The sequence below is a fragment of the Bactrocera dorsalis genome, chromosome 1 (genome assembly GCF_023373825.1).
Source record: "Bactrocera dorsalis isolate Fly_Bdor chromosome 1, ASM2337382v1, whole genome shotgun sequence".
Taxonomy (NCBI): Eukaryota; Metazoa; Arthropoda; class Insecta; order Diptera; family Tephritidae; genus Bactrocera; species Bactrocera dorsalis.
This window is the reverse complement of record NC_064303.1, coordinates 31,715,478-31,859,656: the sequence shown is the minus strand read 5'-3', so window position 1 is coordinate 31,859,656 and position 144,179 is coordinate 31,715,478. Positions and strand designations below refer to the sequence as shown.

General features: G+C 34.6%; 12 protein-coding genes across 16 annotated transcripts in view; 7 read left to right on the top strand and 5 right to left on the bottom strand.

The window, feature by feature from the left end:
* The first annotated feature begins 2,200 nt into the window (after positions 1-2,200).
* LOC125777429 (uncharacterized) lies at positions 2,201-3,537 on the top strand. Its single transcript, XM_049452292.1, has 4 exons — positions 2,201-2,720; positions 2,784-2,986; positions 3,088-3,241; positions 3,305-3,537. Exons 1-4 carry the CDS (start codon positions 2,612-2,614, stop codon positions 3,421-3,423), a joined length of 585 nt encoding a protein of 194 aa, XP_049308249.1. The 5' UTR covers positions 2,201-2,611; the 3' UTR covers positions 3,424-3,537.
* Positions 3,538-37,159: 33,622 nt separating this feature from the next.
* LOC125779947 (pickpocket protein 11-like) lies at positions 37,160-41,633 on the top strand. Its single transcript, XM_049461185.1, has 2 exons — positions 37,160-37,755; positions 40,856-41,633. Exons 1-2 carry the CDS (start codon positions 37,160-37,162, stop codon positions 41,631-41,633), a joined length of 1,374 nt encoding a protein of 457 aa, XP_049317142.1.
* A 3,953-nt stretch (positions 41,634-45,586) lies between these two features.
* On the top strand, positions 45,587-55,290 carry LOC105223399 (pickpocket protein 11). Its single transcript, XM_011201123.3, has 6 exons — positions 45,587-46,211; positions 51,410-51,715; positions 51,784-52,247; positions 52,308-52,476; positions 54,135-54,241; positions 54,430-55,290. Exons 1-6 carry the CDS (start codon positions 45,709-45,711, stop codon positions 54,540-54,542), a joined length of 1,662 nt encoding a protein of 553 aa, XP_011199425.2. The 5' UTR covers positions 45,587-45,708; the 3' UTR covers positions 54,543-55,290.
* A 1,293-nt stretch (positions 55,291-56,583) lies between these two features.
* LOC105223398 (sodium channel protein Nach) lies at positions 56,584-71,637 on the top strand. The gene is made up of 8 exons (XM_049452215.1): positions 56,584-57,301; positions 57,441-57,647; positions 68,459-68,809; positions 68,867-69,014; positions 69,070-69,263; positions 70,703-71,020; positions 71,077-71,186; positions 71,261-71,637. Exons 1-8 carry the CDS (start codon positions 57,180-57,182, stop codon positions 71,536-71,538), a joined length of 1,728 nt encoding a protein of 575 aa, XP_049308172.1. The 5' UTR covers positions 56,584-57,179; the 3' UTR covers positions 71,539-71,637.
* LOC105223386 (zinc carboxypeptidase A 1) lies at positions 60,111-61,508 on the bottom strand. The gene has a single exon (XM_011201104.3). The coding sequence runs from the start codon at positions 61,466-61,468 to the stop codon at positions 60,161-60,163; it is 1,308 nt and encodes a 435-aa protein (XP_011199406.2). The 5' UTR covers positions 61,469-61,508; the 3' UTR covers positions 60,111-60,160.
* Positions 65,076-66,500, bottom strand: LOC105223387 (zinc carboxypeptidase A 1). Its single transcript, XM_011201105.3, has one exon. It carries the CDS (start codon positions 66,461-66,463, stop codon positions 65,165-65,167), a length of 1,299 nt encoding a protein of 432 aa, XP_011199407.2. The 5' UTR covers positions 66,464-66,500; the 3' UTR covers positions 65,076-65,164.
* A 2,386-nt stretch (positions 71,638-74,023) lies between the features above and the next one.
* Positions 74,024-80,725, top strand: LOC105223385 (uncharacterized). Its single transcript, XM_011201103.4, has 6 exons — positions 74,024-74,440; positions 74,555-74,845; positions 75,639-75,826; positions 76,501-76,596; positions 76,654-77,463; positions 80,204-80,725. The coding sequence occupies exons 1-6, from the start codon at positions 74,314-74,316 to the stop codon at positions 80,723-80,725; spliced, it is 2,034 nt and encodes a 677-aa protein (XP_011199405.4). The 5' UTR covers positions 74,024-74,313.
* Positions 80,726-81,023: 298 nt separating this feature from the next.
* On the bottom strand, positions 81,024-83,169 carry LOC105223383 (methionine aminopeptidase 2). The gene is made up of 3 exons (XM_011201101.4): positions 82,874-83,169; positions 81,930-82,784; positions 81,024-81,859 (listed from the first exon to the last, which is right to left on the bottom strand). Exons 1-3 carry the CDS (start codon positions 83,022-83,024, stop codon positions 81,432-81,434), a joined length of 1,434 nt encoding a protein of 477 aa, XP_011199403.3. The 5' UTR covers positions 83,025-83,169; the 3' UTR covers positions 81,024-81,431.
* Positions 83,170-83,469: 300 nt separating this feature from the next.
* On the top strand, positions 83,470-84,540 carry LOC105223384 (transcription initiation factor TFIID subunit 11). Its single transcript, XM_011201102.4, has 3 exons — positions 83,470-83,905; positions 83,972-84,156; positions 84,223-84,540. Exons 1-3 carry the CDS (start codon positions 83,565-83,567, stop codon positions 84,357-84,359), a joined length of 663 nt encoding a protein of 220 aa, XP_011199404.2. The 5' UTR covers positions 83,470-83,564; the 3' UTR covers positions 84,360-84,540.
* Positions 84,541-84,698: 158 nt separating this feature from the next.
* Positions 84,699-89,757, bottom strand: LOC105223382 (zinc finger protein 62). Of its 4 annotated transcripts, none has more exons than XM_029549139.2 (7): positions 89,064-89,757; positions 88,268-88,932; positions 87,999-88,206; positions 87,148-87,935; positions 86,397-87,084; positions 85,504-85,985; positions 84,699-85,434 (listed from the first exon to the last, which is right to left on the bottom strand). In XM_029549139.2, exons 1-7 carry the CDS (start codon positions 89,077-89,079, stop codon positions 84,970-84,972), a joined length of 3,312 nt encoding a protein of 1,103 aa, XP_029404999.2. In that variant the 5' UTR covers positions 89,080-89,757; the 3' UTR covers positions 84,699-84,969. The 4 variants fall into 4 exon arrangements, with proteins under 4 accessions (XP_029404999.2, XP_011199402.2, XP_011199401.2 ...); XM_011201100.4 differs by having other exon boundaries at positions 88,268-88,953; positions 89,113-89,756; XM_011201099.4 differs by having other exon boundaries at positions 89,124-89,755.
* A 239-nt stretch (positions 89,758-89,996) lies between these two features.
* LOC105223381 (lipase 3) lies at positions 89,997-103,871 on the bottom strand. Its single transcript, XM_011201097.4, has 3 exons — positions 101,889-103,871; positions 92,059-92,802; positions 89,997-90,907 (listed from the first exon to the last, which is right to left on the bottom strand). The coding sequence occupies exons 1-3, from the start codon at positions 102,030-102,032 to the stop codon at positions 90,518-90,520; spliced, it is 1,278 nt and encodes a 425-aa protein (XP_011199399.2). The 5' UTR covers positions 102,033-103,871; the 3' UTR covers positions 89,997-90,517.
* Positions 103,872-141,368: 37,497 nt separating this feature from the next.
* The window catches only part of LOC105223379 (lipase 3), a 9,321-nt gene continuing 6,510 nt past the window's right edge, over positions 141,369-144,179 (top strand). Inside the window, exon 1 of one of the 2 annotated variants that reach the window (XM_049452279.1) lies at positions 141,369-141,395. In XM_049452279.1, the coding sequence (XP_049308236.1) occupies positions 141,384-141,395 (12 nt within the window). In that variant the 5' untranslated portion in view covers positions 141,369-141,383. Of the gene's footprint in view, positions 141,396-143,777; positions 144,060-144,179 lie in introns of those variants that run through there. The other variant, XM_049452270.1, reaches the window with a different exon arrangement.

Genomic DNA, 144,179 nt, shown 5'->3' with positions numbered 1-144,179 from the left:
GTCAATAATATCCATTCCGCTCGAATTAATTTCTCCAGAAGTACAATATATTAAAGAAGTCGCACGGTAGAGAGTCACTATGAGACAGAGAGGAAACTTTTTATTGCTCAAAGTAAGCAGCCGTATTAGTTTTGCAGGGATACCAAATTCAGATATCGCGGAATAAATGAAGCTCCTTTTCGTGCTTTCAAATTCGGATGGTTAATAATGTTGGCTAATACACAGATGTCAGTGCAGTCTACCAAATGATATGACTAATAGGGTGAAATATTGTATCTATACCAAGGTTTTTTCTGAATCAGTGATTTAATTATATGATTATATGTGATCAAGTTAGGAAAGATAAAACATTTCATGATAAAAAAATATTGTTTTAATTACATTTGTAGAAAATTTCCGAAACTTGGTGTGGAAAAGTGTACTATTTCGTAGCCTTCAAATACGGTGATTCATACAGGATTTTTGAAGGTAATACTTTTAAATATTGCGGAAATAAAAACTTGGTAGGGTTATTGCTAATAGTCGAAAATTTCCTTAGAACAATTTCCTTTCCACTAATTGCCAAATTATAAAGAAATTGCAAAGAATATTCTGACAAACTGTCAGATTCTAGGAGCAAACTAAGGTATCAAGTTAACACTCTATCCGTAATAATATGGATAAAGTTTAAGATAATTTTCAGTAATGATAGTGAGGAACAGTGAGAGCGATTTAACTGATGAAAGAAAGTTATCAATGTGATGCGATCGCCACATGATGGTAGATTACTGCTAGTTTTTAAACAGAAGATTGTCGACTGGAAAATTATTAAAGAGAAGCACAGAAAAGGGGTTTAGTTGAAATATAACACAAAGTCTGTTTTCGACATTTGTCTCTCTCTTTACCTCGATGTCCCCTTATTTTTCAAAGTCAAACTGACATTTCAAAGGCTTCAGTTATTCTGTTTCATGTTTTCTGATTTTTAGAAAGTAAAATAAAAATAGAGATATAAAAGTAAACGAGATCAAATCTTAGAATTTTTTTTATTATATTATTGATAGTTTAATGAACTGTAGGCACAAATATTTTCAGAACCGATCTTATATATAGGGCAACAAAACCACTGTAGACCAGTGTAATACGAGTATAATAGAAGAACAAGTAAACGACAAAAAGAATTGTAAAGGTGATGAAGTAATCCCTGGAAATAATATTATGAATAAGCAAAGATGTTGTTTGAGAAGTATCGTCCACAGAACAGGTTCTGTTGTCTTCTTTTATACCTTTCTTCTTTTCTAAGTTTTGTTGCCATTTTATTTTTTGACATATTTCTTGAACTTGTATGAAGTTGACTTGGCAAATGGGTAAATTTGGAGCAGAGCTAGAAAATAACGTTAGTTGGAAAAAAAATAATATTGATATAACTGAATCTGAAATTAAGTTACAGAAATTAATTTTTTCAGACGATCAAATTTCGCAGCGGTATCTGTGGTGTAACATTTTTTGTGAAGTGGGCGTGTTTGCGCAACTCCACAGCTTTGAAGCTAGTTCAGCTAAATCGTTTGAAATGATTTCTTTCTAGAATCTCAGTCATACAAAAGTTATCCTGAAAACTACCAAAAGTGCGTAATTGTCTAAAGAAACTCGCCCGAGGTACTAAATTTTACATACATATAATCTGAATTAGTTTAAGATATAGACAATCATAGTAGCGTAGCCCACCTTTTTTAACAAATAATTGGATTAAAGCCATGCCAACAGCCAAGCTTTTTATTTGATTTGTGTCATCAAACATTGCAAAGAAGAATCTTTAATCTTACCGCTGGTGGGGGAAAAATAAAGACTTTAGCTTCATTCTAATTATTTATCTGATATTATCGTTACTTATGTACTATTTTAGAAAACTATCTTAAATATCTAAATATATGTAAATGTATGTATGTTTGTATGTATTGCAGCATATTGTTTATGCTGCTTGATAAGGGCCCTGTAGTTCGGCTGGTGTCAAGCGATTACCAGAGCGCGAATTCTACTAGCGATTTCATGCATTACCACTAGTTAGTCTTTTCGCTAATGATTTGTAATGCAACGAGGCATCGAATCTGAAAAAATCCACCCCTAAAAAACGAAACTCAATGCGTATATGAAATTGCAATAACAACATTAATGCGATTGAACGAAAAGTGTGTGATTTTTTTTGCGAGCACATCAAAATTCAACAGAAATTTAGAGTCCCGTACTATTCCTGCAGAAATTCGCAGGAATTGTAGTTCGATCGATCGCTCAGTCTGCCGTTGTCATTTTTACACTAAATTGTTTAGATTTTGAGTGTCAATTGTAGTTGAAGAGCAGTCGAAAAAGGTTTATAAAGAACAGACATTCCTTAAATAAAAATAATTTATTTTAGTGTTGTTAGTAAAAAAATTAAAGTCGAATAAAAAAATAAAAAAGTGAAGTGTAAAGTAATTTATAAGGTATTAATGTATCAATTGTAATCAATCAATATAATATTAACGTTAAAAAATTTTGCAAGTGAAATAAAACAAATAATAATAATAAAGAAGTTATAATAATAAAAAAATAATAAATATAAAAATTGCGAAATAAAAAGTAATAAATTACAGAAGGCAATATGGATGGTCCGAACCCAAAACGAATTAAAAAGACTTGCTACAATCAAGTATATACAGAAAAGGCATGTAAATGCGAAGATAAGGAAGCTTTAAAGGCTTTCTTCGAAGGTAAAGTAAAAGCTGCCAACAAGTATATTCCTCTTTTCACTCATATATATTTTTTATTTCTAGAACTGATGGAAAGAAAAATGAGCCAAATTTCTGCACAGTACCAAGTGCTCCTAGAAGAAGTAGCGCAGCAGAAAGTCCTCATTCAGCAGCTTCTGAAAGAACGCACCGATGACTCATCGATAATGAGAGAATTTCCAATTAAAAACAAAACAGATTTGGGCCGAATTAATGAAAATATAGAAGTTCGCGGAAAGAAGAACTACGTAAGTAATATTTTTTCTTTCGATTTCCTTATTTAAAATACGTTTCAGTAAATTTCGATTTTTTTTTATTTTTACCGTTTCAACCCTTTACTTTCTTGCAGATCAAATGTATGACTCAAATTCTCCAGGGTTCTGGAGTGGTGAAAAACCTGAAGAATATTATAACAGACGAATTGGCCATGCAGTACAATATTGATGGAGTGTTGGGCAAAGATTCGCTCAAAAGCTTTACAAATTTTTTCGACGCCCTTATTGGTAAGAACAGGACAAGCTTTTTAATTAAAACAGTTAATAACAAATATATTTTAATTATTTTAGAGTCCATTCCTACCGGGATAGAGGCTGGATCGCCAGAGAATCAACTGCGCCAAGCCCTTCAGCGTAAAAAAAAACGCGTAATAAAAAAAAATCATTTAGTAAATAAAGAAAATAAATGATTAATAAATAACAATATAATGTAAGATAGAACATATTTTAAAACTACTAAGTAAGAAAATTAATTAAAAAATACATATGTATATATATTTGAATTTAATAAATCTATTGCTTTGAATTTCATAAAAATTTCTTTTATTTTCGTAAAATTGAACCAGTAAAATCGCTAGCGAGTTAGAATAAATGAAATCGCTAACGATTTTGAATTAGTCAAACCACCTGTAATTTCGAATTAACGAAATCACTAACGATTTGGAGTCAGTCAAATCACTAGCCATTTTGAATTAATGAAAACGCTAGCGATTCTGTATTAGCTATTCACTAACGATTTTGGAACTAGTCATTTCACCAATGACTGGTAATGCAGCGTCGCATCGCTCGATTACTCTCGTAGGACATTGCAATGTAAAAATCGTTAGTCAAATAACATTGCGAGTAATCGGGCTGGAACTGGTTCTAATGATTAGGAATTAGTCATATCGTTAGCTCTTCCCCGATGGTACCGAACTACAGGGGGGTTGTTTTCAAGGGAACAATTTAATACATGTGTGTGTGTATGTTTAATGTTATCTCATCTGTAAATTTATGACTTGTGTCCCCATGCATTTTTAATATAATTGGATGTGCATTGCATATATGTAAATGCATGTGGCTGTTTATGTACATATGTATGTTTGAAAATAGATATTTATTTTTAATAGTGTTTCGTCTTTGCTGATAAGTAAGCATGTTCAATGATATTTGAACACTTTTCAGGCACCAATAATGTTTTCTGAATGAAACTTCGCACAAATAGTGCCCTCAAGGAACATTATTTCGACTCGAAAATTTTCGAAATCGGACTGAATATGAGGATCCCTGTGCGTATGTCTGTTTATTTATTTTTTTTAAATATCCTTTAATTTATGAGATACTACTATGGGCAAAAAACAGTTTCTTTGTGCATAATTTTAAATTTCTTAATTTATTCTTCAAAATCCATGCCGTCCCACTCAAAGTAATCTCTCTAAGCCTCAACACACTTGTACGAACGTTTTTTCAATTTTCGAAACAGTTGTTAAAGTCAATTTTGGAAATAGACTTCAATCGCTGCGTTTAATGTCTTCAATTCAATCTCAGAACAGTCGTTTGAGTTTGCTGAATATCTAGAAGTCACACAGAGTAGTATCGCCAGAGTCGAAGGAGTTCGGAGTGCACCGCACCTCGATAATCGAAGAAAACTGTCAATAACCTTGATTTGACGTGGTTTTTTCGGCTTCGGCCACGTTGTAAGCGTAGATCCAAGACTTATCCTCAGTAATAATACGTATCATGACATGCTGGTAGTCCGAAAGCATTGATCTTTCAAAATGGTATTCACTGGTCTTCCGATATTCCAACGGTGCTTATAAGATCTCTGATTTTTAATTGCCGATTCACCAATTTCTTTATTTTATTACTGGTAATTTAATGTGATATTTGGTACAGATATCACTGACAGTCACACCAATCAAAAAAAAAAATATTTCGACGAATGGGTATCCGATCGAAATTTAAATTAAAAAGTCTTACAATATTTTGCCTATAGTTGTTATTATTAAAATTCAGAGAAAATCTTTTATCAGAATTCCAAAAATTGATAAAATCGAGTCAGCACTTTTGAACTCCCCATATATGTATGATCCTATCGCAGATACGATGTAAATAAAATAATGAAACTTAGTTTGTGGTCAAGAATATAAATTAAGATAATATCAAATATGATTGCCATCCGTTCAAAGCATGAATGAAAATTTGTCAGCAGCTAAAACGGCTTTGATCGATGCCAACTATGAGTTTATAAAATGCTTTGTAACACCCGAAGTTAGCCCTTCCGTACTTGTTACAATTCTAATTCTTTCTGCATAATTGTTGTCAGTCCCAATTATGTTCGCTTTACAGAACAATTTCTATTACAAAGGTAAAGGGTGATTTTTTAAGAGCTTGATAACTTTTTTTTAAAAAAAAACGCATAAAATTTGCAAAATCTCATCGGTTCTTTATTTGAAACGTTAGATTGGTTCATGACATTTACTTTTTGAAGATAATTTCATTTAAATGTTGACCGCGGCTGCGTCTTAGGTGGTCCATTCGGAAAGTCCAATTTTGGGCAACTTTTTCGAGCATTTCGGCCGGAATAGCCCGAATTTCTTCGGAAATGTTGTCTTCCAAAGCTGGAATAGTTGCTGGCTTATTTCTGTAGACTTTAGACTTGACGTAGCCCCACAAAAAATAGTCTAAAGGCGTTAAATCGCATGATCTTGGTGGCCAACTTACGGTACTTGAGATGAATTGTTGTCCGAAGTTTTCCCTCAAAATGGCCATAGAATCGCGAGCTGTGTGGCATGTAGCGCCATCTTGTTGAAACCACATGTCAACCAAGTTCAGTTCTTCCATTTTTGGCAACAAAAAGTTTGTTAGCATCGAACGATAGCGATCGCCATTCACCGTAACGTTGCGTCCAACAGCATCTTTGAAAAAATACGGTCCAATGATTCCACCAGCGTACAAACCACACCAAACAGTGCATTTTTCGGGATGCATGGGCAGTTCTTGAACGGCTTCTGGTTGCTCTTCACCCCAAATGCGGCAATTTTGCTTATTTACGTAGCCATTCAACCAGAAATGAGCCTCATCGCTGAACAAAATTTGTCGATAAACACATTTCGAACCGAACACTGATTTTGGTAATAAAATTCAATGATTTGCAAGCGTTGCTCGTTAGTAAGTCTATTCATGATGAAATGTCAAAGCATACTGAGCATCTTTCTCTTTGACACCATGTCTGAAATCCCACGTGATCTGTCAAATACTAATGCATGAAAATCCTAACCTCAAAAAAATCACCCGTTATTACAAAGGATCATCTCTTTGATTTTAAAAACTCCTCTGCTCTCATATCTTATTTGGTAAGTTGCTGACTAACAAGTCATCATTTTAGACGGATTAAAGTCTCTCAAATTATTCCTCTGCACTGTATAGAAGGACGGGGATGATGAGTGAGTTGTTGAATTTGGTCTTTGTTCGTGAAGAGAGAACTTTACTTCTTAATTACTTACGCAGTCCGAAGTAGCACCTGTTGAAAAAATCGGTTTGAAGACGAGCTAAAATTATCTAATTAATTATCTAAATTATCAATCTTCTAACTAAATGCTCTTGCATTTCAGTTGAAAGAAATGTCCGCTGATCAAAATGGCCTATTTAGTTATATGATTACTCTTACGAATTTCACAATATTGAAGTCGTTTGCGAAATTTTTTATTGTAATTCATGTTTACATGCAAGCTACTGAAATGCCAGAATTTCGGGGAAAAACTTGTATTTTTTTCATTATTACATATCACGCTGTAAATAACATTATTACAAAGCAAGATATTTACCCAAATTGGGCTTCTGGGACTTTTTCAGCTTCCCGAGAAGTGGAAATATTTGTACTGTCGATTAGTAATCGAAATAAACATTCGTTAACAGGCTTGAAACGAAATGAAATCTTGGAGAGCTACGGGTAAGTAGTTTTTGATTAAAACTGTTGTTGGCACTTGAAAATTTGAAATTCTAGTACAATTTTTATACCATTTTATTATTTTATAAATTCGGGGCAGCCTAAAAAATAGCCCACTTTTCTTGTCTTGTTGTGGTACTATGACATACATGTATGAAGTCATTGCGGCCTTCGGCGTAATGATGCAGTTCTATTTCGATACTGTCTATGTAAGTTGTTTACTATAATCTTTTGAAACAATCTGTGCTAGTTTCAGCAGAAATTCTATTTCGGCTAATTGCAACCCAAAAATAAGAATTTGCACACATTTTATTTACGCCAAGTAGCAATAAATACGCGAACACTTACGGAAATATATATAATACACAGTGATTTTGTCTTTGCAGCAGTGATGGAACATCTGAATTTCGAAAACAACACAATTTTGATTATTTTGATATTGACAACAGCCAAGTGTTAGTTGATTGGTGCCAATTTTGGAGGCAGATCGATTACGCATACACACATACTCACAGCTGTAGATAAATGATTATTTGCTGCGTTTTAGCCAATTTGCGTAGGCAAAATGTTATTGGTGTGTTTTCGAATTTTGACGCATTTTCTGTGACGTTTATAAAACAAAATCACATTTGGTTACTTCCCTGCAAAGAAAATATTTTGTTTGAATTGCTAGTTTGCAAATAGCGGTGTTAAGTAAAGTCTGTGGATGATGCGATGTCTTATTTCGGTAGCTTGGTTGATTTGGTTGTCAACATTTGCGAAAGCATTTAGTTGGAAAAGATACACTATTTTTATTTGCTAGCTGGTGGAAGTGCAAATAAATAATAGTTTTTAAATAAATATATAGCATAAATCATGACTCATTTAGGTAATATCTTTGAAAGTACCACATGTTATCATGTTGCCTCCATTCAATAAGTAGCCAAGCGATGGCTTCTTTTTTTGAAAAATGCTGATCGTAAATAGGTTTTAATATTTATACTCTTGCAAGATGTTGCTACAGAGTATGATAGTTTTGTTCACCTAACGATTATACCTATAATTTATATATATAGAAATGTTCAGGATAACGAGACGAGTTGAAATACTGTCTTGATGAAACCAAGCATATTGAGTTCGTAGATGAGCGTAATCGAACCACTGCCACGCCTTATAAAGTGTTGTTACTAAGCACTAACTTAAGATCCTAGACAACTAAAATTACAACAACCAAATTTACACAGCTCAGTTATTATAAGAACTCCTATCGACAGTGTGGATGAAATCGGAAGGTAACTCATACACTTCATACACTGATACTGTTCAAAACTACTTAAGAGGTTAGGGATAGTCAGAGGCACGAAAAAATTAGTATTTTTTTGCTATTAATATGCTAGTAATATGGCATTATTATAGAATGTGTTGACTTGAAGTTACGAAAATTTCAAAAAAAAGTTAATTTCCAAAGTTGTTTGTGTTGACCCATTTCCAAAAAAAAAGGTATTTGCGGTGACAACCATAAGTCCTTGGTGATTCATCTAAAACCAATCGGACAAAAAAAATAGTTTTACAAATAGATACTGCTGCGCCTGATCGAAGGATTTTTTTTTTCAAAAATTCGGCTTCAGGAAAATTTTATCTCAAATTTTTGGGAAAAATAAAAAATCGAAATTTTTGAAAAACGAAAAATCCTTCGATCAGGCCCGAGTTTATTATGTATTCTAAAAGCTGTATAAATTTCATTAATATCTACTAAGCGATTTTCGAGTTACAGTTGTCACCAGTTCAAAAAACATAGTTTTGAGAAAAACACGTTTAAGGTTTCACACTAGCGCTTTCAAGTACTCGAGCTCTCTTTGTTATTTGTTGAATAACTCAAAAACTAATTATCGGATCAACGTAAAATTTTTGAGAGAATATTTTTAAGATATTACACTTAACGAAAATGCAAAAAAAAATTATTTTTTGAAAATTCACCCGTATACCCTTAAAGTGCAATAAATCAATAACTAAACACGCCAGAGACGTTAAAACATCCAAGATAGCATTGTACTTGTATGAACAAAATATAGTAAAACTTTGTTCATAATTTTAAAATTCTTAATTTATTCTTCCTCTCCATCAAAGTAATTCCTCTTGGTCCTCAAAGTCAATGCTCTTGCGCCAACGTTTTTTCCAATCCTCTGAACAGTTGTTAAAATCAATTTCGGGAATAGCCGTCAATGCGCGTAGTGATTTACGTTAATTGTCTTCAATTGGTTTCCTCGCAGCTTTAAAAGTAAACCGGGCTATTTTGCACATTTTGGCAAACTTAATACTTTCTGAATTTGGCAAGCCTAATGTTGCAATCTGCCAACTCACAACTTTGTCGTCAAGTTTGACATTTTTGATTAACCCTTTGCGATCGTATTAATTTTATATATGGGTGTCATGCTGGTCGGATTTAATTTTCGTTGAAAAAAACAGTAATAACAGTATGCAAGATTGTGAAGAAAAAATAAAATTTATTAATTATTGTTACAACTTAAGATTCATGTCATTATATAACCATTTTATTTATAGTTCTTCATCGTGTGGTATCTTTCGAAGCAGTCTCCAATATGAAGCCCTGGCTTTCGAGAACATGTGTCTCAAAAATTTAGTTGGCGTCTTCTGCCTGAAATTTTTTTGTTTGAACATAAGGAACAATTTTTACCAATTACATCTTCACAATGCCGCAATATATTGAGTTTGCCATTTAGCCTTTCCTCTGAACCTGACGAGACGATGGTCTTCTTGGTTTTGAAAATATTTCATCGCGGAAATCACTTACAAGTTGTTCCACCAATTTTCAGACAAACATAAAATATGATATAGGCGTCTTACTTTTTCTTGTTGCTGACTCCTTATATAAAATATAAGCATTGGTTGCGCTTATCTCTATTCCCCAGAAAAACATTTTTCTCCACCATTAACATGATTTTCTCATAAAACAATATGAACTTGCATATTGATCAGCCTTATCGACACCTCCCATATTCAAATTATAGTTTATGATAGTTTTTGGTTTGCTATTGTTGACGGTGCTATCTCCTTTTAATGTTTTTTGAATAGTTTTCATACCTGAGGTATCGAAACTGCTTAAAATGGTAACTATTCTCTTGACCTTCCACGCTAATAATAAAATATCACCTGAGCTTTGGCGGCTGAGATCAGATATACGGTCGCAAAGGGTTCATATACTCAGACCTTTTTGATATATGAGCGATATTTGCGTTGTCGACAGTAACTTAAAATATTCGTCTTCGCCAAAAGTGGAATTATATTATGAAAATAGAGTATAAAATCGAGGAAATTTCGCGTATTATTTTCCATAAATAACACACTTAACTATTTTTAGGTTTAAACATTTTTGATTATAAATTTTGATTTTTGTTCCTGCCTAATTTTAAATTATAATTACAGCATTATATTCAATAATTTATATTTGCCCTCATCTATACGTATGTACCGCATTCAGCACAACAGCTGTGCTATTTAATGAATGATTCACCCACTCGCTTCACGAGCAACGAGCGATATTTCACGCGATTGAATAAACGTGATTTATGCTTTGTTTGGCGCGTGTGGGGGTGTGAAGCTCGAGGCTGATAGAGAATTTACATACATACATATAATAAATTAATTGGCGTATAAAAATAAAATTTTTATATGTGAATATATATAGACATTATTGTATTAGGCGCTCGAAATAAGCGTGTATGGGCATATTAAAATGACATAAATATTAATTAATTTTATTACTTCTAAAATAGAAATATGTATTTACTAAACACATTAGTATATTATTTAATGGAAATACATATTAATGTCGTATTAATTATTGTGAGTTTTATTGTTATGTTGTTATGATGAAAATTTCCATCGGCCTCACTTACAAATATTTTTGTTCATACGCATACCTACATCTACGTCTTATTCGCTGTCAATTTGGAACATTTGTTGATAGGTCAATTGAAAAGTTACCGGCCTGATACATAGATGGCGCTACTAGAATCAAACCTACATAATTTTTAGTTAGCCCTAACATTAAAAATGCGCGTGTATAAATCGGATCATTATTATTGTTAAAAATGGATTAAAAATAATTTCGCATTTTGATAAAATACTGCTTTTGAAGGGGAAAAATACTTGGCTTGAGTTTCCAGAAACTGCTTGATGAAAATCAACCATTAAGGATTGGTATTCTAAGTTTAGTCGTGGTGAAATGCGCACCAAAGACGGTGAACAGCGACTATGGTAAGCCGGGGACTTTTCAATTGGCATATTATTTCTGTCAGTAAAAATATAAATATGCCTAGTACACCAACTATTTCGCATCTAATTAAATTTTCTATAATTAAAAAAATGCTAAGATTATCAGCTCAGACTATTTAAAAATGGTTGTATCGCGCTATTAAAATGAAGCCATCATTCATTCACAAGTTACGAGTGGCGATAATTTATTCACTTTGCATTTAAATTTATGTAGGTACATATATATATATACATATGTATATAATTTTAGTTTAATACTCTAAATTGACGTGAGGCCGCTTGGGGTTATCAAAAATAGGTTTACTCCCTGGAGAACGCTATAGCTTAAGCGTGACCACAAACAAGTGGTCTGTTTCCACTTTGAAAGACAAATAATTTTTGAGATGGCAATACCTTTAAAACACTTACATAATTCAGAATTTTTTCCGTTTATGTTGAAAAACAGTTTTTATACTTGAACAGGTAATATGTAGTACATAAGTTTGCCGTGAAGTTTATAGCATCCAGAAGGAAACGTCGGAGAACGCATAAAATATATAGGTATGTATGTTATGTATGATCAGCGTGACGAGTTGAGTCTGCGAACTTTAGTGTTTGAGATATCGATCTGAACTCTTCCTCTTTTCCCAAAGAAGCTGCTCATTTTTCGGAACCGCTGATATCGAACGATTCTATAATATAGATGCTACAAACAGACCGATTCAAATCAAGTCCTTGTATTGAAAACCTAATATCTTCACAAAATTTAGCATAAATTCTCCAAGGCAAAATTACAATCTTTGAACAAATTGTTCATTTCGAAACAATAACATACATACATAGCTGCCTTTCATATTGACCGATCGAAAGAAATGCTTATCTACCTTTGCGAGTTCTAGAGCTTCGGTGTAGCCGAAAATAACATTTTTTTTTTGTTTTGTATTAATTTCATTTCAAAATTTAGAGGTCGCGGATATGGAGTAATCTACGATTTAGGAAGACGAACGGATTAAAGGTTGCGGATGGTGAAAGGCTTTTAGATATAGAGGTTAGCTGCAAAAAACCAATAAGCAGTATGGGAGAGAATTCACTGGAGAGGCAGAGTCTTAGAGAAATTTTGGGTTGTAGTGAATAAATTTTGAGAGCCAATGATTCCTCTATCGTAATGCCTGATATTTTGGCGCCATTCAGTAGGCATTTATGCTAGCAATCTATGCTTTAATTATTAAAATAAAGTTCAATGTACGTATATAACCAATCGCCATATGAGCCGGTAGTTCAGGAGCTCCCAGTAGGTCAACGGCATCGTCCCCAGATCAAAACGTCAAGATTGGAAAGTTTCCGTAGGGTAACCGAGTATCGAGAAATCCTACTACTCCGACAATGTGTACAACGGAATTCTTAATTTCCAAGTTCCATCTATAAAATATATATAAAACATTTATATCTAATATATAGAGGCCCATTTTATTACGAAAAAGTACCCCACATTGTTTTTATAAATGAACGCGTGTATTTATATGAAATTTCTAAAAAATTACAAAGAATAATCGTTTGTTATCAGCGGATGTAACAATATTTTCAGTTTAATTATATTGTTTTGACAATTTTACGCATCGTTAAGTTTACATTTATTTTTAGAATTTTCTTAAATGTATATAAAAATATTGTAAGAATATATTATTGTTTATAAATATGTATTTGTTGTCGTAAAAATATAAGTAATAAAAGTTAAATTAACGAGCGAGAAGAAAAATGTGGAACGGATAAGCAACAAAATGAAATATTACTTTAATAACAACAGATGACGTAGTTGATATAAAGTAGGTCTTAAGATTATTGGGTAGGTTCTTAAATATATGTATAGAAAGCTTAATGAGAGTATCTGCAGCAGCTCGGATTGACGTATGGATCGACTTGGCGCATTTTACGTCAATTGGTATGTAAACAAGCAAAATTGCCGCATTTTGGACGAAGACCAAGCTGAAGATATTCAAGAGCTGCTATTTCATCCAGAAAAAACCAACATTTTAAAGAGATGATTTAAAAAAAGATATGACAAACAATGTTCTTTCAAATGATAAAAAAAACATTTCCCATTAAATTTGTAGTTTTTGTTGTTTTTCTTTAAAAAAGTGGGGATCCTTGAAATGCATCACCCTTTATATAGATTGGGAATTTATTGGAATGTGCATATGATGAATATAATCATTTAACAATGGATCAGGACAATCAATATATAAAGAAGCATATAATTTAGGAACCACCCTAAACTACATATAATACATCAATTTATATGTATGATAATTCAGATGATGTTATTTATGGGTGAAAGGGAAAAGGTTCTATTTCACACACAAATAGAGGAATTTATTTTCAAATTTTCCGAGAAAAAATATGATTCACATGATTTACTAGTAGCACGGTAAGGATTTAGTATTTGCTGTTTTGACAGATTTATGATTCATTACAAATAGTTAGGCGACTCATTACTTGTCACAACGCGTCGTAAAATCATAAAATCGTAATTCTTTATACTTGTTTAAAAATTGTTGTTGGATTACGTTAAAAAATGAGTTTACATAATTAAAATTCACAACCCTACGTTTTCGGTTCGTTATAACTGATAAATTTTTAAGACCCCTAAGTAATGTCTTTGCAAACCCCTAATAAGTCGTTAAAAGTTTCTAACAAACTTGTTCGATTCTCCAAATTTCGAAGTGGGAAAGTTGCTTAAAAACGTATAACAAGGAAGTTACAATTCCTAATTTCAAGAAATAAGGATAACCCTTACGTATGTACGAGTAAATGAACCCAGCATATCTTTGCTTTCAGAATTGCAACAATCGTATTATTGCTCTCTGCAGCAAGTAAATCACGAATGCTGATAAACGCACGCGACCGCTGGCTAATGACGCCAGCTGACTGGCCGCATAAAAATTCGAAAAATATCAAATGTGCATATGTATTTAGCTATAAAGGTATGTATTTTCTATGTATGTATATTACGCTTGTATTATCAATGCGTATAGAAAAGTAAACTCTTGATGATTTTGATAAAAAATATAGTGTTAAATGTCAAAAGGCATTAACACCGTTCTGTCTAATGACATTGCGTAAGTGAATTATAATCTACTAATCAAATTATTTTAATCGAATTAATATTAATTAATTAATATATATTAGCATTAGCAATTAAGTGCAAAAAAATTTATTACTATTTAAGCCTATTAAACAGGGGATGTCACACCATAAACTTTGAAATAAAATATTTACACCTAAAATTTTTGTGATTAGACGACAATAGATGCAGCAGACTTTCATTAATCAACCAGCTGAATTCAAATTTTCATAGTGAATTTTGGAAATAATCTTGTATTTCTTAGCTTCCCAATGATCATCTGCTGAGCTGAGCCATTAGTCATCAGTGAGTACACTAATCAACTAATAAAATTAACATCTATGTGATATTTTCATGAAATACTCACTAAATAAATCCGACAGAAGCATTAAATGTCTCAGATAGGCCTTTAGAAGAAATCCTATAACTCAGCAATCGATTAAGAAATTTCAACCACATTTGGTAACTTAACATTTCTCTTGACACTTAGATTTTACATTCTGAAAATGGGGGAACTTCACCTATTTCCTAAATATCACAAATATAAATTTAATTTGATACAAAACAAAAAAACAAGCACCCGTAATGCTATTGGAAAAAAACTTCGCATAAATACTATATTCAAGGTGTGCCACATTACAGGTATATATCATTATTATCGAAATCGGAAGGATCCTTATCAACTACAAGATATAGCCCTTAGTGCCTATAGGTGAACTTTCACCGAATAACGATCAATCTGTGGAATATATATTTCCTGGATAAGAATGTGTCTAGCGGAATTTGATTCATTCTCTACAGATTTTTTTTTACCCCAAATATACCCGATATAGTGATTACCGACTTTCTTCAGACTTGAAAGAAATTTGATGTACTTGTTTTCCTAAAACTAATATATAAAAAACATATTCTATAGTATAACAGTTCCTTCTTATTATCATAGTTGACTTCTTCCTCATATACCCAAAATATTATATTTAGATTAGTTAGATTATATCACATACTATATTTCATTTGAGGTATTTAGGTTGATTTAAAATATAGATATCTCCGACATGAAACTAAAATGTTTGTAATTACGCTAAGAGGAGTATACTAGCTACTTAATATGATATATGTACTTAAGCGAAATCAATTTAAAAGTCCCCGGCCTACCATAGTAAAAAGCACATTTTTCTTAGTCAACATAGATCCTTTCAAGCAGCGTGATACAGTTATTATAGCGACGCTTCTTCTTTCAAATGATACCATTTTGTAGTACAATTTTGTATTTGCTTCCAAATAGGCCTTCGTTTCGCGGATCACCTTTTCATTCGACAAAAATTTCATCGCAGCAAACATTCTTTTGAGATCTGAGGACAGTGGATAATGTGATCAAATGCGGAATCAATTCGAAAACCCAATTCATTGATTTTTACCGACTTGTGACACGGTTCATTGTTTTCTTTCTTTTTCTTCAAATACGCGTGTTTTTCGGCGACTTCGTGCTTGAAATAGTCCAATAACGCTATTTAATAGTCCGCTGTTGTTGGTTCTTCCTTAATTGTTATTATTATTTAATTCATAAATTGTTCGAATTGACTTTAATTTTAAATTATAGAATTAAAGAAGAACTGAACTGAACAGAATTCTGAAATGAATTTCTACAGTAAAATCTTTAACTTTGTAAGACACGCTATTTGTTATCTTACAAAAGTTCATGAACTAAACTGACACATGCTTATTTATTTATACAATATATTATTTGAAATAGCAAATACTTTTGTTTGTTTGCTGAACTCATATTTGCAAAATAAAAAATTCAAAACTTAGAAACAGCGAAATTCCTTTACGAAGGTGAAATGTCTTTGACCTAATTGCGAGCGTGTGCTTTCACTTTCAATTCACATTTTTAAAATGCTTGTACCACAAGTGTAATGTATTAAGTATGCTTTGTACATACATATGTGCAAAATCGTGCTATGCTGACGCGCTACATAGACGGAAGCGACGCCAAGCATCCACAATTAGTTTGGCTATTCAGCACAGCCGCTTGCCGCTTACTGCTTACGTAAATGCATAAAACGCACCCACAGCCAATAAATCTTAAAAGCCAAGCTCATATACGTTTGAATGTAAGTATGTATGAAAATAATGGCCTAAAACAGAATGCCCAACAGCGACACTGTTATGTTGACTTAGCAAAATGTGACGACGCGGCTGCAAAGATAAATGAGCTTCTGCTTCAATTGTGTGTGTGCATTTTTTTTATAATTTCAATATTAATTGTTTTACTTTATTCATGCATTTGTTGCTGCTGTTGTTGTGTTGATTTGTATCGCAATTTTAAGTTTTTGCAAGTTTTCATTTGTCTAACTTCTCTTTCCGCTTTCAACGTGTGATGACGTCAAGAGTGGCATACAAGCAGTCAATTTGACTGCTGTTAACAAATTACGTACAACAACAAACATAACAGCACTTTATAATATATAAGTATCATCGTTTAAACAACTATTGGAGTAACATATGTGGTTAATAAATTTTGCATAAAAACTGGCGTAAGCAAGGCAAGTGGTATGTGCATTAGGGTAATATTTCATTATTTTTTTTAATTCTAACCTTCTTACATATATTTGCAGTTATTGTAAAAAAAAAGTATCACTCATCATGATCCTTATTATTCCACACTAAGTGGGCGTTTTTTTAATTTTGGTATCTAATTAAATTAACTTAGGAAATACTCTTTTACTCCTAATATACCCTAAGCTACCATAAAATTAAAGGATGTATTTATATATAAATGATCAGCGTGACGAGCAAGGTGGATTTATCCTTGTTCATCGGTCTGTATATACTGGAACCTGTTGAGATATCGAATTTTTCACAGGTCTTTTTCTTTTCAAAAAGCCACCCTTTCAAACTGATTCATCAAAATCGAGATAAAGATTTACGCCTTGATATTTTAACATATGAGCAATGCATCTTTGAAAAATGAGAAAAATTATTTTTATACATTTTTAGCGATTTATTTCGCAAATTTTTTCTCCACATTTGGTATTTTCTAAAAAAAAAAAAAGATTTTTCATATTAAATTAAAAACACGGAAAAATGGTAACTTCGGTTGCATCGAAGCTATAATACTCATACCCTTCACAAATACAAAAGATTCCTTACAAGAACTTTGATCGGTCATTTTTTATGGCAGCTATATGCTAAAGTGACTCGATAACGCTCGTCACCCTAATCATTAATATTGGGTAGTCGAAAAAGTCTTTGCGTATTTCGTAAACATTTTATAGGGTCTCTCCCGTTTCTTATTGGCCGTGACAATCTTAATATACTCTCTGCGGGGTATTAAAAATGAAAACACAATGTTTTTAAGCACGCTGTTTTACATGCTTATATCGGGTGGGCCATATAAAATTTTTAATTTCGAAGATAGGGCGTAAAAGATTGAGTGTAGCGTTTGCTGTATGGCACGTAGCGCCGTCCTGCTGGAACCGAATGTTGTCCAAGTCTTCCTCTTCAACTTGCTTGAAGAAAAATTCGGTTCGGTTCGCGATATCGCTCACCATTGATGGTTACGGCGGTTCCTTCTTCATTTTCGAAGAAAAATGGGCCGATGATTCCACCAGACCAAAATCCGCACCATACAGTGATTCATGCTGGGTGCATTGGCTTCTCGACGATTACGTGCGGGTTTTCTGTACCCCAAATGCAACAATTCTGCTTGTTAACGTAACCATCGAAGTGGAAATCGAGATTCTTACGTAATTTAAGCTTAAATGACTGGACTACGACCCATTTCGTAAATTCTAGACTTTATACTGAATATCTGTCACTTTCCGAATGGTATTTGACGTTTCCAATGTCGAAATATAGATAATTCAAATTTAAAACGTTAGATGGCCCACCCGTTATATGTATATTCGGATGTTGTATAATATTTGAACGTACGTTCGTATATTAGGGTGTTTCATTTAAACTTCTTTTTTTGTTTTTTGTGGACATATTTTGTTTTTTTTTATGTCGAAAAAATATTTCTGAAAATTTGAGACTTTTACGTATTTTTGAAAAAATTTAGTCAAGTACTGGTCTTACGAAATACTTTCTAAAGAAAAGTTACAGGAAATTAAATTTCGGACAAAAAAGGCATATGCACTTGTATGTCATAAAAGTGCTTTGTTTCAGATATTTAACGAATTGATAGAAAAGTAAAACATTCAGGATTTAATGAGATTTTTTTGATCTAAATCTTGATTCAATGACCTTATAACAATTTCATATTTACTACTTTAGAATAGTAATAGTGCATATAAGAGGTAAAATTTTCCATACATAATATATCATTCGGTAAGAAGATCTGTGAAGCAATATATTGAGAGTAGAATTATAGAGGGAGAACTAAGTATTATATATAATTTTGTACTTGATTTGAGAAATATGCAACTGTAGACTATAATTTTATTTTTGATATATATTTCATCATTTATTTAACAACATAAAATCAATAAGGTGTTTGCTCATTTTACTTAATCCTTCTAGTATTTCTTCTTCTGGTTCTACAGCAATGTCGTAGCTTATGTTGAGAAGTACTAAGCCGTTAAATTTTTTCTGCAGCATCGTTGTTCTGAGTTAAGTCTTGAATCGACGCAAAGAAAGAAATCTTTCAGCGCTATCATTTGTGGCTGCCAAATTCGGATATATATCCTTATCGCAAGTGCTGAAGGTTTTTAAGGCAGAAAGCACTTGCGTTCTCGTAGTCATTTGCATTTTCCATTGTTGTTGCCAAAGCGCTATTTCTGCTTTGAGCTTCGATTTTTGCAATTCCTTGTTTCCTGGGAACATTTTCCCAAAACGTCTAACTACGCATTCAATGAGTTCAGTTACATACATCTTTTTTTTTAAGTTCAGGTTAATTTTTTTATGTATTTTTAAATAGTTAATTAATTTCTTAAATTATAATTTAAAAAATTAAATATATAAATAATTTATACTTGATGGGTATTGTATTAACAACTTTTTTGATATTCTCGTAATTATCGAATCTTTTTAATTGGTCAAAAAGAAATCAAGATATGCTGATCTCTAAACATATCTAGAAAAAACATTCATTGCGCATAGTTAGATATGAAAATGCTGACGGCAAAACGATGGAATTGCTTGTTTCATTTCCTCATGGTGCCATTGCATGAATTATGTAAGGAAATACATACATATATCAATTGAAAAATTATCACAATTTTTTTTAATTCATAATGGTGATGAATTAAAAAAAATACAAAAACAAAACTTAAAAAAATTTATAAGAAATTTAGAACTCGCATAGCATAAATATATTCATTTGTCAGTTGACCAACAATATTCCCTGGCTGATCATGTTAACAAAGCTGCAATTCAACAGATTCATTTCTGTTAAAATCAAAGCAATGTTAATATTTCGCGGGGTGAATTTTAGCGTTATGAGGTGAAATTCCCGGTAGAAATTTTACAAATGTTCGCTGTCGAATCTGCACCTTCTCATTGTTTTATGTTCTCTGGCTCAGCGCTGTAGCTTCAACGCGGTGAGAGAAAAAGAGATATACCACTATCTCTTTTCTTGAGAACACGCACCCGCGGAAATATGCTAATTGAATCCTCATAGGGTAAATGAAATATATTAGCAATTAAAAGTCCTTTTCTGCGCGGAGTGTCACTTATGATGGAAAAGCGCTAACTATTATAATATTCTATTTTCAGTAATCTTATTATCGAATGTTTAATTGTCGATTTTTTATGATTTTTGTGTCTCACTGGAAAAATTTATAACCTTTATTTTTTTTTATAATTTCAAATTTTACACACGTCCTTTTCTCCCCAAGAAACTACTCATTTGTCGGAATCACCGATATCGGACCGCTATAGAATATATGTAGCTGCCACACAAATTCAAATCAAGGAAATTTTTTATTTGGCAAGATATCTTCACGATAGTACACCAAAAAGAAGATAACGTTCTTTTTATTTCTTTTACGTTTAGGTTAAATTTGTTTCTTGTTAATTTGTAAATTAAATATTAGACAATTGCACATTATAGTTACGTTGCGTATACGTCATGGTGTACATATTGTTTGTTAAAATTATGTACGAGATTTGAATAAAATAGAGAAATATTAAATGCACTAAATACAATAAAATCTCCTCATATTCTAAATTTATTTTAAGTTTAACTCAACTTTTCAATTTTCTTATCCAATCTAAAATCCAATCAAAATTCTAGATTTACTTAGAGTACTAGAAATCATTTCAATGATTAAATTAAATCTCATTTTAATGTCATTCTGTCGATGCTGTGAATATATGAATGAATATGTGAATATAGAAATGACAAAATATATATTTTTAATTGTTAGTTAATGGTAGTTTTATTTTTAATGCAGTCCATCTCAGTACAAAATCAACTCAATTAGGACGAATGTTTAATTTGGAGGCGGTTACAAGTAAATTAAAAAAAAAAATATTTATCGGTCACTGTCATATTGAACTACTTTTGTTGGTTTCCAATTAACCACACTCTCGCTTCAAATGTATTTATATATATTACCCACAATGCCTATACGGAGCATAGCGTCTCAAATGACTCGCATTAAATAAAATAAACATTAATGTATGTGTATCCAAAATTACGAACACTGTCAAGAAAATTTCATTAAGTAGCGAATGGTGGACGTGACAACGCAAACGTGCTCAGAGGCAGTGTCAAATGTTCTAGAAACATGTGTACGAACAAAAAATGTGATGCTGTGATCTTAAAAAAAACACAGTAATGAGCGAGTAAATCGAAAATTAAATTGTATGCGCAGAATTAAGCGCATTAGCGCTGGAGATATCAAAAAAGTTGAGCTAATTAAGAAGGAGGTAAATTTTGGGGTTTACAATGAATAGGTTAGGCAATAAAATTACTTTTAACGCTTGTATACAACATAATTTTAATTAACAAAAACAAAACTTAAATAATTGGCAACTCTGTCAAAAATATTTATATATATGCGAACATATTTTTAACTAAAAATTATTATAATTTGAAACCCATTTGCAATTTTTTACACACTTCATTGAATTAAATTAGTTTAAAAAAAGGTGGCAACACTCCTTCAAAAATAATTTTAATTTTTACTCTTCTAAGACGTGATAGAAATTTTATTTTGTTCACTAATTTTGTAATTAGTTAACGGGTGGCAACCTTTCTAAAAAACATAATCAAGTATATTGCGATAAGTATGGCTCCACTCTTGTGGTAACCATCAAAGAGGCCTACACTAAGTCTTCCTGCGCAAGAAGCAAAATATTTACTACAGGTCCAAAAGATTAAGATCGGCTGGACAATGTGCAGAATAAAGGAGAAGACTCAATTAAAGAAGTGTTTTAGGTGCCTGGAAAATCGCCACATGAAGTGCACGCCTTTGGAGGACAGGAGCAAGTGGCGTATTAAATGTGGAGAGCAGGGCCAAAACAAACACCGCACATCAGATAGGAAGCCGAATATGCCCCATTTACATAGCAGCTCGCAGAGAAATACAACGCAAACCATTTGTGGAGCTATTTACACGATGTATACGGGATTACAGAAGGCAAAATAACCAGCAGGGGATTTCGGCTTACTGGTCCCTCATACTGAGTGCATTAGAGGCGAAAAAATACCAAACTACTTTCTGAACATTATACTGAGCTATTTTCCCGAAAGACTGCTGCTGTATGACACTGAGAAAGGCCCAAAGAGTATACAGTAACTGGTGGTGTGCCACAAGGTTCCCTATTAGGTGTGCTCTTATGAAATGTCCTGTATGACGGAATACTACGCTGCCTACAGAAGTACAAATTATCGGAGATGCCCATGATATAGCGGTACCCATTGTAGCCAAAGAACTCCATTAAAATCATAGCATATATAGCAAGACTGTTCCGAAAATAAAACATTGACGGAAGCAGTACTTATAACAAGCAGAAAAAAGCTCGAGAATATGTCTCTAAATATTGGCGGACACAACATTACAACATAATCACCGCTAAAGTACCTCGATGCAATAATAGACGCGAGACTCAGTTATCAAGTCCACATTGAGAAAGTGTGCCGCGCCTATATGAGGGCCAGCATTAATGCAAAAAGCATATGCGAGAATGGCAAAATCAGTGTTCCTGCTAAGTGTAATTATAACCTTTAGCGCGTTCCGCACGGTGTCTCATGAAGCCGCTAGCATTAAATCTGGGATAATGCCGCCAGACATAAATGCCCGAGAACTAAGCGGATCTTTGACATCTGCATAGGTATGGCATCACAATGTTGTTACCTGCTCTTTCTGTGGGAGTAGTAGCGAAAATGCAGAGCATATATTTTTCTACTGCTCGAGATTTACAACAGAGCGACAGGATCTGGTGATGAAAGTGGCAGGCTCAATAGCACCTGATAATGTAGTACCTTATATGCTGCAAACTAGACAAGTATGGTATATCATGGAGAGGACGACAGCTCTGATACTACAAGAGTTGAGAAGAGTAGAAGAACAAAGAAGTAGCGAAGTCCAATATAGTAAGATAATACTGATTAGGCGTGGTCCCGAATGAGGTGTACCTTTAGCGAGCAGTACGAATCGTGCCTACTGCATACCACTAAGTATCAGTATCTATGGGAGAATTACCCTTCGGAATAAAAAAGTGTGGCTAAATACATAAAATTCTTATATAATCTGTTTCACTCAAGACGGCAACTTCATAATACGCCATAATTTTCATGATTTGATCGGTATTCGTCGACACAGGTCTTCCGCCGGCTAGCTTATCCATGATGTCGTTCGTCGAAACCATTCTTCTGCAGCTCGAAGTGACAGAGTACCATAACACAAAACACCACTAATCTCACGGAACGTTTCTCTAGCGGATTTGCCTTTAACGAAGGAAAACTCTAAAATAGCGCGTTAGTTAACTCCATGTTTACACGGCTATGACTGTCGTTTTGTAGGTTATGTCAAGACCTTTCCAAGATTTATAGTATTGCCAGATACGAGCTCTGTAGCGCTCGCAGGGTGATATTTGACTGGAAGGGAGATATCTGACAACCTAATATTTTTATATACTCCGTCAACGATTTCTAGAATCTCTTTTTTTGCTACAAATTTTGCAGTATCGAATTTATTTCATTAACTTGTTTGAAGTAAACTTGTTAATCAAACTGCTATCTATACAAAAATGTCTCAAAGTAAGCGTTTTTATGTCTTTGCTGTGTTTCATTCTTGCCGTCAATGTAAATAGGTAAAAATTGGCAACTCCTAAGAAAGATATTTTTAATTAAAAATCTTTTTTTTTTTGAAATACGTTTAGAATTTTTCACACATTTTTTTAAATTAATTTAATTAGGTGGCAACATTTCTAAAAAATAATTTTGCATTGCAATTGTTTTAAAACTTAATACATAGCAGCTTAATTTCGACAAAAGTCAAGATTGAATTTTTAATTATATATTTAACAGCTGGCAACCATCCCATAAAATTTTAATACGCAAAAATGGGCGTGCTTAGTATTTGACAACACATTAAAAGATGCCGCGAAATCTGTTTTTCCATATATAAACAGCTAATTTCATTATATGAGAAATATTAAATGATTTTAATTAATTTATATCATCGATTTAATTAAATAAAAACTTTAAAATTAGCGGCATCTAATGTCAAAAGTATTTTTAATTAAAGAAATGTTAGCTTTAATCATATATGGAGTTTTTCTGCACATATTTTATTAAATTAATTTAATTTAATAAAAGGTGGCAACACTTATTTAAAAAATATTTGAAACTGTAAAGACTTCCCTAGTTTTTTAATATTGTAATTAATTTTTTTTCCATAAAAATATCGAATTGATTCAGTTTCAAAAAGGTGGCAACATTTCACCAAAATTTTTTAAAATATACATTTCGTAAGATATTTATAGTCTGATGGTAACTTACCATAGATTCATATTTTTTGCTATTATATTATATTGAATTAATTTAGTTTTAAAAAGGTGGCAATACTATTTAAAAAATACTTTTTATGTGCATTTTCTAGCATATCTATAATTTGATGGTAAAAAAATTACCTTGACTAAATTTTTAGTTATTTTTTTTTGTATCAGATGGCAACCCTCTTAAAATTTTGTAAGAAGCTAAAAGGCTCTTTAAAAATTATAATTTTTTTAATTTATTATTCCATTTTTTTTTTTAAATATATGGAAAACCCTTACTCATTCACGGTAGAAACTTATAACTGCTTATCTCGGGTTTGAAAAGTTCTGAAAATGAGATTTAAAATAAACGACTTTAGCATTAATATATTTTCACAATTTGTAACTCTTTCAAAATACCAGTGATTGCGAAATTCGGCCGATTTAATTGCATACTCTGAATAAATTCGTTGCCAACAACTCAATTGAGCCTTAACTCCACTTAAGCGGCTATGCCTTATGGATACATGTAAGTAAATGCATTTGTACTCCATTGTTTATACATAAACACAGACATATTTATTATTTACCGCTGCTTATCTTTTGCCCGATATTTGCAAAGCAGAGATGCTCTCCGGCGACCGTCATGCGAATTTTCATGCATCGCAGTAAACAAAGTAGTAAGTTGAAATAATAACTTTATCAACCTGTTTGTTTATGGCAATTTATCAGCTACCTGTTTACGCTGTTTCTTCCATTTGAACTCTTTAATTTATTGAAGTGAAGCAATATTTGTTGCGGGATTTAATTAAATTCGGTAGAATTCACTAAAATTCATGAGACGCATGAGTAAAAATCGGGGTTTTAAGGTTAAAAATGTGGAATTTTTTGTTTAGCAAATGTAAACATTTATTTTCATGGGAAACAGCTTTCGACAAGACTTTAATTTTTTCTGCGTTTTTTTGCGAAATGTTTGTAGATATGTAAGAATGTTTATGTCGGCTTGATTGCTAGGTTTAAAAATTTATAGCCAACTATTATTCACAGCTATTTTCAACAGGTAGAACTTGTGAAAAGATACTACCAAGATTTATGATTGTAATTTCTCAAATTAAAAACACTTCACTTGATAAATTCTCAATTTCCATTGAAATTGAATTGATTCAGAATTGATGAAGAAAAGAAAGCAGGAATCGCTGCTAGCGAATATGCTGCTGTGGTTTTTGGATTTTTAAAAGTTTTTGAAGGTTGAGATCGATTCCGATCGATAAATTAAGTCTTATGCTGTACAGCGCTAAAATATGCATCAGACAACGACATTTTGAACAATTGTGGAACTTAAGAAATCTAAACAACTCTTTGTCTGAACAATATGCTCTGGAGATTCCTGTTGGTCATATCTTCATTGGCATCCACGCAAAAAATACCATTTAATTTTTTTTTTCGAAAAATTCTACAATTGTTCAAAATGTCGTTTTGGTCACAAAAATGAATGTAGATGCTCAACAGTCGCTGAGCTCACAAAAAACCCGGCCGTCGAGCAGTAGATCTCAAGAGGGCCTCAGAAATCACAACCGTGCTTAGTTGGACAATCAAAATTTGTAAGTTTTTAAGCCTAACCAAGTGGATATGAATCCGACAATGGCAAGTTTTTATCACTATGACTAGAACTAAACAAATCGAGTTAAAGACATCTAAGCCTTTGGGTTTCATTCTAGATCAGAAAAATTTCATCAGTTATTAAGCTATAGCCAAGTACAACCGTCAGCAAATCAAAAGAGGACAACAGAGAGTTCCACCACCGCCTGATTCTTCAATTCGCATCAGCAATATTTTTAGCTACAAACTCTGTTGTGGAATAGAAGTTCATTATATTTCTTGAGTTGACTGAGCTCACATCAGGGCCAGTCGTCTAAACTATAAAGAGAAAGCAGAACTTCCACGGTCTTCTTATCTGTTTGTAACGGATCAAGACTGAGCAGCTGGGTGGGTAGTGCCATTTGTTTTCTATTTTCTAAGAAAACTTACCATATTAATGTACAACGTGGCGACGAATAACTTACACATGTTGTGTTAAATATACAAAACACCGTTATAGACTCTAAAAAAAGAAATATATATATTTTTTAATTTTCTTTTTTAGGTTCTAATCATTAATTTTGAATCTTTCATCCTTGTTTTTTTTCGCGAGCTGATAGAAGCCCGCTTGACTTTGTCGGGTATTTCGTGTCATATCTTCTCTAACCGTCGCTTAAAGTAGTCTTACTTCAAGTGCTTATGGCTGTCCTGTAACAAAAATATCATCGGAAAATGTTTGTTTGTTTCTTCGTTAGGCCATGAGTTTGCTTTTTTTTTTAAATCACACGTCTTAAAATTTTTAGTAAGATACTTTCTACTCTTTTGTGTCACACACCCATGTCTATTAAGATTTTTCTTACGGAAATAGCGCGTTTTTTGACGTATTATTCGGAAAAAGTTTTAAGGTGTGTTTTGGACAAAAAAGTTAGCTTAATTGCTCCAAATTTTGTTAAAGAATTTTTTTTTTCTAAAAGATAAAAATAAAAACCAAAAACTTCATTATTTGTTTTTTTTTTTTAATATGCGTTTTGAAATATGTGAAAAAAGTAGTAATACAAAATTTATGTATCTTTTTATTGCTATAATTTTTATGCTAATTGTTTTCAATAGGAACCGAAGTTTTCCTGGAACTCAATATAGACACTTCCATTTTTCTTCTCATATCGCTCGTAAATAATTTTTCCTTTAAATTTTCTTATACTCTTTTCCTTTTCCGATGGATTTCATCCTATTATACAATTTTCTTTACACCATTTTCAAAGTTTTCAGCTCTGGTCTATGCTATAATGAAAATCCTCTTATTGAAATGCCGCCATCGTCCATATTTATGCAGCATATTATTGATTTGTATAGAGATTTTTGATGAAATTTTCACTCGTAGCAAGCAACTGAATCCAAATTAGCAGGTCTTCTACGCTCAACGTTAGTTGTGCTGGTTTGCGGAGATGGTGTTTCTTCGAAGTTATGGCTGTCTGATTTTCCGTACCTTGGTGTAATAGACGACCGGACTTCAATCTTGCATCGTCAATCTATGCCTACTGAGTTTCACCTCGATATATCTTCAAAACTACTACGCAACTCCTTTTCTAAACTATATAACTAGTACATCGCTTGTCGCCCCTTATACTCATTTAATATACCCTACGACAAATATTGAAAACCACAAAAAAATTTCAAAATACCACTTCTCTTCTAAAATGATCATGGTCCCCTAGCTAAAAAGATTCTTAATAAGGTATAAAAAATATACAATTTTTTTGTCTCATGACATAAGGTATGCTAAGAATGGCTAAAATCCATAAGAAGTACTCAATATTTGATAAAGCGGCTTGGTATAAAAAGTGGTTTCAAATCTTAGAACTTTGTTAAGTGTTCTTCAAACACCAGTTTTTAAAAGCCTACTTAACAACACTATACCTTCAAGAATAACCACCTTTCTTCACATCAACACTTCTTTTGACAAAATCCCCAATAATATGTAAACTGTTAAGTGCAGAATACACATATGAATCATGATGATCACGTGATTTTCAAAGAACATTAGAAAGAAATCTATACACACACACACACAATGTTTACAAATGTCATTGGTGTATGTATAATACTTGAGTTCGCTTCTACGACTTAAACGTGAATAATATTCTGTGTGCCATGGTCTCGTCCAAAAAAATGGAAACCAAAAGAGTATTTCAATATTCAGTTTAAAAAATATATACTATATACATGTATGTATAATACAAAAAATATAAAATAAAAAAAACTACTCTAAGATGACAAATGGATAAGCCACGTTTCGCTAAGCAATTAAAAAATAGAAAAATAATAAAAATACAAAAAACAGCTCAGCGACACTCATCAACACAGTCAGCATTGACGTCAATTTACTTTCAATAAAAAAAAATTATAATAACAAATTACAAATTAAAAAAAATTTCTTGGTGATTCGTTTGCATAATTATCATATACATTCATACATATATAAACCACAAATACATCAACAAATGTACATAAACAACTCTATACATACATATATTAATTTAATCGAGTGTGACGTATTCGCTTGGATTTTGGTGGGTGTGTCCACATGAAGGTAATGGAAAAAGCGGGCTCGCCACATACATACATAGCTCTAATTAAGATTTCTGAAAAGTCATTATTATATGACAGAATAAGTTTAAAACTTTTGAGAACTAGTATAATCATAATACCCGTATATTGACTCAGACAGCTATAAATGTTATAGAACATCTATGTACATATATAATAATTGACTCGTAAGACATTTTAGCTTATAATAATTTAATTTCATGGTACTTCGTTTCAAAAGTCTCCACAAAATTTTTGAGGACTTAAACACTTTCTAGAGGCGCATATTGTATTAATCATCTTTTGATTGATTAGTCAGGCTTCAGATGTTTATTTTATGTTTTACGTATGCCTTCTAGATCTTACGAAGTCTTGATAAGTACATATTAATAGTGAGATATCTTAAAGAAACTTGGTATGCGCGTTCCTTGGAAAAAAAAAGGCGAGTTCGTTGATAAGGTAATCAGACCACTGCCACCCCCACAAAACTCATTTACCAAAAATGTGTAAAGTAACACAACTAAGCACTAAGTTAATACCATGTTCAGACCGACACTTAATCACACGATTTCGGCTGTTGAATGGATTTTCCCACTAATCTTAAAAATTTATCAAGATTTCGCAATACAAAAATGACAGATCCAAATCACTTCATTGAAATGATTTGAAACTGATCCATGCAAAATCTCTCTGTGCGACTCTGATTTTGCGCCATCTACTTGTCAGCATTGGAAATCTGTAAACAAACAAATTTTTTTTAAAGCAATGAATCTAATTTCACATGAAAATCGACTTAACAAATGAAAAAATGCATCCACTATTTCTATTATATGGAAAATATTTCAAAATACTATATGACAATCTTTTCTTTTGATAAATATTAAGCGATGTGACTTCATGAATGACAATAACAGCTGTTTTTCGATCTTTCTAATGGCAGTGAGAACACTGTTGGGTTATGAAATGCTTAAATGTAATCTAATCTTTTAAATTTTCGGTCTGAACATGGTATAAGATTTTAATTTGGCACACACGATCGTTGTAGGAAAAGGTATCTGTGCAAAAAACTTTTAAAAATTAAAGCTATAAAAATCAATTTTGCCTAGCGCAAATATTATAAGAACTACATACATAGTGAAAATTAGTGAAATCGGATGATATCCCTAATCACTCCCCATATAACCGTACTTTTAAAATCTCGTATCTCGAAACCCGCCCAATAGATTCCAACCAAATTTAGTACGCGATATTCCAATAACTTTGTTATTTTACAGTGTGAAAAGGGCACTGTAACATGTTTCGGTCTATATAACATGTACGTATTTCCATTCGAATTTTTCATTTTTCAGAATCAATTAACATACATAGCCGGATAAAACTCTGCGAACCCAACCTCTAACAACCCCTAGGTACTAATAAGTGACCCAGTGCTTTTAGTTGATCTTTTACCGAAAATATCGGTCAATGCGTGAGATAAGTAATTGAAATTCAGACAGAAAAAATTCCTGTTAGTACTATGTCTACGTCTTACAAATGGAATGAATCGGGTCAATACTTCCCTTAGACCGCATATACCTAATATAAAGATTTCCGAACTTTCCGGTGAATTTAAACCGCATATATCGGCCAATATGTGAGTTATCTTAATAAAATTGAGAGAGTGTGAGAACGTCATAAGTTGTCAGAGTATGGAATGTTCGTTTACATCCGAACTTAGCTCTTCCTTACTTGCTTTCATTTTATTTGCTTAGTTATGTATTTATTCATATTTATTTAGTAATCAACAGGTTTGTTTTTATGCTGCTACAATAGGTTTCTGTCTATCTCACAAATGGTCCAAAAGGAACTAGTCCCATTGCGATGTGATAAACCTAGCTAAAAGTAAATAATTCAAAAAAACAATTAGGTTCATTTTTAGGCCTGTAAAATCTCACCAGTTAGATAATATTGAGTTAAGGGTGCTCAGTTCATCATATCTGCAGTTTTCAATGATTCAATGCGCGTAGCGATTGAAGTTTAATATCCTCAATTGACTCAAAACGGCTTCCTCGGAACGGTGGTTTAAGTTTTCTGATTGAAAATTTGGCGAAAATCTCACGAAGAATCAATGCAGTATGCGACGGTGCATTATCGTGGAGCTGGAGCTATCGACCTACAATGCCGGCCTCTTTTTAGGAATTCGGAGTGCACTACATCTCGAAACTGTCCAGATAACCTTGATTTTTGACCTCCTTTGTCGCAATTGTTTCCGGATCGTAAGCGTAAATCCAAGACTCGTCGCCAGTAATAATATGTTTCATGACATCCTGGTAGTCGGAAAGCATTATTTCACAGACGTCAACGCAAAGATTCTTTTCGAAAACATTTTGTGCTTTTGGAACCAATCATGCACACCTTTGCCATGATATTTGGCCAATTGATCTGTGTTCCCGGGTCGTAAGCATAGTTGCAAGACTCAACACCAGTAATATTACGTTAACGCGACGTTGTTTGCCGAAGAAATTGAGGGATTTTAGAATAAATCGTACACTCACTTTTCTTAGGCCCAAATAATCTTTCAACATGGTTTTCACGGCTACTTCCGATATTTCAACGATACCAGTGAGATCTCTGACTATTAGTCGTCGACTCTCAAGCAACAATTAGTTTATTTTATTGATGTGTTGATCATCAGTTGACATTGATGGCGACAAGCAATTATCGCGTTTGATTCGGTACACAAAATTTAATAGAACTTCTGTGTTGTATAATTTCTCTCTTCGTAAAAATCACCGAATGCACTTTGGTAAAGATTTTAAAATACAAAACCATTTGTTTTTATTTTTAATTTCTGCACTAGAACAACGCTTTGTTGTAATATTTCAAGTTTAAAACGGGTTTAACTCAACTTATAATATAAGTAAGGATTTGCCACTACATATGTTTAAAAAAGGTGTTTGCTCGAATAAAACCCTCTTCCAAGGCTTAAATTGTTCCGAGCATATCTGCACAGAAAAGCAACGACGCAAAACCCCATAAAAACTTAAATTGCATTATCTTAGTGGCCACGTCACAAGTCTACGACGCGAGATTATGGGCTCACCAAAAATTTCCTCGAATAACATAAATTGATTGTTTCGTTACATAGAACTTAAGGTATGTAGCGCAATCTTGTTAGAACTAAGGGTCGTCCCCATCAACATCATCCGATTCAGGCATGATAAAGTCATTAATCATGGCTCTACTTGTATAACGTTAACCATTGACAATTATGGCCGGCTCCATTTTTCAAGAAATATGGATGAAGGAATCCCTCTGACAATGGAGCACACTATACATCATCTCAGAACATTACGGCGTCTTAACAATGGCTTGTGGATTATCATCACTTGAAATGCGCCAAATTTGTTTATTAACGTACCTATTCAACCAACAATGAGCTTCATCGCTGAAAATTTAGATTCTTGTGAGAATCGGTGTAGGTGGGTGAATATGGTAATAAATTTACACGCTTTGCGTTCCGTTGTTTATTATAATAGTAGAAACACTCAAAAACGCTTCCTTCCTTCCTTCCTTTTCCTTCCTTATCGGCAAAATGAGTGCACAGTCAAAAACGTGGTAAAAACGCAGAAATCAGCCATCTTTGCTTTGTTTTCATTTGAACAATGTTGCCATTGCCCAATACGCATATATAGTTTTGAGCACATCTTTGTTTTCAATTACAATTTTTTACAATATAAAATATCAAAACTAAAAGCAAACTATTAAAAATAGTTTATATATTTATAAATAATAGCATTCGACTCTGATTTTGAGTTATTTTAAGAAAATTTCAAACATATTGAACAGATTGAATTATAAAAGTTGATAATTACTGCAGTATATCGATATTGCAAAGTTTTTTTGTGAGAGAGCAATCAGCTGAGACGTTTGCGACGGCAAAAAATCCAAATTGTCATCACAGATTCTCACGTCATACGTCACGTCAGAGGGAAGGGAGTAGCGTTTTTTCACTGTATATTCGGTTAGTATTGCCGCGCATAAGATAGGTCGTCCCAGCTGACACGACCCACGATTCTGCGTTGTTCACTAACCAGCTTCTAAATTGGTCAACCAAGATGAGTATAAATTAGGTATTAGCTGTCAAATACAGCAACTACGAAAAAAGTATTGCCGCCTTGAAAACCACGCATCTAAAAATACATATTATTTTATTGATAAATCTAGATCAAAATGTGTCTTCATTTTTTTTTTAACTTTGTAGTTGAGCTTTGTTTATAACTAAATATTCCTGTACATATATATCACATGTATTTACGTATGTTTATACTATGTATGTATATGTATGCATACCTCTCCCTATGTGGTCATAATGACTTTACTTACCACATGGCTGGCAACGCCCATTTTTTGACAACCTCGTTTATCAGCTCCCGCCAATACACTTGCAATTCAATTTATTAACATAAAGTAAATAAACTGTAATTTTTCACACGCAGACACCTTGAGCAATTGTGTATTTTTGTTATTATTGCAAACTACATCCACTTTTGTTTATCAAATAATAGAAATAATCTCGCTTATCTTGCCTAATATCTACGCATTTATATACCCTTGTAAATTGGGTCCTCTGTGCATTTGTTATGTTTTTTGTCACCTATATAGTTACATTTGTACATTTGTGTGTTTGTTTTTGCTATTTATTTACCTTGATTTGTTTATTTAGTTAATTTGAAGGCTTTGCAAGTATCTGCAAACTGGTAAAGAAAACAACAATTCCCAGTTATCTAATATTTATTTACGTAATCTAAGACTTCTTCTTTCCTTATATGAAATATGCATATGTAGTTATATACTTGTACTATATATTTTTCCAAGTCGGCGCCTTGTGTATGTATATAGCTCACTGGTGATAAATAAATGCGCTAGGGGGCTCGATCTTATAAATTATGGTTGCCATTGTCCGTTATCGGCCAGAGATGCAGAATATTATTGTCGCTACTTTTTGAAGCCTTATACTTAACCCCTTTGAAGTACTAAGATTCTTTGTTTCGCAATTTTTGAGCTCGTTGCTATGTATCTAACTAAATATGACCCGGACCGAACCGAATCGATAAACATATTTGTTTTCTGGATTGGTACAACTTTTTATATTCGCTTGAAGTTTGATTACCATATGTCAATTACGACGCGAAAAATTTATCTGACGATTTTTACAATGACGACTACGGAATCGTTGAAAATTTTGCAGTAATACTTTGTGGACTCGACTTTATCACGAAGTGATGGTCGCGAACTTATCGAAACTCTCCTTCTGTTAGTCATCCATCGACCTCTGTTAATAACGATAATATGGAAAGAATTAATAAAACAGTGCTTGAAGACCATCGTTTTGGTATCAGAGAGATATCAGAGTTTCTGAATATATTATAAATATATTTTCTCTTATCAGTCCATATTAAATAATTAAGATACTCATTTTAACCAGAATTTACCAGATAACAGCCATCGAAAAGTTGGAAATAATCTTTTAATTAAAGTGATACATAATTTAAGGCAAGCAATGTTTCGGTTTCGATATCTATGTACATAAGAGATCGAATCGTTTTACCTGACCAGTTGATCATCCCTATTCAAATTATCTTTCAAGTTTTAACCTTCTAACTCAGCTCAGTGGGTCTGAGTTTATTTGATACCCAATTTGATATAAAAATAACTTCGCAATGTGATCTAAACTAGCACTTTGATTAAAAATTTTATAGGTTATATTTTCAAATATGGATTTGTTTTATTTTTTTGTTGTGAGCAAAATAAATCTCTAAAGATTTTTTTCATTCGTGCTAAAAAGTTAAAATGAGAAGTTCCAACTTCGTTTAGCACCGCTTCAAAAATTTAACACCAAAATAATAGTTCTAATTAAGTTCGTAAATAATTAAACAGACTATTTACTAATTGGTAAAAAGGATCTTAGTTACATTAAAAATTGCTAAGCACTATGGTAAACCAAAAATTAATTTTCTATCACGTTAAATTTTTCTAATAATTAAAATTGTAAATGATAACAAGTAAGGAAGGGCTAAGTTCGGATGTCACCCAACATTTTATACTCTCACATGGTAAAGTGACAATCGAGATTTCATTATCCGTCGTTTACATATTTTTTTATTTTGCTGTAAAATTAATTAGATTAGTAGTTCCTGAGGACCAAAAACCAGTCCATAAGTGGGCGACGCCACGCCCATTTTCATTTTTTAAAAAAAGCCTGGGTGCAGCTTCCTTCTGCCATTTCTTCCGTAAAATTTAGAGTTTCTGACGTTTTTTGTTAGTCGGTTAACGCACTTTTAGTGATTTTCAACATAACCTTTGTATGGGAGGTGGGCGTGGTTATTATCCGATTTCTTCCACTTTTGAACTGTATATGGAAATGCCGGAAGGAAACTTCTCTGTAGAGTTTGGTTGACATAGCTATTGTAGTTTCCGAGATATGTACAAAAAACTTAGTAGGGGGCGGGGCCCTAATGCGATCCTTTGTGCCAAATTTCACTTTAATATCTTTATTTATGGCTTGCCCATCTTCGAACTTAACCTTCTTATGGAGCCAAGAAATACGTATATCAAGTTTCATCATGATATCTCAATTTTTACTCAAGTTACAGCTTGCACGGACGGACAGACAGACATCCGGATTTCAACTCTACTCGTTACCCTGATCACTTTGGTATATACATATAACCCTATATCTGACTCTTTTAGTGTTAGGACTTACAAACAACCGTTATGTGAACAAAACTATAATACTCTCCTTAGCAACTTTGTTGCGAGAGTATAAAAATTCTTAGTATCTTATTGAAAGTCGCAGAGCAACTTTTTCTGGAAGTAATATATCATGATGCTAAAAAGGTATAATATCGTTTTAATACTACTAATAGGTAATCCAAGAAGAGAAACTTTTTCACTTGTGAGCGCTTGACACGACACATGTCATGTTATTTATGTTCAGTATTATTTGGTATTTCATCATTGAAATACGTAAGCCTGAACAACGTTTATAAATTATTCAACTTTAACACGAAAATACATGTTCTCTAAAGAATGTGTTTCGTGCTTTGCTCAACTTATGATCAACATAATCGGCCTACTCAGCTTACTATTCACAACACATAACCCATCTTCAGACCCAGCATTCATTATTGGATATTATTCGACCGAATAGACCACATCCAACGCACAATGAAAAAAATATAACAGCCTTAGCTAAGAGTGTACACGATGACCGTGGAGAGTCGTTTCGGCCGCATTTGGAACGAAGAACAACTTGAAGAGTTTAAAAAGTTGCCATTTCGTCCAGAAAAAACAACGTTTTGGTGTGGTTTGTAGGCCGGCGGAATCATCGGTATATATTTCTTCAAAAATAATTTCGGTAATCGTTATCGCACCATGATAACCGGCTATTTGATTTCTGAAGTTGAAGGTCGTGATCTCGGCGACATTTGGTTTCAACAAGACGACGCCACTTCCCACACATCAGTCAATGGATTTATTGAGAGAGCACATCGGTGAGCAGATAATTTCACGTTTTAGGTCGGCCCACTGGCCACCACACACACTGTGATTGAAAGGTGAATTTCATATTTCTACTTTGCGTGTTTTTCGAATCGGTAAATTTTTTTTTGTAAATTGGCAGTACCGTTAAAGACATCTTTCCTAAATTTCACGTCAAAATATTCATTAGTAGAGGCTCTAAAAGTGAATTCTTCGATTTTTACTATGTCTCGAACTACTATGTATTGAACAGAAAAGTGAAGCGATAATGCACCATCTCATACTGAATGCTTATTCGTAATCATTTCGCCACATTTTCAACTAATATCGTGCCGCAACCACCGCATTCGCCTGATTTACCTTCGTGTAACTTCTGGCAATTCAACAAATTCACATGACCACTCCGAGAACGCCGTTTTGACTTAATTGAGGATATGAGAATTGAATCGAAGAAGGAAGGATTGTGCTTAGGATAGAGGATTGTGTTAAGTAAGTGCTATGATGACTAGAAAATTCTTTTACATAAATGTATTGCAGTGGGAGAGTATTACTTTGAAAGAGATGGAATGGACAAAATTCACCTTTCAATTTGATCACAGTAGTATATCGATAAATATGTGAGATAACTTAAAGAGCATCTCACTCTAATAGCTAAAACAGTATACCACTTATAATATATCTTATTGGTTTCGATTTCTGGGAATAATAAATGTTGATTTCTTTGGTAACATTTTTGATAAAAATTTTTCCTTGTCAAATGTTCGGTGTCACCCGAGTTTAGACGTTACTTACTTGCGTTCATTTGAAACATGTTTATTGAAAATTTGCGCAACTATATCCCGTAAAAGGACTTATCCCTTAAACTATTCAAGATCAAACCATAACTTAGAGTATAAATAATAATATTTCCAAAAGCCTCATTTTATTCTAATTTTTCAAAATAATCATATCTACCTTATTTCTTATTTATTACAAATAATTTTCACTGTGTATAGGCAAACCCATTCAATACGAATAGTGCACATTTAGCATACTTTTAGGCACCATTTGTTGCGCCTTAATTATTGGAAGTGTGTTGGTATCAACCCAAGAAACAGCGAAAAGGCGGCGCGTACTACAAACTTCAATGCTTGTCTGCACTTTTCCTTAATATTTTAGCTCCCCGTTAAGTATTTAAGCACTGAAGAACATGCGTCGACTTCATTCCCGAAAATACTAAGCAGACAATATGCCAGTTCAAAAGTTTAAAACAAAGCCAATAAAAAATGCAGCTAAAATTGAGCCGAGCAATTATTTCGTAATTTTCGATGATTATTTGCAACCTAAAAGCCAACTAATTTTTTCTGAAAAAACAAGAGATCTGTTGGAATTCAGTGGTGCGCATTGGAAACCACCAACTCTGAACGAAAGCATACGTGAAAAGTGGCGTCTGTTGGCTAAGAAATTTACCCAGCAGCGTGTGGTGAAAGTGAAACCCTTGAATAATTTAGTTATCGACACTAAAAAATTAAATATTCAACAAAAAGCGCTTAAACCGAAGAGCGGCTTCCAAATCTATTGCGAATTGGCGAGTGTGCACGGTTTACACTATTTAACGGGTGCTTCAAAGTGGCAACGCATATTTTGGTGTTTTATTCTGTGCTCTATGTTGACTTTATCCATTTATACATTATGGAACTCATTAAGTTTGAATGCCGATAATCCTACGATTTTATATACGGATACAAAAACAGGCATATTTTGGGGTAAAACATTTCCAGCGATTACGCTCTGCAATTTTAATCACATTTCGAAAAAGAAACTCAATGACTTGCTAATGAAGAAGTGAGTATTTATAAAAACTAGCTTTATTGCATACAAAATTAATATCGGTAATAAAAAAAAAAGTTTTTAGTGTAGTAAGTAATATTTGATTTTATATACACTAAATACATATATTGTATTTCAAACGCGCTTTGATTTTATACCCTGAACTTGGTGCATTAAGTTTGCCATAAAGTTTGTAACACTCGAAAGGAAACATCCAATACTCTATAAAGTATATATGTATAATATGTATATACAAAATATTAATGAACAGATCTGAAGACAAACTTTGCGACAGACGTGCTCGAGGTCTGCGGGGTATTTGAGGTCTCCTGATTTACGTAATTGAGTTCAAAAATTTTCCATCACCTACAGCTTTTTTTCATTTTATTAAATGGTGGTGGTTTGATCTCTACACCCCTTGCCTCTACTTCTTTATTGGCATAGACACCCCCACGCGGCAGTCGTTTCAAGTGTAGCCAGGTTCTTCCCCGCCTGGTCTTACTAACGGAGTAGAGATGTTCCTCTGCTTCCCCCGGCGGGTACTGCGTCGAATACTCTCAGAGCTTAAGTGCTTTCACTTATTCGGACAACATAACCTAGCACTCTTAATTCGCTGAACTATGTCATCGTTTATCAATAGCTCGTCGTTCTATCGATTGCGGTATTCGCCAATATCCTAAGGACAGTGACAAGAAAGCCAAGTCGCGAGTGCGAAGACTGTTTGATTGATGACAGGATATATTTCGTCTTGCCCTCGTTCACTACCAGACCCATTTGCTTCGCTTCTTTGTCCAACCTGGAGAAAGCAGAACTAACGGCGCGGTTGTTATGGCCAATGATATCGATGTCATCGGTGTACGCCAGTATTTGTACACTCTTGTAGAAGATTGTACCTTCTCTATTCAGTTCTGCGGTTCAAATTATTTTCTCATAGAAGTTGCTGAAACCTCGTTTGGTATCGAACTGTTCGAAGAAATCCCTTCAGAACCTGACGGAACTTTTGGTATTGCTCAACGTCAGTTTACTCAGCCTTATTAGTTATGCGGGGATACCAAATTCAGACATAACCACATAAAGGAAGCACCTTTTCGTACTGTCAAAAGCAGCTTTGAAATCGCAATCGCATCGTGAATATCCAGTCAGTTGTTGGTATTCCAGGCTTGAAGCCACACTGGTAAGGTCCAATCAGTTTGTTGACGGTGGGTTTTCATCTTTCAATCAACCAATAACGCTCGAGAATCTCGAAGAAATACATAATACATTTATTTGAACTAAAAATTTACTTTTAACTTTCTAAAATTTTCTTAAGTTTGAATGCTTTTAGTGTTGTTTCTTTATCTTTTCTACTTTTTTGATTTGAAACTATTAAGTAATTATATTTTCACACCATCATTAATTTGAGATATTGTCAATGTGGTTGAATACCTTTATGAAGATTTTATCTCAGTTGATTGTTCTTTTGACACTGTTGCCAATTTTCATATAAACAGTTAACATAAATGTGTCTCTAAAATGTATACTGCTCTCAGCTACATGGGTATATCAAATTAATATTATACAAGAAAATTATCCATGTTTCCTAATGTATTTTTATTGTCGAAAACATAGTTCAAGATCCAATTGAGATAATTCGCTCTCATCAACGTATCCTTCAAGACAGAGTCAGATGACCGTTCTTTATTGAATTCAAAATGCGACTGCCCACTTACATGTTAAAATGAACTTACTCAAAGTAAAAATGAATGAAAAAATATATACAGTAGAACAAATAAAAATGAATAAGTATTGTAATAAATTGCGGAGATGCCAATCGTGACAAATATGGTGATGACAAACTTTTGGGTAGGCTTATCATATTTTCCCGGCCTCCACTTGAAGCTAGCCCAGCAATATTTTGACCGACCTAATTTCGCTATAATTATTAACTTATATGTTCTATATTCGAGCGGTTTTCCAAGAAACTTGTTTACTAATCCAGTATATCGAACATGAGTTGGAAAGTCACTGTCCTGTGCCTCTTTTTCAACATTTGTCATTGATTTGAAGCGTTAACAACAATAATTTTATTACTCGAATATCTCAAACTTTGTTCCTAAAACAGTTTTTTTTTGCGGGAGTTCTCTTTATTATTTTAATATGGAAAAAACCTCAGCCTAAAGTCATCATATTTTAGTGGATATTTTTGTGGACAGTGGTCTATCCCTATCTTTTGGATTCGTTATTTTTAACTTGGAAAACGAAGATCATTCTGGACAGCTAACAGTTTTGAAGATAAGGAACCGGAAGCATTAGTAAATGAAGATTGTTCCCAAACACATAGAAGAGTTCGCAGAACCTTTGGGAGTCTCACAACCAGCAATTTCAAAAGGTTTAAAATCAGCCGGATATGTACAAAATCAAGCAAATTGGATATCATATTAATTGAAACCCAGAAACGTAGATTTTGCATGTAAGAAATGCTGCTTGACCGCTACAAAAACCATTTACGTACAAACATTAACGTAAAAATCATGTGTGTCCCTCAAATCAACGGCAAAGCCGATTATCCTCTACGACACTCTGTATAGAGCGGGTAAACAAGGTGCGTTCCAAAGTAAACAGGACTTTAAAAAAAACAGAACAAATCGTTTCTTCGGCAAAATCAATTTATTTTATTCAAAATAGTCTCCTTCTGCTTCAATACAGCTTTTTGCACAGTCCAAAAGTATGTCGAACGAGGGTTTTAGCTCGTTGGCCGGTATGAAAATGAGCGGCTGCTGCAGGCATTGCTCTTCTGACTACCATTTGTTCCGGCCAGTGCAGAAAGTCCTTATTGAAATAAGGGTCGCATGAGAACAGGATATCAAAAATTGGCATGATTCATTCTTGGCCACAAAGAAGGACAAAAGAGATAAAAATATTTTGACTGTCTAAAACTGCTTTGGTTCCTTTTCAATAAGCGGCATTTCGTCTTATTAAACGAAATCTTTACAACTATTTTAAGTTTTAAATGTCTGCTTGAAGTAAAATATGTATAATGAGACTGAGATTCCCTCTAAACTATACCCACATTTAACAAAAATCCAAGTAATAAATCTATATGTATATATATTTTTTTATTCTGCTTTCTTTTCAGTTTTAGTTCCGAAACCGCCGACCAAATTCGTCCCCTCATTCCATATGTCTTATACAGCGCATTACCGGTAAATGCCACGCCTGCTGACTACCGTTCCTTGCATAGGCTTTTAACCAGCGCAAATTATACGCACAGCGATTTCTTAGAAAAAATTTCACCAGATTGCGAAAGTCAACTGATACGTTGTAAAATACTTGCTCAAGTACATCCCTGTAATGTACTCTTTCAGCGTGTGCGAACACAGCATGGTTTCTGTTGTTCATTCAACTTTAATGCCATTATAAATGGAAATCAAACAGCGGAAGAGTTAAGCATACACAGCAATCGCTTTGGCCCTAAATGGGGTCTATCGGTGCTACTGGATCCACAGGTAGAGGATTACTATGCGTCTAGAAATAAATTTGGCGGCTATCAAGTATATGCACACAATGGATACGATTTTCTCAATATCAATGACCCACATCAATTGGTTTTGCCTGGCTACTCCATTCACATTCATACTGCACCATTCATCACTCTGGCCACAACTTTATTGAAGAATCAAGATCTGCACCTGCGTCGGTGCTATTTACGCAACGAACGTAAACTTCTTGCGTTCGCTGAGTATACACAGCAGAATTGTTTTTCCGAATGTCGTAGTAGAGAAGTGTTGACGAGCTGCGGTTGTGTGCCACCATTATGGCCACGGGCGGAGAACTGGACCGTTTGCACTCTGTTAGAGGCGAGTTGTGTAATGGCTCAAATTGGTAAGATAGACGTATTTTTATACCGAAATTGAATAGTATTGCCTACCTTTTGATCTAATCTAACTTCATCTGGATTAACAAAAAGAAAAAAATAGTTCATTACTTTTCGCCGGACTGCGGAGGTAAGGTGTATACTCCAATGATTGTGACAACTCTCTTTCTCTATCCGACTACAAAACTCAGCCAGGATCTTCTAAGCAGAAGTACTAAGTATACCATAGAAAATATACTGTAAATTTCTACTGAATAAGTACGGGAGGATACAGAGAACTACCGTATACACAAATAGTAGACGCCACAAATTAAATCCAGCATAGTCCATTATCCCCAATTGATGAGGATAGCGGCAGGAGCCGATGTATTACCGACCGAGCTATTCGAATACAGCGGCAAAGAACTGACGTGGTCTGAGCACAACCTAACTGTGTCCTGAACAGGGAAGCCTCACAATCTTAGTTGGATAAGCCTCCTTAATATCGCATATAAGCCCCTATCGAGCGTAGTTTGTGAAAGATCTAAGCCAACCGGCAAAAAACTGATTGGACCATATCAGTGTGTCTTTAGACCTGCAAAATCTACTATTGAACATTTATTCACAACGTGCAAATTTTAAAAAAGATCGTCTATTTCAAAAGTGTCTTTAATAGCAAAAGAAAAGCTGCCCCCATCCGCTATGTCTGAATTTTGTATCCCCGAAAAATTACCACGGCTGTATAAACTGACATGAAACCACACCCAATAGCTCCGTCGAGAACGAGAGGGATCTTTCCGATCCGTTCGATACAAAACGAGGTTTCAGACAAGGAGACACGTGTTATTTCTCCAATCTATTGCTGGAGAATATAATGCGATCTGCAGAGCAAAATAGAGAATACATTCTTCTATAAGATGATATGGTCTGGTTGTGAGGAAAGACAAGAGGAAATATCTTCTGCCAACAAAAAACTAGTGATCGTATTCTGGGCCCACAGATCACTATTGGCAGTCATAACTTTGAAGTCTTAGATAACTTCGTCTGTTTTGGAAACAGCATTAATACCAACAAGAATAACAGCATTGAAATCCAATGCAAAATCTTCTTACCAAAAGATGATAGGTAACTACTTAGACTTTGTTCTCTCTCGACAAACAAAGGCCAACCTCTACAAGTCCCTCATCATTCTCGTCCTGCTATATGATGCGAAGGCATGGCAACATGTTATGAGTCGGTATTAGGAGTATTCAAGACAAAGATTTTGAGGAAGATTTATGATTTTAAGCGTATTGGCAACGGAGAATACCGTAGTCGATGGAACGATGAACTGTAGACACTGATATAGTTCAGTGAATCAAGATACAGATGCTACAGGTATGCTGGCTACATCATGTTGTCTTGAAAAACCTCCAGTTGGTCAAACTAAGAACTTTTTCAGACGTATACTCGTATGAGGCGAAGTTAATACCATGCCCGCTGAGAACGAAAGAGAACAAATAGCTCATAGCAGATGACAATCAATAACCAACTGCAAGATAACGAAGCAGATATGGACTAAATATGGCAAGACCAGAACTAAGGTGTTATTACAATGGTTCAGGAATAATACATTTTACTTTCTCTGTGAATGCCCAACTCTAACGCAAACCAGACTAAGAATACTTGGAACCTGTCAGACACCAAACCATTAATAACTATTCACAAAAAGTATAAAGCGGATGTATGTACATATGTAAGTATTTTCATTGAGAACACCAAATGGTTTGAGCGCAACAATGAAAAAAGATAATAATATCATAAAGGTCTTTACATATTGTATCAAAATGCTAAGGAGGCCTGGGGTGGCAACACTCCTACATAGCGTGAATACGCGTAAAAAGGGTTCATTGTTGAAAATTGTGGCAGAATTTGTTAGTTGAAGAGAGAAATTTCGCATCATTTCATCGAAAAATAACTCTTCTGTTCATTTGAGTAACCTCACTTTGTGAAAAACTTAAAATAGTTACCTCTTAACATATGTATCCTTTGATTTTTTCAATATCTATCAATCTATATTGCATCTTTCCTTCATTTAGATACACTTTTGACAACAATTTACCCTAGCAATACGGATTATAAAACTAATCTCAAGGCAGAAAGATACATTTGTGATTGTTATCCGGAATGTGAGCTTTGTGGGTATAAAGCAGACTTCGATAGCATGAATTTAGATAGAAACTATTCAATAAATAATATGGATTTATAGTAAGTCTTAGATATAATAAATGTTTACTTATTTTCTTTCGTTTCACCATTTTTTCCGTGTTTTATTATATCTGAGCACAATATACTGGATAATATGATTTTCTTATTTATATCCAATATTTTAGTTCTCGATAATCATTTGAAAGTTCTTGCTTGCCTTAGATGATTTACCTATTTTAAATCGCATAAGTTCCGAAATCATATACATAGATTTCGGTTTTTGTATATACGGTGTATACGATCGGTTAATTTCTCGTTGAGTTATGATGTCAGCAATTTAGAAAATTGTCGATTCGAGAAAAACGCGTTAATTGAAACTTATACTTACGAGTATATATGGTTGTACCTCCGAGCGGTCGCTCTTTAGAACGCTGCTGTCCAAAAACTATTCAAGTTACGAACTTTGCCGATTTCACAGAATATTTTTGGACATATAAACTATCGAAGAAGCAAAACAAATCTTTTTTTTTTTTTAAAGTATCTCACTTGTATAGCCCCTTAAGGCACCTGTGAGCGAAATATTTTGAAAATTTGTCACAATGTATAGTAATTTTCTCGTTGATGTTTCCTCATATGCCTAGTATTGCCGATTAATTGACCTCCGGTTAATATATAAATATGTAATATAGAAATATATTTCATACAAAATACGCGTACATCTTCCCGGTTAATTGGTTTCCCCGCATAATTGGTTAAAAATATGTGTTATTGAAAAAATGTACCTTTGCGATAAAAAGATTTTCTCTAGTATCAGCATTTGAAAACATATGTTTATTGGTGAATATATTTTGTGTGGGGCTGATATCGAGGAGCAAGAGAAAGTAGTTGATTGTTCGAATCCCTCGTCAGTTCTCGAAGTTTTAAATATTCGTTCTTTGCGAGAGTATAAAATGTTCGGTTATTCCTGAATTTAACTTTTCTTTACTCTTATTTATTCATATCCTAAAATAGGATATAATTATGTATAAGCAAAAAAAGCTTTATAAAACGCATTTGCTGTTATTTGTGTCAATATATTAATTTTTACTTTTCATTACACACATATAACATACATATTAAAATACATACATATATTTATTCATAATTCCATGCCAATTAACTCTTGTTTTCCTCCAATTCTCGTCTTCGCTTGTATATAGCCGCGGCATTGAACTAAAAAATCATTTGGTGGTACATGCCTACTACGCCGATATGTTTGGTGACTACATGCGCCTCGATGTTGCGTATCATTGGCAAAACTATTTCGGTTCGTATGTTAAATAGTAAAACTCATTGGAAAAACTAACGAGATACCCATTACTTTAATTCACAGGTTTGTTCGGCGGTATAACCAGCCTATACATGGGCATTAGCTTCATCTCTGGCTTTGAAATAATTTTCTTTCTCTCCGTACGACCAGTGGCCCATCTGCTAACGAGGATAAATAAGCGACGGCAAGCTACGAAAAAGCAAAAGGAATTAAAGAAAAATCACAAAGTCATGAGAAACTAATCCAAGCGGTAGCGAGGGGTGGGAAGTGGAGGTTAATTGTAGTCAAAATGTTGCTTGTTCACAAACGAGGTCAATATAGCTCACATATGTAAGTCGAAATGAGTTCACTGTTTTAGGCCATTAACTCTTGCTGACTCTCAACGCCGTAAGATGTTCACCGTGTTCACTGTATTTAACGGTAATTGATATGCGCACTTTATTGTCATACAAAATATGTTTACTGCAAGTGTCTATAATTAAATTAACGCCGCAAATGAATAGCCTTTAAGAAATACTATAGAATTATGCTTGCTCCAGCTCGCTTGTGTTAACTCCAAGAGTCAGTTATTAACGCGACATCGCGCACTGCAGTCATATCTACTCAATATTACAATTATTTTTTCCATAAGCCGCCGACAATGTCCTCTCGGTCTAACTTTAAACGCTCACCATTTCAAGCGTCTCATAATCGCGTTTTTGATATACTAAACCACCAACAACAAAGTATGAAACCGAAGAGTATACTTGTCTCACCAGACAGCTCAATCAAAACTAATGCCAAGCTGCAACCACGCAAAGCTTCACGCCTCCGCCAATTGGCCAGTTTTTCGCCAGTACGTCATTGGTTAGTGGAAAATATGCGCAATTATTGCAATAGCACATCGCTGCACGGCTTCAATTACATCACTTTGAAAGGCTCCACGGCGAATGAGCGACATTTCTGGATAGGCGTCGTTATCATATCGATTATAATCTCAATTGTTTTAGTAATTGTTTCATGGTTTTGGAATCGTGAAACACCCACAGTGACCGTGATTGAGAGTGCACATTTTCCTACATGGAATATACCGTTTCCAGCGGTGACAATTTGCAATTTCAATAAGATTTCGAAAATGAAGGCGCTGAAGTTGGCGAGAACACTGTAAGTGGAAAGTAGTTCAAATTAAAAAGTATATGAAAATTGTTAGAAAAAAATTTTAAGAAAGAAATTTTAAGAAAGAAATTTTAATTTTTGAAAGGTTGTTGAGGTAATTAAAGTGTAAACACGTAATTTTTACCAGTAATCATATATTAGTTACTGAAGTTTTTACTACTATAAAAGGTTTATGTTTTGATCATTCAATATAATCTGAAAATTCAGACAGAAGTCTAAAAAACCCATTAATTTTTGTATGTATAGATGGCTTTATTTATATATATTTCGTATAAATATATACGATCGGATTACTTTAAACGGAATTAGAAAGATACGATTTGATTCTACAAAAGCTCCTTAGGCATTTTTATAATTGCTTGACTCAGTATTATTTATTATTTGAGCACACGTCAAAGATGGACGCCAGCAAGAAGAAAAACCTCCAATTCCACAGATTCTGTAGGCAAAGACGATAACGCAAGCCAGACGGCTGAAAATGTGAATAATGTTTATGGTCCTGATAATGTAGTAACCAATTAATAACAAGTTTGGTTTCGTCGATTCCGTCCCAGTAGTTTTATTGTCAAAATCCTCTACATTCTGGAAGACCAATTGTCATAGAGTCCGACCGTCACATAAACTCAGGAGTTCACCACTGCACATAAAACCATTTAGAACTATTTAAGTAAGATTGGTTACAACAAGATATTCTATATATGAATCCGCGGACCGAATATTCATCACGAAGTGATTACTATCTGTCCCTGTCTATGACTAATGAATTTTATTGATAAAAAATCGCCTACATAATGACAAATATTTAATTACTTATATGAGGGCTATTCACACTCCTCTGGCTACTTGCCTCATATAACCTCTTCAAACGAGCTATAATTTTTCAACGAATTTCACTTATAAAAGATGGCCGATGTTTTTTCCGTACAACAACATTTTAGTAAAAACGTTCGACTGTATCGGTTACTCTACTTTATATAGTAGTATCATAGTGTATCGAATGCAATATTATTGAGCGTGGTTCGTTGCAATACTACGAGTAGAAACATATGAAGAACAGTAAGCAAATTGCCATATCGGATTTCAACCAAAATAGAGGTTAAAAACACACAGTCAAAAACGGTCCCATAAATGCTTAGTCTCATTTTAACTCGTAATAACTGACGTACTCGTATCACACCACAACTTCCTTAACCCAAGTGAAAATGTGTTTTATGAAAATCTGCAAAGTGGGCTTTCAAGGCAGCGACAATACGTTCAGTCAACTCAAATTTCTGCACGACTAATGACATTTTAAAGCTTTATAACAAAAAAACGTCTCACGAGGTCAAATCTGGAGAAAAAGGTAGATGTATATATGGGGAGGGCAATTATGTGACATTGTGGCGTCGTGGTGAAGACTACTTTTTCTAAAAGAAATAATTTGTTGCAACCCAATAATGCGACATACTCGTAATAGAACTTTCTGACCGTTTTGTTCGGCTAGTCAGTGTATATCAAAAATTGTGTTTCTCAGAATACGGTGTCCATCACTTTCCCGTTCGATATGACAATCTTTACATTCTTCGAAGAGATTCGTAAGATTCGAGGTAAAATCTACATTTTTCGACTCTTCCGCACTATTATTGCTATGAACACTGCTGTGAAGTGTGCCCAGGGTTGAGCTTATTTCTGCAGTATCCATCGCGCCGACAACTTTTTCATGCCAAATAGTTTGTGGGTGTTGTGAATGAAATAAACACACGTATCCACTAAAACTATTTATTTATTTAAAAACTAGCTGACCCTGCATACGTTGTCCTGCGTGAAATTATGTGTTTTGAAATGAAAAGAAAGTTGAATTTACGTTGAGTTAAACATCTTTTATTTTCGATTTTTCTAAATTTCTTTCAATGTAACGCAGTTTGATAAACAACATTTTTTGGTTTCTATTCCGGAGCGTAAATGTATAGAGAAGATGGTTTTCCAACTCGGGAACACGCCACGTATAACTGGCACGCACTCATGCAATCGTAGTTACGATAATTTGGCAAATTTGGCATAAACATTCGTTATGAGTTCATATTTCGTTGAAGTGAATTGACGAAAGGCAGGTGGAACTGATATCAAACCACTGGAACCGAAATTTGCCTATTCCCAATTCTTATCGAATACGATGTGAAATGTCTTCGGCTTTTGTAGTTTTGTTCGTATTCCAAAATTGATGCGGATTTGAAGGCTGATATGTCGAAATGACCATGACGAAAAGTGTGCGAACTTCAGTGGCATGCGAAGTAGCTATCGAATCGTCCATCGTTTGATTACATTTATTATCATGTTTCATCAATTGTAATTGCTTGCATGCTTCTCAAAAAGTTACACACACCGTATCATTCACAGTGCGCAATGACTCAAATGGAATTGAACCACGCTCATTAGCAACCGAGGGCAGAAACAATCGCCGTTTTTCGGGTAGATTGTGTAAATTCGTCCTAAGGTTTGAGAACACACCTGGATGTCAATTTACTGGTTGGCCTTGCTTTCCGCGTAACTATTTCTTCGACGATGCATTCCATGTATAATATCAAGGTATTTCCAAATAGAGCAATGTTCTCACAAACGAATCACTGACGCAAGTTGAAAAAAAATTCGTCAATGTCAGTGTTGTTGGAAATGTTTCCGCTGGCTGTACTGTATTCTCTGAGTTGAAAAAAACTCTTTAGGGATTCTTCAAATGAACTGCGAGACGCACAACAGTCGAAAAACGTTCATGAATTGCAAAAGTAAATATCCTACAAAGCGCTTTAGTGCAGTTCACGTATCGACCGTATCGTTCAAGACTAATAACCGCCATGTTGCTTCCTTTGGTGATGTACATACAAACGTATTTTATCGATTACACCAAACTGCAATACTCAACATTGATATGAGTTTTGAATGTAAATTAGACAATAATGGTGAATATAGTACGATCCATGTGTTGTCAACTTCGATATTCACGCCTCTAACTCATGCCATTGTCGTCTGGTGAGCGACGCCGATACAGTGGATATCCATCATTTCCAAAAGAAAAGCACGTGGATACTGTTTCGTACATGTGCCTTGGTCTGCTAATGTATGTTGATGCCAAAAAGAACGCCGACCGATTCAATCTGTAATTGATCACTTTGTGTGAAAAACACATAACATTTTCACTGAATAATTTTCAAAAATTTTTGAAGCAAACGCCAAATTTGAATGATTTAAATAATTGAAAAACAAAACAAAAAAATTGAATGAAAAAATTTGTATGGAAAAAATTAACTTTTTGGTATTGTCCAATTTTCCGACTTTTCCCCAAGAAAAGCATATAGATTTTTTTATTTCTAAACCTTCCCCAATCCACGCAGAACATTCTCTGCAAATTTCATCAAGATTGGTTCAGTCGTTCCCTTAGCGTTGCTAATAAACAAACATTCATTCGTTTCTATGGGAAAAAGAAAAGGGCCGTTTTTAGGGGTTTTCCGGCAATTTTTCGAGTTTTTTTCTCCGCATAAACCATCACTGAACCTCAACGAACATTTTAAAAAAAGAATTATCAAATTTGATTCAGTCGTATGAATGTGATGAGCGTACATACATTTTAGCGATTCATTTTTATTTATATAGATTGTTCAGAAATATTGTACATTATATGTAGGTTATCCATACAACTATGTTTTGCAATCGTTATACCGCTAGTATTTTGAGAACGTGTTTTGTAAAAATGATTACGGCTTCTGATGCTAAATTCAACTCCTAAACGAAAAAATAAGCAATCATGTGATTTATTATTTTGATATACTCATATTAATCACGCAGCATCAAGCAGCCATCTGCCAATACGAGATCATAGACTTTTGTTACGTTATCTTCTGTGCGTACCTCATCAAATTCGGGAAAAGGAGAAGGGGGTTGAGTTTTTAAGACTTAAAAGCTGAAACTATGTTTCCTATGTAAAAACGTTAATTGGCAAAGTAATGGGTCATAAAGAGGTATTCAACTTTTGTACATAATCTAAATCAAAATCAAATATTTTACAAATAATTTAGTTTAAAGAAACTTGCACTCTAATTTTTTTAATTTTTTTTTTTTTGCAACCTGGTATACAGTGCGCGAATTTTGGTTAGCCGCACATGCTTTTTGGTAGTTTAACATAAGAGTTAGTTTTACATAAGAGAAAATATTTTTACATTTCAAATGTATTACAGAAACAAAAAAGTTAAAATACTGAAAATACAACTTAACTATACGCGAACTTTACTTAGTCGCATTACAAAAAATGAGATAATTAGGAGGATTTCACAAAAGTTTTCCGCTCTTAACATGAACCCCCATTCTTATTAATTACTTGGAAAATTCAGGCTGGGATCGAGTCAATTAAATTTTGCACTATACCTCTGTCCAGAACCAGCCACGCCTGCAAATATGCTGTTTTTAGCTTCTACGCGGCTAAGTACTGGCGCCCATTCGCATACAAAGCCCATTTATGCCCCAAACATTTTCAATTTGGTTTAAATCCGGACTTCTAGCTGGCCATCCTAGTCTCGGTATAGAGCGCGAAGCAAAAAATTCTTTTGCCTTCTTGGAAACGAGGATGCTGGCATTGTCCTGCTGAAAGGTAAACAAAATTTCGACGTTATCCTCCAAATACTCAAGGAGCACAGCATTCAACATCTCAATATATTTTTCTGAATCCATTTTCATCGTAATAAAACATAGTTTGAGCTTTCCATGGTAGGAAAACCCACCCCATACCATCACATATCCACCCGCGAAATTACGGCTCATTCTAGGGAGGGGTTATTCTCGTGCATATCATGCCAGTATTAACTGAACCCATCAGGTTCGTCTAAACTAAACTTTTTTTCATCAGAAAAAATCACATAGTGCCAGCAATCGGTCCAACTCATATGCTCCTTCGCAAATTTAGTAAAATTTAATAAATTTTTATTGGATATGCTATATTTGTCTTCTAATCTCAGAAAATTTCTCATGACTTTCTCTGACCTTTTGATTTGCCGGTTGATTGCTCTGTTAGAAACACCATTTGCCTTCAAAATTTCAATTTGGACCTCTCCAACATCATTTAAAAACTTTTTTCTAGCCGTTTCAATCACATCTAGCTATATCATATACATATACCTATAAAATTGTTTATTCGAATAACAATATTTTCGCAAAAACTTTAGTAAACGACCACCAAACGTTTCGGAGGAGAAACTATTAAGTCTGTTTCGCATAACAATGTTCTTCAATTTCGCCTTAAATCACACCGAAGAAGATTTTCATATCTTCGGTAATATACTCAATGATAACAACTTTACTATAGCCAAATTAACGCAAGAGCTTGCACCGAACTGCATGGATATGATTTCGAAATGTGTTTGGAAAGGCGATGGCTTGCGTTGTGACAGTCTGTTTCAGCCAGTACAAGCGCTCGAAGAAGTCTGCTGCTCCTTTAACTATTATGGACGCACTACAAATAATTTTCCAAAGTAAGTAAACTTATATTATCTTACATAACTATATGGCATTACCTTCAAATACAACTATTTCGTAACAGAAAAATCGCATATCAAGTGCCGAAGCAACCCTATCGCGTTACCGGCTGTGGCCATTCCACTGGCATCTCTGTGATACTCAATCCCATAACCGATGACTACTTCGCCACTTATCTGAGCAGTTACGGGTTTCGTCTTTTTATACATGATGCTTATAATTTCCCCGATGAAAATGCCGAAACGAAAGTAATCACTTCGGGTCGCGAGAGTTTCGTGCGCATAAATCCCGAATCGACATATGCGACAAATGTGGTTAGGAATATGGATGTAGAGTTGCGTAACTGTTTATTTTACAATGAGCGAGCCTTGCCAACAATGCAACGCTACTCGTTTGGCAATTGCATGGCTGAGTGTCGTACAAGATATCTGCACAAACTTTGTGGCTGCGTCCCGACGAGCTTGCCAAACAATGGCAGTTTCCGAATTTGTGGTTTGAGTGAGATATATTGTATATTAAATGCACGAGGTAAGTGGATAATTTTAAAGCAAGTATGTATTTTTGTAACTAATTAAGCAAAATTTAAAGAGATCTTTGCGTTGGCATTGCCAACACAAAATACGACGCTATCAGTGGTGCAAACTACCGACAAATTTCCCTGCGACTGTTTACCCACTTGCGAATTTAACAGTTATCCGTCCGAAATAACAATGGGACAATTGGATATGAAATTAGTTTCTACGATCAATAATATAAAGTAAGTAGCTTGAGATTTTCTTCTTTTTACAATTTTTAAGTGAGTTTTAAAGGTTGGCAATATGTTGACAATTACGCAAAAAATTTAATTCTTGCTAGCGAGAAAAATATGTTCAATAATTAAATGAAATGTTCGAAATAGTTGTCAAATGCCAAGTTATTTTTATGGTCAGGTAATATATTCGAATTCGAGAATAGTAAACCAATAAAAAATGTTAACTTCGGCAGCATAAAGAGCATAAAAGTATAAAAAATCCTTATCTTGATGTATGCTATAGTGGTTCTTCGAAAATAACACCGTGGTCTCTGACAATAATCCATGCCAAATTTTGGGAAGTTGTCTTTTCAAATAAAAAAGCTTTCGTTGTAAAGACTTGATTTTGATCGTTCCGTTTGTATTGTAGATACATGCTATTATGGTCTGATATAGGAGGTTTCAAGAAATAAGCACCGTCTTGTGGCAGAACGGAGTATGTGCAGGATTTCGGGCATAATCTCTAAAACCGAAGCTAAATCATCTTGGACATGTGCAGATTTTCCGACTAATATCCCAAAAACTGAGTATAAATCCACTTGGCTCGGCACGCTGATCATTTATATATATGTATACTTTATAGGGTATCCTATATTCCTTCTGGGTTTTACAAACTTCGTAACAAAGGTTGTCAGGACAACAGTTTTCATTACATAAATAAATTCATTTGGGGTTCCTGTAATAAGTTCCCAAAAGCGTTGGTGGGGACTTAAGAAACAATCACACGGGAGACCATAAGCTATGTAATGCCAATATGTCTCAAAATACCTGCCCAATAAAAGATTGCCTCTTTATCTCGGGATCATACTCAAAGATCCATGAATCATAACCTGTAATTACGTTATTCAAAAATTCGGGGTCACTTTTTCTTGGCACACATCAACTCGACGCAATTTCTGGTCGTCAGGGGCACTTTTGAGACCCTCTTCGCGCACGCCTTGCGCATGTTCAGGTGGTCCGTCATAATGTCATGAACCACAGATTTCGATAAATTTAACATCTGGGCAATTAAACGAATACATAGCCGACGGTCTGAGTTCAAAACTTTGTGCACACGATGCACATTGTCAGTGTTTGTCAAAGTCGCAGGTCTCCGAGCACAGTCTTCATCGGCGAACTCTTCCCAGCCCTCCAAAACGGCCTGGTGCCACTGAAATACACCACTTCTAGCGAAAGCAACATCTGGGTAACGAACGCTGCATCGGCTTGTACCACTCACAGAAACACGTCGCCCGAAAATGTTTGTCTTCGTTCGTTGCCTAGGAAGGTCCTCTACTGAATCCAGTCGGTGTGCGCACGCTCCGAATTACAGTCGTGGTGGAAGAAAATCAGTCCTATTACTTTGGGGACAAACTCTGTATGTACATAGTAGTTCTGGGCTTCATAACAGACAGGCCAAAGTGGGAACATTGGCAGCCTCACGAAGAATCAGCCTATTTACTTATCCTAATCCATCCTACTATAAGATTGTTTGATTTCTCAAATTATTTTGCTGGAGCTTGCTTATTTAAATAAATATTTATATTCCGGTTGATCCGTCGATACATGATTTAGAAAATTAGTTATATTTATATATATGTAATATTGTAAACTTTTTTTAATTTTTGTAAATATTTTTTTCACAGCAAAACGGTTAATTCCGATGAACAAATTCTACTACATGTTTTCTTCAGCGATTTAATGGCGAAGCGTTATCGCAAGGATATTTTTCAAGATTGGTTATCATCATTAGGTACACTTTTCGTATTTTTTACTGTCAAAAATTCATTATTTCGAAAAAATATGTAAAATGCCCAAGTTTTGGTTTGTAATTATAATTTACATACGATAGATATATATATCTTTATTCTAGAATAGTTTATTTCTTTTTTAATACATCTTATTAAATTATACCAATATTTTATTCTTCTTTTATTCTAGCATCTTTCGGCGGCCTTTTGGGTTTAATAATGGGTTTTAGCATAGTGACTGCTTTCGAATTCATTTACTTTCTTACATTTCGACCGATTTTTAATTACTTCAATGATGTTTAATAATATGCACCCCTCTTTATTTTGCTCAGCTTTGCTTGTGAAATTGAATGTAAAAAACAAAAAGAAAGACAAATAAATAAATTAAAAATTTGTGTCACTGAGCTAATATAAATTTAATATTTTATTTAATGTCTAATGTCAGGATATCTAAGGTTTATTTAGCATAAGGCATAATTTAATTTCAGAAAGCTATTCTCATAGAAATCACAAAATCATTCGCCGAATTTCAGTAGCATACTTAGTATCTCACAGATTGACTGATATTTTCGCTAAAGCGTTTGAGACTGAGAACTGGTTTCACGTTTTCAGTATCTGGGTGCTGGAACAGTTGTAGTCCGATTTTGACCATTTTTGGAAATAAGGTAGGTATTATGCACACCATTCACGCAAAGTTTTATCCCGAGATTTTCATTGCTGCTTGATTTGGAAAGTGAAAGAATCAGATGGAATTTAAAATGGCTTATATGGGAAAAAGGCGTGGTTTTAGTCCGATTTCACTCACTTTTACATTGGAACAGAAATATTTCTTGATAATATTAAATACCAAATTCGGTCGATATAGGTCCCGTAGAACCTCAGTTATCGGTTTTTGTGTGCCCATCGTATTATTAGGAACCCGTCTCCTATAAAGCCCTCTTGTACCATCTTGGATATAAAATTTAATTTCGGCAGCGCATTGATTTATTGATTTATCGCGCTTTTATTAGTACGGGTGAGGTTATTATCCGACTATCGGTAGGGGTGCTTATCCGACTATCGATCTCCGGGGCCATACCACAGTTTTGTGTCTTAATTTGGCGCTTTGTTATGATAAATAGAAAATAATTGAGGTTTGCACTGCGACCTATATCACATAATGCAGTGACCAGTATTGTGTGCGACTGGCGCATTCCTGTTGCCTGCTGGCAGTGTCATTCTGTTATTGTTGTTCTTGTAGCGGCATAACTCTACCAAGTTGACAAAAAAATTGAAAAAAAATCCGGATCCGTTCCTGTTACGTAGACCCGTCGGTCGTGGGAACGGCAGTTGTCGTTCTATTTCCTCCGGGCGGAGCAACTCCTTTTTGGTGGTGGTTCCCACCGCAATGCATGGTTCTGGCCCAATCATCCTAGAAGCCGCAGCAGAGCTGTCGAGTTAGTCGGCCAGCCCGTTACCGGCTACCCAATTATGCCCCGGCACCCAGATCAGGTGTACACGGTTGCAAACGATAATTTCTGCACACTGACTTATAGCAAAGACTTCTGCTTGAAAGATGATCGGAAAACATCCCATTGGATATCTTGGTATGGTAACTGGTATAAGAAATTTCTGCTCCAAGGCCTTCCGTTATTTTCGAGCCGTCGGTGTATCATTGGATAGTGCTGCCCCTCAGTTGTAGGACGAGTGTGAAATTACTCCACTACGTCTTACTGCTGAGAGTAACTTTAAACTTCTTAGTGAAGTATACCCTCTTTGTAGAGCCGTCTCTTGGAAGAAGTGCCATGCTTTGTTATGGTGCTTTCATGGCCTTTTGGGGCATGACAGTTTTCTGATCTACGAACTCGTCCTTTCGTTTTAGACAATGAACCTATATGCCAAGTTTCATTGCGATACAGCTTGCACAGATAGAAGGACGGACAGGCGAAAGAACGGACTAACACACACTAATAATGAATTCAACTCGCTTCGTCATCCTGATCATTTATATATAATATAACTCCAAATCTATCAAATCTATAAAAAATCGAGGCCGATAGTCTCAGTTACTAGTTGCCTTGCTAAATGTAATGTAATTATTTATAATTATAGTTCATAAAAATAAATAAATAAATAAAATAAAAAATCGAAACTTAGGCACTATTTAAGTTTGACATAAGTCTACTCGTACATTCTGTACAAAGTTTTTACTAGGTATACTTATATTGTTTTTAGTGTTGCGATAACGGTTAAGTTTCTTTTTTCATTTTATTTATCGCTGCAATGACTCACCGAAAAAAATATCAGTTAACGTAAAAAATTCGGCGATAAAAAAACAGAAACTTTATACCTGAGTCGAGCAACAGTAAACACCATTTTAAAGAAACTTCGAAAATGATGGTTCTACTGAAGTTAAGCCACTCAGTGGCCATTCCAGAAAACTGTCTTGTAGAAAGACCAGCTTGATTCTCAAAGAAGTTAACCAAATATCCAACTATCCAACAACCTAGCAAATGGCGCTCCAAAACTGAGCTGAAACCGAAAAACCCAAAATTCTCTAATGGAACTTATGCCCATCCCAGCGGAGGTTTATACTAAGCAAAACAGAAAATTCGATTAATCAGAAATCATCAGATGATATATATGTATATGTAATTTTCTTAACTCAATTATATAAATGTTTATACGTGTATTTAAAAAGTACTTACTACATTATTTCACTTAAATTGTCTGACTAAAAGGCATCAATTTGTCAATCATTTTGTTACACGCATAATTATAATACGATCCAGTCACTAATATACAATTATGGACATGAATTTGTGCTTAACGCTACAATTTTCCTCAAAACACACTAACCTATTTATCTAAAATTCAGCTATAACTAGACATGACCGAGTTAAAAAGTCACAGTCTAATCTCAAAAACTTTGCTTGGTGTCAATTAAATGTGGTCGCAATAATGACAAACACTTTAGTTTCCTTAAAAAATTTGTATGGTGAACTTTTGCGTGAATTTTTACAGGAAAGTGGCATACATGGCATGAAAATATTCCTATCCACATCAGCGATACGCTTTGCCAAGTAAGTTTTTTTTAATAATATTATATTAAGTAAATTTTTACATAATATTTTTAATAATATTAATATACATCCCTTTTTCTGATTTTACTTCAAATCAATAATATGATTTATTTCTTTAATTTCTTCTATCTTCTTTCAGACACCTTTGGTTTATCTTCCTATCTAGCCTTATTATCGTCACTCATGTGATAATTATCAATTTAATTAAAGAATTTTTAGATCAACCAACCGAGGTTCGCCTATCCACTAAACTGGTGCATGTTGCCAATAGTCCATTCCCGGCTGTCGCGATTTGCGGTGCAAATAAGATAAGTCGACATAAAATGATGAGCTTTGCGGAACAGGTGTAAGTACAACACAACACTCTATGTACAAGTATGTTATACTGCATATACAAACCGACATATAACCGTTTTTATGTGGTTATCAAATAGCTTTTAAGCAAATGTTTACATACCATACTTTTTTAATTAGTTATTTTACAATTACATCGGTGTTAAATAGGTCATATTTATACTAAGCTATACATACATATGTATGTATGTATATAACTAAATGGCATCAACTATGTGAATTTTATCACCTGTTTTACTTTAAATATTTATTACCACCTCCGAAATAGGCTCCTTTTAGGTCAATACAAGGCATACCAACGTTTCATCCAATTTTCCATACTCTTCGTATTATCTAAGCCTTGGCTGAGATAACCTTCATTGCCTTGAGCGATAATTTGCTTTTTCGTTTTTAGGTTATTTTTAGAACGTCATTCGCCAGATTGTTGGACAGTGTCGACGTTATATGCATAAACCAGTGCCTCGTCACCATTACTGATGTGTTTGGTTGATAAGGGGTTTCAGGCACTTCCTTTGCCATTACTCGACGTAGTTTTTTCGCAAAATTCAGGTACTTTGGTCGGATTTCAACATTGTCATATATGTATATATCCAAAATATTAACTAAAATTCATATGAGATCGTATGCTATATCTTTGATGCTAAGTCGATGATATTAAAGGTCTGTTTATTAAACTATTTCATTTCTTTCGATGACTTTACAACCCTCACTGAATGCTTTGTGCCGCTCAAATACTTGGGTTCTCACCTCAGGAACTTCTTTTACCACCTTTACTCGACGTCATTTTTGTCAAAAATTCAGATATTTTGGTCGGACGATGACATGTTATATACCGTTAATATTAACCAAAATTCATATGAGATCCTCTGCTGGCGCTTTGATGCCATGTTGACGATCTTTTAGTTTTTCGTTCGTGATAAAGTAGACTCCATAAAAACAGTAACCGCATACTTTCAACGATTCCGTAGTCGTGATTGTATTGAAAACGCAAAACATAAGCCGAAACTTTTTAGATTTGTCTTTTGACAAACTTTTCGCGCTACTAAACTCACACTAATTGTCACATGGCGTTAAATATTTACAACAACATAAAAATGTTTTACCACTTCAAAAAAAAAAGAATGTATCAAATCAGCTTATTTAATGAATAAAATTTGACAAAAACACAGGAACTTCAAATTTAATGAGGAATGTTAATAAGAACATTCTTTGACATTTATTTTTTGAAAATTCCAACCGTGGTTCATTCGTTGAGCCCATTTTTCGAATGCTCGTTCGGGCATTTGGACTGGTAATTGGCGAATGACATGCGTGATGTTTTGCTCCAAGGCCTGAAGCGAAGCGGAATTGTCCGTATAAACTTTAGACTTTACATATCCCCACAGGAAAAAGTCTAACGTTGTGATATCACACGATCTTGGTGGACAATCAACCGGCCCAAAACGTGAAATTGTCTGCTCACCGAGTGCTCTCTCAATACATCCATTGATTAAAACAATGTATAGGAAATGGCACCGTATTGTTGAAACCAAATGTCGCCGAAATCACAAGCTTCAATTTCAGGCATCAAGTTCAAATACTCGGTTATCATGGTGTTCCCACCATCATCATATTTCCACCGATCCAATAACCACACCAAACCGTTGTTCTTTCTGTATAAAATGGCAGCTCTTGAATCTCTGCAGTTTGTTCTTCGTCTCAAATGCGGCAACTTTGCTTGTTTACATATCTACCTATTGAGTAATGGGGCTAATCGCTGAACAAATTTGGCTCGAAAACGTCGGATCTTCTGGGCAGAAAGAATCATTGGGTGCCTTAATAGTATGTTTATGTGAACGATGCTTGGTTCCAACAAGACTACAAGCCATACAGCCAACGAAATCATCAATTTATTGAAGGAAAGTTTTGGTGAGCGTATTATTTCGTATCGTAGGCTCCAAGCACGTGCGATGTAACATCACTGTACTAATTTTTGTGGTGTTATGCGAAGTCGCTTGATTACACAGATAAGACGGACACGATTAACGTCTTGGAAGAAAACATTCGAATGCTAAAGCTGGCATACGGCCCAAATCTGCAAAACTGTTCGAAATTTGTGTTTCTCGGCTGGAATTTTTTCGAGCCAACCGATAGGGTGTCTATAAAAACTCTAAAATTAAACAAAATTCTTACCAACGCCGTAAATTATATGGATTTTTATAGCCAAAAAATTATATAGAGAACCAGTCGAATTTAGTTCATCGAGTTCTAATTAACTTGATGCTCTGAGCATACAAACGTAAATATTCATGACAAGAGAAAAATGTATTTGAAAAATTTATCAACTTGAGAACAACCTTAGATAAATACGAGTACTTAATAAAAACGTAAGAACCAAATTTTAATTATTATTTATGATCTTTTTTATAATCCATATCTTATCGTAATCACTCACTAAAAACTTGACCTCAAAGTGTACATTATTATCAAGCATTATCATTTATTAGCGCTTATTTGGTTTATACTTTACAAAAACTCAACTTCTTCGCCATTAATTAGTTCGAAATAACCTAAAGACTTGACTTCCGCCACCATAGCCAGCAAACCGTCGACAAGCTCCTCAGCGGTTGGTTTTATTTGCTCGGCGGGCAATTCCATGCCATTGCCATTGAAGCTACCATTCGGACGCAATTCAAAGCAAAAAGCCATGCGTATGCCTAATTTGGTGTATGCAAAATCCACACTTGAACCCGCTGCCGGGTAGATGGCATCATAAATATTGCCGCCAGTGTAGACAGTTTCATAACGTTGACTTATCGCCTTTACGGTGGCATTATAAACTTGTTGGTAGTGTTTGACGTTATCGGGCAGTTCGGAGGTATGTCCATTCGGATAGAGCAAATACTGCGAGAATGAGTGGAAAGAGATATACAATTGGATTTTATCCTTCAACGAAGTAATATAATTGGACAGCGATTTGACTTCAATTTCCGAATTCGCTGCACGTCCGGCATATGTTTCACTACAAGGATTACTGCTAGCGCCTACAGTATTCCAATAAGCATCCCAATTACGATTGGGATCTGCACCAACGCAAGTACCGTATGGTTGACGCGTTTTACGCCACATTCGATCGGTGGTATGTGTGTACGCATAACCGTCGGGATTGGCATGCGGTATGATATACAATTCGTAGCTCTCCGCCAACTCACGAATTTCCGTATTAGTGCTTGTCAAAAGTTCATTGATGATATATGTTGCTGTCGCAGGCGCAATCCATTCGCGGGCATGTATACCAGCTTCCAAGAAAATACCCGGTTTCTGCTTCAATGCATTCTGATAGGATATTTTAACGCCCAAAATCGAACGTTTCTCATACGATTTACCACCCTCAATCAGTGTCACCACACCGGGGTATAACGATGGTAAAGTTATCAGCCAATTATAATTACTATTCAAAGTTTGATATGCGGTCCAACGGTCCGTGGTAGCGCGGCTCGCAAGCTGTGCATAATCCTTGTCTATGGCGTTTTGTAGATTTGCCTCCAACAGACTATATGTAATTTTGTTGTTGGTCAAAATGGGTAGGAAATCGGCCACTTTATTTGGCGGTACCACCACATTTATTGCCCGCTCGATTTTGTGCACGCCATCTAAGAAACGAAGAGCAATGTCTGTGTCTTCCATTTGTTTGAGCACTTCCAAGCCTTGGCGATCGGTCGCCTGGACTTTGTACACCCGATAATTGTCATAGCGTACGCGTTCAGCGGTACACGTCTCTAGAGCTACCACCGTTAGGCAGAGCAGCGTTATTAAACCGAACTTCAGCGACATTCGTTTGTTTAGTTTGAAAAGGTATTCGAAACTAATTCGTTTTAGATTAAACGTCGCACATTTATAGATTAAAATTCTTGCATTATCAAAACTGCCAGTCTTAACTTTTTTAATTTCTTTTATAATCGAATTAATCATGAATTATGTGCGCTAAATAAGTTATGTCTGATAAGCTAACTTTATTGCTGATATAATCTATTATCTGGTGAATGTGGTGAGTTCCAAATTGATTGAGTTATACGTGAATATTACGTACCTCTAAATAAGTGCACTACTAAAACAGTTTTAATGATAGCATTTACAATAATTAGAAACTTAAGACCTCTCTGAGCATTGGATGTTAGTTACTGTGAGCTCGTATTGAAAAAGATTTATTTTTTGGCGCGATAACAGTTGACATTAACGGTTACGTTCTCACCGGCATCATTTTTGAAGAAATATGGATCACTGGCCCACAAACCACACCAAACCGTTATTCTTTCTGAGTTAAATGGCAGTTCTTGCATCTCCTCACCTTGCTCTTCGTTTCAAATGCGACAATTTTGCTTGTTTACATACCCATTGAGCCAGAAATGGGCCTCACCGCTGAACAAAATTTGACTCGAAAACGTCGGATCTTCTTGGAACTTTTCAAGTTCCCATAAAGCCAAGCGATGTCGTTTGGGAAGATAGAGCGACTTCAGTTCTTCCACAAGTTGTTTTTTATACACTTCGAATTTAAAATCTTGACGTTATATGCGCCAAGGCTTCAAACAATACCGAAATTGTTCGACCAATCAATACCAACTCATTGATGCTACACGAAATTTAGGTAATAAGGACTTAAATAATATTATAACTAATAAAATCAATAAAACAGGAGGTCTTCCTAATATACTGAAAATAATCGTTGGAGAAAAAGTGATGGGAATTGTTGAACATTGACGTGTCAAAAAGTTTAGTGAATGGTAACATGATCTTCGTTACACAAATTAACTAGCCAAATTTTTGCAAGGACCAAGTATATGCGGAAGATATCCCGTCAGTCCGTATTAATTTCGGCTTAAATGATAAACACACAGCTTTCGAATTGTTGAAAGACGAATGTTGCCAATAAAACTGAGTTGGGCGTCGACCGTTCATAAGATGCAAGGTTGGGCAGTTGATCATGCAGTAATTTATCTGAGCTCTCGACCACATAACACTGAAGAATTAAAAGAAATGATTCGATTAGGAAGTAAAAATTCATAAAGTTGTCAATAGATTTGGGTCGACCACTTTTTGGCATTTTTCCGTTTGAAACATTATTACATAGTGTAAAACTTTTTTGATTTCTCGGCGAAAATCTGCGACAAATAATTTTCACTGGCTTCTCTTGAAGCCAACTTTACTCCATTAAGGGAGTTCTGCATTGACCGAAACAAATGCTAGTTCAATGGTGCAAGGTCAGAGCTATATGGTGGTTACAACAAAACTTCCCAGCCAAGCTCTCCCAGTTTTTGCCGAGACATCAAAGTGTGTGGTGTAGCGTTGTCCTGATGGAAGACGAAGCCCTTTCTGTTGATCAGTTATGGCGGTTTTTTTGATTGCTTGATTCAATCTCATCGGTTGTTGACAGTGAAATGTAGAATCAATCGTTCGACCAGGCTGGAGCAGCTCATAGCGGATGATTCCTTTTCAATCACACCAAACACTCAGCATAACTTTTCGAATCGTTAATTCTGGCCTTGCGACCTTTTGTGGAGCTTGAACCATGATCTTTTTCGCACATTATTGTCGTATTTGATCCACTTATTGTCTCCTGTTACCATTCGCTTCAGAAATGCTTCAATTTCGACAAAGAATCGCAGATGTTAGTTCGGTCCATTAAATTTTCCGCAGACAATTTACATATGTGGTACCCAAACATCGAATCTCTTTTTGTAGCCAGCCGTTTTTAAATGTTTTAAACCCGTTTGATTATGAATGTTAAGTTTCTGGGCGATGTCATGTGACGGTCCTGGTCCGGTCCTGAACCGGACAATCTCAGAACCCAACCAGCCGATTTCAACCAAATTTAGTACCTAGCGTTCTTATCATATTTCTATATCATGTTGTGATTTCGGACAATAACCACGCCTACTTCCTATATATAATGTCTTCAGTGTGTGCCACTCTGTGACCAAAAATTGTTAACCTATAGTTGACTATTGATCGAAAATATCGGTTAATGTGTGAGATATATAATTGAAATTCAGGATAGTACTTTCCTGACAATGGTATGTTTGTAAGTCAAAAATGTGTTGAATCGGACCGATACTACCCCAACTTCGGTATACTAAATATATATAATGGCTTTCGTTTTTCAAACAATCCTTATGTACCTGTCAGTATAGTAGTTATGTACAGGCATAGTATACGGCCCTATATATAAAATTCTCAGTTTCAAAATTATTTTCTGGCTTTCATTCTTGTTAGTATAAAATGTTCGGTTGCACCCGAACTGAAGTCTTCCTTACTTGTTTACATTTATCTTTATTTTTTTGGGAAGATTATAGAATTAATATAATCTAAACTGGTCACGTTTAGATTAATTGAAGATCGCTGGTCGAGGCTCCCCGATAACACTGAATGAAATTCAAATACCCATCTATTGAAATGTTCTTTGGAAAAAACCATTTTAAAGCTGAATTGAAAATAAATTAAAAGTCGGTTTTTCTGTCCCTATGTCTCTTTGTATGCTTAAATCTTTAAAACTAAGCAACGGATTTTGATGCGTTTTTTAATTGAAAGAGCGATTGAAAATTTATATGTATAAAAACATCCATTAAATAGAGGAGAAATACTGTTATTTTTGAGTTATTTATCAAAATAATGTACAACACCGGCCCGGGTTGGTGGGGCGTGCCTATAAATAGCGCGCCGGAAGCCGCGGTTCTTCCTATAGCACTTTGAATTCAGCAGCTATCGGACGCGTTTTTTATCGGAGCTCTCTTGCGAGGAATATTTAAAGGGAAACGATGAAGTATATGCATACTATTTCAAACTGATCCTTTCAAAAAATTATACAATTGCTAAATATTTGGAATAGTAGAATAGAACTGCGACCAAATACAAAGTGCAATGGATTATAACTGCCTCAGTAATCAGTCTATGAATATTATATCACGTGTATCCCAAAAGACTGATGTCATAACATTGCCAGCCGACTTTTTCGTGTTTCCGCGAGCTTGAAGACCGGTTCATCATGTGCAGTCCACTATAACGTCTGTCGATTGGACTCCAGTGTGAAATGATGGAGGCGTATTTCTATTGTCACACACTAACGTAAAAATTCGGGTTTCTCTAGTTGAAAATAAATTAAAACTTCTTATGATTCGAAAATATTAGTTAGTAAGTTGCTAAGATTAAGTTGATTTTTGATTTCACTAACCAATGAGTAAAGTCAAGGCCATGTGATATAACTTATTGAAATTCATTGCAAAATGTCCTAACCTGTTAGAGGAATTCAAAATTTGTGACAATAGATGGAGTTGCTGAAGACGGCGCTGATGTCGATTGAATGAATACGAACACAGTTCCTAGTTATTAAAATATTGTACTGAAAATATCTTGCCAGGTATTTAGATTATATTGCTATGTGATATAAATACTTTCTATTATTATTTTTTCACTTTTATTCACGAAATATGCTAAATATAAGAAACATTCAAATATTAATTACACAAAATATCAACACTACATTTTAGACGAAGTACCAATCTCGTTGATCATAGCCAACATAGAATCCATTATCTCCTCACCAGTAGGTATAATTTGCGCAGCGGGTAGACGGAAACCAGACCATAGTGCATTACCCGAAGGACGTAGTTCAAAGCAATATGAGTAGGGCACTTCCATTTTGCCGTAAGCCCAATCTAAGCTGGCGCCTGCAGCCGGATAGATGGCATCATAAACATTACCGCCAGTATATCTGGTGCCGTAACGTTTCGAAACCGCGGAAACAGCGACATCAAAAACGCGCTTCAAATCCTTATAATTTGGTGGCAACTCGCCGGTATGTCCATAAGGAAAGAGTAAAAGTTGTGAATACGAATGGAATGATAAATACAAAAATAATTGTCCCTTCAGCGTGTTAATATAATCGGCTAGAGTGCGAGTTTCAACCTCTGAGAAGGCATTGGGTCCAGCATATGTATCCGAACAGGGGTTGTTGCTGGAGCCCACCTCATTCCAATGGAAATCCCAGTTACGATTTGGATCTGCGCCGTAGCAATTGTTATATGGTGTGCGTGTTTTACGCCACAACCGATTTGTGGTATGCGTGTACACATAACCATCTGGATTGCTATGCGGCACCAAATACCACACATAACTTTCGGCTACTTTACGCACATCCGCGTTAGTGCTCGTCAGCAATTGATTAATGATGTAGGTTGTGGTAGCCGGACTGATCCATTCGCGTGCATGCATGCCGCCCTCGATGAAAATGCCCGGTTTCGTAGCACGAGCTGCTTCATCAGCGCGACTGCTACTGTACGATATCTTCACGCCCAGTATTTCGCGTCCCTCATACGACTTGCCCGCTACGAATAGACTCACTTGCTCAGGATACTTTTCCGTTAGCGTACGCAGCCAGGTATATGTGTCGTCCAACTCATGATATTCACGCCAAGTATAATCACCGCTACGCCGATTGGGATCTGCCACAAGCTCCTCCTCTAAATCTAAGCTTTTTTGCGCATTCTCCTCGACCAGTTGATGAGGTACTTCAGCACGTTGTAGTACAGCCAAAAGATCAGCTACACTTTCCGGCGCCACAAGCACATTAATTTTGTTATTTACATAGTGTACCGCGTCCAGAAAGAGCAATCCGTCATTCGTACCGTCGAGCTCTTTAACGATGTCTAATTGTGCTGTCGTCTTCGGTTGCAATTGATAGACGTGATAGTTGTCGTAGCGTACGCGTTCTGCAGTCGCGAAGTTATGAACGGCTGCCAAGCCGAGCAATACTATCAGTCCCAGTTGTTGCCACATGTTGCGTGCGTTGAAGGCAAATGAACATGCGCACCTGTGGTGTCAGCTATTTTATAGGTTTTAGGTACTGTAGCACCACGGGGCATTTAGTAGCATATAACGGTGGTATGATAAAGCAAGAAAGTTGCTGGTTGGCTAGCGGATAATGAGAACAATGAGTTGATGTTGAGTTGTAGATATTTTTAGCAAACAACTTTGGTGCCAAGAGTGATTAGAAGTTTACGTTTAGACATATTTAAATACTTGTATGTTAGGGAGGTTTTATTGTCATAAATGACAAAATTTATAAATAGAATTACACTTTAAACATTTTTGGAATATGAAATCAGTTAATAAGTTAATATTTAGTATTTAATAACTTCCGTTAGAATTAATAAAGAAACCCACTTTACCATTGGGAGGTTTCGAAACAGGCCCAAAAATAATAATACCGCTCGATGTTCGGAGCCCTCGGAGTGCACACCTCAAACTTTACACGCGTTTTGCTGAAAACACACCTTTTAAAACTGGCGCATATGATTCCGGTCGGACTACTCAACCGATTTGCTTAACTTTCTTTTACGTTATATGACGTAATTATATAGCGCATAAGTTTTAAAATGTTACTAACATTTAGTCGTTAATTTATTGAAGGTTCCATAAGGCTAGGCTAGTTTTCCACTATATTAATTCTCCCAGATCCCAGTTATTAATAACTCTAAAGCTAAAAAACAGAGAATAAAAACACTTTAATAAGCACTTTTTGGTTTGGGCTTCAGCTCCTTCAGCGGATTTTGTTTTATCTCTTCGATCGACTGAAAACGGATTCCACTCACCGGCAATTTCACTTTAGGGAACAAGTTTTTGGCTTATAATTCGGTCACAATCGTTGCTCCATGCGATGGTGCATTATCATCGTGTAAAATCCATGAATTGTTCTGCCACAATTCCGGCCGTTTTCGACGAATGTTCGCGCGCAAACTCTTTAATACGGCCATATAGAACTCCTTATTGACCATTTGTCACTCCGGAACAAGTTCATGATGCACCAAACCACGAATATCGAAAAAACAAAGAGAATCGTCTTGATTTTTGAGCGACTTTGGGGTGATTTTTTTTGTTTTCCCTCCATTCCGATGATTCTTGACTTGTTTGCATGTCAAACTTATAAACCCATGTTTCATCGATATGTAGTTATAATGTTCTTCATGAATGTGCGATCGGAATGGGCACGATCAAGCATGTTCAAAAAGATCTGTTTACGGTACTCTGTTTGAACAAAACTCAGCTTTATTTGGAAGAGTCGTGCAACGAATTTCAAAGCCAAAATATTCACCAAACCCATTTGAACGAACTCGCGAGAAATGTTGAGCTCTCTTAATATGTCTCTAACACTTGCATTGATTTCTAAGCACCATTTTCATCCTTCCCTTTCTTATTATTTTTTATCAGTTGAAGAGGTCGAAGGTCGTCCAGAAAGAGGCATGTCTTCAACGATCTCACGACCTTCTTTGGAGTCTTTGTACCCCTCGTGGGCTTGTGTTTTGGATTAAACTGAATCACCGTAAGCTTTTTTCAACATTGGCAACTATTCCACACACGAAACATTGTTCGAAATATAAAATTAGAGACAAATTCTTTGTTCGATATTTTTATCCATTGTTCTCACTTAAGCAGCTGCTGTAAACAAACTAGTGGACAAATTGTACTTATATTTGGCAAAGAGCAGATAGAATACGCATCAGTGGAGCTCTCAGAACAACGCCAAGTCTCATAATTGGCTCCAAAAGTCCCAGGTGCATCGTCAGACAGCTACTATACATATCTACCTGAAACATGAAGGAAATCGTTGTCTTGATAGAAAATTATTGTCTTCTGTGGTTACCTAATATAAAATCTCTCGTTTGTACTAACTCTATTTTTTACTCCTTCTATTGCACTTTCACTAAAATTTTGTTGTAAACGATTCGTTCCAAATAAATTCAAAAAGTATTTTTCCCTAACCCGTATTTTCAGCTTCGAAGCTCAGCAAAGGTTTCAACCCGATTTACTTGCAACAAACGTCAGTGAAATGGCTGAACATTTGAAGCTGCTTACTGGCTTCTTTCTTTATCCTTTGGACACCTATACTGATAACGATGCCCGACTTGATCAACTACATAATATACTCACGAGCATGTACAATGGCAGTGAGTATCCCACACGCGACATAATTTTCGATTTATCACCCGACTGCCCCGACATCATCAGGAGTGGTATGGTTTTCGGTAAGCCAATAAATATAACAAAATATTTTCAAAAACGCTCGATATCAGTGGGTGCGTGCTGCCTCTTCAACTATCGTCGCGATACTTACACCACGAATAGGTATGTGAGTAAGGCGAAAAAAATGTGTATACATATTTAATTTTTATTGTATTTCAGCATAAGAGCTGCCTTTACCAAGGCGAATAGCAAGTTATTGGAAAATGTTACATTCGAGTCTAATTCCCTGCTTAGCTCGGTACAATTTGTTTTACACAGTGATTCGAATGATTTTTGGCATACCGAATTCGCTAGTTATGCATTTCGTGTGAGTACTTGGGCGCATTTGATTAGCTCACTTAATTTTCCGATTTTTTTGGCAGCTTTATTTTTTTCTACAAAACGATTATCCAACCGTAATGACAAATACCTTGGGTGAGATTTTGGTGAACCGTAGAACTTTAGTAGAGATTGCAATACAACCGACATTTTATGAGGCCTCTGATGCTATACGCAACTTTAGGCCAGAGCTAAGGCAATGTTATTTTAAGGATGAGGGTGAACGTTTGTTAAATAAGTGAGTAATGTCATGAAGTCACTAGTTTATTGTTCATATAAATTTAATGTTGGATTTTTTCAAATATTTTGTTGGTTTTTCGGAAGTAGGGATTTCACCAAAGATAGCAAAGTATTCCACATATATAAATGTTTTTTTTTTTTCCTTAATGGAAATCTTTTCTGAAAAGCGAACATATCCTCTATAATGTATGTATAACTCCAAGGACAGTAATAAAATGAGCTTTTCCGAGTAGCTTGAGCCATTCCGTAATATTTAGTACAGTTAGTAGTACTTGTAATCAATTCAAACCCATCATTGTTGACAGTCATGACTTCGAAGTCGTAAATAATTTTGTCTATCTTGGAACCAGCATTAACACCAACAATAATGTCAGCCTGGAAAACCAACGCAGAATAACTCTGGCCTACAGGTGCTGCTTCCCACTGAGTAGGCAATTGAGAAGTAAAGTCCTCTCTTGACGAACAAATATCAAACTCAATAAGTCACTCATTATACCTAAATGCTATATGGTGCAGAGGCATGAGCGATGATAACATCTGGTGAGTCAACGTTACGAGTTTTCGGGAGAATGTTCTGCGGAAGAAGGAATACCCCAGTCGATGGAACGAGGTGTTGTACGAGATATATGATGCCATTGACGTAGTTTACGGAATTAAGAGACTGTGGCTACGCAGGCTAGTTCATGTCGTTCGAATAAATGAAAACACTACAGCTCTTAGAGTATTCGAAGCAATATCCGCCCGGGGAAGCAGAGGAAGAGGAAGAATAATTTATAATTTTTGCTGTTACCAGTAACTACTCCATGGTCATACTTGTATATCCAAATAGTTATTGATATGAAGTACTTTTATTTTAATGTAAATGAGGTCAAACACTCCTTACGTTCAGCGAGTTTAGATCAGGAGGCATTTATTGAAGCGTCGGAGCTGTAGATCTACTGGATTGATTTTGGCTTAACCTCACCAGACCCGCTGCGAATGGAAATGAAAAGTGGATTCGTTGAGAAGGAATTATTGTGGGACGCAAGTAAAACGGGATCCGGGATATTCGCGAAGTAAGCTTAAAGTTCCGACCACAACTAACATATTACGCTACAATATTCTTAATTTCAAGCTTATAAAACTTAAGTAGTTAATATTTCAAGATCTTCGGATTTGATTTGAAAACATTTCTGATATGAGCCAAAATTATTCTTAGTTCATTTAAAGCTCCTTAAAAGTTCATTAATAATCTCCAGACCGAAGTCACGCGATGGTTTCTCTGAATTAGATTATTAGGTCACTTGAAGGATCTATAAATACTGAACGTAATGGTATTCTCTTCCGAATTATAGCGAACAAAGACTATATTCTAGAATAATTTCGGTCGTCTCTTATCGATTATTTAAAATATTACACTTACTTAAGTATTTATCTGCTAACTCTTGACCTCTTTAGATCCTATTACTCGCATGATGAATGTCTGCTCATTTGTCGCATGCAAAGTATGCAACGGTATTGTGGTTGCGTCAGTCCCTTCCTCGCGCCACCACTCATTAACGCCAGCGTTTGCACTCTACTGCAATTGCCCTGCCTCTCAAACTGGTTGCGTGTGTTCAATCAATGGTCTTACTTCGAGTATGTCGACCCGCCGGATGGTTTCGATAAGTGCAACTCTTGTATGCCGACCTGTGAGGGTGTTGACTATAAAACTTATTTGAATTACCTACCACTGCGTAACAAACACGGGAATGATACGTATACCTTTGGTTTGCTGTGCGTAACAGACTTTATGTGAGATTTCGTCATATTTACTTTATTTGTTGTTATAGAGAAGGTCTTACTAGCGATGAGCCGCTGGCACTGGTGAAATTATTTTTCAAGCAATTGTATGCGGAATCGACGTACATAGATATTGTAGGCGATTGGGTTGCATTGTTGAGTGAGTACCAAACACTAGTGTTCTGCAACATAAAAGTAGAAAAAATATGAAAATATTTAAATTTTGTATTCCAGGCCGTTTCGGTGGCATTCTATCGCTTTTTTACGGCTTTAGCATACTAAGTTATGTCGAGATTTTCTACTTCATGAGTGGTAAGTGGTTTGTGCTTATATATAGGGCCTGGCAGCTGGCGTATATTCCGAAAGAGCGGCGTGACAGCCGAGCGCTGGAGAAGAGAGCTGAAAACCGCGTATATTCGTTGTATTGGAATGAGTTGCAGCCGAAAACAGTTATGTTGGAGCGATACCCAAAGAATATTAAATGGCAAAATCGTTATGATGATAGTTATTAGCATAGCACTTGATAAAATCAGAAAATATACGAGAAATGTTGGCACCAATAGAAAAATACAATAATAAAAAGTACAATATGAAGACTTATATAAACCTTGACCTAAAAATGTACACGTTTAGAAAAATTTTTTATGTGTAACTTTGAATGTGCTGTTATTGTATTGTTACTGTATCGAGTTTGCTGTCATTGGCTGATAAAATCCACCGCGACTGTACTACCTAACCAAGGCCGACATCCCAAAGCTTCCGCATCCGACCTACAGCTCAGATGTGGCCCCCGGACTTGTTTTTTTTTCTTACCTGAAAAGGCCGACGAAAAGCAAGCATTTTGAGACGACAGAGGGGATCGCACGACAGAGGGGATCGAATAGGTTTTGACATTTTATGGCTGAATTGGTTTGCAACGGTTTGCACCGCACCCTAAGATCTATAGTGACCTTCCCTCTGTCACAATGACTCTCTAGCCCAAGCACATGGATAAATTCCATTATAGCAATAGGTGATCCTTATTCGGAAACATGGATTCAAAGATTAGTCTGCAATTTTCCGACACCATTCCACAGAACCGGCAGCTGGCACAAGAGGCTAGGCCCATGCTGAATAAGTGCTTCTTGATTTTGCAATGGCCTAGGCAAAGTGCAATAAATAACCGGAATTTGTTCTTGCGAGGTTGATTACTTTTTTAAACCTGTTGAGCTGGTAACCACCCTTTAGCAACTTGGTCTTGCGGATGCCTTGGAGTTGTTGCCATAACTTCTTCCTGCCTATTCTTTCCTCCATATAGAAAGGCTTATTTAGGGATGAGGACCAACCGCAATACAGGGTTCTGGTCCTGCAATTCTAATGGAAGCTGCAGAGTGGGCAACCCATTCATTCCCGGCTATACCTCACACGAAGATAAAGAGCACTTGGTTACGACCTGACAAGTGTTCTTTGCGCTCCTGCACCATTACCGATTATATATGTATATATGAATAAATAATCAGGAGAAGGAAACTAGTTGAAGTCCGCTCAATCCACCGATCCGTTCGTTCGTCGGTCTGTCTGTGGAAGCTGTAACTTAAATAAAGATTGAGATGTCGTCACGAAACTTTGTACGTGTATTTCATGGCACCCAAGGATTTATAGGCAAACTCGGATCATTGTTATGCCTATTAATTGAAAATCCTTAAAATATCTTATTTAAGCTCCACAATAAGATTTTGCATTAAGAGGGGGCATCAATGGTTTCAAAAAACTTGAAAAAGTGAACATAATCCCGCCGTCTAATATGTTTATTGTACAAAACTTCTAAAATATTCCAGCTAAAATAACCAAATTCACTGACGGCAAAACTGTTTGGTATCCGTACACTCCTGGTGGAAATGGATGAATTCGGATTTCGGCATGGCATGGCACCGGCAAATTTTAAGTAAAAACCCATATCTCGGGACCTACTCGACCGCTTTCAACCAAATTCAAAATTCGGTTAATAATATTATCCTAACATTCCAACATTACAGTGCGAAATCAAACAAAAACCACGCCTACTTTCCATACAACACAATTTTAAATTCCGTAAGAGTTTTTACGATCCAGTAAAGATATCAACTACCAGTTAATGTATCCACATAAAGATAATAGTATGTCTGTATATAAAAAATAGGTTGAATCGAAGGAATCCCTTAGCCCCCATATACCTAATATGAAGATTTTCGAACTTCCTGATGACTTCATAACGCATTTGAGACCTAAACCACATACAACTAATATGAGAGTTTTCAAACATCGAGGCGGGGCCGATGGATTGCCGGCCGAGCTATTCAAACACTGATAAGATCTGATAAGGAGCATGCAGAACTTAATCGAGCAGGTACAATCTTCTATAGTAGTGTACAGCTGCTAGCGTACGCCGATGATATTGATATCATTAGTTGTGCTTTCTCCAGGCAGTATAAGGAAGCGAAGAAAATGGGTGTGGTAGTGAACGAGGTTAAGACAAAATATCTCCTGTCAACAAATAAACAGTCGTCACACTTGCGACTTTGCTTCCACGTCACTGTTGACCGTCATAACTTCGAAGTCGAAGATAATTTCAGGTAGTCCGAATGAATGAAACCTCTGCATCTCTGTGAGTATTCGACGCAGTACCCGCCAGGACAAATAGAAGAAAAGGAAAAACGACTGGCCCGCTGTTGTAAACATTTGTAAACTCGCCTATCACCGCATAAGCGGTGTCTACGATAACAAAGAAGAAGAAAAATGCCACATCTATCTCCAATATTTCTAATATATAATTTTCAAACTTCCTATTTCAAAAATAGCTAAACGTTAATGTTGAACATACTTTGAATGATGAATTACCACCATTTCCATATTCTACATATGCATAATGATTTTCGTTTTTCTAAACGTTTGAAAGCCTATAAACATCTTTTATTTGTTTTAAAAATATATAAAAGTAATTAAATAAAAATGTAAACAATAAAATTATAGTACTATTGTAGTACTATTTTCAGAATATATTTTTTTCGTTGACATTTGTAATAACTTTTTATATTGATCATAATTTGTGAATAAAAATGCAACCCTGCGTTATTTTTAACGCAATAACCGTCTGGCAACACGAACTAACCGAACGGATATAAAGAACTGTTAATTTCAATTCCACTCTTTCAAAATTCAATGGTGAAACCGTGTGCTAATATAAAATTGTGGTGCAAAGCAAATATTTGTTCAGTGCCAGAATTAATTATCATAATTGTTGTATATACGAAAATAAATCAAACAGAAAAATGAACTCGTTAATATTAATCAACTATTTGGAGCAGCAAGCGAAAGGCAACAGCAAATTACAAGAACTGTTGGCCCAGACGGCACGGTGTTTGGTGCGCAAAGAAGAGAAACGTAAACTGGAGAATGGTAAGCACGAAGGATAATGAATAGATAAAGTATTAACAAAATAAAACAAATGCATAATATATTTCCTCAACTTTCTAAATTTATTTGCAACTAACAACAACAACCATCGCTTAGATTTATTACAAGAGACGCTAATCAACACAATGGACGTCTATGAATTGGAAAGCATTCTGAAACAGTTAAAATTACAATACCAACAACAATGCGCGGTACAAGAGGAAATGTTAACCGTTTACAAACATTCCGTCGAGTTTTGTGTGCAAGTACACAATATTGATTGGAATTCGCAATTACATTGTAAGCTGGAACTAATGCAATTGAAGTGTCAGAATGAGATACGCGAACTGAGCGAAGAATATGAGGAAGAAAAGGAACGTAGAAAAGCGTTGGAACAGCGGCCAATTGGTGGGTATGGTTGTATTTATACTGGTAACTGGAGATGGTTAAGCGTTAATAATACACTGAAAGTAGATGTTAAAAATTAGTTTAGATTTATTGATTGTTTTTCGGATTTTAAATGATTATCTTAATAAGTATTTATTTAATTTTATAAATTACTTAATTTTGTATAATTTTTAGTAAGGGAAACACCTACTCCGATAGCCTAAAAAAGCACTTTTGTGGATTAAATCAATAGAAATGATCAGAGTGACAAGCTGAGTCCGTCTGCGAACTAGTTTTTGGATATCGATTTGAAATTTTCATTCGCTCATTTCTCCTTAAAAATCTGCTCATATGTCGGAATCGACGATATCAGGTATATACTGACATACAAACTGACCAATCCACCTGAAGGTTTTGTATGGAAAACGTTTTTGTTTTACAATATATCTTCACAATATTTTCCAAGGTATTGCTTTAATTTTCGAAAAAGTTGTCCATATCAAATCACTATATCATATAGCTTCCATACAAACTGAACGGTCGGAATCGAGTGCTTGCATGGTAAACTTTTTCATGTAACGAGATATCTTCATGAAATTCGGCATATATTATTGTCCAAGGCAAATGCAATTATTTAGATCGGATCCCTATAGCTTGCCATAAAAACTAACTAATCAAGTGCTTTATTTTTATCTTTTTTGTATTTTTATTTTTTTTTATTATTTATGCATTATATTTAATTAATAATTTAACTTCATTTTTTTTTTAATTTTTATCGCGTTATTACTACATCTAACAAACATTTTACTTTCAGTTCAAAAAGTGCGTGCTGCTGAAAAAGAGCTTGCCAACATTCAGGCAAAAATAGACAATGCTAAACAACGTGCTACTGCTTACCAGAGCAAATTATTGGAGCAATTAGACAAGGCCCAAAACGAACAAAATGCTATAATCGTTGTACTAGTAAAAGGAAGCAAAGAAATATCAGAAAAAGAAGAAGAGGTAAATACTAAAATTTCAATTTATTATCAATGAAAAGGATAAAGTAATGGATCCATAAATATATATCCATGAGATTTTTTCAATATTTAAACGTTTATTTAAGAAAAACTATACGATGGATAATTATTGTCTTGTCTGCGTCATGAAAATTCGGCTTTACCGTTGATTTTGCTGTTTGGCCAGGTTTCAGATATGAGTTTTTGAGTTCCGGGTTGTCATAATGTTCCCAGTTTTCTGCTTTCAATAAACCGACTGCTTTTAAACGTTTTGGAATTGCGTTTCCAGTGACTCCCATAGATTCGACGAGCTCTTCTTGTGTTTGAGAACAGTCTTCATCAATTTATGTTTCTTCGTTTTCCAACACAAAATCACCACTTTTAAACCCCGACCCGCCAGGTGCAAGTCGCAGAAGATAGAATATACTATAAGAGTGAGTTCAGACGCTGATCATGTATACATTTTTTACTTTTTCTGAGATAATGTTTTCGGGCGGTTAAAAAATCAGTTCAATTAACAACGAACTCATAGGTTTCGTTTTTTTTTTTTGATATTCGTTACAAATTACAACTTACCAATTCAAAAACGGGAAGATCGCCTAAAAAAGCAACTCTTGTCCGAATATAATTACAAGTCATAATTTAAACTCTACCACGAAATCACTTTCCTTATTTCAGCTTGCAGCTTTGGAAAGCGCTTATAATGCCCAAAGAAAGGATTTGATGGCACAAAAGCAGGAATTGGTTTCAAAAATGCAAACATTCAATACAAAGGTAAGTAAAGTCACCATGAAACTCCGTATACATAAACAAGTCTTCGTTAAAATTCAGCTCCCCGTTTACGTCAACGCAAATGAGTTGGAGCCGAGTCTTGAGAAAGCCGCCACAAACCTCGATTTCACACCATCCATCGCTACCAAGCTTGATGCATTTCCTAATTTTGGAAATACCATTAATGCGAACACAGATGTAAAGCCGAAAGAAATCAGTTTCTTAGATCTTTTCAAGGAGTGGGAGTTACTGAAACAAAAACAGATCCAAGAGCTTGTAACCACTACTGCATATTCTGATTTCACTTCCATCCTTCCAAATTTGGCTGTAAGCTATGACTCTGAAATGGATCACACTAATACAATACCCGATAGTGGGCCAAAATCCATACTGCGACGTCCAAATATTGCCGAGGATGAAGGTGCTGCTTTTATACCCAAAAAACGTGTACGTTTTGTCACACACGAGGGTGTAGAGAGTAATATGGATTTCATCCCAACACGCCCTGCGAGCTTCAATCCGCTTGTAGGTGATGTTGTTGCCGGAATCGGTGAAGAAATTGAAAATGCTACATTTTTGGTTGAGGATAACGTACCATCATTTAATGGTGGTACTGAGACCATTGAAATTTTCAGTACCGATGAAGTCTTAAGAAATGAAAATAATAACGCGCACAGTGAGGAATTATCCGGACAGAGGCAGACCAAGCCGGAATTCGTTACGGCGAAAAAATTGCTCAGGAAAGCAAGATTACAGGGTTCCCAAAAGCAAAGCAAAGTTCACACGATTTCCAGTGCTGTCGAAAAAAAGTCAAAAATCGAAATTCAAGAATGTCGCATAGTTAAACCAGCGGGCACTAAATTGCCGACGGTGAGGTTTTTTAAAGTAATAATTTTGTTAATTAATTTAATATTTCTACTTTATAAGAAAATCAAATTTTGGAGAACTTAATTTCAAAAGCTGTTTAATATTATCTCAATATTGTTATACTCTTGCAAACATGTTGATACAGAGTAAAATTGTTTTGTTCACCTAACGGTTGTTTTTGTTACCAAAACTTAATCGACCACTTCGATTGGGAACTGGCGAATGACACGCGTGATGTTTTGATTCAAAGCCTGATTCGAAGAGTGATTGTCCGCATTCACTTTTGGCTTTACATATACTCACAAGTAAAAGTCTAACGGTTTGATATCACACGATCATGGTGGCCAATCGACCGGCTCAAAACGTGAAATCATATGCTCGCCGAAGTGTTCTCTCAATAAATCCATTGATTGATTCGATGTGTGGCATTTCAACAAGTCGCGGAAATCCAGTGCTTCAGTTTCAAGCATCAAATTGTCGGTTACCATGGCGCGATAACGGTCGCTATTGACGGTTACGTTCTCACCGATACCATTTTTGAAAAAATATGGACCGATAATACCACCGGCCCACAAACCACATCATATCGTTGTTTTTTATGGATGAAATGGCAGCTTTTTAATCTCTTCACGCTGACTTGCTTGAAAATAGGCCTCATCGCTGAACAAAATTTGGCCGAAAAGGTCGAATCTGTCTATAGAGTGAAGCAATGCCGCTTGGGAAGGTTGAGCGGCTTCAGTTCTTGCACAAGCTAAATTTTGTACACTTTCAATGTAATATCTCGACGCAAAATGAGCCAAGACGTACCATACGTCAGTCCGAGTTGCTGCGAAAGGCCCCGAATCGATTCTCCACCGTCTTGGTGTATACTCTCAGGTCTATTTGGTTGAATATTATCCAATAGAGAATGCTGGGACTCCAGATAGGTGATAGTGTTGCGAAAAGTACGCGCAGTAGGCCGGTTATGTTGACTATAAGTTGAGCGAAGAGCACGAAACATGAATTTTCCTAATAAAGTTGAACCATTTGTAAATGTTGTTCTGATGTAAGGCTTTCCATGCTGAAATACCAAACAATACTGAACAAAAATAACGTGACAGCTTGACGCGACTTACGTGTCATCTGTCAAAAAGAGGCTATTGAAAAGAGTACCTTTACTTGGATCACCCGTTAAAAAAGATAGGGTCAGAATGAAGAGGCGAATTGAATTTCGAGTTAGTCTGCGTCTGTTCGTCCGTCTGTCTTTCCTTCTGTTCGTGCAAGCAATAACTTTAGTAGAAATTGAGATATCGTGAAAAATAATGGTATACATGTTCCTTGTTTGTTCCTGATAGGAAGATTGCCACGCCTAAAAAACGAAAACTTGTAAAGTGCCATTACTAAGCTCTCAATTAAGATACAAATCGGCAATTTGGCACAGGAAAATTACCACCCCCAACTATGTTTAAACTTTCTTATTTATTTCGATTTACTTAGCCACAGTCTAGTCCATCAAGCACCAGTGTGTGTGGTGAATTCAATCGAGGTTATAGATCTCTCTAAGGCAGACTTCGGGAAGGTCAACAACAATAAGTTTATGTTCCGAAAACTATTGATGTTGTGTGCAAACAACAAAAAAATCGTCATGTGACTTATCGTGAGATTGAAACAACTATTGAGTGATTGGTGTAAAAAACATGTCGATTGGTCGAAAGAAAAACACGCCTATGGCATCATAACAGGTGATGAAACATAGATTTACGCGTATGAGCCCGAAAGTAAACAGCAGTCGACTGTATGGGTGTTTCAAAATGAGTCGCATCCAACAGAAGTTGTTCGCACACGATGCACTTCCAAGCAAAAGGTTGCCTGTTTTGTTTATGCGAAAACTATTAGATGAAATCCTATATCTCAGAAACTACTTGACGAATTCCAACCAAATCTGGTTGGTTACCTCCCGAAATTCCTATCATAAACTGAGAAAATGCGATAACAACCATGCCTACTTCTCATATAACGCATTTTTAAAATGCATCTGATTCTTTCACTTTCTTCTTCTTTATTGGCGTAGACACCGCTTACGAAGTTATAGCCAAATTTACAAGAGCGCGCCAGGCGTTCCTGCTTTTATCTGTTTGGCGACAATTGGAGATTCCAAGTCTTCCTTTGCTTTCCCCGACGGATACTGCGTCGAATACTAAGAGCTGTTGTGTTTTCATTCATTCGGACGACGAGACCTAGCCAGCGTAGCCGCTGCCTCTTAATTTCCTGAACTATGTCAATGTCGTCGTATATTTCGTACAGCCCGTAACGCCGACTCATCAGATGTTGTCATCGTCCATATCTCTGCACCATATAACAGGATGATGAGTAACTTGTAGAGTTTGGACTTTGTTCGTCGAGAGAGGACTTTACTTCTCAATTGCCTGCGCAGTCTGAAGTAACACCTGTTGGATTTCCAGGCTGACATTATTGTTGGTGTTAATACTGGTTCCATGGTAGACGAAAGTACCTACGACTTCGAAGTTATGATAGTCAAAAGTGACGTGGGAACCCAGACGCGAGTGCGACGACTGTTTGATGACAGGATGTATTTCGTCTTCAGACTTTGCCTAGACCCTATATAACTAACAGGCCTTATATACCTGAATGTACTTCCTTGGTTTTAATCCTTGCAATTTGCAAGAGTATGAAATGTTCGGTTATACCCGAACTTCGCTCCTACTTACTTGTTTTTTTTAATAATTTATATTGCTTTTTTCAGAAATTACCCATAGATCTCACACCAGAACCTCAAACACAACACACAAACTCAACAATTGCCATAGAATCTTTACAGCCGACCAAGAATAAAGTGTTCAAAACACCGCCAATACCAAAAGTACGAAAGCAAGAGAAAATACCAGACCGTAATGACTTCTTCGACGACTTTTCTAGCGTAGAAACCTCTCAAACAGATTCCGAGGTGGGTTCAAATGCCGTTAAAGACCCAAATGCTATGTTAAGCTTTGATGAGCACACGGGTATTAGTGAGAAATCTAAACGCAGGTGTAAAAAGTCGTCAATGGATTTTGAGAGTTTCTTCCGCGAGACCCTCAAGAGCTGCAATGATAGCAGCGCTGATTTGCAGGTGTCACCCACTGACGAGGACAACGACTTACTGCAGTTCGATTTGAATTTTGCTGACAATAACGGCTTATCGAATAGCAACTATGAGGATTTCTTCGCTGATCAAGAGAATGCTGGAAAAGATGATGACTTATTGTCGTTTAACTTCAGTGATTAGTCCGATGGAAATGTGAAAATATTTGTAATTTCTCTTCTTATTTATTGACATTTTGTAAATTGGTGTCCCTAATCTAAAACCGGGAAATATGTATTCTCGCAGTAAATTTAATGGATTTTTATTTGGCTTTAATTGTGTTTTTTGTTGTTGTAAATATGAATTTTGTTAAAGTATTACAAATTTTGTTTTTTTCTTGTGGATTCTCTTTACCGTAAAGTGGACTTTATCATCAGTAAATTGCTGTGGAACCTATTTGTATTGTAGGCTTTGAAATATGAAAAAATTAAGACTCTTGTCATCTTTTTAATGTAACTTTTATTTTTTGGGTTTTTGATAAACATGCTTTATTTTACTTTTACGTTTCAAATTCAATGCTTTATGTATGTATGTATTACAAAATCGATTACTAGAAGCAGATATAAACATTTTTTTAGAACGAATTGGTACATTGGGCGCAAAGGATTTTCATTCGAATAATAATTAAACAATGTATGCAATTTTTAGATGATTAGAGCTTAGTTTGTTTGCTTTGGCCAAATCTTAGTATTTTGAGTGTTATACACATTTAAGGAAAATAATTTTCTATAGGGGTAAATTTCAAGTGTTAATTCCATTGAGCACTAGAAAAATTATGATTACGAAAACAATTTAGAATTTGCATTCTTCTTCTACACAAGTGTTGTTGTTGTATGTATATGTGTATGTACTAATAATCCTCACCACGCGATACAATTTCTTTACATGATGGGCGCAACATAATTGTATGCTCGTACTGAGCTGTGTAGCAACCTCTAATGTCGCACAGTGGTGGGTAGGCCTCCACAACACCTTTATCGCAAAGATCCTTCAGCGCCATTTGATATTTGGTGGCACCGGCGCGATCCAACCAACGTTTACAGAACGCCAATGTGCCGAAATGTTTATTGATTGTGCCAAGTAACTGTTTGGATGATTGCAAACGCAATGGCACGAACGGGGCATCGAAATTCTTCATGTAATGCGAACAATCCATATCGTCATGCACTAGACCGCGACCGGTTGAACCGAAAGTCTCAATAGCGTAGAACTCATTCTCTTCCATGCGTGTGGATTCGCCTCCCTTGACAATTGGCACAGTCTTGCCCGAGTGAATACCTGAGTACAAAATAAAAGTTTTAGCAATTATATGCCCGCACAAATATGTAAAGAACTGAGTGTCACTTACGATAGGGGCTGATGGAATGGCCGTTCAGATTTCTGATAGACTTGATTGGATATGTTTTGCCATCCAACTCCAATTCATATGATTCCATAACTTCTTGTATGGCAGCGCCTACATCGCATAGACGTACATCAATACCGGCTTCTTTGATACCTGTATTGGTGGCTTCCTTCACAGCTTGCAAAAGTTTGTCGTACTTATTGTTAAATGTCAGCGTGAAGGCGCAATCGATAATGCGTCCCTTGATGTGTGTGCCGAAATCAATTTTGCAAACATCATCATACTGCAAGACAGTCGTATCCCCAGCGTTAGGCGTGTAATGGGCAGCGCAATGATTCAACGAGCAACCGGTGGGAAATGCCAAACCGGCTTCAAGTCCATTTTCACCAATCAAACGACGTGCTGTATTCTCCAATTCTTCGCAAATCTGAATCATAGTCATGCCGGGCTTAATATAACGTTGCATGTACTGCCTGGTCTGTCTGTGTGCCTCGGCAGCCTGACGCAATTCCTGATAGATATCATTATGCATACGATCCAAAGCACGTTTTTCTTCTGATGTAAAACGATCCTTGGCAGTACGATCATCTGGCAGATCTTTAGGTGTGGGATGTTGTAAAATCTCACCCTCTGGAAATTGTCCATCAGGGAAGAGTTCCGCAATTGGTATGCTTGGTGGATCGGTTTGCACTTTCTTATTACCGCCTTTGTTTTTGTTTTTATTCTTCTTCTTAGGCGCTGATTTTTTATCGCCCTCATTTGTGGCATTTTCAGCTTCCTCTTTGGACTCACCGTTAGCCACCGCATTTACTGTTTCGCTATTTTCACCATCCGTTGCCTTTTTCGCCGCTGCCTCAGCTAGCACAAAGAAATAGTGTGGTAATTGCATTAGGGTTAGGTGATCTAATTTAGAAAAATATCATTGTACATTCTGTAGCGCAGCTTACCTTGTCGCAGTTTCTTGTTATTTGGTTTAGGCTTCTTTTGCTTTTTCACTTCCTCTCCAGTTGCGGCAGGAGCTGTCGCATCGGTTGCCGTATTTTCTACGTCTTCCTCCGCATTGACTGTGGTTTCCACTTTTGTTACTTCTACTGACATATTGTTGTACAACCACAATGAATATCCAATTTGGTTATTAAATGAACTTTGTGTAAAGTAATGCTGTAAAATTTTCCGTACTGGATGAGTGTTGCAGAAAAAGGGAAGACAAAAACACGAGGTAGTTGTCAAAGCGACAAAAAGGCACGGTGCGAAAATAGCAAAAAAATAACAATGCATTTGACAGCCGACAGTGCTGTGGCAACTGAACAAAATTAAATTTTTTGTTTTTGGTCCGAAATGTGCTAATAACGATACTAACGCAGTTTCTATTTCAATTAAAAATATCTCAGCGAAATAAAAACTTTCAATCATATTTCGGATTTCATAAACACTTTTATCGTCATTATATTCATTACAATTATTTTAAAACTTAAGAAAAATAAAAAAAAAATATCATGCAACCCTGCTCTTGTAGATAAAACTAACTATTGATATTTGTCAAACAGCTGGTTTTGCAGTTGCAGAAAAAAAGTAAACTTTTGTATACTGTTTATATGTAAGCAACTTGTTTTATTTATTGAAAATAAATTAACTCTAATGGATGAAATACTGCTTCCAACAACAACTGTCTCAACTACGACAACAACAAATTCAAGTTCGCAAAAGCAAACCGAACACGATGAAGTCGATTTAAAGTTATTTGACAAAGCAAAGATTAGCAGCGATATGGAAAATCGCACGCGCGATGTCGATGGTGATGGCAATGTTAATAGCGATCACTCCGGTGATGAAGGTGCTAACAAGGTACGTTTTCAAGATGACCTTAGAATGGATATGAAGGAGCCAAAATTGGAAGGTGCAGAATTAAACGATGATGCGCCGTCCAAAAAACAGAAAACCAAAAAGGAGTTGGAAGAAGAGGAGCGCGAAAAAATGCAGTGAGTAAATAGCTAGAAATTCATTGTGAAAAATGTAGATTAAAGTTTTTTTTAACTGCAATGTAGAGTGCTCGTTTCCAACTTTACCGAAGAGCAGCTCGATCGCTATGAAATGTATCGGCGTTCGGCATTTCCCAAAGCGGCAGTGAAGCGCCTCATGCAAACCATAACTGGCTGCTCCGTATCACAAAATGTCGTAATCGCTATGTCGGGTATAGCGAAAGTATTTGTTGGTGAAATCGTGGAGGAGGGTAAGCCGGCCAAAAATTTACTTTATTTGAAACATTTTTGTCATGTATTTTCATTTACATATTCAGCTTTAGATGTAATGGAGTCGGGAGGTGAAACCGGCGCTTTGCAGCCCAAATATTTACGCGAAGCCGTGCGCCGCTTACGACAACGTGGCCGTATGCCTATAGGGAAATTTCAAAAACCATACTTTCGCTTAAATTAAAGGCTGTTTTCCACACAAATATGATAAACATTAAAGTTAATTTAGCAGTTTCTAAAAACTTAGTAATAAGTGTAGGCACGAAGATGTATTGTATGTTTAAATGTAAATTATAAATATAAGCGAAGCAAAATGTATTAAAGCAGTCAGTAAAATGTTGACGTGTATGCATTTGTAAAGTAAACATACCATTTTATTTTTTTGACAAGCGTTCGGTATTATACACTGTGGCAACGAATTACTACTCATGCATAGTGAATTTCAGCTGAAGTCATTTGTAAACAAGGTTTACTAGTGTTTTTTTTTTTTGTTTGCATAATAATGTTGCACTTTACTAAAATGTTATTTTTTATTACATATTAGAAAATTTATTGTAATATTCATATATTTTTTAGCTCTATACATATTTAAGCAGTACATGTTTACAAATATAAAATTTGCTTTATATTTTTACGCATACCTTTACTAACTAAAACTAAAAAAAAATACATTTTAAAATGCAAAGATGCTTAAGTTAAGCGTATCACTACCAAACTCTATGAGACTTTAAAAGCAACTTAAATCTACAACTAAACATACAAATTAAATCTAAATAATGCCCTCATTTCCGCACTCAAGGAAATGCGGTCGACGTAGACGCCAATGTATGTGTATCATCTATAAATTGCGTGATGACTTGTGGCAGCAATAATTGTGGTGTCGCGGTTTGTGTATAGTTTAGGGGCACAGTTGCCAAAGGCGCAGACGGCTCCGAGGGATAATTGATCTCTTGCGCCATCGGACGATCACGATCAATTACTTCTTTTGCTATAAGCGTATTGGTTTCCTTATAATCCACGCCAGCCTCTGGCTTAGCGCCTAAAAGTAGATTGCCTTTTTGCACGCCCATGTACTGTGTCGCTTTTGCGTTGAGTGGTAATTGGCCACAAGTATCCGAGTGCACTTTACGATGCGCCTGCAGGTTGGAAACACAAGTGAAACGTTTGCCACAGCCATTGCAAAGGAAACGTTTGATGCCCGTATGCACGGTCATGTGTGTGAGCAGTGATTCGCGGTAGGGATAAGCTTTAGGGCACAGCTGGGGGATGGAAATTAAGTTTTATTATTTATATAAAAAAGCACATGTAAACGAATTTCGGTCACTTACATGACACTGGAAAGGTTTGAAGTCCGTGTGCCGCGTTTTTATGTGAGTCTTGTATTGCGCTTTAACTTTGAAGGTCTTGCCGCATTTGTCGCACTGATAGGGCGTATCATCCTTGTGCAAAAGCAGATGTGTTTTCAATATACCTGCTGTGGTTAGATGCTTGCCACACACATTGCACTGATAAAGCGGCTTACGGCCACAATCGGAGCGTACGTGATCGGTCAACGAGGTGCGTCCAGAGAATTTCTTACCACATTTGTCACAAACAAAATTTCTATTCGCTACAGATTTGCTGTCTCGCTCCTGTTCATGTTTTCTCATGTGATTTTTCAACGAATCATGACCGGTCATGAATTTTTCACAAATATTGCAAAATATGAGATCACGATGCTCCTTGCGCGCATGCGCAGTTGCCTCGTCCTTGGTTGCGAAATACAAAGAGCAATAGCAGGGACATTTGAAGGTCAAACTGCCGTCGGGACCTACGCAAAGAGAAAAAAATAATATATAAAATATATATATAGTAAATTCATTCCGTTATTTGGGTTCAAAAAACAGTTTTAGTACAATTTTGTGGATTAGCTTTTTTAATTTATGGTTCCAGTATTTGGATTAAAAATTTAAAAAGAAAAATATTTTTAATTAAACTTTTCGGGATTACAAAATAAATTAAAAATTATAAAATTTAAATTATAAATAAATTTTTAATCGGATTTTTTGAATTGAATTTTGTTTTATTAAACTTTTTTTTTAATTTCCCGATAGCTGGGTTAAAAATAATTTTTAGTAAGGATTTTACGATTTATAAAAAAATTAATTCAAATGTTACTAAAATAATTTTTTAATGCATTAATTGTAACCCTGCATTCAAAGATTATTTATGTTTTGCTCACCATGCATTTTGATGTGATTGGTCAAACGTTTCTCCATAAGATATATTTTGGTGCAAATATGGCACTTGAAGACTTCACCATCATTAATGGTCGTTTCTTCGGTTTTAAAGGTCTCCTTGATTTCCTCTTCTGGCCGTTGATGATCGTCACGCAAATGCTTCTCAAAAGGTTTGCGTATGTGGTATACTTTTATGCAATATGGGCACTGCCAAGGCTTCTCACCGCGCTTCGATAGTTTCAAACGCGCTTTCAATTCCTTTTGTGAAAGCTTAGCCATACGACCCGGCTTACACGCTTTACCAGTTTTTGGTTTATCTTCCGTCTCCTCATCATCAGCGACTGCATTTTCAACATTTTCATCGGCATTAATAGGCACATTTACGTCATTCGTCAGTTGAGGTGGCTTACGTCCACGTTTCGGGACCTTTGCATTATCTTCAATTTGCGGCTGTGCAACTTTTTTGATGGTTTTACGTGATTTTTTCAGCGCTTGCAATGCACTATCCAGCCGATCTGTATCATTTGTAAGTTCATTGTCTGTATCTGCCCCTTGTTGGTGTCGTCTGGGGCGGGGGAATGACACGGCATTGCGTGAAACTTTCACACTCGACTCATCCTTTAATGCGGGGTACCGTTGGCATACATCTCGCAGCATTATTTTACAAGGAGCAAGTGGCGCGATTAAATGCTATAGAAAATATATACAAATTATTATAAAAATTGCAATGTTATAATAATTTTTCAAGCTCACATCACTATCAACGTCCAAAATGTCAGTCTCCTCAACATAGTCGGCGCTATCCTCGGCTTTGATTAATATCAATTCAGTCTCATGTAAGCCCGCTAGCTCTCTCTTCATAACGCTTTGCGTCGTCTTATCTTTTAACAGCGAATCGAGCAGTTTATCTTTATTTTTGAAAATACTGGCATCTTCTGATTTGACTTCGAACTCGGTGCCAACAAATTCACGAGAGTCGATAAATTCAAGATCGTCATCATCATATGCATTATCCATATATTTTTCAACTCTTGCGGTGTTTTCTTCTTTTTTAATATCTTTCAGTTTTGCAAGCGTTAATTGTACATTTTCTTTATGCTCATCTTCACTAGCACTATCTTCGGCTGGATCAAAATCGGCATAATCATCTTCCGAATCTGTTTCGAATTTACCGACCTCGGTAACAGTTTTTTCTTCCGTACCATTTTGTAAGCTAGGCGGTGGAGCAGGATTTGTTGCTTCCTGCGTTTCTATTATCGTGGTAGTCTCAAGCGCGTTAATTTCCACCTTTTCAACACATTCATTAATCCAACTCTCCTGCTCATATTCATCGTCTTCTTCCGTATCTGTAGCAGATATTTTCCGCTTTCTTTTGCCTGGTCTGCCATTAGCACGATTTTTGACGTTCAAATTTGTGGGTGTAGTACTGTCAACATCTACCTTTGCGTTTGACTTACGCACTTGTTCTTTATGATCTGGCTTGATAATGCGATTGGAATTGTTTACTTTTATTTCAGAGGTAGGATTGAGTGTTGGTGGTACTAAAAAGTGATATTTAGTTAAGTAATAAAATAATACCGTACAAACTGTAAGTTAAGACTTACTTCTGTGCCGATGCGTACGCGTGCGCTGTTTGGGCGGATCAAATTCTGGTAGACCACAGGTGTCGGGTCGCGTACGTCGATGTTTTATCAAATTCGAATGACAAGAGAAACGTGTAAGGCAGCATTTACACTCCACCAAACGGACGCCGGTGTGTATCGAAGAATGCGTAACAATACTTTCTCGGTGAGCAAAACACTTACCACAAACCTAAAATAAACAAAATTATATTCAAAATCCTCAAAACACATACAAATTATTTTTTACTAACATCACACTTGTGTGGTTTCTCGCCAGTATGCGAGCGTTCATGCTCCACCAGGCGTCCTTTTTGCAGAAAATTCTTGCCACAATAGCTACAACAATACTTCCGCTCGCCAGTATGCAACACCATGTGTTGCTTAAGATTGTATTTTGTTACGAAAGTCATTGAACACTGCTCACATTTGTGTGGTTTAATTTTGCCACACTCCGTTTCTATATGTCGTTTATATGGATAAATTGTCTTATATTCTGCGCCACATTTGTCACATTTCAGCATTTCCCTATCGATGCCGTTATGAACGACGCGTATATGCTCACGATAGTCATCTTCGTTTGTAAACGTTACTTCTGTACAGAGCCGGCAAACGATTGTTGTATGTACCTTATCCCGATGTTTCTTCAATTCTTCCTCAGAACAGAAGCGTTCGTCACAATAACGACAGAGGAAGCCACCAGGTGGCTCATGTTTCTTTACATGCTTCACATAACCGCTTAGCGATACTAATGCCTTATCACATACAGGACAATGCAGTTTGGGTACACCGTCGGTAGTCAATTGCACTAACATTGATTTTGTTGCTGTTGTAGTTGGTGGTGGAGCTGGTGTTGCTGCAGTTGTACTGGCAGCTGCCATGTTTGATGCTGTGGTGTCGCTGATTTGCGACGCTGTTGCTGAAAGAACAATCGCATATACTTAGCGCCCAACAGTTGAAAGGTTTTGAGGTTCAAATATAGAAGGACACAGTTGAATTAAAATATATATTCTATATATAACATTGTTTAGCCGCAATTAATGCACATACTCATAACTAATAACATTAACTAAACCAAAGTTCTTTAAACAATAAATACCTGCTGCTCACCGAACTACACTTTTTATTAAGAACTTTGCTTATTTAAAGCCCGAGCACAATACGCAAATTCAACAATATACATAATTTGTATTTAGTTATTTTGTTGTGTTTTTCATGTCTACGCGTTCTTTTTGGTTACAAACGTGCACATATGATAGAAAAAATGTAAACAACTATCGCACTGCAAAAAATTATATATGAATTTTTCATAAGTTCATGTTTCACCAAATGCACTACACTTTTAAAATTTTGTATTGGTGAAAAATCTATGCTTATCAAATTTTCTACACTTAAAAAATCTACCCGTCCGTCCACTGGCTGTGCAAAATCAAAGATGGCAGACTACATAAAGCAAACGTCAATTTCGTTGTGTGTATTCATTTCACTTGATTTTCCAATTGGGAGAGCACTGAGCGAAATGCGGCATTGCCAGCAGCAAGTTACGCAGCGGACGTTTTTTTTATTAATGAAGTAGGTACATGGTGAAAATTTTCAAAAGGATTTCATAAAACTGGCATGCATGAACCTTTTTTTAAGTAAAAATTATTGAAGAAGAAGAAAAGTATTCTGCTGTTTAGCTCTAGTTGCTCTACAAATGGGTAAAAAATCATTATTCGATGCTTAGAACCAGCTGATTTTTCTTTTTTTTTGGTAAAAAAATTATACATACCTTTTTATTTGATTTTTATTAATCTAAAATTATTTTTCGGAAACCTAGAAGTCAATTTTCCAGAGTAACCTTACTAAGGTTTCAAGTTTTTGAAGAAAATAATAATTGTTCTGAAACCTGGAAGTCAATTTCACTCTCGTAACTTTCCTAAGCTTCGAATTGTTGAAGAACCAGTATTATTTTAATTTATTACCATTAATAAAAAACTGTAATTTATTAAACATTTATTTTTATATATTTTTTATTAGTTACTCGTAAAAAGCGTTTCATTTAGTCAGCGTAAATACTTAAAAATAATTTATTCGTTATACCTACATCAAGTACATACAATTCACACATGCATACGTATTTTGGAATACATATTCAATAAACACTAAATAATATTGTCTAACTTCTTAAGCGAAAAGTTCACAAACCTTTGAGTATTTGCGTATGTATATATAACGCCATTAATTCTTTCACTTAGTTTTCGTTTTTTATCTTTTTGGTCTCACAGCTTATGAAAGGTACATATAAATGTCATATATTAATTAAATATTTAAATATGTTTTCTTCGTTTTTTTGTTTTTAATTTGTTTAGTTTGATTATTCTACCTATATACCTTAAATATTGCAATAATACTAGAATCATACAAAAAACAAAATATTTACAAACATCACTTATGGTAAAACCTATACAACGAACACACTTTATTTGTGACTATTCAGCATTTTCCTTAAAGGAAAATCAATTTCACAAACTTTGCAGCTCATGTCTGGCGATTTTGTCAATTATTCTATCGTTTATCACTTCTTTCACATTAATTGACCACAGGAAGTCATAGTGGTTCCAATCGTCATAGGGTATGCGATAGAGTTCCACGCAAGGCAGCAGTGTTGCTAGATATTCCACATCCTCAACCGCGGACATGTAGTCATTGTTGCTGTAATACATATTTACACAGCTAGATATCTCGTGGACATTGTATGATGGCGGTGTCTCTTGTTGATAGTACTTCTTATTCAATTCGATGCCGTGATCGTATTGCCGGAAATCGCCGGATGTGTACAGCTGCAAGTAGTGAATAATTTGTGTTGTGGAGGCACCGGCGGGATGAGTTTCACAAACGTGTGGCAGCAGCGTCTGCAAATAAAAATAAAAAATTTAAGCAATTAAAAATTTATTTAAAAAATTTAAAATTTTTTCAGTGTAATGTAACACAAGAAATTATTCTTTTTTTTTTAATATTTTTAAGGAAATTCCTTTTAATTTTTCCGTGTAATGTAAAATAAAATACAAGCAGAAAAGAAAAAAAATATTTGAATTAAGTTTTTATAAATGTTTAAGAAAATTCGTTCATTTCCTCAGTGTAATAAAAGTAATATAACTGATGTATTTTGGGAAATTTAATTTAAGTATTTATTATTTCTTTTTTCATTTTTTACTCCTCATTACACTGAAAAAAAATTCTTCCATTTTCTCTGTACTGTAAAATAAAATATGAAATAAAACCTAGAAATGTATTTGAATAAAGTTTTCCTTAGATATTTCTGTTACATATTAAATTCTTTTCCGTGTAAGTTTTCATGGCATTAAAAAATAAAATGTAGTTCTTCTAAATGTGTCTATGAAAGAGAAAGCATTTATTTTTTTTAGTGTTAGCTTACAGTTTAAGCAAGAAAAAATTAAAATAAATTTCAAATAAGTCTGAAGATTTTTTTCAGTGTAAAGAAAAATAAGATATTAAAAAAAAGTCTGTGGATTGCGCCCTCGCGTCGTTTAGGCGGTAGGAGGATAATCGTTAGGCATTATTATTATTAAGAAAAAGAAAGAACTTATTTTGTTTCAATGTAAGATAAAATAAGATATGAAAAAAGAAAAAAATCATGAACTAAGCTTTCTTTTTTTTCAGTGTAATAATATGAAAAAAATTTAAAATAAATTCTAAAACGTCTAAGAGGAAATTTTATTTTCAGTGCATTGTAATAAGGAAAAAAAATATTTAAGGTTTTGTAACTACAAAATGTCAGGAGTTACCGCAATTTTTTCAGTGTAACGTGAAATAAGTTATGAAAAGAAAGAAAATATTTAAATTAATTTTTTCTTTTCAAATATGTAGGAGTAAATTTTTTAATTTTTTTCAGTGTATTGGAAAAAAGTTATATGCAATTAGATCCATGAACAAATCTGACGTCTCTTCTAAATTTTGGTAATTAATATGCTAGCGATCTCTAAATAGGACTCGGATCTCCTCTTAACTCATGTCACAACTTGCCTGCATTTCCTCTACTTACATGATTCAAATGCCGCGTACCCCAACCGCCGAGAAAGTCTAAAATTCCCGAACATAGAAACCGAAATCTAGACTCCGCCGAGCACACATATTCGCATAACAGTTTCTGCATGCTAGTAATAGGCAGCAACTCCATACCGCCGAGTACCCAACTCAAAAACGAGGGATAACCCAAAAAGAGTCCACCCAATTTCGAGAGCATAAACGAATGATTGCGCATAAAGGCAATGGGCGCCAACAGATGCACAGTCTTCACTTTCTCATTATACCACGGCAGCGTGGACATGAGCACGAAGAATGTGGTGGTGCCTTGTGAATGCGCAACAAAATGCAACGCTGTATCGTTTGTCTCGACCAACACGTAATCCAGCATTGAGGCTAAATCGTAGACACCAATCTCGTGCCAACTGAAATTCCAGAAATCGGACGAATCGGGATGTTTGTGTTTGTGCTGGCGTGAGTATGTATTGCCACGCGCATTGCCCAGCCACACATCATAACCGGAATCGGCGAACATGTACGCCAGCGAAGTGTCTGGACCGTTGAGTATCCAATCGTCGGAGGCGCAGAGTATGCCGTGCTGTAGAAAGACGACCGGTTTGGAGGTGCGTGCAATGGCCGTTGAGTTGGCGGCGCCGCGTAATTTTGGTGAATCGGGTATTCGATAAACGGTAAGTATGTAATCATCGGGTGTGTGTACTGTGTGCTCTTCGACTGGATAATTGTGGTTGGATATCATTTTGGCCTGGAAGAGAGGGAAGAGCGAAATAAGAGTGGATTAAAAATTGCAGTTAAGTACAGTTAGATTCACTAACTAGATTCATACATATGTACATATATTCATATGAATGTAAGTCTAAATTTAGTTCGATATGAAAGTTGAATGAAAGTGATATTTAATTTAGTTGAATGAAAAAATGTAGAAAGCGAAAGAAAGGGATTCCATGAGATCATGGAATATTTAATGAGTGAATTATTCTTTTGTTGAGAACTACACTGATCCTTTTTTATTTTTAATAAAATAGCAAATTTTAGTTCTTCTGTTGCTATCCTGACTTATTTTAAATTATGAGGATACTATGTTCTGTATTATTTAATTATATTTTTGCTCCTGTTATTAAATATAATTTTTAATAGTTGTGCAAATATTTTTTTTTTATTTCTCTAACTCAAGCTAACAAGTGTATAAAATAGAGGTTAATGGGATTACTCTAAGGCGTCACTAACCAAAGGTTAAGTGCTCTTGGTAAGGTTATTCACAATTAGTTAAAATGGTATAAAAAAATAATACCTGCACATTTAAGTAAAACGTTAGAAGTATTCGTATTTTTTGTATAAAGATTCATAAGAGTGGAAGCGTAAATTCTAGAAAAATTTGAAGTTGGTCAGCTTTATTTATAGTCTCACCAGGGTGACTAAGTTTGCAACATCCAAAAGGAAACTTCAGAGACACTTTTTTATTTTTTTTTATAATTTACATATACATACGTGGTACATATTTCACATACTATGTACATACATACATATTCAAGTATGTATTTACACCTTCTATAACAATGTAGAATTTTTAGTTATTTTTTTTTGTTTTATAAAATAAGCATTTTACTTATAAATAATGCATTTTCATTTAAATATGTATTTATTTTGAATAAATTTTTAATATATAATTCATATTAATTATTCATAAATGTGTGATATACCAGATTAAAGTTGCTTGTTAAAAGGTACGAAGGCTAATAACCCCATTAAATATTTCGAAAAATTTAATAAAATCACTGACGCGTTACATTTTAATTGAATATGTACGAGCGCCATTAAATTTTCATTAAACTAAATGCCCAAGTCACCACCAGTCAGTCATTACAACACAATAAAATATGAATGACGTACATATGTATAAAAAAATGTGTATTATTTAATTTTAGTAAAGTGTAAAAAAAATACGCAAGAAAAGCCGCAATTAAAGTACCCAAGTTCAAAAAAAAAAATTATACAACAGCGCCATATTAAAATATGTGTCCATACATATGTAGATGTGTATACATACTTATATACATAAATACTATGCAAATATGAAATACACAACATATGTATATACATACATATGTATACTCATGTAAATGTTCGCTCATCTTCGCCAAAAAGTCGCGCACACCATAAAGTATTCGTACAATAACAATTTCAAACTGCCGATTACTAATCAAGAGCCAACCCAAGTGCCAGAGCTACGCAAGCGAAACCAAACAATAAATAAAATAAATACATAAAAAAACCACACATGGCGTATCACTTATGCAGAATGGCGTGTGCGCGGCATTGGGTGTGCAGGGGGCTCGGCCAAAAGTCCAAGCAGCACGCCGCGAGTCGAGCAATTTAAAATTGTGTCAAAGGTGCCAAAATGTTTGTGACAACTTATGGTAAAGGGGTGGAGGAGAAAGAAAAAATGAGAGGAAGTACACAAATGATGTATAGTATCTATGTAAGTAAATACCTGTATATGTATATAAGTATGTTCTTATACAGACGTCTATTTATGTGGCTATATCTAAATTTGTTTACATGTAAATATGTACAAATGTATGTATGTTTATGCAAATACACCTTTGTCACACTGGCCACTCAGGCTCAGTTGAGCTTTGCTCTCACCTTCTATGTGACGTAGCGTGTTCATGCACACAAATAACGTTATTCGCGTATTTTTTATGTAAATATTCACGCGCCGTGCACTCTTGAGTATAATTTTATTTTTTCTTTTAGTTATTATGTCATTTCCTACTATTCGTTGGTGTTTTAGTTTTAATTATCGCGGTGTTATTTAATTTTTATTGGGTTTCTTATCGAATTTCAAGAGCACGGCAGTGCACAGCTGTGATTAATTTATCTCAAATTATTTAATAATAAATTATTGAACGTTATAATTATCTATGTACATATTTATGTACATGTATGTATGTAGATATAATCTATTTTATCAATAATTTAAATAATGAAGTATATCAAACAAGTACTTTTTTCATAAAAAATTAAGTTGAATGAATTTTAATAAAGTATTAAAAAATTTCTTGATGTGGGTTTTTGCAATAAAAATCTTTGTATTTGTGGAATAAATTTTACTACAAGTCATACGAACTACTAACCTAATTATAATAACAAATGTTGTACATATATACATAAGTACATACATAATTGATTAAATTAAAAGAGCCTCAGTAATTTATTATTATTACATCGTTAAAACAAAATCCACACCTTAAATATTTAATATAATTTGCGCACATGTGTACTTATCTATATAAATATGTAATATTTTTCATAAATATGTCGGTATATAACTCTGTACTTACTATATACTTATGTATGTATGTACTTACAATCAATTTTCATTTAAAGCAATAAAAATTCATTTTATTGCAACACTTTTTCGCTAATCAAACAATTTCTTGGCTAATTTTGTCTAAACACCTGCAGACTATTTGTATTCGCCATGACTTAAACGCTAAAAATCAATTTGTTTATGTCTACAGTGTTGCGTGAAAAAATAGCAGCGATATTTTAAGGCGAAAATAATTTGAAGTATGTACAATAAATAAGCTGCTTTGTTGAGATCAAACAATAAATAAAAATAAATATAATTTATTAATTATAAAATTCATAATGTTGCCACGCGATAATAAAAATAAATTGAGAAAACATAATAATTATAAAAGTTAAAATATTAAAAAATTTGAGTATCAAGTACAGCATGTAGCACACCAGCTAAAATATCAATGTAATTTTTGAGTTGCCACCTGACTATAAATGAGAGTGAAATTACAAAAGTTTTATGTGTTAATTGCAAAAATTTAAATAATAATAAAAATTAAAATAGTGAAAATATTTTTAAATATGAATATCTAACGTAAGCAAACGTATGTAAAAAAAGAATAGAGTTGCCATCTAACTTAAAATAAAAATTATTTACAAGCTGACTGTGATAAAAGAATATAAAATATTTTTCGACGCATTAATTTTCGATTCGAAAATATTTTTTTGTGCAGCAACAGAGTTGCCAACATTTTTATATTTTTCAAATATGTATTAACTATATTATATCTACTATTTAATTTTCATGTCGCCTGATAACATCGATGTGTGCTATTTAACTAAATATTATTGTAAAAATATAGCTTCATGGTGTTGCCATCTGGTTTGAACTATGCAAATAAAATAATTAGTTGAAAATTGTAAAGTAAATAAAAGTTTTGAATTTGGGTAAATTTTTTAATATTTTTAAGCTTATACATTACTTGTGTAAAACTGATTGATATTTTTATATAAAATTTGAAATTATTTACAAAATCGTTATATGTTATTTCAACAACAATAATATCATATAACATACTTTTAAAATTTGAATGCAAATGTCAGCGCTTTATTCAAAAACTTTGCGCAACTCTGTAATTTTTCTTATAAATATGCACATTGGAGCATATACGCGAAAGTAAATATATACATACATGTGTACATATTTATCTAAATTTGTGTTTAAGCTTAAAAAAATTAGCTTGCCAACGAGTTCAGAGGTATACATACATATTTACATATACATATGTATGCACACATGCGCATATTCACATACGCTACATATGCCCTATACTAAATGCACGTATTTATGTAAGTACATAGTAATGTGAATGACCATCGTGACATTGGCAAATTAACACAGATAACACACATAACAACAAACATATACGCATACACATACATATAGTATAAGTCATAAAACCTGGTAAAAGCATACAAACATATTTATAATTTCCTTTTGACGCACTTCAAACTTTTTTTGATAATTTCATATTTAGATAAAGTGGCGTGCGATTCTTTCGCAAAGGAGCAAAGTCTAAGAGACATATAAAAGTGTAAAAAACCAAATCTTAATAAAAAAAAAGTAATTTATGAGTCATTCATAGAAAGGTGGAGATTATTAGAAAATTTGTATGTATGCACATATAGAAGTGTTCATATTATGTATACTTTTTTACATGCTAATATATGTACATATGTGTATATATGTATTTACGAATTTTTTGTTTGGATTTATTATTATTATTTTAAGCAAGTTTGTACATACATACTTATGTATATTTGTTATATAAAATTTTTATGGGTACATATATGTACGTTATAGTAATATTGAAGAGTATGTAAATATGTAATTATATATGTACATATGTATATACTATAAGAGAAATCGTCCAAATTATCGCACCCTCTCATATTTTCTTTTGTATTACATGACCTTGAAGTTTTTTTTTATCAAAATTATTTTATGTATGTGTACCTTTTTTGTATGTGTACATATTTGTGACTTGTCAGAAAACTTTTATAAAGTAGCAAGATATAAATATTTTCTAACATTCTTGAGAAATAAGCATAAATTAACACGAATATGCTTGATGCATACCTACTTATACATTCATATGTACGTATATATGTATACACATGTAACAGCATACACACAAAGCCTCGTATCAATTGATATTCTTAGCTTGTCTTTCAATTGCTATCACTTATCACTTACGTTTTATAAGGAACTGCTTGTTTATTATTCCTTTTGCTACTTTATTCTGACTTTTATATTTTTCTTCATACATTCTTACATATAAAGCAATATAAGTATTTCCCTATTTTCCATATTTGTTTACAAAATTTATTATTATTTTTTATTTACTTGGAATTTTCACTGCGAATCGCATATAATAATTGTTTACACATCTTGTGTGCAAAATTCACGCCAATAAATAGTTTTCTCTCATGCGAGAATAAAAACAAATGAAGCGAGGCATGTTTTGGTGTGTCTGTTCAATCTCAAAATAAGTTGTTGCCGCAAAGTGCTACTAAATATAAAATATTATTAACGAATTGTCGTCAGCAATCGGCGCGTAGACAGGAAATTAATTTTCAATACTTATGTATACTTTAGCGAATAATTATAAATATTTTTGTAGGTGCATATGCCAGAATTTTCCTGAAATGGAAACAAAATTTTCGAGCATGCAAAGAATGGAAATTGGCAATAATTAGTTATTCTAAATCAAAAGAAAATATTATATTCTTTGAAATTCGGTTCAGTAAAGGTAGTTTCATAATTATTTTTATAATTGCTTCTAAACAAAAAAAACACAATTTAAATTTTTGAATTTGTGAAAAACTATAATAATTTTCTTGTAAATTTTGCAGGTAATTTTTTTTTTTTTAATTTGTTTCTAAAACACATTTCTAAATACACAAATTTTTTCGAAGTAAAATAATTGGTTATTCAATTTTTAATTTATAGCTGACCTTTTTTAAAAAAAATAATGTAATGAGATGGTCAAGAAATTAGCAAAAAAAATTAAATTATTTCATATAGCTAAAATTTGTTCGTAAATAATTTCGACATCTTTAGAGTTTTATCGATTTATGTTTTAACAAAAAAATAAGGTGTTAAAAGAATTGTTTTATAATTAACTTTCGCGTTTGCGTACTTCATTCAGGTTAAAAAATAAAATATTATTTTAAATTCTTATTCCTAAACATCTTGGATTATAAATTAAGAAAATTGATTTTAATTCCAACTTCGGGCATAAAAATTAAAATGTAATTTTTAACAACGACATTTGGATGAAAAAATTAAAATTAATTAAAATAAATTTTTAAAATTAAACTTAAACTAATTAAAATAAAATTTCTATGTTAAATTTTAATTATTTAAATTTAAATTTAATTTAAATAAAATTAATTTTAATTTATAATTTAATTTAAATTTAATTAAAATTTAGTTTTTGATGCAAAATTTATGAATTATAAAATTTATAATCTAGATTAGGGCAAAATTAAAAAAAATCGATTTTTCATTTAAATTTTTCGGTAGCTTATACCTTTAAAAATAATATACTTAAATAATAAATCGATATCTGAAGTAGCTTCTGAGTTACAGTCTTTTAAATTTTAACCGGTTAGTTCTAATAGCTTTATCAGTTTATCTAAAATCTATATTTTTCAAATTTCCTTGAGAGACTGCTCGAAAAAATCTTCTAGTAGATATGTTTTTAAGATTTAAGCCTTGCAGAAGACCGGATTCAGTGAAGCATGACCTTGTTTTCCAGCGCCATCGAAGATCGTATGAATGTATGTATGTATAATATAATATTTGTTTTGTTTTTTAATATCAAAAAGTCGCTTTATTGGCTGACACACGACTTTTTAGGATCTTATATTATTTATGTTTTACAATAATATTTTATATAGTGCAAACATGTGTATGTATAAACGTTTGTATTAAAAAGAAAGTTTGAAACTTTCAATTTTCATACTAAACAAATTGTAAACAATCAATTTACAGTTAACTAATAATAATTTTAGCACGAGTTTCCAAAATTATTACTTGACCATATGAATATATCTGAGTAAAACTCTTTGTACTTACATATATGTATGTATGTACATACATATGTATGCTCGAGTGTAAAGTGTGTTAATTGGTCGTTCGAATTTTTGTTTTTTAATAAAAGACATTTTTTTTTTTAATTTTTATACTTACTAACATAGGTATATAAACCACAATAATACATACTACGTAATTTTTGTATAAGAAAAAGTATTAAAAAAAATAAATAAATAATAAATATATGTATATTTCAAACGTTTTTTTGTCAACATAAACGGCACATTTTCTTTATTACCTATTTTCTGCGTAATTAAGTAGATACATAAGTATGTACTGACATTGCCATGCATAAATATGTAACTAAGTATGTCCAACATAACTATCGCGTGAGTTTTCGAGTAAGAACTAGTATGTATACACATTCAAAATATTTCCACCAAAATAAGAACACCAATGCATGCATCTATACAAACATATGTACATATTAACCATGAGCTGTAAAACCGATTCATTCAACTCGTTTACGAGGCACACGACCACATATTTTCTAGATCATTCGTTACACGTCAAGTGGCGACCTTTTCTTGTAGGCAAGAGTCGCTCTCGCACAACACGCGATATCGAGCATATCTATGGATATGTGTATGTGTATGCGCATGTAAGCGAACAGGCCCCCAGAAATCAACCAATTGCGCTGCAGCAGCCGTAGCAGTCAACAGGAAATGGAAGTACTTGAAATTGTTTTTGTTTTCTAGCCAAGTGCAAGCTGCTGCATAGGGTGTTATAAAATTGTTTACATGTTTGTTTGCTTGCAATGGTTATGGTTGTGTGTATCAAGTGAATTTAGCAATCAAGGGCAGTGAATATGCGTTTTTACAAAAACGTATTGGGCGTCGTCACAGTTTTGATAAAAGAAAATTATTTACTTTTATATGAAAGATGTAAGTGAAAAAAAGTTATTTGTATGTTAACCCTTTAAAAAGTCTGATAACTCTTTGCAAAATTTTTTTTCATTTATGCTGAATCGTGAAAAAATTTAATACAAAATTGATAATCCTTATAATACTGAGTTTTCTAAATTTTGTTTGCCTTCGAAACACAGTTAAGAAATCGCGATTTAACTTTTCAATTACCCAGATACTAAATATGAGGGTCTCTGTGCCTATAGCTGAGTATATTGCGAAAATATACATAGGTCAATTTGTGAGATATGTGTAAATACATATTTATGAAATGAAGTAGATAATTTCGGTTAAGAACTTCACGTAGATCCATAAACCAAAGTCAATATTCCAGTTAAATTTCTACGGAAAAATTTACGAATTTGTATGAAGTCTTTATAAAATTAAGTGGTTAAGAATAGCTCTTGGATGTATGTATGTACATATGTAAAAATTTTAGCCCATAACTTGATGTATCTAAATAAGTATGAACAGTATTGAGTATATATTTTACCAAAAACTGTTACGTATGCTATAAAACTCACTTAATTTATATACATATACATATACATATAAAATTTTTGATTACGACTAGTTGATAATATGTACTTATACATATATATGCGATTAACAAACTTTTATTTGATAGGTTATTAAATGCCAATACACGTGATTAAATACAGTTCTTTTCTCAGCGCACTATTTTCGAGTTCTTTTTTCATATCTAATAATTTACTATAAAAAAAAAAAACAGTACAGTTTGAAGGTGTATTCAGAACCAATAAATATGTGCTGTGCTATTTCCTTTTCATCATGCCAGCCTACAGCTTTAGTTTACACCAAGTACTTGTTCGATTCAACAATCACTAAAATCTGCAAAAAATTAAGACTAGACTTATAGAAGGAATATATTATATTTTAGTTGATTAATATACCGTTTGGGGTCCTAAAACATTATTTAATTGTTAGAATAGTGAAATCATGAGTTTTTAAAATCACTGCCCCTCTTAGATACTTTCTTTAAAAATACTTTCATTCGAAAAATTCCTCCTCTCTTTGAAGAATTCAGATGATTTACTCGTTTTATATCAAAATGTCGACAAATAATGTTTAGTAAAGCCTGAAGATAGAAAATCTATTCTATTTTCCTTACTCTTAGAGTAAAACATCAAAATTGCGTATTTTTTGAGAGCTCTAAACTGATGAACTTTTTAAAAAGCATTCAATAGTATTTTTATATTTGTAAGACACATGGATACAAAATATTTGGTTACCGCCCGAACTTAAGCCTACCTTACTGCCTTTTGATCTGTTTCACTTTCCGTTGCATTTAATTTTTATATTTTTTTTTTGCCATACTTCTTTTACTTTTGTGTAACGTATGTACATACATATGTGTGTAATCAGCGGTATTTAAGGAATGCATAAATTACGTGCAGTAACAACAAAACATAAATAAAATAACAATTGCTTGCAACTTACCGTCACTTTGAGCGCTTCCGCTCGCTTAAACTGCATATCGAAGAGCACCAAGAGAACTGTGAGAAATGTCAGCAAACTGACATTTTGTGTGTTGTTGCTGTATTTAGCAAGCAGGCGCTGCAGTCTATTGTGCGTTGGTGACATTATGCACTTTTTGTTAATTTTTGATTTTTTTCTTTTTTGAAAATTAAAGAAAAAATATTCGTAATAGTTGCTCGCAGGTAAAAATAGTTATTTAACAATTGGGTTACTAAATTTTTCGGCAATTGTATGCTTCGTTATTTTGTTTAAAAATTGTGCAAATTTTTCACGTTACTTGTATATTTGTATGCTTCGTTATGTCTACACTATTATTTGTTTGTTGCCACGCGCATTTAACACTTTTCTTGCGATAATTTATTTGGTAAGCTCACAAATAATTGACGTTTACGCAAAATGTTATTTTTTTCAATTTCAATTTCAAATTTAATTATTAGTTATTTTGTCTTCACGTTCACTTTTCTGCGACTCTGCGCTTGTAAATAGCGGTATTTCTTGTAATATGGCGTGTTTTTTGTTGTCTCTTTTGCTCTACGCTCTTTTAGTGATCAGCTGTTAACGGCACGTTACCTTGCGGGCAGTTATGAGTCAACTAAATAAATCATACGATCGAATGATTTTTTTTTATTTGTCAGCGTTTACTTTTTGGGGTTTTCGTTTGAACGTCGGTTTTGGCATATTATTGAATTAAAATTATCTTAAATTCGTTGATATTTAAAGTTATTGCATATTAAGTTAGAGTAGTAACAGTGTTTTAGTCAGCATTTATTTGGTGTTTTGGAGAGGTTTTGTGTTTTAAGTAATTTGAATTTGTTTTACTTAGACTTGTTTTTCAGTCCGACTCCACGTTTGTTTACACTTCAGATTTCGGTAGATTATTGCGAGTTCCTTGAAGTAACTAGCGCTAAACTCGCTCAAAAACTCCTTTATATGCAATTGCAGTCGTAGTAACAATTTCGCTGTAAAAGGTTGCGACTCGCTTATAATCTTCTGGATCAGTCTAGTGTTTGCTGCTTATTACTCCTCCTAATATTTTGTAACACGAACACACAATCGACCCAACTTCAGCTCCGCCAATTATGTGCGGTCACTGCAAGTCACCTGTGCCTTTGGTCGGCAAAACTGGCCGTCCTTCACGCTTCACTTTGCTGATTTCTCCTTTCCACAACTCGTTGACTGCACGAACTCCGAAACTTGCAATGAAACCTCTTCCTTAGCTGGTTGTGCCGCGTCGTTGTCTAAGCAACTGACCTACTTACTCTGTTGCTCTGTGTACTAAGTGTAGCGCGTCTCAAATAAATTTGTAATAATACTAAAAATATTGACACGAAATTTACTAAATATAACACTCTAGCATTTGCCCGTGCTGTCTGACTATTTGCCACGGCCGGACTTGTTCGACTGTTGTGCGCTAATGGCTAGTGCTGTTGTTTTGGCTTCGGCGTAGTGCTTTGCGTCGACGGAGCCCGCTCTCACACACATTGACTGCTGTTGACTCGTTGCCAGTATGTATTACTTCTATCGCGTTTGCTGCGATAATTTAATTGGTTATTTTTTGGCTTTGGCGTTAGATTATTTTGTAATGTGTTTTGTTTATTTCTGCGTTTGATTGCTTTTTGTATTTCTGTTTTTTTTGTTGTAAGAGTTTTTGTAAACACTTTTTGGAGCGATTTTTGAAGTGAATTTTGTAAGTCTTCACGGCTGCTGGTAGTTGTTGCTGCTTTTCAAGTAATTGTTGTTGCTTTTGGTAATTATTGTTGTTTTTCAGCTGGTTTGTTTCATGTAACCGTTACTTTTTGAGTTATTGATTTTTTTGAAATTTCTTGACTGAGAATTTTTTTATTTTCGCTTTGGCTCTTATTTGGTTTTTTCTCGTTGCTAAGAAATACATTTGTTATTGTTCTTTTGTAATTTTTACACTTTATTTCACTGTAATGTACACTGCTGTTAGTTTAATTAGTATTCAAACCAATTGAAAATATATTATTGCACAGTTGCGGGCAGAAAATTAGCAGTAGTTCAAATTGTATGGCTTTTAAAATGCACACCTAGTGTGACTGCCTAAAAACCAGTGATTTTTAGGGAATAAAAAAATTACTTTTTTATCAAACCTTTTTAAATTTTAAGGGTATATTTAAACATATTTTAAGAAACAATTAAATTAATTTCGAGTTACACCCGATTTCCAAAGCTATCTATTAATAAAACCTATAAAACAATAATGTCTAGAAGAGAGTTTTCATATACATATGTATGTAAGTATGTACATATAATATATGGTAAAAAAGTCAATAATTAACAAAATGGTAATATTTAAAAAAGTGGAATTTTATCGAAATTTTGCTTGTTTTTGGCCCATTAAAAATTTATTTATGATAAAATCAAGTTAATCTTTATGGTCTTCGAGTAATCATTGCAGAAAATTTCAAAATTTGAAATGAGCGGCTATCTTATTTAAACATTTTGTTAGTTATGATTGAAGGCATATGTTATTGTATAGTATGTTAGAATATGAATAAGAAAATTTAATTCTTGTAAATTTCACCCTAGTTGTTAAAGAACAATAAATTACTTAAATAATTAATTTCATATTCAGTGCTAATTTTCTGCTCGTAGCTGTGAATTACATATTTCGGTTTCATATTTATTGTTATTGTAATATGAACACCAAACAACTGCTCAGCTGTGGCGTATGACTATAATGGACACTTCTCCCACTGCACGCTCTCACACACACCCACCATTCTCTCTGCACTAAAGTGGGTGTGTATGCTCTGCGGCTGTGTAGTTGTTGTTGATCTGGCTATTACACTTGTTGCGTTCACTATTTTATTGTTGTTGACGGTTCAGTGTGTTGTTGATAAAACAAGTTTTTTAATTTATTTATTTTTAAATCTTTGTATTTTTCTATTATTACTCACACACACATACTATTTTTGTTTGATTTTTTGTCACAGTTTGTATTGCGAAACGCGCAGCCACTGCATTCTTAATTATAATGCATTAGTGTAATATACATACAAATGTGTGTATATGCATGTTTGTAAATATGTGCATGCACAGTAGATTTATTTCTACTTTTTCATTTATATATTTATTAAATTACGCATTTTAGAATTGTAAAAGATCTGAAAGGAAAAAGAAAAAAAGTCGCAATAGTTTTTATCAAAAATGTGCGATTAATAATTTCATTGTTTACTAGGTCAATTACAATTATATTCTCATAGCGGATATAGTACTTATGTAAATGTACGTTAATATATGTATGTATATATGCATATGCATATTTGATAGCAGGATAGGTACTTTGGTTAGGCTCTTGAGCATAACAAAAACTCATTCAGAGATAAAAAAAAGTGGGTTTGTCCCTAAGCATATACATACATACATGTATTTACATACATAAGTTTTTGTATGTACGGACTTAGTTTTTGTGGAGGTCGATTAGTACTTGTAAGTGTAAGTAATTTGATAATAGGTATGTATATTTATTATAGTTGTTGTTTGATAAAATATAATAAAGCGCACACCTAGAGTGGCAGTCTGTAAAATAAAAACCACTACTGTATCAATTAATTCAAATTTATTGATATATTTATGAGACTGTAACTCCAAAACTATTTGAGATGCTGATTTAAAATTTAAACTAAATATTTTTTTTGTAAGTAATTCAGTATTTTCGAGTAATGGCTGGCAAAATTTACTGAAATGTAGTTACATTGATTACGATAAGTTCCAAAGATCGTTCAAACAATGCTACATGTTGAGCTCTTACGAGTATGCTCAGTATATGAAACTGTGAAGTTCAAATACATTTTATATAAGATTTATGAACGTATCCTTATACTAAGGACTACTGCAAACAAGAAACTTTACAACTTTGAACCTTACAAAGTGGACTGCCTCCAATGAAGATCCATATGGTCTTATCAAAAGTTTTTAGAGATATACTTGGTATTGTTAAAATTTAATACTCCTGAAAGAGTATAAATTTTAACGTTTCCAAAAGTGCACAATAGTTGCATAAACTCAATTTCAAAATCATTAACTTTTAGGGGTTACATATCTTCCTTCGAGTAAAAAATAGTACTTTTTAACAATTTTTTCTCATATAAAAAATTAAATATTTTATTAGAACTTTTTATTGTTACAAACATACACTATGAACAAAGAAATTCTGAAATTTTTGGAAAAATTGTTTTAAACTCGGCCCTTGCGACACCAGTTCCAGTGACTCCTCAAAAAAAAAGATGGACCCGCATTGGCAGGATAACTCCTTACAGGATGGTCTTAAGTGGAAAAATACGTGCTTTCGTTAAAACCTTAACTTAGAACTTAGACGAAGGAACAAAAAAATTGAAAATTGGATTTTTGGTAGACATTTTTACAAAAAAAAGAGAAAATTTAAGTGAAAATTTCGTGAATTTTTTTTTTCAAATAGTTATAATCGAAAAAATATCTTTCATCTAAATCTTTAAAAATTGTATTTCAAAGACCTGTGTAAAACTTCATAGAGATGGGTTGAGTAGTTCTTTAAATATCTTGCCAACAGACTTCAAAAACACAGTTTCGAGAAGAACACTTTTAAATGTAGTTCTAATAGTTAAACAGTCAACATATTCATCGATGGCTATAAGAGTGAAAATGAAATTTAGGCGTTTAACTTTTGAAGTATACTCGTAAATAATACTCAATATTTTCCCTTATTGATCGAATATAGAGACTAAAAGCTGCTGATAAGTGAAAAAATATGAACATCAGTTCAAAGTTTAAGGGTAGAAAGAGGCAGAATAATAATTGAACTTTCTTTCTTAACATATAATAAAAATCTTTAAATGTCGTCGAAGATTATAAGTTATGGGTGAGTCTATATACTGATCCCAAGGTCCAGAATAACGCCCATATCACTTCAAAAAATTGTTTAAAACATTGGTATACCTGAACTGAACCCTTTTACAGCAAGTGCAGTCAGTATGTTGGAACAACTGGTATTCGCTGTTCGACTCACTACTATTCAAGTCTTGTCCCTCAATTTTTGAGATATCCTTCTAAAATTTTGCTCATATCATTTTCTCTCAAATTAGTCGACATACATACATATGTATGTACATGCTAACCCATTGCGATCAAGTCGTTGGAAAACTATATATACATATTTACAAGATATTTACATGAAATTTAGTATAGATTATTGTTCCAGGTAAGAGTATAATCTTCTAACATTTGGTTCAGAGTGGACTTATGTAGCACAAAAACTGGCCGAACAAAGTCAAGATCTGCATAAAAGATCTTGTTTCCTTATAAATTAACTATAATTCGACTTGAAGATAGTTTATATAAAAGAAAGTGGCTAAGGAGAACTAGAAAAAATAAATAAAAAATCCACATGTAAAGAGTATTACTTATAGCCTCAGTGCAGCCGAAATTAACATTTTTTCTTGTTTTTACTCTAAAATCTACATTCTAATAACTGTAATATATCTCATACAGTAAGCCCATCAGCAAATGAGAGCTTAGTTCTCCAATTATCATTATACCTTATACAAAACTTTACTTTGCTGACTTTGCATCTATGCACTCCATTTCATTATGCACTTTAATTACTTTAGTCCGATTTAATATTTTAATGCGATTACAAGCACTTCCATTAATTATTTTTATTTCTTATCACCAGTTAAATATGCATATTTACATACACTTTTCCATATATACATACATGTACATATATACATACATATGTATAATGCATTATCATTTTTCAAACAAACACTATTTCGCTATTCACTTACGCAGTGTCAATTTTTCTCACTATTCCGTTTCCTTTATATTCCAAATTATTTGCATGCCTGTAAATACATACATATATACTCGCAATATGTGTACCGAGCGCGGTTGTGAGGTATGTGCGTTATTGTTGGCCTTTGGTGCTGAACTGACTTTGTGTGCGTGCACCACGAAGTTCCTTACCTACTCCTATACGCAATCAGTTAGAAGACGCGCACCTATATTCATAATTTTGCTACAAATCTCGCTGATTTTCAGGGTGCACATTAATCGCTTTTAACCTTCTTGACCTTTTCTTGCTATTCGACAGCATTTTACTTCACTTTTATTACGCGTAAATCTTAAAATCAAGCGATTTGTGGCGTGTGGCCGCTAAAATATGCGCAAAGGTGCTGGCAGGTACCAGAAGACTGATAATGTGTAAGTGGTTATGAATGATCTTTGTAGTTTACCTGTACTGCTTTTGACGTTGTTGTTGGTGGTGGGATAGAAGGTTAAAAGAATGCGCACATATAAAATTATATGCACTGTAAGTAAGTAATAACTAACGTAAGATACATATGTACATTTTTTTAGAACTAGAGTTTCGTCCGGCGTCCGCAGATAGTATCCATCACACTTTTTCAGTTATTTAATATAAATTATAGATTTCAAAGCAAAACAGCTATTAGTTCGCTTTCGGAAACAACAAAAATGCATTAACAAAACAGTACTGACAATCCTCCAGAATGCACCCGATTACGCGAGAGACCAGCCAACACATGAAGGCGGAAAGTCTTCGCAGAAGCGCAGAAACTCGGTCATTGCTCTTATATATTAATTAAGCGATATGGCCGAAAAAATATATATGTACATGGTGGCAAAAAGGTACCCAGAAATTGAAATAAAACGAAAAATATTTAATTATTCATCAATATGTATTTTGTTGCATTCAAAGTAATTCCCACCAGATGTAATGTACTTATGCTAACGATTTTTTTAGTCCTCGTAACGCTTTTCATAAGCAATTTTTGGGATGGCTTTCAGGTCGCTCAGCGAATTTTGTTTTATCTCTTCGAGTAACTGAATACGGTTTTCACGGAGCGGCAATTTTAGTTTGGGGAACAAGAAAAAATCACACGGAGCCAAAGTTGGTGAATACGGTGGTTGGTCGATGATATTCATTGAATTTTTGGCTTTAAATTCGGTCGCAATCCTGGCTCCATGCGATGGTGCATTAATATCGAGTAAATTCTATGAATTGTTATTCCCAATTCCGGCCGTATTGGACGGATATTCTCACGCAAATGTCTCAATAAGATCAAATAAAACTCCTTATTGATCATTTGTCACTCCGAAACAAATGATGCACCAAACCGCGGATATCGAAAAAATAAAGAGCATCACCTTGATTTTTGAGTGGCTTTGACGTGTTTTTTTGGGTTCGGCTCGTTTTTCCCCTCCATTCCGATGATTGTTGACTTGTTTGCTTGTGAAACTCATAATCCATGTTATAATGATCTCCATGAATGTGGGATCGGAATTCCCACGATCAAGCATGTCCAAAGAGACCTGTAAACAGGTATTCTTTTTGAAAAAAATCAGCTTTATCGGGATGAGTCGAAAAAGAACGCGTTTCATACCCAAAATATCCACCAAAATCATTTGAACGGACTCGCGATAGATGTCGAGATCTCTTGTCATCTCTCATAAACTTGCTTGACGATTTTCAAACACCATATCCTTCACTTTTTAACATTTTCATCAGTTGAAGAGGTAGAAGGTCGTCCAAAACGAGGCATGCCTTCAACGATCTTTCGATTTGAAGGCCCCATATCACTCGTATGTATTATATATATGTATGTTAATAAGATAAACATTCGATTTGTTCACGATTTCTTCGAACAATGAATGTTGAATTCTTTTGCAACATTTGCAAATTGTCATTTTGCATAAACTTGAGGATACCCCTTTGATCCTGGTAAGTTGGAAGAGTATGAAATTTTTGGTTACACTTGAACTTAGTTCAAGTTAGTTGCTTACTTATAAGCGAGCAATTTGGTTTCAATATTTTCACTGAAACCGTTATGTTCCTTTCAAAGCTCGGTTTCTGTTTTAGGGTCTTAGAAAACAGTTTTCAATTCATACTTTACGGGTAAATCTAATGTAGATTAGGATCCGTTTTAATTTTGCTTCAGAGAACATGATTTCCAAAAATCAGCATTATCCATTGAATATGGACCGATGATTTAATCGGCGCATAAACCACACTAAAACATTTTTTTTCTGGAAGAAGTGGCAGCTCTTGAATCTTTCAGGTTGCTCTTCGCCTCAAATTCGACAATTTCGCTTGTTATCTACACTTTGAGCCTCATCGCTGGACAAAGTTTGGGTTGAAAACATCGGATCTTTTTGGAACTTTTGAAGAGCCCATAGAACGAAGCGATGTTGCTTGGGAAGGTCGGATGGCTTAAGTTCTTGCAAAAGCTGTATTTCAATTTAAGATATCGATGTAAAATGCGCCAATCGTTCCATACGTTGACATTGTTCAGGCGTAAGTCTTTCTATGATGAAATGCCAAACAATACTGACTAAAAATAACATGACAGCTTGACACGACATCGTGTGATCTGCTAAAAAGCGGCTATGGAAAAAAGTTCCTCTGCTTGGATCATCCATTTGAACCAGGTCTATACCATGTAGTAAGGTCAGCCAAATGTGCCCTTAACGACCTTATAAACTGAACGGAAGAGAGGAGCGTTATCTCTGGTACGAGTGTGTGCATATTCCACAGTAGTTGGTTTGTTAAGAGACTTATTGTGAACTATTTCATATACTGTGAATAAATCCAGATTTGTTAGATATTATTATGACTTTACGTGGAAGAAAGGAACCGCTTAAGAAGTTGTGAAAAATCCGGAGCAAATCGAAAGAAAGATTGTGGAATTTGGTCTCGAGTTTCTCTCTAAAAAAATCAAAATTAATGCGTTGGAGTATTTTCTAAAACCATTCAATCTTTGGCTGGCGATCTCATTTTATTAAATAATAATTTGCTATTAAATTAAAGCATAAAATATTGTGAAATATGCTTAACAATTCGGCAGTTCACTGCCGGTTATGTACCAATGAATAACGTACAACAAAAATACTTGTATTTACTAGGCGCCATCAAAAGAGGCCTGTCTTCGTAGTATATTCAAAGGTATGGGCATTTTTGTCTTAATTTTTATATATGTATGCAAGTACATATACTTACGTACTTATGTATGGCATATTAAGCAGCAGACACAGCGTCTGTTATACAAATTAATATGTACATATGTTTGCATGTCTATGCATATTTTTGTATGTCAAAATGCACACATTCCGAAGCATGTGAAATAAAAAGCTAAAAAAGCATTGAGTGAGAAAAAGTGCAGCCGGTTTTTGAACTTTTGCTGTCCGATACTGATAACACAGCGAATTTGTGAAATTCATCACTATATGCGTGTATGTATGTACTGTAGTGCAGGTGACTGTGCATAGTTCATTGAAACTTGATTTTCTCATTGGTTATTAAATGAATCAATTCATTAGACGGCGGTCACTAATTGGAGACGGTTTCGTTTTCTTGTTCGTTCATATTTGTTTTTGTTAGTAAATATGTATGTATGTATGTACATATGTTAGAGCGTTTGTTTATGTACATATGTATTTTCGGTATATATATTAAGCAGCAGACACATAACATATATATTGTTATTAATATGTGAAATAAAATCTTAATAAGCGATTTTCATAAATTTTTTACTAAAACATGTAATATGAGGGCTGCTATATATATTTCTAGCCTAATAATAAAAATAGGCATATTTATCAACGAAAATGTTTTTTTTTTTCGTTGGATTTGGCTCGTCTTGGAAGACCCACACGGTCGATTGCTGTTTTGTTTCGGGCTCATACGCATAGATCCATGATTCGTCACCTGTGACGATCTTGTTAACGTCTTTTGAAGCACCGCGATCGTATTTTTTCAGCATTTCTTTACACAAATCCACACGAGCCTTTTTTTGAGCGATTGCCAAATTGTGCGGGATCCAACGAGAACAAACCTATTTTACGGCCATGTTCATGCAATATAGAATGTATGCTGGTGGGAGAAATGCATAGGCATGCCTCTATCTGAGGGTATGTTACATGACGGTCTTGCATTATCAGTTCACGTACGGCATCGATGTTTTCTGGCACAACAGCTGCTTCTGGACGACCTTCAAGGAATTCGTCTTTGAGCGAGCGTTGGCCGCGATTGAATTCGTTGTACCAGTTTTTCACAGTGCTAGAGGATGGTGCTTCATAGCCATACAAAGATTTTAGTTCATCGATGCACTCTTTTTGTGAAAATCCACGTCGAAAGTTGTGAAAAATGATCGCACGAAAATGTTCACGAGTTAATTCCATTTTTTGGCCGAGATGAATTTTTTAATTCCTTGTAAATAAAACAAATCACGATTAAATGACAAAACGTTCTGAGTGATGTTATGCTAAAAAATGTCAAACTTTCCAATGGAAATGTCAGATTGCACCTGGCAACACTTAGTGGTGCCTAGTCCAGAAATATATATAGCAGCCTATGTAAATATTCATGTAGCAGTATACATATGTATAATTAATATTACATTTTTTATATATGTACAAATACATATGTATATATAAACCAGTACTTGAACCAAATAATTATCCAAAAAAATTGGTATCTTAATTTTGTCTTGTCATTGTCTCAAAAGTATTTATTATGTGCTTTTGCTCAGCGAAAATCATGTTTTACAGGTTTTTTTCTGATTGAAAAGCGGTATTGAGATTTTTTTTATCGATTTTTTATAACTGAATTTTACAAAAGAATAATGCAAAAATATGTAAATTTAAATTAAGAATATTCTCTGTTTCGATTAAAAAAATTTAAATAATTTAAAGGTCATCAAATGCTCAAAAATCCATTTCTCATGGTGTTGTTACTTAAATCCTGTGGTATAGATATTTATATAATAAGATTGTCTTGAAGATCGACTGCGGAATGAAGGGAATATTTCTATTAATTAAAATACCTCTTAAATAATAACGAAAATACGCTTTTTAGACAAGAAAATTTTGCTTTATTTGTTTTGGTTGGTTAAAAAAAAAGTTGAAAGTCTGCATTCTGCTTCCCAGTCAGTCCTAACAAAAAACGGTTTAACAACAAGATTTTATAAATCTTTTAAGCATTTTACAACCAAGACGAAAATTGTTTTATTTTCTGAACCATATGTCCGAAAAACATCAAATAAAGAAAATCTTGAACGTTGAATCTTCAATTGAAAATGTTTGTTTATTTTAATATTCTTCTTTAAGATCTCTACACGTTTGCAAGCGTTTGAACTAATTGTCGAACTTTTGACACTCTGATTGAGGTATCTTCTAAACATGCGTTCTGAACTCTTCAAACGGCTATGACCGTAAGTATTGAAAGCTTGGTGGTCTCTCAAATGTCATTTCTCAATTTGACTATAGGCTATAGCTAAATTTGGACGACCTTCACGAAATTTGTCTTGGAGTGCTTTACGACCTCGATCGAATTCACTATATTGACGATAAGCACAGATTTTTGATGTAGCTTCATTGCCAAAAAATGAATTAGGTTCACTTCTTCTGAATTACTCCACGTCTTCTTAGCCGAAATGTATAAGTTAATTTACTGTAACAACACAAATAACGTTAGTATGTTAAAACGTTCTGATTATGTACATATGAAATACAAAAAAGTCAAATGTACAATAATTTTAAAGGATATATCCTCTAATATTTCTAGCGGCTTTGAATTTTTCATTCTGCTGTTCTTTGCAGTAGTAAGTTTCCGTATAATCGGCAATCAAATCAAATAAAAACGTGACCACACTATTTTTAGTTAATCCTACTGTGGATCTCTCTGGTGGCACGAAATTCTAATCTTTTTATGCAACAAACTACGTCAGAGTTATAAAGTTACTTCCTCTAAAACTTATTTGTCAATAATTTTATTGAGACGAATATCAAAAATAACAGAAACAAAAATCGGCTGAAACCAAGCTTTGATACCCTTTACAAAAAATAAAAAAAAATCCATTCAAGAACTTGGTTTGGATTGGTCAGTTTTTATGCTTTAGTGGTCCGTTCTTAAACATTTCTTCGAAAATTTTACCGTTAATTTGGGTAGTAATCTGTGGCAAATTTCGTGGAGATATAAAATAAAAAGGTTTTATATTCAAGAACCTGATTATCATCCATTCAGTTTATATGAAAACTATATCCTATAGTGGACCGATATCGACGGTTTCGGTAAATTCTTATAACCTTGAGAAGAAAAGGGCTTGTGGAAAATTTCAGAGAAGTATCTTGAAAACTATAGAGCTAGTTTATGTATATATAGGAAGACCGATAGACAGACAGATAGACAGACCGGTTGACAGACAAAAGGATCTGAGTCGTTACGCTGCGCATGTAATTGATGATCTATTTCGAGGTCCCCTACTTTTTTAAAGGAAAAACAAAGAAACTCCAAATTTAATTATCAATCGAAAGAACATTCCTTGGCATTTATTTTTTGAAGATTATCTATTTAAAATTTTGACATCGACTATCTTTGATAGTTCATCCGTTGAGTTCAATTTCCGATGACTTATTCGCTGCTAACTGGCGAATGACAGCGTGATGTTTTACTCTAAGACCTGATTCGAGGAGGGATTGTCCGCATAGACTTTAGACTTTACATGTCCTCACAAGAAAAAGTCTAACGGTGTGATATCAGAATATTTTGGTGACCAGCCGGCTTTAAACGCGAAATTATCTGCTTAGCGAAGTGTTCTTACGGCGCAATAACAGTCGCCATTGACGGTTACGTTGTCACGGCCCACAAGCCACAACAAACCGTTTTTTTTATGGATTAAGAGGCACCTTTTGAATCTCTTCGTCCCAATTGCGCCAATTTTGCTTGTTTACATACCCATTGGGCTAGAAATAGGTGTAATGCTAAACAATAATGCTAATTTGGCTCGAAAACGTCGGATAATCTTGGAAAAAGCCCATAGAGCGAAGATATGTAACTTGGGAACGTCAAGCGGCTTCAGTTCTTACACAAGCTGTATTTTATACGCTTTCAATTTAAGATCTCGACGTAAAATGCGCCAGCTCGTTCCATACGTCAGTCCGAGTTCTTGGGGATGGCACCGAATCTACTTTTCAGAGCTGTATCCTTCGGTGTGACACAAACTTCGTGACAAACTTAACAGTTTGTATACACTGTTGAGGGTATTGAAAAATCTCAAATGGTGAGTGTAATGTTATACACATCTAGTCATTCATATATACTATATTATATGAAATGATTTACTATATAATCAATGTGAAATTAAAGGCTTTGTTTAAATTGCCTTATCAGATTGCTCACAGGCAATAAATTTGCTTCCTAGCTGCTGATAACACACAAGGTTAATTGGTCATAAAAGACCCCTGCGTTATAAGTAAATATTATTAGGTGATGACATTACTTTGACGTATGAGATATAATAGACGATTTCATTAATTGGTGATAATCGTAAAAGGCGTAAAGTGGTCATGGAAATAGGTATGTGTGCTAATTTGAATACTATATCTTCCACATACATGTATATAGTACGTACTCATGTAAAATAGGTCATGTAGAAATAAAAACCTTCTTAGTGACGATTATTCTATTCCATGACTTTAATTTATGTTCTGTAGTTTAAAGTATTGACTCAGTCAATTCTATAATAGAGAAACTCGAGAGTTTTTGATTATATTCAGATAATATTTGTTGCTTAGCTGTTTAAGTGCCAATGGTTATCGAGGGTACTTTCATCCGTTGAATATAAATTTGAGTTCCTTCCAAATACTTACACCTGTCTATCGTAAGGAGCAATGTTCACAAATTTCAGATTTTTTTTATGAAAGGTAAATGGATTTAATGATGACCTAAGTGCTGCACGAGATACCATATTTGGCAAAATTTATACTGCAAATAATTTTGTGATATTCAAAAAATAAAGAACTTTTCAAATTTTATACTATTGATGAATTTCTTGAATACCTGTTTCAAAGCTCGGAAGCCAAGGCGACTACTTTTTTGCCATTTTCAACGTGAACTGAAATCTAATCTAAATGCTGTGGTGCGGCGAACAATTACACATTAAATCCACTTATAAAGAAAAGTGGGTGTTCGATTTGCCATATACAGGTTGGTCAAACGAAAAATGCTAAGTGAAAGTCAAAATTCCACAGTAATTTCATGACATATGTACATATGTCTTTATCAACCCACCAAAAAACTTTGTTCTGATATGCCCTGAAATTTGAATTTCCTTGAGATTCCCTTGAGCTCATAGCCGATCTCTAGAAGGGGCTCCGAGGTAAAGTATCTGGAGGTGAGAACGTTTTTCTGCTTAAAAAACAAAACATAGTAAATTTACTATTACTAAAATCGAATATAGGTAATGATCAAAATAATCATTAATGATGTTTAATATACGCTTGTCTTTTTGAAGTTTTGAAGTACAGAAAGTGCATGCGATAATTTTTACGATTAGCGAAATTATTCAACAAAGAAATTCCAAATTTTGTGTGCGGAATCAAATTTCTGGTACCGAAGCTTTCAGAATGTTGGAAAAGGCCTTCGGTGATAATTATTGGTCCCGTGCAAGTGTTTTCGATTGATACTAATTATTTAAAGAGGGTCAGAGGGCGTTGACGACGAACCACGTCTAGGAAAGCAACTGATGACCAACACATCAATAAAATAAAGGAGTTGGTGCTTGAAAAACGACGATTAACTGTCAGTGATCTTATTTGAAATATCGGTTGAAATATCGGAAGGATCAGTGAAAAATATATTGATCAATTTCTTCGAAAAACAGAAACCGACTACCAGGATGTCATGAAACGTATAATTACTGGCGATGAGTATATGATGGATCTATGGTACCCCAAAACAGACGGTCAATGGAAAACCGTTCGTTATCTACGGACCTTGATGCGCTTATAGATCGTGTAATCGTTAAATTATATCATGAGGAATAAAATCGGTGTATTCTGAAGTTTCATAAAGCCCATTTTTGTTTTAAAATACTCCGGTGAGAGTTCTAATTCTTTCTAATATTGCGTTTTATCCCTAAGAGCTTCAAAACATGTCCAAAGCACTTTGTTGATTAATTTGTCGAATCGATTATTTTTCATTTTTTAATTGCGCTAATCTATATAATTACTTCCATTTTCTTCTTCAATGTTCTATTGTTTAGTCATCATTGTATGTCTATTTATTTCATTGTAAGAGTTTCAATATACGAGGGCTGCCCGATAAATAACCGACCTCAACGTGAAGCTAGCGGCACATCTGAAAAAAAAGTTTCTACTTCAAATTGTGCATATTATAACAGCTACTCGCCAAAATTTCAGAAATTTATCTTGCGCAATTATCTGTTGACAGTCGTTTTTGTGAGTCTATCTCGGTGATTTCTCCAAAATGGAAACAATTGAATATCGAGCTGTAATTAAATTTTTAATTTTGAAAGGCAATACGCCTTCGCAAATCAAAGATGAGTTGGACTCTGTGTATGGTGACTCTGCAACCATCGTATACCACCGTAAAATTTTTGGCAGCAATTTAAGCGCCTGGTCGCAGGAGCTTGGAAGATGATGAACGTCTGGGCGTCCAAATGTAACCACTAACGATAACATCGCTAAAGTTCATCAATTGTACTAGACGACCGCCGGATTAAAGTTAGGGAAATAGCTGAGATTATGAAGATGTCAAAAGAAACTGTTTGTCACATATTAAACCAAGATTTGGGCATGAGAAAGCTGTCCGCGCGTTGGGTGCCGCGTTTGCTTACGCTAGACCACAAACTGCGCGAATGAACATTTCCAGCGCTCTGTTGGCTCAGTTTAGAGGCAATAAGACCGAGTTTGGCGCCGATTGATAACTGTAGACGAAACTTGGATTCATCATTATACGCCCGAAAACAAAAAACCAATCTAAACAGTGGATTGAAAAGGGGGACAGCCCCAAAAAAACCTAAAGCTGTGTATTCGGCTGGGAAAGTTATGGCGAGTGTTTTTGGGACAGCCATGGAATTATTTGTATCGACTATCTTGAAAAGGAAAAACTATAACAGGAGCATACTACGCATCGTTATTGGACAAGCTAAAGGAAGAAATTTCGAAAAAATCGGCACATTTGCAAAGAAAGTCTTGTTCCACCAAGACAACGCACTATCTCACACCTCAACAGTGCCATGGCGAAAATCCACGAATTGCGGTTCGAACTGCTTGACCATCCACCTTATTCACCGGATCTAGCACCAAGCTACTTTTTTTTGTTTCCTCAACTTAAAACTGCGCTCGGCGGCCAGAGATTTTCAAATGAGAAGGCAATCTCTTTCGTGAACTCGTATTTTGCAGACAAAGACGCCAAGTACTATTTGGAAGGGTTGCAGAGATGGGAGCATCGCTGGGAGAAATGTGTGGAGTTACAAGGAGACAAGGGACAAATTATTGAAAAAGTCGCGTGCATCATGGTTAGGTCGGTTATTTATCGGACAGCCCTCGTACAAGTATTATGTATCACGCCTCCTACACAAAGAGCTTCTCAAAGCAGCAATTTAAAACTGAGATCACGCGTTTATAAATAAGTAATCGTTGAATATATATACTAAAATATATATTTTTTTGTAGAACATTTCTGAGATTATTGAAAGAATCACGCGTTGGAATTCTATGCATGTGGGTACAATATTTAAAAAAGGCAATTAAATGCCTCACATATTTCTTAATAATTTTTTTACATAATAATCTTTATATACTTTGGATTACAACCGCCATGCTATTTACCGCATTGCTACCATTACTCATTCCATATTTAAAGCTACACCCAAGTTCCTTATAATTACATAATTTTTAATTTTAATTGCTTATACTTAATTCCTACTTGTAAGTATTATTTCATTGTAGATAATTACTGCTTTCAACACGTCTCAATCGTAAACGCAATGAGTCTGGCAGCAGAGCTTTTACTGGAAACCGTTATATTTCACACGACAGTTTATTGTACTCGCTTCAGCACTTAATGATGTATTGTAGATTTATAGGTTTGCAAATTACTCGTATATCCGGTTTTATTAAGAATTTGTGAATGGCTTCGAAAAAGTACCAAAACCTGATCAAAGCTTGAGCCTCTGATGGTTTGTCAGGTCAATGGAATGATTTTACAGTTATCGAAATGTCGTTGGGGCGAAATCGCTGGAAACTGCGGGGATTATTGTGAATATGCTAGGTCTTAGTTCTACTCTTGAGTTCTGCTGGACTTCTGTACATCGCGTGAGCTTAGCAGGCGTTCGTTAATAGCTAGTTCCTGTGCGACTGCGATATATTTTTGACCCAGAAGAGAACTCAGGAGATCCACTAAACTGCTTGCTCTTAGTGCGATACATCTTACCACACTTTGAAACTCTTTTTTGCGGTTTCGGACGCTAACTATAAAAGTATAATAGTATAGAGGAAGATGTGGTGTACACATCAAGCTTAGCATGATCATTGTCCAGGTTTTTTAAGACTGAGGTTGAAATATATTGGCATTATATCCTGATGTAGCTGGTGATATAGTCGGACTTGATGTTAGCTGCCTCAAAAAATTTTTCACTGGCTCAAAGTGTCTTGTCGAGTTTTGAAGGTCCTTTGATCAATATTTAGGAGTTTTGCGGTATTACAATGGACTAGCATTACAGCTGTTCAAGTGGAATCCTCTTGTGAGTCGACGTTCTAAACTAACGTATAAAAATGTTTCCGTATTAAATATCGATCAACGATAGGAATCGGTCTAACATTATCAGTTTAAGGCACCTAAATTCTTAATATCTAAAACAATTCTTCTTTGAAGATGCTTTCTTTTATCATAAGAAAAATTATAACATCAATCAAAAATCTTAGAAAAATATACTAACTCCACTGATCCCTCCTGAAGTAAATGGATAAGGCATCAAAACGGACGGATCCACAGCGGCTGATGGAGTGGCTGCTGGGATCTATTGCGCGGAGTAAGATCTTAAGCAGCCCTTCGGCTATTGGAATACTGCAGTATCTTCCATACGGAAGTCACACGGTCACGGAGCTCAAGTCAATAGGCAAACGGCAATTAAAGCAATAATCTTACATGGCATTGCGTCAGATAAGAAAATAGGGAGGCAGTAGATGTGGACGTTGAGTATACTGGGTTATAGGTCACAGTGACATCCTGGGAAACAAAATAGATGATGAAATTGCCAAAAGTGCTATTCGCTTGGCTTCTAAACCAGTACAGAAAATACTAATTCGCTAAAAACGAGCGGTATGTGCGCCAGGCCACAGGGGAATCTCAGGAAACTGTTAAGCTAATGAGTTAGCGAGAAAAGGCACCCTAAACCCGCTGTCGGTAGAATGAGAGTGGGTCGGCCGTATTTTCTTGTGTTCTACTACTAAATAGCTAGGGTTCGCGGAAGATTCTCTAGACTTTTTGTGTCCACGCAGTAAGGCTGGGAACCCTACCAGACGCCATCTGCAGAAGCTATATGGAAGAAGATGAGGTGGGAAACAACTCAATTCTGTTCCGCGTTTCGGACCTTCAAATATCCCAACGAGCTTTTGAGAATGGAAATTAAACGCCTGCGCAAATTTGTATTGTCTTCTAAGCGTTTTGCTAATTTATAACTTTAAACCCAGAAGTTCTGAGTTCTTCTTTTTTATGTCCTCACAAAGGACTACTTATAGTCTATACCTGCGATCTTTGATCAGCAATCTAATCTAACAAGCGTTTACTGAGCTTGGCAGCGCTAGCCCAATGAAAAAACCATACTTGACACTTGAAAAAACCATATCTCACATGCAGACAGAAACAAAATTATTTCCTCAAGCTTAGTATAACCTTTTTCGAAGTACGCGTGAAGTTTGACTCCTGCTATAATAACTCCATCTTTTGAAAAACGACGTTTGACAGAATAACATTCGGAACGATATATAGAACTGGATCTTATGTATATTGGGAGGCAACGAATGCCAGCGGCTAGACAAACCAAATACTAACCGAAGGCCTTTATTTCTACAACCTCATTTTCGAAACAACTTCATTCCTGGAGCAATATTTATATGACATGTATGACAATTTTTGCCTTCTTGCCTGCCTGAACAAGAGTCATTTCGCCCTAATAATATGTACGCTACGTCGTTTTAGATTTAATTTTTAGCCATTATAAGACACGATTGTCTTTGAGCTCTTATTATTATAGAAAAGCAACGAACTTTTGTGATTCTCCTCTTAATAAGCCTTTAGTGCGCATTAATGCACTTGAATGCCTTAAATGCACTTTTCGTTTACAGTTTATGTATTTAATGAACTTTGCTTAGTGTATGTTTTATTTATACAAAATACTTAGTTTTACGAATGTCAATTGTCCGGTGAAGCCGTGAACATTGTTATGTGCATAAATTTTAGTTGTTGAAGGCTTGTGACATTGTAAACAAAAATAAAACTAGTTCAATATTGAATGCCGCAAAGCAGCAGAAAGAAAAACTTCTCGGTTGTACACACGACGGGGTATAAGGAAGGTAGGTAGGGGTATCACGGGAACTAAATTTTTTTGAAGATTGTTATTGCCGTAGAGGGTTAAATTATATGTGATTCCAATTTGGAATTTTTCCTTAATCAGGAATAACACAGATCCGGTGTCAGCTGTTAGAAGGACCGGGTAAGTTTTCAAAATTGACCCGGACGGGTCTTCTCCTGTGTTCGAACTTATAAACTAGTCAAACGTTTAGTAGACAATACAAATTTGCATAGGTGTTTAATTTTCATTCCCGCCAGTTCGGTGGGATGTCTGAAGGTATGCGCTCCCAAGTGTTTCAGGCTTGACCTTCCAAGGTGCATTTTTCCACCTCATCTTCTGTCATATAGCTTCTGCAGATGGCAACTGGTAAGGCTTTTGCGACAGCGCATGTACTAATGGTGGCCCTGCGCTGGCCCAGCTATCTAGTAGTAGAACACAAGAATATAAGTAGGAACAAAAGTTACAGTATCTTAGAATTTCCTCAATTTCACATGCAGACAGAAACAAAATTATTTCCTCAAGCTTAGTATAACCTTTTTCGAAGTACGCGTGAAGTTTGACTCCTGCTATAATAACTCCATCTTTTGAAAAACGATGTCGAGTATAAGTGGCAAAATATACGCTTGACAACTCAGGACTCTACAATCATCAAGAGCTTCATTAGGGATCCGTGTTTCCGATGAGGACGAGTCGAAACTCAACAACAACTAGAAGTCTATTTTGACGGCGACAATGAAAATTTCGATTAAAATAGTGAGAATGTAGTTTTGTTTTGTCAGTATGTGTCAAAATTGGTATTTTTTTTAACCAGAAAATATAGGGTTTCAGCAGATTACTCACTCACGAGTTTATGACTCTTTTGTTGCGAGATTGGGCTCAAAGCTCTCACCATAATTAATCAAATAATAATATCACGTATAACAGCTGGCCAAATATTGAAGAAAACCGCGAGAAAAAATCAAATCTTCGTAAGTGCTTGCACTATTTCGAGGTCATTGGCTGTGTGGTCTGCTGTGTAGTATTCACCGATGGGAACTACTTTGTTTGTGTTAAATGTCCAAAGTCCAATTCAGAGGAAAATAAGACACACCTCTAATGATCATTCAGGCGTTTCACAAAAGTAAACATTTGCATTCTAAACTTGCATTGTAAACTTTACAGATGTATTGACTTGAGATATTTGGTCAGACAGTGCGACGCCTTTATTATTCAGCTTGTGAAGTGAGACTGAATGCATTATTTATATTAATGTATAATAGTATGATTTCGAAATGTACAAATCTTAAATTATAGATTCCATAGGAACAGATCGGCATGTAAACCATTAGAAAATAATATAAATAGTGTGTCTGTAAGATCGTTTCAATAACTCAATAATCAACGGAGTACTTATAACAAAATAAAGAAGCTGGTATAACAATAAACTCAACATTGCGGTTGAACGCAAACACGATCTACTTAAAAGTGGACAGATGTTAAAATCAACGAAATAGCTGAGAATGGGAGTGACTTTTCTATGTCATTCAAAATAATAGCAGATAAAATTTCCACACGTGTATATTTCGGCTGCCTTATTTCTGCATATAACGTAGAAGAATAGAAATTTTCGCGGAGATTACATCCACAATTCTTAAGAAGTCTAAATTACGCAAGCTCATTTTGTTTGAAATAAATAGCCTAGATCTGATATAATATTGGAACGTTCAAGAAAATATTTTTCTACAAATGTTAATTTAAGGTTACAATAAGGTAGGACGGTAGGACTTTGTTTCAGAATATGCCATTACATTTTCAAAACTTCATTTAATCTCAATTGCTTGTCACACTTCGGACAACCTTGTTGCGAGATGGAATAAATAGGATGCGTAGCTTTTTTTCAATAATAATAGTACGCAAAGAGGGCTACAACAAAAAGATCAAAAGATCCGTCGCCCATGGATAGACAACAGAAGCTACAGCGCCCATGCAACCAATAGAAGGACCGAATGTATACGGTGGATGTACAACTGGCGTGATCCCACAAATGATAGGGGCAACCGCTGACATTTTCTCTTCTTGGTTCAGACCGATCTACGATTGTAACGTCAAAGTAAAAAAAATAAGTTTTTGATTGCGATTGAAGGTGTTGCTAACCACGGAGGAGTACATTTCAGTAAACTGATGTATGAAAATGATGATATGAAAGTGACGCTAACATTTCGCTAAGTTGCGCACAGTACTAGACGGAGTGTAGGTATGAACGACTAAGACATGGTATCTACACGAAGTTGCAATGGTGCCTTCATTATGATGAAGAAGTCAGCTAAAAAACCGTTATCTTTGGTGCGGACCAGAAAAATTAAAAAAAAAATAGTTCATTGCTTGTAACTTATTTGAGGCAATAGATTCCAGCTTAAGATAATATGAATCGAAAAACGATGAAGCAAACCAATCATATAGTAATATAGTAAAGGCGTGGATCCACTTGTTTGTAAAAGGTTTGAACCCACTTATGGAAACTGGTATAAGTCTTTGGAGATTTTTTGGAATCGTATATATATATATCAGATAAAGCATCTTGTTTAATCATACATCACCTAATTGATCTTCGAAGGACAAAAAAAAAACTTTTTTAAAGAAAAACCACAGAAACGTCAAATTTAATTTGAAAAAACATTCTTTCGCATTTCGCATTCTTTATTTGAAGATTATCTCTTTCAACTCTTGGCCGCGAATGGCATTCATGATGATTTGCTTCAAGGCCTTAATCGAAGCGGGATTGTCCGCATAGACTTTACCCTTTACATATCCCCACAGAAAGAAGTCTAATGGTGTGTTATCATGCGATCTTGGTGGCCAATACATCGTCCCCAAAAAGTGAAATTATCTTCTCACCGAAGTGCTCTTTCAATGAACATATCGATTTATGCGATGTGTGGGAAGTGGTGCCGTCTTGTTGAAACCAAATGTCGCCGGGATCGCGAACTTCAATTTCAGGCATCTATTTGATTGACAATGATCCAATAATAAATTCTAGACTTCCAGATTGGTGATGGTATTACAAATTTTGTGCTCAGTCAGCCGATTATATTGACCATATGTTGAGCGAAGCGTGCGAACTACATTCTTTATAGAACGTGATTTTTCGTAATAAAGTTGTAAATCTTTCCTTGAAGAAATGCTAAACAATGCTGAACAAAAATATCATAACAGCTTGATACGACTCTTGCGTGATCTATCAAAAAAAGGCTATTGAAAAAGTACCTCTACTGTGTTAAGCTTCCCACGAAGCTTGTAACACCCAGACGATACGTCGGAAACCATACAACGTACATATATAAGCGATCACCTTGACGAGCTGAGTTGATTTAGCCCATACGTCTCCCGTCCGTCTGTCTGTCCGCCTGCCTATACATATATACGCCAAGACTTCCTCAGTTTTGGAGATATCTATCTGAAATTTTGCACACGTCCTTTTAACTCATCAATATCAGTCACATTTATGTCAATTTCATGTCAAAATTCATTAGTGTTTGAGAAACTTGTCGTTATGTGATCTCCTAAAAGTGAGTTTTTCGTTATTTGAGATGTCATTAAATTTTGTTTACGGAATCAATTTTCTGATGCGGATACGCTGAGGATGGAGCAGAAAGCCTTTAGTGATGAGGCTATGTCCAAAAAGACGTTTACAAGTGGTATAGTGAGGTGCAAGCCGGCCGTGAACGTGTTGAAGACGAAGAGCGTCCAGGGCGACCATCAACCTCAACCGACGAAGCTCACGCTCAACAAATCAAAGACTTGGTGTTGAAAACCGTTGATTAACAATTAGAGACCTTGCTGATGAAGTTGGCATATCGAAAGGCTCAGCCAATACCATTTTGAAGGATGTTTTGGGCCTCAAGCGCGTAAAATCTCGACTGGTACCGAAAACATTGAATATTTGAAAAGGCGTCGCGTTGAAGTGTGTGAAACGATGCTTTCCGACTACCAGGGTGTCATGAAACGCATTATAACTGGCGATGAGACTTGGATCTATGCTTACGACCCCGAAACAACCGATCAATCGAGCGAATATCGTGCCAAAAGAGAGCCGAGACCAAAAAAATCGCGCCAAAGTCGCTCAAAAATCAAGGTCATGTTGACTGTTTTCTTCGATTATCGTGGTGTTGTGCATTATGAATTCCTTCCAACCGGTCAAACAGTCAACAAGGAATATTATTTGAACGTTATGCGTCGTTTGCGTAACGCTATCCGCCTAAAAAGGCCGGAATTGTGGAAAGACAATTCTTGGTTTTTACACCACGATAATGCACCATCCCTTCTGCCCTCGTAATTCGTTATCATTTCGCCAAAAACTCAACCCATATCGTTCCGCAACCACCGTATTCACCCCATCTGGCGCCGTGAGACTTCTGGCTGTTCATCAAGCTCAAAAGACCGCTCCGAGGACACCGTTTTTATAGGATTGAGGAGATTCAAGCCGCAGTGAAGACGGAACTGAAGGCCATCCCGGAAAGTGACTACAACCAGTGTTTCGAAGATTGGAAGACCGCTCCGAGGACACCGTTTTTATAGGATTGAGGAGATTCAAGCCGCAGTGAAGACGGAACTGAAGGCCATCCCGGAAAGTGACTACAACCAGTGTTTCGAAGATTGGAAAATCCGTTGGCATAAGTGCATTGCATGCGGGAGGGGATTACTTTGAAGGGGAGGAAATTTATTTGGAAGAATAAATAAAGAATTTTCAAAATAAATACAATGTCACCTTATTTTTTGGGCACAGAGTATACGCGAAGATTTCCTCAGTTTTGGAGATATCTATCTGAAATTTTGCACACGTCCTTTTAACTCCATAAATATCGATATTCTCAAAATAACGGTACCATCTCCTGCTATACAAATGAACCAATCAAGGTAAAGATATTTTAAGAAAATTTATACGATGAAGAGTATAAATGCTTCAATGGCAATTTACTTGTACCTTAAAACATGATATTTGACTATTCTCTCACACTCAATCATAATTTCTCGCTTCAATTCTTTTGCGACCGCAATTAACTAAAACGTCTTTAAATTTGTAGACAAAAAAATATTTCTTTGTTTGCTTTTATTTTATAATAGCTGACTCGCTCTTCGTACTTTGTACTTTGCACTCAAAGTCCCAGAATTCCTAAACCAAACACCCGACATCTCATGCGGTTTATGAATAATTAATTTTTTTCGACAAATATTTACTTTTTTTCATGCAACCATGTAGAACTGGCTTGAGCTAATTAAATATGCCGGTTACACATAGACAAAGTCACACTTAATTACACTAACACGCACACATAAACATTTAAGATGCTTCACATGTCACGATCTTTATATATTTGGTGACAATTCTAAGCAACATTTAGAAACCCAAACGGGTGGCAATGCCTTTTTAGTATTTTTTATAAAATTTAATTGCTACTTTTTGCTTTATTTTATTGCCTTTTTAACAGCGCAGCTCGAAAAAAAAGTAATTTATTCAGATGCATATAGTTGTTTAGATCTGTATATAGGCGTATATAGTATGTATGTTTATAGATGTTTTCATCTATAGATACTTTTATGTACATTAATACCTCTTGTTTACATTTAAAAATTGCGCTCAATTTATTTTTAAACAATTATCGTTATTTTATTACAATTTTTCTCGAAACTCAGTATTTATAATTCTAATTTTATCGTTTTTCAAAGCTTTTTTTGCCTCTCCGTATACCCGCCTCGACCAAAACAAAAACGAGACTGGCATGTTGGAAACTAGCGTCTGTTGTGGCCAGTGTCTAGCGTTATGCAGCTTGGCTGTGGATGCCGTTATTTGTTGCTAAGCCCCGGTTTCCGCTGAAGCTTCGCTTTACTGTATTTGTGGCTTAACATTGAAAAATATGCGGCTCAACTGCTGAAATGACTTCAAATGAGGTGTGCGTAATCACATACACACATAGCTGCATTCATACCAGTTTCAGCGACTGCATCAATACATAATATGTATTTATTATATACTATATATACAAATGTACATAAGTGTTTGCCCGTGCCAAGCAAACCTATTAGCTGATTAATTTGTTTATTTATCGCTGTTGTTTTCTTATACTATACGTATGTGCAATAATATGTTTGCAATGTTTATGAATAATTCTTTTGTTAAGTGTCACGCGTTGCAGGCGGTTTTGCATTACGGTAAGTGAGATTGAATAAAAATGAAAATAAAAAATTTTTAAATAAAATGTTGTTTGCTTTTTTGTTCTTTGGAATGTGAGTAATTTGAGAATTTGTTTAGAATAGTGTAGGAAAATAGAAGCTCAATAAAGAAAACATACATATGTATGTATTTTTATACTGAAATTCAAGAGATTGGTTTAGTAGTCACGTTTTCAGCACGAGACAAGCCACAAGCCAATTAAAACTCACAACAAAACAAAATTTATTTATAGTATATTTAAAATATATAAATAAATATATTCAAATAGTAGTCAAATGAAATCAAAATAATTAAATAAACAACATGGTAGGAAGAGGTAAGTTCGGGTGCAACATTTAAAGTCCGGAAAATACAATAATTAAATACATATTAATGTCAAACGTCAAACAGAGGATCGGAATCTAAGCAATTTAATGTATATATATTAGGGTGTTTTTCTTTTATTGAACTATTAATTTTTTTCAGTCCCGTCACGAAATTTCCTTGGAAATACCCTAAAAAAAATTCCCTGAAAATTTTAGCCCTTAATATTAACATTAAGAACTGGACCAAGACCTGTAAAAATTTTCCATAGAAAATACACTACAATCGTGAGTTTTTATCTTTAAATTCCTACAGATCAGAGGTATTTTATGGCATCGCTTTGACTTTAGACGCATATTTCTCAGAATTGTTCACTCTACAAAAGTACCCAGTGCAACAAAGTCGTAACTCACACCGGCGAGGTAGTACGGGGCTCTAAACCTGATTTTCCAAGAATTTCGCATTTTTTTGTATATCGTAAATGTAAATGAAAGCTTTAGGAAAAACTTCCATGAAAAATTTGTAGGAAATTTTATTTGTTATAAAAAAGGTTCAAGGTCAAAATCGCTATCGTTAGTACTTCTCGAGATATTCGGTTTTTTAAGTAAGGCTGTATGCAATTTCCATAGATTTTTTAATACATTCCATCTATAAAAATTCTATAAAGCCTTACTTAAAAAGCCGAATAACTCGAGAAGTATTAATGATAGCGATTTCGACCTCGAATCTTTTTTATAGCAAATAAAATTTCCTACAAATTTGTCATTTAAGTTTTTCCTATAGCTCTTATCATTTACGAGATATATACAAAAAAGAGTGAAATTCTTGGAAAAATCGGGTTTTTTAGGGTATTTCCAAGGAAATTTCGTGACGGGACTGAAAAAAATTAATAGTTCAAAAGAAAAAGCACCCTAATACACATACTCTATATAACTCAAACACTGACCGACATATTCAGCATAAGGTTTGTTGAAAAAGGAAAATGCTTTAGTAATGCTTTTTTAGCTTTAGTGGTTTTGGAGATATTTACATTAAACTTAATAGAGGGCGGGTCTACGCTCACTTTTAAAAATTTTTTTACCCACAGGTGCCCCTTGCTACGGGGTTCCCTATGTCAAATTAAAGTTTTATAGTATATCTTATTTTAGTGCTAAGCTTAGTTATGGTAATTTATACGTTTTCGGTTAATGGCGGTTAATGGGTGTGGCAGCGGTCCGATCACACTCGTAATTTTTTTTATACTAAAAAACCTGCATACATTGCATCAGGATATCTCAATTTTTACTCAAGTTACAGCTTCCACAAACAGATGGACGGACAGACAGACAGCTACTCGGATTTTAACTTTTTTCGTCATCCTGATCTATTATATATACATAACCCTATATCTACTTATCTCGATTGGTTTTAGGTGACACGTTAGATGAACAAAACTATTATACTCTGTGGCAACAGGTTGCAAGAGTATAAATATACCCTGAACTTTTTAAGGTTTTACATAAATCAAACGTGGAGATATCTAGAACTACAGTCTACAAAATGTCCTGTTTTAACAATGGAAATTACTTAGATCAAATGCTGTCACCAAACACCCAGATTTAGGTACAGTGTACCAATGGATGTGAATGAGAGGGTGAAACATCTCCAACACAGTTATTTTCTCAAAATAAGCACTGGTGTAAAACTTCATCCAGTTAGGAAAGATAACAATTTGTCAAAAGATTGTCGACTGAAAAAATTGTAAAGGAAAAGCTCATAAAAGGAGTTTCCACATTTGTCTCTCTGTTTATTTCGATGCCTTCTTTTATTTCAAAACGAAACTGACATTACGAAAACATCAGTTATTTTGTTTCATGATTTCTGATTCTGATAGTATAATACAAATGAAGAATACAGATTACAGAAACCCCCACGGTTTGAAATCTGTTTAATAGTCGAAAATTTACTAGGAAATTTTTTTTTCCACTTTGTAGATGATTTTCAAAATTATTGATAGAAATTGTGACCACAAATGTATCCAAAAACTGTTATATCTAAGGCAACAAAAACACTGTAGACCTGTGCAATCTATGCCGAATTTCGTGCGGATAATTTTTCAAATAAAAAAGTTTTCCATACGAGGAATTAATTTTGAACGGTCAGTTTCTATGACGGCTATAGAGCGAAATCTCAAAATCTAAGGGACTACTTCACGAAAAGACAGACAGATTGGCTACATCGACTCAGCTCGTCAATCTGATCTTTTATACAATATATATTTTTATTGGATCTCTGATATTTCATTCTGAGAGTTTATAAACACCTGCGCAAAGTTAATACACCCTGCCAAGTTGTAAATAAAACAAATAAACTTAAAATGAAATATTTAAAAATAGATAATTAGAGTAAAAGAAACAAGCACAGAATAAAATAAAATAGAATAAAGCAAAAACTATGTATTATTATGTTCTATTTACTTCAGCTTATTTAAATACTGGGTCAGTGCATAGATAATTATTTGTTCGTATTCTAAATTATGTAAATGGTACATACGTTCGATTGATTTAGTTGCTAAAATTTATTGACTTGGAGGTATATACATAGTACATAGCGCATACGTAGTATATAGTATATACGGAAATAGGAACATGTGTTCAACGATTTAATTGCCGGGAAGTAGACTAATATAATTCAAATTTTTAATTGCGATAGAATAGTTAACATATGTATGTACTATATGTATAATGCATGAATGAACGTTGCTGTATACATACATATATGTACATATGTATAAAGTATTTATCTATTGCACAAAACAGGGTTGCAAATTATTGGTTTGACTTTACTTTGATTTTATATACAAGTTGTTTTTTATATTTAATAAAATTTAAGAAATCGCTGAAATAAAGAATCAGAAATGTAACGTATCTTCTTATTCAGCTGATCTTCAAATATATGAAAATTAAATCTCCTTTGTATTTAAGGTAAAACAATTAAAGACATAAGAATATGACTATATCAAGCGATGTATAACAGCAAAGGATAACTCAAAAATTGGAACTACTTAAATTCCTGAGGACTTTAAATTTAACTAAATCCAACAAATTTTTCAACAAATTTATATTCATACATATCCATAGAAATGAGTAAGAGAATCGACACGCACCATCTCTTGGTTGATGAGTCAGCGGCTCCGCTGGCTAGGTCGTGGTTGTCCGAATGGTTGAAAACACTCCAGCCCTGAGAGTGTGCGAGAGGGAGACGAATACCTCTACTCCGATGGAAAGACTAAGTGGAGAAAGGCCTGGCTACTTTTGGAATCTCCAATAGGCTCGAAACAACGAAAATTAAGAGCGACTGGCACGTCGCGACTGCTTACGCGAGTAAAGAAGTATTTTCAGTAGCTATAAAATATGAATGCTTACAGTTTGTAAAAAGCCTTCAACTGTAATTGTTATTGTAGAGCGAATAACCGACATTTCAGTTATATACTAGGTGGATTCTTGAGCGTAAATTAGAACGATTTATTTGAAGGCATATTTGAGATCCTTCTAGTCAAAGCTTTCACAATAATTATAACTTTTTTTTTTAATATTTTTCTATTTTCTTCAATATTTCAAAAGTTCAAATTAAATAATAAACACTCAATGAAATGTAGTACTAATTGCTATAATTAACTATATTTTGGTTTACACTCCCGTAAATTGGATGGCGAGCTGTGAAATGCAGTACTCATAGAAGAACAATACTAGTTTCTGATGTATTTTGCATATAAGCAAAAAGATATGAGATATTTAATCTATAATTACGGTGTTACGTCAACCAATTCCGAATGAGTAACCCCAAATTTCCAAAGTAATATGGCATCGAATGATTATTTATTTTTTCGTATGACGGGTTGTGTACAAGGTGCGGCACTTTCTTTTGTCTTTTCAATAATTTTATGATCGCCTTATCTAAATATTAACTTTTTTTTAATTTAGCAGGTACTAATCGTTATATGCTTAGCTAATTAATTTAATGAGTTTACGTGCTTTCAATTAGCAATTATACTTTGTATTGCAAAACTAAAAAGCATTAACCAACTTTTGTCGTTTTTGCCATAGTGTTAATTCTTAACGTTGAACAATAAAGAGCTGTTGCGTAAATTTATATAAATTGAAATATAAATATAACTTTAATTTTTTATAAATTTTTTGCAACAATATTGGCGTCGAAGTTCTTTAGCATCATTAGTTAAGATTTTGCAATAACTTTGGAAAGGAAGTTCTGTACTCAATCACAAACCACTAGATCAAAGGTTTATGGGCTTTTTGAACTTTACTAAGCTAAAAAACTATGCACTTAGTCGGTAGTTTCACAACAGAGACTTCGGACTGTCACTGCACCCTGGTGGCGCCATCTATATGTCGACTGATGTGTTAGAATCTTCTATCTTTATTGATTTTCCAGTGAGAATTTCATGACATTTTATTGATTGGAAGTGAGGTTATTGCGTTTTAAGTGTCAGTATGTTTGTGCTATCGATGCAAAAATGAGCTTCGAACCAGGAGCATTAAGAACATTCAATTTTGTTTAAAAATTGGTAAAACTTACGTCTACAATAATTTAGCAGGATTTCAGTATTTAGTTAAAATATATGTTATATAATGGCAGTACTAATTTTATGCAATTGATCAACCTAATTCAACGTGCTTTTTTTTGAAGCGGGGGAAAGATGGGGAAAAAGTTTAAGTTTATATGATAAGTAGTAACCTGTAGTTTAGTAAAAAAATTAATTTATAACTCGACCTTCCCATAACAAAACGTCTTCCTCTAACAAAAACACTAATTTCTTAAAAATTAAAAAATATTTTTTTACATTATCAAAATTAAATACACCATGTTATTCAGAATCCATAACAAATATTTTCCAGAATTCACTTCACGCAACACAAGACACCAGTTGCAATTTCGAGAATAATGGAGGGCATCGAGAATAAGCACGTGCGTACTAAACGAAGTCTAGGTTCCGACTATTTGTGTGGCAATATAGTGGGCTGAAGGTCAATCATTTAATCGGTTTATTGTAATGCCGTTACTTAGGTACTAAAAAAATCAATTTTGAGTAGCATCGCTGTAGTTTGTAATTCACACTTTTGTCCGGTTTTAGTGGGAAAAATTACGGGTTCAAGAAGTTGGGACCTCACTGGATCAATGTTATCGAACGAAAAAGATAATATATTGTTAAGTAACTGTAATTTCAGAATCTAAATTGACTTCGAGAAAGTTCACAAGTGGAAGAGACGATCAATTTCATGCTTCGAACTTTTTTGTCTGTTACTGTATTCGTAAACGGTTAGGTTCAATTATTAACAATATACTTATATTTGTTGTTATTATTATTTGTTGTTATATCATTGTTAACGAGGAACCGTGAAATGTTTTCAAGGCTGCTTATTCATAATTTTTACTTATCTACATTTTTATATATGACACTGTGTGTACTGGAAGGATATGAGTAGTAAAAAAGCTAAGATAAAGAAGTTTGCCTTAAGAAATTTAACCGGAATAAAAATAAAAAGTCACACCACCGGCCTTCTGCTGATATCACGTATATATTTATGTGTGTATGTATGTATTTAGGTTTTCATATACCTGTTGTACACATAGCAATTAATTGGTAACAACTTGTTGAGAATTAGTGTTGAGAGATTATAAAATGCCTGCTATTAAAATATAACAATAAATCGCCCGAGTCATCAGAAATAACCCAGTGAACCATATTTGTGGGTTTATAAACAAAATGAGATTAGAATACGTATAATTAACGAAAAATCTTTGATTTTGCTAAGAATGGACCCTAAAGGTGTCTTTCCTAAAACTAAAGGTTACAAGCTATATTTGATAAACCGCATAAAATTGTTGGTTGATTAAAAAAAGGAGGATGCAACCATATGTAGAAGTTCATGTAAGTGAGGAAAGTTCTTTGAGCGCCATTCACTTGGGAGAAACTATTCTTTTATATTTGGCTCATGACTTCCGTGCTTAGACCAAGTATCTTCTGTGTTGCCAAAAAACATCCGTTTGAAGGCGAGCGAAAGTGAGAATCCCTCCCCAGGGTTGTGCGCTGTGTTGGGGACTCACTACTTTAAAAACACCTATAATGAAAAGAACAAAACAGCCTCCACAAAGAGCGAAACCCCACAATCTGCCCCAACTATCGTGGATAACCCCCTCAAAGTCGATCCGCTTCAATCCATTTGGGAATGTTTCATCATGGAGACTGAATTTCCCGATTGTTGTGCCAAAGATAGCTTCTTTGCCTACCCTGTCAGTCATTACCTGAGAAAAATGTGGTTTGAAACTTCGAGTTGCTCGGTTTAGCCGTGAAGAAATTGTCCCCTCCGACTCTGAAAACAGAGTTTTGACAAAAGCACGTCGTTTTAGGGGCCGATTACACTAAGTTTAAAACAAAAATTACAAATACGCCCATATATCCGAAAATATTTACCGAATCAACTTTAAGTTCTTGATTAAGATTCTCAAAAAATGTGTACATTCGACATACTTATAAGCATTTATTTTAATTACATCTAAAAAATTTCGAAAAATATGAAAGCGATTACATTGCTCACTGGGTAATGACCAGCAAAAACCAAATGTCTGTGCAACCGATTGTATTTTTAGTCAACTGATTGAATGGCAACAGGTCTAATTAGAAATTCCCACTGGACTTTGAACTAGAAAACAAAGAAAAAGAAGGAATAAACTGGAAAAAAGCACTCACCTGTCGCATGTCTACAAGATAAGATTAATGAAATGTTTATAAATAAAAAAGCCAATAAAGTTTACAAGATCAGGTGTTATTGGACTTCAAAGTAAAGAATTATTAATCATAGAAAAATTTTGAAAATTAATTTTAATTTATTTAAAATATATTTTCAAATAATAATATTAACGAAATAATCACCAAAAATCTATACAGCATTCAGGAAGGAATAAATCGAGTAGGTAATTAAAAAAAGGCAGAGTACCTAGTTGAGAACTTAAATATTTTTTTCTTGTTCTTTCCAAGCTTTGGTTGAATCTTTCGGAACGTTCCAAAAAGCTTTCGGTTAGATGTATTTTTATTTACTTGGTCTTATCTCGTCAGTCAAAGGGACAGCTTCCATGCATATGAGTATTGTATCCTCGACCTATTCTTTAAAGTATTCTAATAACTAGGTATAAAGCGCCACAGAGCTCATATCTGGCAATACTATTCTTGGAAAGGTCTTGACATAACCTACAAAACGACGCTATGCATGATTAGTTAGGATATTGCGTTAAACAGTTATAGACATGTAAACATGGAGTTCACTAACACCGAAATTCGCGCTATTTTAAAGTTTTCCTTTCTTAAAGGCAAATGCGATATATAGCGCAAAGTATTCTTATCATTAGAGAGCAGGGAATTGAATAAGGTTCTGCTGCAATTTCACGTTCGATATTCACACGAAGTTCATTAACTTGACGTAGCCCCAGGGGAAATAGTCTAACGGCGTCGAATCGCAAGACCGAGGCGGCAAATTAACTTGGCCATTTCGTGAGATAACACGTTCAGCAAACTTGCTTTTCATCAAATCGTGTTTGACATTCGCTCAGTGGAGCTGTCCTGTTGAGTCCACACATTGTCCAAATCCGTATCATCTAATTCGGGCCAAAAACATTCGGTTGTCATTAAGTGGTAGCGACTCCCATTCAGATCATCACGGATTCTCCCAATGATGCCGCCGGCCCATACACCGCATCAAACCGTAATTTTTTCGTGATGCAATGGTGCGGATCTGCCTGACAGAAATGAGCCCCATAGATGATTTTTCGATGAAACTCCTGATTATTTTCAAGTTGCTGCTAAACCCAATTCAGGAATATAAGACGATTCTGGGGGTCAAGCGGTTTCAGCTCTTGCGTCAACTTGATCTTCTAAGGATATAACCCAAGATCTAAAAACGCCACAACGACATCACAGAGATGCCCAACGCTAGAGAACGACGTGCAAGAGACTGATTCGGGTCTTCATCAAATTGATGCGCTCGTCGTTTAGCTCGTTGGCCGGTATGGCCGCCAGTATGCAGCTAGAAGACTTTGGAATGGCCTCTACGTCTGCATAATGCTTTCCTTTCATGGGAAATGCATTTTTCCGAAAAGAAGAAGTCGCATGGTGCCATATCAGGTGAATACGTGGAGTGGTGAATGGTTAAAATATGGTTTTTGGTCAAATCGTCCTTCGAATGTTGGATTCTGAGCAATTTTTGGTCATCAGTCAATTTTTGTGGAACAAACCGTGCATATACCTTTCGCAAGCCCAAATGTTCGGTCAAATTGCGATAAATCGATGTTGTGGGGTTGTTCAATTACATTTCCATGAATTTCAATGATGATTTTGGCTGATTTTTGATGGATTCACGCACAGTTTCGATGGAATTTCCGATGATCTCGGATTTTATTTATGTCCTCACGACCACTTTGAAAACGCTGAAACCACTCGTACACTCTGCTACGGGATAGGCAATCGTCGTTATAAACTTGTTTTACCAATTTTAAAACAAAATTTATGTTGGCTTGTTCGATGCTCATTTTCGCTCTGATAACACAAACACACTGACACTTAAATAACTACACTTCCAATCAATGAAATGTCATGAAATTCTCTCTGGACAATCGATAAAGATACCAGGGGGGCGTAGATTCAAAAATTCCTGTTTACTTTGGAACGCACCTTGTACAAATCACGAGCCATTCCCGTCCTACTAGATGGTGCAGAGGCATGGGCAACAATCAACATCTGATGTGTCGGTGTTACGAGTTTCAGCGCTACGTGTTTTTGAGAGAAAGGTCCTGCGGAAGATTTATATACCTTTTGCGCATTGGCAACGGCGAATACCGCAGTCGATAGAACGATGCGTACGAGATATGCGTCGACATTTTTATATGTAGTTCAATGAATTAAGAGACAGTGGCTACGCCGACTGGTCATGTCGTTCGAATGGATGGAAACACTTCAACTCTAATAGTTTAACCGGCGGGAAAAGTAGAGGAAGAGGAAAACGACCACTCCATTGGAAAGATCAGGTGCAGAAGGACCTTCTAAGATTGAAATCACCGATTGGCACTAAACAGCGAAAGGAACCTGGTGCGCTGTTGTAAACTGACATCCTTGCTGTATTTATTGTATTTTATGGGAAGACAAGAGTATAAAAGTAGACCCTGAAAAGTGGGTATCATTTTGAAAAAGATAGTTTTGTGAAATTCGAGTTTAAACTTTCTTGACTAACCATTTTGGATGCCGTTCAGTAAAATACCTATATCTCTGAAAATAATTTGTATTTTGAAAAATCTTCTTGCAAACATACCTGAAATATACACTTTTTTAGGAAACTTTCCGCTCTACAAGAATCTGCGTCGTAAAAAATGTATGCGAAACGGTTCACTGATTTTTAATTTTTATTTAAATGAGAAACTTTGATTACTAACCGACACCAAAGCTAAAGCTCCTGTTTTACGGAGTTCTTGGCTTATTCGAATTCGATATAGTTATTGTTTTGGCGCACCTTAATACATATATTAAATACTGAAATACAAAAACAGAAAAAACAACTGATAATAGAAATTTATTTTATGAACCCGAATTTCTCGCGTAAATTATGTAAGAACATATACTCGTACTTGTATATGTGTGTGCATAATTATGCTCATGCTGACGCAGTGTATTCAAAAATCTTATCAGGCGCTCCGCATAATGCCTTCTGAGGTAATTAAAAGTGGTAGCGCCGCGTGTGGGCCAATTATTTTGCGAAGCGCGTGTGTGTCTTTTATGCGTAAACATAATTTGTATTGATTAATGAGGCATTATCAATAACTACTTATGTGATAAAGAAGCTAATTCCTGAATATGTTTTATGACAAGCTTTTGTTTTTGAGATAAACAACTTTTTACGTTTTACAATTGAACTTGTTTACCCCCCTGGAACAAATGTATGTAAGTACACATAGTTGTATGTCTACACAAGAGCGATTTGTTTTTGCAGAATTACTTGGTATTTACCTTTATAAGTGCAATCAACTTGTTGTAAACATGTTTTGCGAACTTTGTAATCGACACACATACACATAAACAAGCATATTACCGTTTCTCAAACGCTTTTAAAAACTAATAAACACCGTTATAAAATGTGGTACAAACTATTATAATAGTAAACAAGTTATTGGCACCTACTGAGTATTACATAGTCATAGGTGAAAGGTGAGGATTGAATAATAATTTTAATTATGTGGAAAAGAAAATTGCTAATTTTAGTATAATATGAATAAAGAATCTAGAAAATTATATATTGTCACATGCAACTAAGTGACAGGAAGTTGCAAAAGAATCATTTGAAAATTATGAAAAGGTACCTTCTAAGAAGTAATTAGGATTCAAAGAGTCTCCTCTATATGCCTTGAATCTTTGCAACCATTTTCTTTACCGATAGCCCGTGCGCCTGGGTCTTCATCCAGTCTTGGGAAGAACAGCTTCAGTTCTACCGCTTTCACTCAATGAGTGCCACGGTTAACTACCTCTTGGCTATTTCGCTAGCCGTCCCTGCACATGTCGGGGCAAAATTGAGTTCTAGTGAAACTAAAATGTTCCTATAGGCTCTATGGCCAGTAGAAACGATGCAAGAGGAACGAATTAGCATTTTGCTGGCAAAAGTCTTTGCCATAACGTGTAACCATACTCAGCGACAGTCAAGCGACACTTTAAGCAATCTCCGCTAACGAGATGAAAGCGCTCTAGCACAGCCATGGCCGGGAATGAACTTGCTGATGAGCGGCACCTGCTTTCAACAAAATGGAGCCAATTATCACACATCGCTTCAATCAATGCATTTATTGAGAGAACACTTCGGTGAGCAGATAATTTCACGTTTTGGATCGGTCGATTAGCCACCAAAATGATATCACACCTATATGATGATATCAAAAAGTCTTCCTGTGGGGATATAAAAAGTCGAAAATCTATGCGGACAATCCCGTTCCGATTCATGCCTTGGAGTAAAACAGCAGGCGTGTCATTCGCCAGTTACCAGTCGAAATGCTCAAACGAGTCATCGAAAATTGGACTCAACGGATGGACTCTCTGAGACAAAGTCGCGGCTAACATTTGAAAGAGATAATCTTCATCGAATAAATATCTTCCAAATTATACTAAACATTCCCCATTAAATTTGAAGTTTCTGTTTGTTTTTTCGTTAAAAAAGTAGGCAACCTCGAAATTGATCTTCAGCGTGATGAGCTGAGTTGATTTAGCCAATGCTCTTTTGTGGGCCAGTGGTTGGTTATCTGACGTTTTGACCGTATGTATATACGTGAAGTTTGAATTAAAAAGTTTGAAATATCGACCTAGAATTATGTAAATGTCCTTTTTTCAAAAACGTTTATTACAAAAGGTCAAGAATTTCATTTTAAAGATTTTATAAAAATATGATTCTAACACGGTTTAAATTTAAAAAAGAACTGTTAACGTTGGAATCTGTTTTTTTTTATTTTAAAAACTGAAGCTTCAGGGGCGTTTGCTAAAAAAGACTTGGCAAGTAATGAATACCTTAATATGCGATGTAACCGTAGTTAATGTTCTATTATTTTATTTAAAAAGGTTTACTACCTCTGAACCATAATCTATTACAAAAGTATTATGTGCTGTTTTCTTTATGTTTAATGCAATGCTATTTATTTGGTCATATGACAGGTCTTCTGAACTCTCTCTACTCTGCATAATTTATTTTGCAATAATATATTATTTTTTTTAGAATCCTTACAAACAAAAAGTTTATAAAAATTTCAGAATTAGCTCAAAAATGTTGTGCTCGGTAAATGGTCATGAAACTTCTAGGTGATCGTGAATCTTTGCATCTAATTTTTGGCATTTTCATAAACAGAGACTGTCTTCACAATTTGAATAGAATGTTTCTAATTGTAAGGAATTATAGTATAGTAAAATCCAGTTTATTTGAAGATACACACATTGTTGTAAGGTATTAGAACTTATTTGATTTCAAGCTCCATTGTTGTTAAGGAAATCGTCAACATTTGAAGTTAACTTAACAAAGAGTAAATAATTTATAACATACGCCGCCATACTAATATTTATTAAGCAAATATTTTTAAATAAAGCTCATAATTTTGTTTGCATAGTTTTAGGCGTTTTTAAATAGTTATATTTATAATGCTCGCTTATCACATAAAGAAAGTAGAGCAAACTCAAGCAAGCACATAAGTATAAATATACATAGTACACGATTAGTTTACTATACCTTCGCTATAGCTTGCTGATAAGCGATTTTGCGCCCAGCCGATTTAAGTACAAATATGTAATAACGAAATTTTATAATACAATATTAACACATATACAAAAGTGTAAAGATACACTGTTAGGCTTAAATAATGTTACATTTTTGAACATTGCAATATAAAAATTAATATTTTTGAGCTTATAATTTCTACGAATATCATTGAAATATTGGAAATTAAAAAAAAATATTATTGTCAAAATTATATATATACAGTCTGTCAAGTAAGAGCGGGGTCGACTTTATCGAGCTAATGAAAGATTACGCTCTAATTCCTTCGGAAGCCGATAGAGGGAAGCTTTGTCCTTGATGCATTGTCAACAAAGGTTCAGTTGTCGTTGATCTTTTGAAAGAGAATTACGTTAAACTCCATGCGTGCTAAGTACGCGTCGCCCTACGAGGCTGTGTTCTTTTGCATCCACCCGAAGGGTCCCAAAATGTCGCAATCAGCGGCTGCTAAATATGAGAATGTCGAAGGCAGAAGTGGACACAGCGATATGTAGTGTCTAAAAATGTCGATGATTTACCAGAACGTGGTTCGATAGGAAAAATGAACAAAACAGATGAAAAAAGAATAGTGAATCTGTTTTCGCGGAATCCTGCTTTAACACTGCGGCAAGGACAAGCAAAATGAATGGCAAAAGGTTTAGATTTATCCTACAAAACTATCCGACCCTTCTTCATACTGATGATCTGAAATGGCGCAACACAAAGAAGAAGCCTCTGTTGACTGAAAAACTTGTGACAAAGCGACTCGCTTGGGCTCATGAGAATATTGATAGAGATTTTTAAAATGTAATTTTTACTGATGAGTGTTATATATGGGCACGTTCTGTCCTCACGCGAGTCGAATAAGTATTATCCAAGGAAAAGTAATTTTGTTATGGTTTCAAACTAGATTGCAATATAATCTCTATTTCATGGACCATAAACTTTCAATATATTATTAGTTATTTCATTCACAGAAAATTTTATACAACAAAAAAGAAAAATAAATAAATGAAATAAAATCAAAATGACTTTAGAATCAAAACCATATTTAAATCAAATTAAGTATGCAATTTGGCAGAGCTCCAAATATTTACACCCGCCACTGTATAGCAATATGCACTAGAAGTGACAGCTGATTAAGCGAAAAGGTTAGCAACTTTGGAAGGTAGATTATACAAATACAATCTGTAAATAATAATTAAGCTGAGTGGGTAGAAATACGGGAATGATTTCGGAGGTACAATTTAATTTGCTTTTTTTTTTTAAAGCTTGAGTATAAGTAAATGTAAGCAGGTTTTGTGGCGGCGGAGAGAGAAAGAGCGGATAAAGAGCAAGTAATGAGCAAAACTAAAGTGTTTATTAAACAACATTAAATGAATTAATCATATAAAGGTAGACAATTTTAATAAGTTCTATGACACATTTATTGTGGTTGTAAAATGCATTATTCTAGACATGTAAGTGCATTAATTATATGTTGATGGAGACATACATATAATGAAGACTTGAACAAGTGTGTAACCGAACATTGCAAAGTGGCGCAAATCATGAGAATGTAAGGTGCGTGCAATTCGATCGAGATGGCTTTGAAGTATTTCTATGAGAAAGACGATCTTGAGCATTATGAGTTATTCAGTGATATTATAGGTCGATTGCATTACTTTTTTGGAGTACATAACAAGGTGTCTTATAAGAAAGGCTGAGTATATAATTAATTTCACTAAGTGATATACTGGATTATCTGAGGCTGTCATTGTAAACACATTTGCATAAAGTAAAATCGGAATATTCGTTATGTAGGGTCTAAGGGAAGGTAGTGATCGGCTTAGTCTGTGACTATACCAAACATTTGGTCCTGATAATTGAATTAATACAAATCCTTATTAGAGCTTCCAAAAATGGCACCGGAGCAAATACGCTAACGCCTGATCAAATTTTCCATACATTTGTTATAAGCTTCGGCTGGGAAATTATTCATAGACTTCAAGGATTTTTGGTTTTTATGGTTTCGACAAATTTTTGGAGCGCCATTTACTAGATCGTTGAACAGTTTCGACGTCTTATCCATAACCTTGAACATACGAACAGGTTGTATTCATCTAAGAAAAAGTTTTGATCGATTCGCTTTGGGTGCACAGGCTTTTGGGCCAGTCCGGGTCAAATTTGATCAAAGTTGGAAAGGCAAAAATAACATATCAGATACATATATGGGTGTTACGAAAAAAAAGACAAAATATTTATCGAAACATTTACTTGCATTATTCTTAAAAGTTCTTACAGGCTAGTCACTATAACAAAAAAAACTGATTAGAAGGGAGGATATCCTCTTATTCGAGTATTTTAGGGGAAACTCTGATTTCGTTTCGATTCCACGGTTGTTGGATTTAAGTAAGCGGAACGGACCCGGCATCATTCCCCGAAATTACTTCAGGAATACCTTCTGCTGCTACAACAACAAAAGCAACCGATTTCGTTCACAGATCTTTAACCACAAAAGTACTCGAATTATAATTCCAATACTTTTCTTAATGTTTGAGGTAGCAATTTCTAAGAAACGCAGCCAATAAGACTCAAACTAGCGTTAAAAGAGAAATAGACGTAGCTGTGAATCGATTTCCTTAATTTCCGAACTGGGTCCTGAAGATTTATAAGTTGAGAATGTTTTAAGCAAGGTTGCGTAGCTTTTAAATATATTTTTTTTAGATTAAAAATCAAATTTTAATATGGTTGAGTGGTTTTTGAGACCTGACATTTCACGTAAAAATTCATAATGCCGTGCCTACTGTCACATATTTGAACAAACCCATAAGTAGGAGTTATATAGTATGTTATGATTTCCAGTAAATCTCTATATCCACCAAATAATTTTGCATGACCGTAAAGTGAAAATGTTCGAGATCGCAGACATTCTAAAGCTATCAACTGGACGTGCAAATCATATTATTCACAAATATTTCGGTTGAGGGAACTCTGTGTAAAGTGGGCCCCCTGCTAGCTCACTTTTGACCAAAGATAAGGACAAGTTCATGACTCGGAGCAGTGTTTGGAGATGTTCAAGTGTAATAAACCGGAGTTTTTGCGTCGATATGTGACAGTGGATGAAACATGGCTCCCACATTTCTCTCCCGTTTGTATTTTGGGTTGAGAATGCAATAATTTTTATTGACTTCCTTGAAAAAGGAGGGACTATTCCAAGAAAAAGAGTTGCCGCGTCATCAATGAGGCCTCTTTTGGAGCAAGGACAAATGTATAGAAGTGGTATCGAGTAGATGGGGTAGATCGGGGACTTTTCATTTGACCTGTTATGGATATAATCCTATAACTCTCTGGACTAAAATACTCTCTCTAGAACATGTTGCGTGGGTATTAAAATATGTACAATATGTACAAGTATTTAGTTACAAAGTGCTTAAACCTTTTGAACTCATTATTCTTAAGACATATCCGAAGAATATGTAAAATAAATAATTACATAGCATTTACAGGTATTAATAACCTATTGTATACATACATAGTATATGTAACTTAGTATGTGCTCAGATACAACTCGCTGAAAACGCATTTTTATTGTGTTGACGAGGGTGAGTGATAAGATTCATCGCTTCTATTTGTTATATACGATTTCATATTGACAGTTTAGTAGATTAAGCGACGCTTGAGAGTCAGGCCTGTCCGCGTGTTTAGCAAGTGTTTGAGCAATTATCGAAAAAAATTGTTTTTATGATTTTGTGTTTTTGCTTTTTTATTTTTTTTATTTTTACTTGAATGCCGTTAGTAATAAAAAATCATTGAGATGATCATCATGTGTCGAGACTTGTTTGAAATGCGCTTAGAGAAAATGTTTGTGTTATTTATTGTTGTGCTAAGTGCGTTTGTGACAACAATTGAGTGTAATTTAACGGTAAATTTAGAAATGAGTGAATTTGTTATTCTATAGGCTTAGTTGCTTAGTATCTAATTTAATTGCATCAAATTATATTGTAGTGCTTTTAACATTAGAAAGTGTAAACATATTCCATAA

Bases quoted from the DNA above. Each gene is read 5' to 3' on its own strand.
- LOC125777429 (XM_049452292.1), top strand. From the start codon at position 2,612: ATGGATGGTCCGAACCCAAAACGAATTAAAAAGACTTGCTACAATCAA. The intron at 2,987-3,087 runs GTAAGTAATATT...ACTTTCTTGCAG, and splicing joins TTCGCGGAAAGAAGAACTAC to ATCAAATGTATGACTCAAAT. The intron at 3,242-3,304 runs GTAAGAACAGGA...TAATTATTTTAG, and splicing joins TTTTTTCGACGCCCTTATTG to AGTCCATTCCTACCGGGATA.
- LOC125779947 (XM_049461185.1), top strand. From the start codon at position 37,160: ATGCCAGTTCAAAAGTTTAAAACAAAGCCAATAAAAAATGCAGCTAAA. The intron at 37,756-40,855 runs GTGAGTATTTAT...CTTTCTTTTCAG, and splicing joins AATGACTTGCTAATGAAGAA to TTTTAGTTCCGAAACCGCCG.
- LOC105223399 (XM_011201123.3), top strand. From the start codon at position 45,709: ATGTCCTCTCGGTCTAACTTTAAACGCTCACCATTTCAAGCGTCTCAT. The intron at 46,212-51,409 runs GTAAGTGGAAAG...CAAAAACTTTAG, and splicing joins CTGAAGTTGGCGAGAACACT to TAAACGACCACCAAACGTTT. The intron at 52,248-52,307 runs GTAAGTGGATAA...CAAAATTTAAAG, and splicing joins TTGTATATTAAATGCACGAG to AGATCTTTGCGTTGGCATTG.
- LOC105223398 (XM_049452215.1), top strand. From the start codon at position 57,180: ATGACAAACACTTTAGTTTCCTTAAAAAATTTGTATGGTGAACTTTTG. The intron at 68,810-68,866 runs GTATGTGAGTAA...ATTGTATTTCAG, and splicing joins GATACTTACACCACGAATAG to CATAAGAGCTGCCTTTACCA. The intron at 69,264-70,702 runs GTGAGTAATGTC...TGACCTCTTTAG, and splicing joins GGTGAACGTTTGTTAAATAA to ATCCTATTACTCGCATGATG.
- LOC105223386 (XM_011201104.3), bottom strand. From the start codon at position 61,468: ATGTCGCTGAAGTTCGGTTTAATAACGCTGCTCTGCCTAACGGTGGTA.
- LOC105223387 (XM_011201105.3), bottom strand. From the start codon at position 66,463: ATGTGGCAACAACTGGGACTGATAGTATTGCTCGGCTTGGCAGCCGTT.
- LOC105223385 (XM_011201103.4), top strand. From the start codon at position 74,314: ATGAACTCGTTAATATTAATCAACTATTTGGAGCAGCAAGCGAAAGGC. The intron at 74,846-75,638 runs GTGGGTATGGTT...TTTTACTTTCAG, and splicing joins GTTGGAACAGCGGCCAATTG to TTCAAAAAGTGCGTGCTGCT. The intron at 77,464-80,203 runs GTGAGGTTTTTT...TGCTTTTTTCAG, and splicing joins CGGGCACTAAATTGCCGACG to AAATTACCCATAGATCTCAC.
- LOC105223383 (XM_011201101.4), bottom strand. From the start codon at position 83,024: ATGTCAGTAGAAGTAACAAAAGTGGAAACCACAGTCAATGCGGAGGAA. The intron at 82,785-82,873 runs GTAAGCTGCGCT...TCTTTGTGCTAG, and splicing joins TAACAAGAAACTGCGACAAG to CTGAGGCAGCGGCGAAAAAG. The intron at 81,860-81,929 runs GTAAGTGACACT...TTTTGTACTCAG, and splicing joins CCATTCCATCAGCCCCTATC to GTATTCACTCGGGCAAGACT.
- LOC105223384 (XM_011201102.4), top strand. From the start codon at position 83,565: ATGGATGAAATACTGCTTCCAACAACAACTGTCTCAACTACGACAACA. The intron at 83,906-83,971 runs GTGAGTAAATAG...ACTGCAATGTAG, and splicing joins GAGGAGCGCGAAAAAATGCA to AGTGCTCGTTTCCAACTTTA. The intron at 84,157-84,222 runs GTAAGCCGGCCA...TTACATATTCAG, and splicing joins TGGTGAAATCGTGGAGGAGG to CTTTAGATGTAATGGAGTCG.
- LOC105223382 (XM_029549139.2), bottom strand. The intron at 88,207-88,267 runs GTTAGTAAAAAA...TGTTTATTTTAG, and splicing joins AGAAACCACACAAGTGTGAT to GTTTGTGGTAAGTGTTTTGC. The intron at 87,085-87,147 runs GTGAGCTTGAAA...TATTTTCTATAG, and splicing joins TTTTGGACGTTGATAGTGAT to CATTTAATCGCGCCACTTGC.
- LOC105223381 (XM_011201097.4), bottom strand. From the start codon at position 102,032: ATGTCACCAACGCACAATAGACTGCAGCGCCTGCTTGCTAAATACAGC. The intron at 92,803-101,888 runs GTAAGTTGCAAG...CCTCTCTTCCAG, and splicing joins CGGAAGCGCTCAAAGTGACG to GCCAAAATGATATCCAACCA. The intron at 90,908-92,058 runs GTAAGTAGAGGA...TTTTATTTGCAG, and splicing joins GTACGCGGCATTTGAATCAT to ACGCTGCTGCCACACGTTTG.